The 104,016-nt window shown below is 36.6% G+C and overlaps 2 protein-coding genes across 2 annotated transcripts in view; one reads left to right on the top strand and one right to left on the bottom strand.

Annotated features, from left to right (window-relative positions):
* The first annotated feature begins 19,357 nt into the window (after positions 1–19,357).
* LOC121371103 (polypeptide N-acetylgalactosaminyltransferase 2-like) lies at positions 19,358–88,364 on the top strand. Its single transcript, XM_041496755.1, has 15 exons — positions 19,358–19,477; positions 51,446–51,804; positions 54,184–54,282; positions 55,675–55,742; positions 57,014–57,079; positions 57,602–57,723; positions 58,893–58,980; positions 60,443–60,530; positions 63,329–63,432; positions 64,329–64,455; positions 64,782–64,874; positions 72,455–72,538; positions 73,055–73,181; positions 79,633–79,752; positions 82,375–88,364. The coding sequence occupies exons 1-15, from the start codon at positions 19,385–19,387 to the stop codon at positions 82,528–82,530; spliced, it is 1,794 nt and encodes a 597-aa protein (XP_041352689.1). The 5' UTR covers positions 19,358–19,384; the 3' UTR covers positions 82,531–88,364.
* Positions 88,365–99,784: 11,420 nt separating this feature from the next.
* LOC121371102 (pecanex-like protein 4) overlaps positions 99,785–104,016 on the bottom strand; it is a 16,231-nt gene continuing 11,999 nt past the window's right edge. Inside the window, exons 8-10 of the mRNA XM_041496754.1 lie at positions 103,523–103,643; positions 102,335–102,521; positions 99,785–101,789 (exon numbers count right to left, since the gene is read on the bottom strand). Coding sequence (XP_041352688.1) covers positions 101,538–101,789; positions 102,335–102,521; positions 103,523–103,643 — 560 coding nt within the window. The 3' untranslated portion in view covers positions 99,785–101,537. The remainder of the gene's footprint in view (positions 101,790–102,334; positions 102,522–103,522; positions 103,644–104,016) is intronic.

The raw sequence follows: 104,016 nt of genomic DNA, 5'->3' as shown, positions 1-104,016 counted from the left end.
CATCCCGCCCCAATCAAATAGCTCCCGAACGTTAGCTTGCTGAACTTGGGATAGTGTTTTGTGCCTAACGTTAAATTAATGTGATATGATAGAACACCATGGTACCAGTCAAATAGCTCCCGAACGTTAGCTTGCTGAATTTCGGATAGTGTTTTGTGTCTAACGTTAAATTAATGTGATATGACAGAACACCATGGTACCAGTCAAATTATTCACGAGTGCTCGGCCTCCAGAACACGGCACTGGCTCAGGGGGCATATGGCTCTGGGGTAGTGCTTTCCTCTGAAACGAACTGACTTGAAGGATCATATTTCATGGACTCGGGCATCTTTCCCATTCCAAACAGTGCTTTACGATTGGTATACCAAAGGCCGTGATATGTACAGGTCTGTCTATGGGAAAGTACATACAAAAATAGTAAACTTTGTGGAAGCGGGTTTTCCTCTCTTGATCAATTGTCAAAATAAGTATTTATTTGACACCAAATAGCCTATGCATTCTTTGGGTTGGGGTGTCGTTATATATCCATTCATTCATTCATTCATGTGTTCATGTTGATGTGAGTTTTTTCTTTTATTTGAACTTGATGGTTTAACGTACACACGCCAACGGTTAATTCAACGCATAGTTGTCCGTTTCTGTTGTGTCGTAGCAGAAATAAGGGTGGGGTTTCTGTTCTCTCCTAAATATCCATAACAGCATTACATTTCAGTTACGGATGGTATGAGCATTGCCTCTCCGCCAAACCCCACCCCAAAAGGGAATACCGAAGTTATGTTTAGTTACTTACGGGAGGCCATGTCCAGGTGGTCTTTTGTCAGTGAATAGTAGTAATGGTTTTAAACTACAAGACATTTTAAGATGACCACGTGGTCAAAACAATTCGACTATGCATTTCAAAAGAATTAAGTTTAGTCCAGTTCTTGTTGGGTAAAACAACGGTTAGCAGACAACTCGAAAACCGTTGATCTTTCAAATGACCATTAGAGTGTTTCTAAACATAGACCCACGTAGTCCAGTGTATGGAATACTGTGATAGGCACACTCCTGTCTGTGGGAAAGCCATATGAAAAAGCTCTTACTGATAATTAAAAACAAAATCTATATGGTAATATCTGGTTTCTTCTCACACTTTGGTTTCACCTAAAAGACGCCTATTGCTAACCACGACAGTAGTAAAGTTTGTTTTATTTAACGACGCCACTAGAGCACATTGATTTTTTATCTTATCATCGGCTATTGGACGTCAAACATATGGTCATTCTGACACTGTTTTTAGAGGAAACCCGCTGTCACCACATAGGCTACTCTTTTTACGACAGGCAGCAAGGGATCTTTTATTTGCGCTTCCCACAGGCAGGATAGCACAAACAATGGCCTTTGTTGAACCAGTTATGAATCACTGGTCGGTGTAAGCGGTTTACACCTACCCATTGAGCCTTGCGGAGCACTCACTCAGGTTTTGGAGTCGGTATCTCGATTAAAAATCCCATGCCTCGACTGGGATCCGAACCCAGTACCTACCAGCCTGTAGACCAATGGCCTGCCGCGACGCCACCGAGGCCGGTCCACGAAAGTAATAACGGTAGTTACATGGTGGAATCGAGTATCTTTTCCTATATACCCAGCCGAAAGACTTACTGCCAATCAACGAGAGCAATTCTTTTCTTATACATAAAGTTTGTTTTGTTTAACGACACCACTAGAACTCATTGATTTATTAATCATCGGCTATTGGATGTCAAACATTTGATAATATTGACATATAGTCTTAGAGAGGAAACCCGCTACATGTTTCTATTAGTAGCAAGGGATCTTTTATATGCACCACACCACATACATGATAGAACATGCCACGGACTTTGATATACCAGTCGTGGTGCACTGGCTGGAACAAGAAATAGTTCAATGGGCCCACCGACGGGGATACCAAACAGGACCACACTGTACAGTTATCAAATGTCACGGTGCGTGATGTAGCCCAGTGGTAAAGCACTCGCTTGATGCGCGATCGGTCTGGAATAGATCCCCGTCGGTGGGCCCATTGGGCTATTTCTCGTTCCAGCCATTGCACCACGACTGGTATATCAAAGGCCGTGGTATGTGCTAATACTAGAAATAGCCGATGATTAATAAATCAATGTGCTATTGTTCTCGTTTTTAATTTACCAACATCTAGTTCAGTATTTGTGTTTCTTTTAGAACTTTTTTTTAACGGCTTGGAATTCAGGGCCGTGCTTAACCTAAAATAAATAGTGGCAGTTAAAAATAATAACAATAATAAAAATAAAAATAAAAGAGCATGGCAAAGTAATACAGAATTGTTTTGTCATCTAGATACGGTTCTCGAACTTAGCGCGATCTTCGTCTAAGAAATACATTGTGGTCTGCGGCGTCTTCCATTATTTATTGTTACGGTCAACAAGTCATTACTGTGCTTGTCACAAAAGACGAAAGTGACAAAATAGCGAAATCTTGCCACGGTTCACAAAAGAATCTATATTCATATTTAATGTCCACGCATCTGTAGGAATGAAACCTGACGACGAACATATTGAAAAGCTAAGACTTATTGTTCTCTGGTTTTTGGCTGGACAATGCTGTAGCATTGAGTGAAAAGAAAACTGTCGCATTTTGGTCTTTGAAAACAGATCCTTGACAGGTGAAAAGGGAAATTAGCTCCCGGACGCCCGTTATTAACAGACGACAAAATCTTGTGTTCGTTGTGTTACGGTCATTGTGCCGGACTTGCCCATAAGGGTTGTTTAGCAGACCGCCAATTGATTTTTCATGCAAGAAGTATCTACAAATTTGTAAGTGTTACATGGCCGCATTTATATCTTTGTTGTATTTCGCGTGTTGGCCATTGTTGTCGGTTTTAAAAGGAAGTTGCTCTTTCGCCCGTGTTCCGTTTGGGTCTGTTATCGATTACGCTTGAAGTAACTAGCAACTCGGGTACATACTCGCTGGGGGTTTCCGCTAATACTCGCTTTTTCTTTGTGTCCGTGGCTTGCACGCACGAGTCCCTAATTGGTTCTTAATGCCAGAAGACTCGACGTGCAGACTGGAAAGAGATTTCATTTACCTGGATGGAATCAGAAGGCCGATAATTTTCTTTTCTTACGTAACAGCAAGATGTCGACCGGTGTTTATTACAGAACGCAGATTGAGAATGATTCCGTAACGAATTACCAAGTGAATGGTGTTTCGTAAGAGTTTCTCCAGGCGAATCTGTTCATTTAGCTGGTTGTGTTGTTTTTCTTCTCACACTTACCAGCGGATTTTAGCGCTGGTCATATCTTCTGCCACACGCCGATAACCTGTTTAATAAAGAGAAATTATATCAGTTTGGTTTTCTGGTTTAGGCACTTTTCCCCATGGCCCCTTACACTTGTTTTATATAATTATATATAAATGATATTTTCATATACATGTACCTACCACTTGTGACACCCTTATAGCAGATGTGTATTTCTGTGCCGGGGCGTCGCTAAACAGTCATTCATTCATTCATTCGTTTCATTCACCCATTGGCGTAGCCATGATTTTATACGGGGTGAGGGACCAACCGTCGGACTGGGTGGCAACCATACTGTCTATAAGTCGAGTTAAGGGGCAACAAAAAATTATAAAAGATGGTGGGGAAAACATTGATGTGATTGGCTAAGCCAGTTCATCCAGCTGGGTTGCCTGTTCAGAATAAAGGCTGATGGATCATCGTGAGAGATGAAACCCGCTATTGCCACACAGGATGTTATTTTTTAATAACCACAAATGGAAATTTAGCATGTGGTTTCCCATATCAAGGATCTGTTTTCAAAGACTAAAATATGACAGTTTTCATTTACCTCATACCATGAGTCCTGGTGTATTAGTTGTAGAATATTAGAATGGGGATTAAAACAATGGATTTACATAATTGGGTAGAAAAACCAAATGTTTGTTTTAAGGCACCTCTGGGGCTACTGGGTTCACCAAGGGTGATCTACACCTACAGGTTACGTTTCATTAAAAGTTGTCGGAAGGATAGTTACGGCTATAGGGTTCACCGATGTTTACAGAGGGAGATGTACGTCTACTTTCTGGGTTCACCAAGAGAGATCTACATCTACTTTCTGGGTTCAGTTAGGGAGATCTACGTCTACTCTTCGGGGTTAACTGAGAGAGATCTACATCTACTTCCTGGGTTCAGTTAGGAAGATCTACGTCTACTGGATTCACTCTGAGGGAGATTTGTGTCTTTTGGGTTCAATGAGGTTCAAACAGGGAGATCTACATTCACCGACTTCACTGAGGACGATCTACTACGTCTATTGGGTTCACTGAAAAAGATCTACTTCACAGAAAGATCTGCGTCTACTGATTCACTGAGGGAGATCTACGTCTACTGGGTTTACTGAGAGAGATCTACGTCTACTGGGTTCACTGAGGGAGGTCTACGTCTACTGGGTTTACTGAGGGAGATCTACGTCTTCTGGGTTTACCGAGGGAGATGTACGTCTTCAGGGTTTACTGAGGGAGATCTACGTCTACTGGGTTTATCGAGGGAGATCTACGTCTACTGGGTTTACTGAGGGAGATCTATGTCTTCTGGTTTTACCGAGGGAGATCTACGTCTACTGGGTTTACCGAGGGAGATCTATGTCGACTGGGTTTACCGAGGGAGATCTATGTCGACTGGGTTTACCGAGGGAGATCTACGTCTACTGGGTTTACTGAGGGAGATCTACGTCTTCTGGGTTTACCGAGGGAGATCTATGTCTTCTGGGTTTACCGAGGGAGATCTACGTCTACTGGGTTTATCGAGGGAGATCTACGTCTACTGGGTTTACTGAGGGAGATCTATGTATTCTGGGTTTACCGAGGGAGATCTACGTCTACTGGGTTTACCGAGGGAGATCTATGTCGACTGGGTTTACTGAGGGAGATCTACGTCTACTGGGTTTACCGAGGGAGATCTACGTCTTCTGGGTTTACCGAGGGAGATCTATGTCGACTGGGTTTACTGAGGGAGATCTACGTCTACTGGGTTTACTGAGGGAGATCTATGTCGACTGGGTTCACTGAGGAAGATCTACGTCTACTGGGTTTACTGAGGGAGATCTACATCTACTGGGTTTACTGAGAGCGTCTACATCTACTGGGTTTACTGAGGGAGATCTACATCTACTGGGTTTACTGAGGAAGATCTACGTCTACTGGGTTCACTGAGGAAGATCTACATCTACTGATTTCGCGGCATATACGGTTCATTGCTAGTCCGTAGAACCATGGGCTGCTGGCAGTCGAGTTGTAGGATTGGGCTCCTTCTGAACCGTCTCTGTTAACCGTGGTGTCCCTCGCCATTTCCTTTCCGTGTTCCTGCTACCGTAGATGAGGGTAACAGTAGCGGTGTAATCCGTATGGATTATAGAGAACTTTACCATGCTACGTCTAAATCTGCTCATCATTCCTCCTGAGCGTGTTCTGTGTGGGGAATCAACAATCATGAACGTACGCAGCTCCACTGTTATCTTGGAGCGCTGAGTAGGAATTGTTATTTAAATTTTTTTTTTTTTAAATGCCAGTCTTCAGTTAATTAGAAAAGAAGGGTTTGTATGCATCTCTGAATGGCAACACGTGTTTTCTATTTTTAAAAATACAAATCCTGTCAACAGTATCATATATCCCGCCTAAGGAGATCAAACAAGAAACTTTTGTTTTCGTATGATTAATGTTTCTCATTATAACATAAGATATCATAATCTTCCAATTAGTTTAGCTTTTAGCTCGTTATTCTTACATTTAGAAGATACCAATAGCAGACCTTCAGTAACACGAACAACAAATACGTCTTCCATCTTATTCATACGAGTAGTCTTATAACATCTTACTCATATGATTAGTTTTGCAGCTGAGGGTTTTTTTCTGTATTTTTTTACTCATAATCTTACGAGTATTTTACTTTCGCTTATTTATGCACTAATTACTCTTCGTTTTAAATTATAAATTATAATGTTTCACATCATTAAAGCCACTCTTGGTCCCAGGAAGTGTAACTATTCTTTTTCGCATAAATATATCCGGTGCTAGGTACTACCACAAAAAAGAAAGTTTGTTTTGTTTTACGACTCTACTAGAGCACATTAACATATTAATCGTTGGCTATTGGATGTCAAATATTTGGTAATACTGACATATAATTTTAGAGAGGAAACCCGCTAAAAACATCTTTTATATGCATCATCCCACAGACAGGATAGCATATATCATGGCCTTTGATATACCAGTCGTGGTATACTGGTTGGAACGATAAATATGCCAATGGGCCTACTGACGGGAATCGATCCCAAACCGACTGCGCATCAAGTGAGCGCTTTACCACTGGGCTACGTCCCGCCTCCCACCCTACCCCTACCACAAACACGAAGACGATCAGAAACACATTGTGCTTGCCAAAATTAATCATTAGTCTCTTTAGACTGTCGCGAGTTTGCTGTCATTGTAAGATGTTTTTTACCAATAAAAACGTTTATCATCCATTAAAGATTTTTGCACTTGATAAAAGTATAAAAATCCTCGGTAAGCCTCGGATTTCATACTTTTATCAACTTGTGCTGATAAATAGAGGAGATTTCATGTTTTTTGTCAAATATGATTTATATCTCATCGAGTGAAGTTTGCAATCATATCTCACGAGTCGCGCTTGCGCGACGAGTGTGATATGACTGCAAACTTCACGTCTGTTAGTCAGCAACATCTTAACAATGACAACAAACTCAGCAACTTCACAGTAACTGTGGACATTACTTTGAAAGCATCATCGTTATTTCTTTGAGTGTCAATTTTATAACGAGTAAAGACAAAACAAATTTACATCTCTAAACAGAACATCTCAAAACAGTTTTGAACCTGTTAATCTTCAATTGATTAAACGGTCGAGATACAGACAGACAGATAGTTTATTCAAGTATCACCTCATTACAACGGAATAAAATTTAGCATATAAATACAAGCAATATAAATTATAAAATTGTAATGAGCCACTCTAAACTGAGGATCTAAAATTATTTAAAAGACGAATAAAGTAAAGACTCAAAATACTACTGGTACAGTTAAAACAATGGCAGCACAAATAAAGCAATAAGATATATAGGCTAGTTAAAATATTATATATAAATCATCTCATAGTATATAAAAGGGATTTTCAGTATTTGAAAATGCTATTGCAGGTTTTGGCAGCTAAGATACATATATCGGAACAGGACAAGATAAACACAACTTCTGCGTTTACAGGGACAGACCCTAGTTTCAGCCCACGAAAATGCATATTACGTGTAGTTAATCTACAAACCTGTAAACACATTTGGGTAAAGTTACAACTGAGTGAAACATGAATCTGTGACTTTGAAATTGTGAAACACCTTCTAAAAATAGACTAAAACTCGACTGTTGCCTCTCAGACGCACGTGCGTTTTTAAAACTTCGTGAAAATCATTTATGTGATATTAAAAACACCAGGATGACCAAAAACACTTCAAATGTACGGAAATGGAAAATCTAAACAATAAAATCTAAGCAAAGTATGATTTCAGTTATCAAAAACGACTCTAATAGTAGAAAATATGCCTTAGTATTTAAAAACTAGGATATGTCCCTTTAATGTTGATACCAATAAAGTAAAATTTGGGCATGTGCACACATTTTTATACATTTAAACAGACACAACGATCTGACTAAGAAAACTGTATCTCGTGGTGCGGAATCGTTTCTTTGTTGTTAATTTTACTATTGTTATTACTTACCATTTGGGCTGTGCGAGAAGATAAAATGTTAATAATAAAATAATGTTAAACCATCGATTACTTCTATTTCTTTTCTTTTTCTGTCCTTCACAAACATTTTCACAAACGTTTACTTTTATTTATTTATTTTATTTTATTTATTTTATTTATTTATTTATTGAAAGTTGCAGTCGCCATTGTTGTACAATTTAATGTTTGTAATGAGGAGAGGGCCTCGTAAGTTGATATAACTTGAGCCCAGTCATTTTGTATATATATCAATAAAAAGAAAGAAATGTTTTATTTAACGACGCACTCAACACATTTTATTTACGGTTATATGGCGTCAGACATATGGTTAAGGACCACACAGATTTTGAGAGAAAACCCGCTGTCGCCACTACATGGGCTACTCTTTCCGATTAGCAGCAAGGGATCTTTTATTTGCGCTTCCCACAGGCAGGATAGCACAAACCATGGCCTTTGTTGAACCAGTTATGGATCACTGGTCGGTGCAAGTGGTTTACAACTACCCATTGAGCCTTGCGGAGCACTCACTCAGGGTTTGAAGTCGGTATCTGGATTAAAAATCCCATGCCTCGACTGGGATCCGAACCCAGTACCTACCAGCCTGTAGACCGATGACCTAACCACTACGCCACCGAGGTCGGTATATATATGCAATAAAATATGTTTTCAATCAAATCAATCAAACAAACATAGGACAGTCTCACTTTAAGGATTCTCGTTCCAGCCAGTGCACCACGACTGGTATATCAAAGGCCGTGGTATGTACTACCCTGTCTGTGGGATGTTGCATATAAAGATCCCTTGCTGCTAATCGAAAAAAGTAGCCCATGAATCGGCGACAGCGGGTTTCCTCCCTCAATATCTTTGTGGTCCTTAACCATATGTCTGACGCCATATAACCGTAAATAAAATGTGTTGAGTGCGTCGTTAAATAAAACATTTCCTTCCCCTTTAAGGAAAACAGTTTACACTGCTTAACAACAAGGGTGATTTCCTTTTTACCTGATATAATACAGTATACATATTAATTATGTAGCTATTATAGTTAGCTTATAATTACTTCCGTATTCATCGTGTGTAAGGGAGAGGCTCTGTTACAGGCTGTTGCTTGTTGGCCAATCCTGATAAGTATTACTAGTATAGTGATAGTAAAATAGGGTTTAAACTAATAGTTTTCCAGTTACACATGTATAACTATTACTATGTCTTAAGTTAATTTGGAATAATTATTTTAAAGGCTGTTTCCCCTTCTTCTCTCAACTCGGCTACCGGCAAAGTCGGAGATTGCGACCAGGGTGCACGTTAATACTATAGTGTGTTTCGCAATAATCGTAATTCAAGGCTAATACGGAATAAAATTTACCAAAAATTAAATTTTATTTAAAAATCACCATAAACTTGTTGTGGTACCATTTTGTTGTTGTAGACAAAATATCAGATAAGCGCTATTTGGAGGGCACAATATTTCACGCGAACCGTTGTTCCGTTCGCATAACGTGAATCATTATTTCACCAAGAATCAAACAAATAGTTCATATCTATGTATGTGTGTGTGTGTGTATATGTGTATATGTGTTTGTGTGTGTGTGTGTGTGCGTGCGCGTGTGTGCATGTGCGTGTGTGTGTGTGTGTGTGTGTGTGTTTCTTAAACTTAAATTGTCAGCTGCTAATACTGTCATCAGAATGTAAATGATTACTACAATTGATATGATTGAACTTGGCCCAGTGGGGGCCGGGACGTAGCCCAGTAGTAAAGCGCTCGATTGATGCGCGGTCGGTTTATCAAAGGCCGTGGTATGTGCTATCCTGTCTGTGAGATGGTGCATATAAAAGATCCCTTGCTACTAATGGAAAAAATGTAGCGGGTTTCTTCTCTATGACTGTCAAAATGACCATATGTTTAACATCCAATAGCCGATGATTAATAAATCAATGTGCTATAGTGGTGTCGTTAAACACAAAACAAACTTTTTAACTTGGCCCAGTGGTAAAATCACGTAAACTGACTACCGGTTACCTGAGAATTTGAAATATTGTCCCCTGCAAATTATTTGCATGTTTTAAATATTTAGTTAAAACTATATTTATGTCTTGAATATGTGCATAGTCCGATTTCTTAACACATGTGTGTGGGGTGTGCTTGCGTACGTGAAGCGATGAATTAGATTACTTGTGCCTAATTATTTTATGCAACAAAATGTATTTTAATCAGTTTTAATTTAGTCGATAGAGGTGATTTGGTCGAAGGATCGAACCTCCTAGGGGGATTCATTCTCTGAATTGATTTTTGCCAAAAGTTGTGGTATGTGTTGTCCTGTCTATTGGAAATTGCATATAAAAGATTCCTTGCTGCTAATGGAAATATGTAGCGAGTTTCCTCTGAAGGCTACGAGTCAAAATCCAACGATTGAATCTTAATAGTCGGTGATTAATTAATCAATGTGCTTTAGTGGTGCTGTTAAGCAAAATAAACTTTAAACGTTCACAGTGAGATAGTTATATGACACAATGTTTTAGACAATAGTGTAGACTGATCACAACAGCGATAACAACAACAACAACAACAACAACAACAATAATAATAATAATAAATTAATCAAATAAACAAAACAACAACAACGGTGCTGTCATCTAGGTTGGTCCTTTCAGTTAACATATTTTATATGCGTTTTAACAAGATGGAACATTCTGTATTATTTTTACGTTGAGTACATTTTGGAACTGGGACGGGAGGGAACTCACTAAAAGGCACTATCCAGAGTTTGAAGCCACTGTGACATATATGTATTCGGCTAATTATAGCTTAGTTACAGATACAATATTTTCTTTCTTAGAATGAATATATGTATAATATTCAATACATTTCAATTGAGCTTACTGTTTGTGGAAGTCAAGGTGAATTTTTGCCTAAATTATCTTCGTATGTTTTCATTAAACCACCAAACAAAATGCAGGGAATCCCGATTTACTGATAAAACGCCTGCTTTATATTTTACTTTTTTGTTAGAGTTTTATTACGCAGATATATTACATTGTGAATAAAACAATCTTTACCAAAGGCTACAAATTCAGTATAGACTAGTTAAAACTGTTGGAAAGAAAGAAAGAAATGTTTTATTTAACGACGCACATTTTATTTACGATTATATGGCGTCAGACATATGGTTATGGACCACACATATATTGAGAAAGGAAACCCGCTGTCGCCAATTCATGGGCTACTCTTTTCGATTAGCAGCAAGGGATCTTTTATATGCACCATCCCACAGACAGGGTAGTACATACCACGGCCTTTGATATACCAGTTGTGGTGCACTAACTGGAACGAGAAATAGCCCAATGGACCCACCGACGGGGATCGATCCCAGACCGACCGCGCATCGAGCGAGCGCTTTACCACTGGGCTACGTCCTGCCTTTAGTTAAAACCTTTGGATGCGCATTTGAAACTTTGTTTGTGGATATAGCTGTTTTAAATCATGCTACAATAAGAATAACGAGAGTACTACTAAAGCAATACATATTCCCTATTGGGTCTAACACATTTTGTTTGTTTTGTTTAACGATACCACTACAGCACATTGATTTTTAAATATCGGCTATTGGATGTCAAACATTTGGTAATTCTGACATACAGTTTTAGAGAGGAATCCCGCTACGTTTTCCATCCCACAGACAGGATATCACATACCACGGCCTTTGATATACCAGTCGTGGTGCAATGGCTACGACGTCGCATCTCCTAAATTCAAGGGCCGTACATCTCACAAAAATGGAACAATTCCCATGATAAAACTATGCACAAAATTTCAACTCAATATCCGAAAAACTATATATGTTGGATATTTATTGGATAGACGGACAGACGAACTGACAGACAAACGGATGAAGACAAATCCTTTAGTCCCTTCCAGTTGAATCGGAAGTGGACTCTAACAATACTTGTAGCTGTATTGTAGCTAAAGACAAACGACTGCGAGTCTATTAATATCGCACAAAGCACACATGCGGTCAAGCTTCGACACGTGTTTCAACGATTATAGTTTTTTATGGTTCATCGTTAATTTATGAAGATTCCATACTTCGCGATTTGATGCTTCTTGTTCACTCTTATTTCATATGTTTGCAAATCTTGGGGGAGTTCGAGTAACACTATTTTTTACCACACTCGCCCGGGGAATACTGTAACATTTGTTATGCAGTAGTGTAATATATTGTGTATTGTGTACCGCGCAATATGGCGAAGACTCGCGCAACGTGTCATCGACCAAACAAATATGAATCGAACGATTACGTGGTGACAGTTAAAACAGAAAGAAAGAAAGAAATGTTTTATTTAACGACGCACTCAACACATTTTATTTACGATTATATGGCGTCAGACATATGGTTAAGGACCACACAGATAATGAGAGAGGAAACTCGCTGTCGCCACTTCATGGGCTACTCTTTTCATTTAGCAGCAAGGGATCTTTTATATGCACCATCCCACAGACAGGGTAGTACATACCACGGTCTTTGATATACCAGTCGTGGTGCACTGGCTGGAACGAGAAATAGCGCAATGGGGCCACCGACGGGGATTGATCTCACACCGATCGCGCATCAAGTGAGCGCTGTACCACTGGGCTACGTTCTGCCCCCAGTGACTGGAACAAGACATATCTTATCGAGTCTACCGAAGTGGGGGTGGGGGTGGGGGTGGAGGTCCTATAAACATTTGCATACGGTCTCTGCGGCACAATGTTTCAACCCTCTCTTCACCAAGTAACATCATATGTTTAATTAATTAATTTGTGATAAAAACAATAATTAATTTGCATATAAATAGGAAATTATTACATATTCAAAAGTTATTCAACAGAATGAACGAGTGTGATAATAGAAAACAAATAGGCAGACAGATAACAGAGATAGAAAGAAAAACAGGAATTCGTTTAATGAGACACCTCAGCTCATATTAAACTATGAATATTTGGCGTCTAACGTATGGCTATTTAAACATATCATTTCAAGGGCAACATATCACTGAAAGAAGAAACCTGCTCGTCATACAGACTACCTCTACTTCATAGCAGGCCACCTCAAGCGAGCTCTTTTACCACTCACGTGCCTCGTTACACGCACTTATGTGAACTCAATTTGTGGTGGTTTTGTGCGAACGCAGTGGACCAAGTTGATTTTCGTAGCTATTGCGTGAACTCAGTCTGTAGCGAATGTTGTAACAGATCTCTCTCTCTCTCTCTCTCTCTCTCTCTCTCTCTCTCTCTCTCTCTCTAAATTCGTATTTACAAGGTATAGTTGTGGTTGTAAAATTTATCGGATGATTGTTCACCCCTGTGGAGACTACAGGTGGAGTAATAAGTTGCTAATATAACTACATGTAATTCATTTGCTTTTGATTGAAACCATAATTTATTGCATAAACAACAAACGGATTGGGCAGATTTGCTAACGTAGTAGACCCTCTACTATATATATTAATAATGGCGACAATTACATAAATGTAATAGTAATGTATACAAATATGTATATATAAAATTTATATACAAATTTATTTTGATAACAATAAAATTGGGGAAAAGAAGATAATAATAATATTATTATATAAAACAGGATAATAATATTATATAAACTAGAGATAAATGAAAACAAGCTAAGATAGTACATGTGCTGTCAAACCATTACTCTTTTGTATCAAAACGACGTGTTTGTTTAATATATTTTTGGACACAAATAGTTTTAATTTTATTATTGAGATCACTAAAGATATTTCGTCTATATGAAAGACAAAACCGTATTCCGATATCAAAATCGTATCTGCATAAGACAGAGTCGAAAGGACGTTATGTAAAGTCGTGATTGCGTCCATGCAATGATCCACTATCAGTAGCTGGAGTGCCCTCTAGCGTTATTCTATTATATGTGAGAAATATACTAAACTAACGCTAGAGGACACTCGAGCTACCTATCGGGTGCTCGTCCTTAGGAGGACCGCCACTTCCCAGGCGATGTGTAACAGGATGTTTCATCCCTCCTGCAATACCCGTAGGAGGTCTGCCACTCACAAGTCTGCCTTAGAAAACACAAACTTGCACAGGATAGAGTACGATGGAATATATACTGCTGTGATGACATGCACTCATGGATCACTGTAGCAGTAGTAAATTTACAGGTTGTACATGTAACAGAACATAACTTTATTTCTCTCAGATCACCAAACGGTGATACACTGAGGTGGTTTACAGACATATATATTGACAGCTGCTGTGTACTATTAACAATTTATGTTATATAATAATTAATTATGGTATATAACAATAGCAATAATACATAAATGGGTATAATTATTATATAAGAATAATTTTAAAGACAGCAGTGTACTATAGACGTGATACATATAATATAATATAATAATACACTGGATATAATTATATAATATACATGTTTTTAAAAACGGTGTAATTACACCGAAGAACGCACATAATTTATTTGTAGTTGATAACTTCGTAGAATTAAATAGCTAATAAAATTTGAAGGTGTTGCGTCTGTTGTAGTATTATCTGTTTAGATATGTTGATCTTTCATTTGTAAAATAAGGACACTGGAATAAATAATGATATTCGTTACTTAAAGCAGTATTACAAAGAGGACATATTCTGTCTTGTCTTTCAATGTGTTGCCATCGGCTAGTTTCAACTGGTAAATAATGATTACTAGTCCGGAATCGAATGTAGACTGTCCATAGTTTCTCCGGTAAATGAAAAAGATATTTTTGGCATGAATGTGTTGATTTGAATATTCTATAGGAAATACATTTTGGATAGCTATTTAAATTATCGTTCCATGCTTGTCTGTATTGATATTTTAACCTTTGAGATACAATATGAATGAACGAATGAATGAATGAATGAATATTTAACGACACCCCAGCACGAAAAATACATCGGCTATTGGTTGTCAAATTATGCAATATGAACGAATGCATTCTTGTTTATATTTTTTATTCAACCAATAATTGCCAATATCTAATTTGTTTAAAGTATCTACTATATCAGTTAACCACATATTTATATCCATGCTTGGCAGTTTTGCATAGCATAATTTTATATAATGTTGCGGATATTTTAGAAGCTTTCCCAAAGAGGCCCAAAAACTGAGCTTCAAAGAACCTGCTTTAGTTGCTCATATTTTTTACATTGAAAGAAATAGTGAATATTGTATTTGAGTTTAGTGCGGTACATGTAATATCTTGATCGGCTTGATGTTTCGGAGGGGGGGGGGGGCAGGGGAGGTATTGAAATATAAAATGAACGTCAGTGTACTTTTGAATACCGTAGGTACCCTTTTTTTTTAAAGTAGCACGCTATCGTTGAATACTGTAGATGTCATATTTTAATATTACACCCTTTCCCTAAAAACAAAAAAGTAAAGTTTGTTTTATTTAACGACGCCACTAGAGCACATTGATTTTTAATCTTATCATCGGCTATTGGACGTCAAACATATGGTCATTCTGACATTGTTTTTAGAGGAAACATAGGCTACTCTTTTTTTACGACAGGCAGCAAGGGATCTTTTATTTGCGCTTCCCACAGGCAGGATAGCACAAACCATGGCCTTTGTTGAACCAGTTATGGATCACTGGTCGGTGTAAGTGGTTTACACCTACCCATTGAGCCTTGCGGAGCACTCACTCAGGGTTTGGAGTCGGTATCTGGATTAAAAATCCCATGCCTCGACTGGGATCCAAACCCAGTACCTACCAGCCTGAAGACCGATGGCCTGCCACGACGCCACCGAGGCCGGTCTCCCTAGAAACAATTTTGTATCAGTCCCTGTATTGTATAAGGTGTAAGTTCCATTTGTTCATAATCCATATGCTCCCAAAACATGCATTTAACGTCAATACATAACTTACCCAAAGCATTTAACAACAATAAAGTGCGTTGACACAAATATTCAATAACCATAATCAAAGAATGATGCGGACCCAAAAATATGCAATATCAATAATAAAAGGATGTTGCGCCCCCCCAAAAAAAAAATTAAAAAAAAAAATAATAAAAAAATAAAAAATAAAATAATAATAATAAAAGTAAAAAGTAAATAAACATAAAAGATCTACAGATGAATCACTTGTTCCAACATTTTATCATTATAGTAATCAGAATCGTAATAATAACGGCTTTACCCGTGTCGGATTCATTAATAATTGTTTCTCTACCTTATAACTTGAGAATAGATAATAGAATATCTTATATTCATGTAATGATATCCAGGACATTCAGTATATTTTTGGACATATTCTATCGCGCATCTGTTTGTTTCTTCTTCTTTTTTCTTCTTTTTTAAAATTATTTATTTCATGAATTGCCACATTTACAGATCACATTATACATTCATGTGGCTTGGTTATACAGCGGATTAATACTTACATGGATATATTACAATAATAATAATAATAACAATAATAATAATAATAATAATATATGAAAACAAAGACATATTCCGGCGTTTCTTGAATTTTTATAAAATACACTAGCCATGGTCATAGCTAAAGTTTGTTTTGTTTAAAGACACCACTAGAGAACATTGATTTATCGGTTATTGAATGTCAAACATTTGGTAATTTTGACATATAGTCTTAAAGAGAAAACCCTCTACATTTTTCTATTACCAGCAAGGGATCTTTTATATGCACCATCTCACAGACAGGATAGCACATACCACGGCATTTTATATACCAGTCGTGGTGCACTGGCTGGAACGTGAAATAGCCCAATGGGCCCACCGACGGGACTAGCCATGGGATCAGTGATTTTAAAACTTGACTAGCCACGACTGGTCCAACCGGAGGAGACTATATGTTTCATTTTCGTTCTTCCGTCCGTCCGTCCATCCGTCCGGCTGTCTGACTATCCGCCCGTCCGTCTGTCCCACATTATGTTTTCCGGATGGTTTGTTTTAAGAATGCCTTGAGATATTGAGCTGAAATTGTGTGTATAGCGTTATCATATACTGTTACAGATCATGGCGATTTATCCATTTTTGACGGAATTTTGAACTTAGGAGATGTGAAAAATTTGTTTGCCGGACTTTTTTTCAGAAGGCCTTGAGATATTGACCCGAAATTTTCTGTATAGCTTTGTCGTGTATTGTTACAGATCACAATTGACTTTCATGGCGATTTTTGACATCTAATGGCCGGTGATTAATAAATCAATGTGCTCTAGTGGTGTCGTTAAACAAAACAAACTTTTTCATGACGATTTACCCATTTTTAAAGGGGTTATGGGCTTTGAACTTGGAGGTGAGATATTGAGCTGAAATTTTGTGTATAGCTTTAACATGTACTGTTATAGATCAAGTTTGACTTTTATGGCAATTACCCTATTTTCGATGGAGTTGTGGCCCTTGAACTTAAGAGATATGAACATTTGTTTTCCTGACTTTTCTTTTGCAATGACTGAAGATAGTGAGATGAACTTTTGTATATAGCTTTATCATGTACTGTTACTGGCCAACTTTAACTTTCATAGCAGTACTCTCAGAATGTTTGTTTTCACTAGCCATCGGGCATGGCAATAGTAGTTATTTACTAACCCTACATTGAATATCAATAGCCATGGGAGTGGGGCTACCATAATCGAAAATCCCTGCATATTCATATATATACAAACAATTATATGACATATATTTATAAATTTACATAATATGTACACACCAACAAGTCATAGTCATATAGTGATGATTTGCATTTGGACAATTCATAAAAAAGGGGGACAGAAAAAGGTTAGAACTGTCAACTTGCTTGATGACAGATTTATTATCTTTGCGTCAGTTGTCTGGTGATATGTTTGTTTTGAATTATTTTATGTTGTATGTAACGACCTGACTACTGGTCTTCATCTGGAAAAACACCCAGACGTTTGTCCCACTGAAAACGCCTTTTTCATACTATGAAATGTACTACAAGTTATTTATTTCTGAGCTGATTGTTTTCTAAATTGCACACAAAAATAATATTTTTTTTATTATTATCATTTCTTCTTATTTCAAATCAAACTGAAATTATTTACAAAACACCCCCCCCCCAAAAAAAACCCAATCCCCCCCCCCCCAAAAAAAAAAATAATTGTATTGGGATGGAACGGATTATAGGTTCATATGTTGAATGTAATGGTGTTTCTCTTTTACTAACTCTCTGTCACAATCCATGTAATTCATGTAAGTATGTTGTGCCCTAGTGGTATGTACTTGTTGGGTAGATCTGTTAGTAACTGCTGCATATTTGGAGATTTTAAACATATATATTGTTACCGTTCTTGGTGTGAGGTAGCGTTTGGTCTTTGTTTTAATCTTCTGTTGCAGGTATTTATATTGTATCTATTGTAGTATGACGGTTTTAGTTGGTTTCGTCTGTTACAAAACTCCTGACTCTCCAAACCTTGTGCTTCTCTCAGACTTCAAAAACAAAAAACGTTCATAAGTGCGTGAATCGGGAATATGTTGAATTTCCGTCTGCTACAGGTGACTGACTCTAAGATGTCTAGACATTCGGCATGCCGTATTTGTATTGGTTCTTTATGTAAAGTCCTATTTCTGAGGTTTGATGTCTGGTCCACGTATAAAGTTCAGAACATTTTGTATAGATCACAATATGCATGTATAAATAGCATAATTCACCTTGCGGTTCATATTCGATTTAGCAGTCCAAGGTTTTCATTTTTTTAACTGAAATAGGCGAGAAGATTCCTGTTTTGTAAAAACAACATTATACAATGTATACATTATAGGCTGCAAAAACTGTGTACCACCTGGGTCTTTAACATACAAATGCATGCAAATAATTGGAATAATAATCTGTGTGGCTACAAAAGATTTAAATTTGCTAATAATAGGTGTGAGAAAGATTGTTTAAATTTACAAAATTCCTTGTTGTGCAGCACATACTACAGTTTTAAAAAACCGTGCGTCATCTATAGTCCGTCCCATCATTCTAGGCCTATATATATATATTTTTTTTTTTTAAGATATAATTTCACTAAAATTAAAAGTGTTTTGGAAATATCAAAAAAAAAAAAAAAAATAATAATAATAATAATAAATATAATAATGTGTGCAGTTTACAAATCAGTCAGATCAGAAATAAATAATTTGTAGTAAATCCCATTGTATGAAAAAATGGCATTCCCTGTGGGACGGACTATAGATCCTTATGTTTGCAACAACAACAAAAAACTACACAATGTTTTAAACAGTATAGTATTTGGATTCTCTGCTTGCAAACACATTACTGGATTCAGGAAAGTTTATAAATCGGTAGCATAAATTACTGTGTTACCTAATCTATTACTACACATAGTTTATTACTTCAGGTGTACCACTGTTATAGGTTACATAAATACAAAACTGTATTCAACCCACAAGTTATAACTTATAGCCATATTCGTATGTGCCGTTTGTCGTGTCGTGGAGTATAGCGCTTATTTGTCTCGTTCCCATTAAATCACTGATTCGCCAAATTCACAATAACTGCTCCCGGATCCGTGGGATGTCGGTTTTAGGCCACACACTTCAAGTCTGCCGATGGTTCGGCGAAAGTTTCGGTTGCTACTGCTAATTGCAGGGGTCTGGCTTGTAGGAATTGTCTACTATGTGTACAAAGTTACGGAAGATCAGGTAAGCTCAATATACTTAACACGTAATAATGCTATTGTGCTATCCAAACCGAATACGAGTAAACTAGCGTTAAGAAAATTGACAGTGCAAAGGAAGGTAACCTAATATGGTTTGATTGGCACCAATGTTATTCCAAAGTTTCCCCCAAATTTTCTTCATCACTTTTTTTTCTTCGGTTTTTTCGTCTTTCTCATTTTTTTTCTTTATGTTTCTTTAGTTTTTATTTATTTAGTTATTATTTATTTATTATTTTTGTAATGATTCCAGTTTGGTTTGGCATGTTAAAAAGAAAAAGTGCTTTGGAAACAATAATGTTTTATTTTTATAGCAGCGTGTTAAATTTTGGCATTGGCGGATCCAGATCGGGGACCCATGACCCCCACCCATCCGTTTGAAGTGCTTTTTTTAACTGCACAAATGTATCACACACAATGTTCCAAACAGAACAGTAGCCAAACAACACTAAATTGTCATGAAAACATGTTTGTGAGCATTTTTATATATCGGAGATTTCCAGGGCAACATGCACCTGCCCCCCCCCCCCCCCCCCTCCTGCCCAATATGGAGATCATTTGTGTATGGTAAACTCAGTTATGCCCTTTTTAGAATTTTGGGACCCCCCCCCCCCCTACAAAATTTAGGGGCTTAATATGGGTGTTAAAATATTGTTTTAAAATAACAGTACTTGCTTGTTCTTTTGTTAATCTGTCTAGAACTACTAGTTGGAGATCTGTTTTGTATGTACGTATGATTAAAAAAGTAACCTTGAGAAAGTATCATTTTTAACCCTGTGAGCAGATGACATTCTGCAATATGGATGAGTATTGCTGTTTTATTTATATCTTAATCAATGTTTGAACAAATTATACACAAAAATAGAATAATTTTTTGCCAGAACACTTTTCCTTTTCTTTTCATATCAAGCCAAACTGGAAATGTGAATTATTAAAAAAAAATAAAAAATAAAATGGAGGCTAGTACAGGGTATAGAATGATCTAATGTGTCAGGGTTTATAATTATCATCGATCATCGATTTTAGAGTCTGGCAAGTATGGTACTACCAGTTAGATAAGAAACATACTGGAACTGAATGATCAATGTGACAAACACACTGCATCTTTGCTAGCGCGAACAACAAATCTGACAGTAAACGATATTATAGAACATGTTCTATATTTTGACAGCACCAGACTGACCAGACTCTGTCTCAGCTTCTACGATTTTGGTCTGAGGCTGTAAACAAATGTAGCTCAAAACGTATTGCAGACACTTGAATTGTGTTTTTTTAAAGTCATCGGCTTATTGTAATGGACTGGATACGCCATAATTATCTAGTAGACCTACTTTTTGACATTATTAAATGTTACGGTACAAATTAATCCTATTTAATTAGCTTACTAGTATTTTATTTTGGGACAAAATCAAAATTTATCTTGTAGTTTTAACTCACAATAACAATGAAATTGTCCATTACTACAGGGATTAATTCCAAAAGTCCTATTAATTGGCATGTAAATATAAAATTCATATAAAAAACATATTAATTTATTAAATTGTAAACCCATATCATCTGAAAGAACCTTTTTTTCTGGTGTAAATTATAATTTTTTTTTATATAAAACTGCATAGATTAAATATTTTCTGATACAAGGAAATTGATGGAACATCCAAGGTAATCTAAACGACAAAACCATAATATGAGATCAGGGCCGGATCTCTGCACAGTGCAGTCGAATGGGTATTTGGCGAAATAGTGGATGATTCCATAAATATTTATCTAGTGCCTTGTCTATAGGACAGCCACTCCTAAAGAAATCCTTTACTGGAGAGTTCTTCCCTCTTGCATCACCATAAAGAGGACTGCCACTCCCAGATTAAATTACTAAAACACGCACAGTTCAAACTTTTAAGGCTTTAGTCTCTTTGTACTGCATTATCGATTACTTCAGGGACAATGCAAGTGAAGCTGCACAAATTGGCTGTTCCAGCACTTTTCTATACACCTGTATTAAAAATTATATTTAATCTGTATCATTAAATGGTAATTTGCAAAGACATATTTTTTTAATAATGGATTTCTTTTTTTTTCAAAAATGTTATTTGGGTTGGTATGGGTTTAAAATTTTTAATATGAATTTTAACTTTATTCATTATGAGGTTACATGCCAATTCATAGTTTTCCTTTTGACACAAACAAACTATATACATGTACATGGTTATTATTATATATGTTTGTTATTCAACAAAGAAAATTCTAGTTTTTATTTTCGCTGTGCAGTTAAATTGGAGGGCTAGTTGAATTTGAGAAGGGCCACTAACATCCTGCTGACCATGGTTTTTATGTTTCATATACTTACCATTTGTGACACCCAATAGCCGATTTTTGTGCTGGGGTGTCATTAAATATTCATTCATGTTAATTTTCAACCCTGATGTGTTTTATTAATTGTACATTGGAAAAAGAAAGAAAGAAATGCTTTATTTAACGACACACTCAACACATTTTATTTACGGTTATATGGCGTCAGACATATGGTTAAGGACCACACAGATATTGAGAGAGGAAACCCGCTGTCGCCACTTCATGGGCTACTCTCTTTGATTAGCAGCAAGGGATCTTTTATATGCACTATCCCATAGACATGGTAGTACATTGCACTGGCTGGAACGAGAAATAGCCCAATGGGCCCACCGACGGGGATAGATCCCAGACCAACCATGCATCGTGCGAGCGCTTTACCACTGGGCTACATCCCGCCCCCTTGTACATTGGTGGTCTGCCATTTAAAGGGACATTCCTGAGTTTGCTATATTGTAAGATATTTCCGACTAATAAAATATTTCTACGATTAACTTACATATTAAATATATTTTCTTATTTAGAATATCAGTGTCTGTATATTTGTGACGGAACATGCTCTTATCTTTTCGCCTGTGGTGATGTTAATTGTTTTAGAGGGCCGTGTGCAGCTTGGTTACGTAATACCCCCACGCGACGGTGGTAGTCCTGTGTCCCATTACACACCCAGACCAGGTGTGGAGGCCATGTGGAGAGTGGTTACGTAATACCTCCGGTCGACCATGGTATCTCTAGCGAACTAGGCATCGATCAGTCCAGGCTTGTAAGAAAATATACCGTCTCTGGGAGTTGTGGAAATATCACATGATAGGTGAGGTACCGCGTTGTGCCCCCAGGCGATATTCGCTGTCTTTGGACTAGTCTGGGATTTTATAATAAATAGCTAGGATTTTAGATATATCGGGGAGAAACATTGGAAGTATCCAGGGGAATGGACGTGGTCCAACTGAACGAAATATATTAGTTCAGACCGGACTTGGTAAATATATTTATTTCTTCTCTGTTGTATAACCTTGATGTGATTGATTTGACTTTAAATATTTTAATACTGTATTATACCAATATTCTTTAGACAGTGTCTCCGGTAATCTGACGAAGTAAATTGTAGGCTTCACTGTTCTAATATATTTATACGAGTATTTGGTAAGATAAAGCTTAGCCGGTCATCCTAGAGGACCTAGGTAAACTGTAGGTTATTGTCTTTATTGTGATATGTACCAGTATTAATTCTGTATTACAAGGTTACTGAATGAGTATTTAAGGGTTAATTAAAAATTAACCAGTTAGGAATAGAGTTGTAATTCCTTTATTAATTAAGTTCCCCTGGCAGCGTTTCTCAATTATCACACATGTGTGTGTGTTGTATCACGGTGAAGTGATTAGGATATTGTATAAACTAGACACCTAGTGATTAACTAATTAAGTGATTAGCTCAGGGTTGTTATTATTTTGTTGTTGTTAATTAACTATTGCGGCAAGTACATTTGTCAGCATTAGAGTTAATATAGATTCCAAAGTGTATTGTGTTTTGTTGTGTTTTCTAGTGAACTAAACGTGCTACATATATATATTTATATCAGATCTTATCTCTGATAACTCCTAGAGCCTGGCCACTCGGGTAGTAGCCTGCCCGATACAGAGAGATCTACTAGATATACAGTTAGGAAAGAGATTTGGATAATCGTGTTTTATTCAGTTACGGGTATTATAGGATCCCCGTGACAATATTTAATGTTTTTCTGGTCGTCTTAATATTTGTAAGAAGCCCAAACTGGATTTTTTCTGCAAATAATTTCATACGTATGAAAAAAATTGTTTTAGGAAATAAAATTAAATTTAACCTAGTACAGATATTAGAACGATCAGAAACATGTTTAATATACAGCCTCGAATATATTGTGCAGAAAAATATATTTGATATGTAAGTACAATTGTTAAAAAGTCTGTTAGACGATAATATCTTAAAAATTGCAGCAAACTCAGGAATGTCTCTTTAACATAGATTTTAACTAAGATTAAGACTGATTACCATAATTATAATTTTAAAGATTTGAGTTTCCCATTAATAGCATTATTAACTGTTCCCATTATGATAATGGTGAAAAGTGAAGACTGGTATGTAAATTTCTATTAAAATGTTTTAATATTTGGATGTTATTAATTTATGGCAGTCTATAGCCCAGAGCAAAATTCATAATGGTGAAACAGAGGTCTGCATGTACTTGGAGCACAAAGTTAATAGGTTCAGTGTGTAATGAATTGCTCCCCTAGAACCAATTCAGGTGAGCGATCATAGCGTAATAGTATTTTGCTCATGGCAAATACTGTGTTAGTAGTTGTTGGTTAAGGATGCATACCACTAAATAAAATCCCATAGACAACAAAGTACATGTAATGTACATGTGCCCCCCCCCCCCCCCCCACTTTTCAGATATTTTGCTTTATAATAGTGTAAAAGTGTGCCCCCACCCCACCCCCACCCCACCCCCCTGTTTGACACCTTTCTACACCACTGATGTGTTGTGGTTAAAGCTGGTACATGCAACCTTTCAGTCAACTATTCATTTTAGATATAGATGAGTACAGGACTTTAGATTTCACTTAGTTTGGCACAATGGGTTTTTTGTCTGTTCTGAGCACAGTAAGGTGTTTTAGTGGAGTAATGTTAATAAAATTAACAGCTGCTGAAGAGTTGTAATTGTCCAGAAATGCATTTCAGGTTATTTTAATCAAATTAAAGCTTAACATTTCAGTGATTGTGAGGTGCAGTGTTTTGAGCTCAGCATGTTTTTACTTAAAGGTAGGGTCAACTCAAACAAGAGCCTTATGTGTTGGAAAGATGCATACCCGGACCACCAACACATACTGACACTTTAACAAATGAAAAACACGTAATTTTAGAGTTAATAAAAAACCATGATTATTCCTGCTAACTGGGGGCAGCCATTTTGTTTCGTTTTTGTGACGTCCGGTGGGATAGCTTGGGGTGAAGTGACGTCAGCTCCTGACCATCTCCTGTATGTACAGTGTAAACAAAAGCAGTAATTTTCGACAAGGCGCTTCTCTTTGATCAACCTGACTTGTAAAACAGCATAAATGATGTAATAATATAATAAACTATTTAACTAAATATATTTCAAGTTGCATTAACGGAACAAAATGGGGTTATAGTATTTTTCTCTGTTTAATAATCCAAAGGAAAAATGTACACTATTACGCCTATTGATATGCTACATTGGAGCAAAAACAACAACCCACGATACCCAAGTGATAATTTTCTTTTTTTTGGGTCTACATAATTGGTCAGTTCTGTGGTTTTAGATGGAAAAGTCTACTTAATCAATAGTTTCACAGAACTATTTACAGTAATAAACCATGTCCATTACAATTTTAGGGGCGACAGGTAATATTCCACAATACCGGTATGTATTTTTATGTCTAGACAGCATCAATTAATTGGCTCATCTGGTTACCAATCAAATACACACCTGCCAATCAGGAATCACAGGTAGAAGCAACTAACAGTATAGACCAATTAACTAAGAAAACACTCCGTGTATCATTTCAGTACATAGGTTAATGCATGGGCAAAACATTGTTAATTATTTCGACTTGTTGTGTAGCCACTTTGACAATGGTATTTTATTTTGTATTGAAAAATAATATATATATAGTGCTGGATATACTTATTGCTGGCTTACTGGGATGTGTATTATTACAGAACATTGCAATGTATGACTATTTATCATGCCACAAAAACCAGGTAGATTGTGTTTCTCTAGTTCTAAGGCTCATTCCTGACATGACGCGTTGCGTTAAGTATTACATAACCACCAGCTCGCCAGAAGGCGTACTCACTGAGATGGTACAAAATGGCTGTGCCCGTTAAATATAATAGTCGTCACATTTAACCATTTTATTAATTAACTATACGATTATACGTGTTGATATTAAGCAATAATATGCATTATATATCGTTGAATATGCATACCAGGCCAAATGCCTTAATTGTCCTCCTTTAATTTGGGCCTGATTATTTTGTGCATACAAATTTTGGACATGTTTATCACCTAACTTTTAAAGCCAGTAGCCTATTTCACTAAACATCATAAATTTACGTTTACGTGTAAAACTTACACCTGTCGTATGTCTACGTCTACGTGTGCATTTACTCCATTTCACGAAGTCGGTCGTAGAAATACTACTAACTTACTTAGCATTAAGATCACCTTAAATGCATGAGTTAGTTATGGATTTAAGGGGATCTTAGCGCTAAGATCACTTTATGGAACAAAGCCCTGGACTACATCTTGCCCTTAGAATTAGAATGCATCGAAGGAAATAAACTAATTTGTTTATATATATTGAATGTACATGCCATAGTAATTGACCTTGACTACTGTGGTTCCACATTAAAAAGATCTGTTGATTTGAGTAGATCTAGCTCTGTCCATAGAGCACTCACCTGAAGTGCTTGGATCAAAGGATCAAATCCCCTCAGTGGACGCATTATTTGATAAAAAAAAATATCCAACGAGTGCCCCACGACACATGTATCAAAGGCCATGGTATGTGCTGTCTGGTATGTGGGAAAGTGCATATAAAAGATTTCTTGATGCTAATGGAAAAAAATGTAGTGAGATTTCAGTGTTAGAATTACCAAATATTTGATATTCAGTGGCCGATGATTAATATATTAATGTGTTCTAGTGGTGAATAAAATAAAAATGTAACTTTTTTTTTTATCCTGCACCTGATACACTGATACTAGTACTAGACTACACCGAATACAGACATTAAAAGGACCCCAGGTCATGTTATGTATTTCATATTTCACCAATGGCAGTATGTAATGCTTTATTTGGGCCTGAGGTGTGATGGGTCATATGATCGATTGGTGGATTTCGTTTTTAAATAACATACATCAAAAGCCATGGCATATTCTCACTGCTCCATTTTAGGGGGGCACTGTGTCTCTCCCCCTCACTTTTTTCACACACTGAAAAAAAGAATCGATCAGTCTACATGCTGGACATCAAATGAAAAAAGCCACAGTACACGTGTGTACGGAAATGCAACAGATAAAAACTTCAGTAGCTTACTTTGTTACTATTATGTAATTTAACAGTATTTTTAACAGCCTCTATTGTATTCCACACCAGTATTCATTTGTCTGTTTAATACACACAATAAAAGTTATATTTTATTTGAGCAATGAAAACATTTTATTTTTAATGTTTCGGGGATCTCCGGTTGATAAAACACTTATTTGGCACCAAATTTGGCAGGTGATCAGAATGGTCATTCTGTCTTGTATGTTCACTGACTCTTGTCTAATATTTTGTTTGTCGATATTTAGTTGATGATTTTTACTTACTGTCATTTGTTTATTCAGCAGTTTCTGGTAAAATATTAGAAACTTTTTATTTTGAAAGGGATATTATCCCTTATAAAAACAACGCAAGTGGTAGTGTTGTTCATCACTAAAATTATTTATCTTGGGTGCCAAATATATACTCTACTTTAACAAAAACAAAACTACTTTATCAGCTAGCAATACCAGTGTGATGGATTCATTAGAAGAAGATAAAAATAAAAAGAACAGAAAATGTTATCCCACATTAGAGGATCACTTTAAAAAATCTTTAAAGATATATTAGACAGACAATATTTCTGGTTCAGCTACATAAAAGATGAGTCAGCTTGTACATGGTACCAACTTTTTGTACCAGATACTAAGGGGCAAGTTTTCTATAAAAAATTTTTTTATATTTTTCTATACCACAATCATTCTCTTAATAACAGTCTTAATAAAGTTATATTGGACACCAAACAGCCATAGTTAAAAATGGGCTGAGGTATTGTCAAGCAAATGTTCCTTTCCTTAAAGCTGGATGTCACTTCAAACTTTGACCTGGTGAGATGCTATTTATTATAGCACTTGCTACCTGTATTCTGTTTGTTAGATGTGTTCAGATAACACAGGAATTGGGGCATTGCTGGCCACTGATAAGAGGCAATACCAGTTTTACCTGGAGGCAGTGTCTTTTCTTTTGTATCGAGTCAAATGAAGATTTGTCAATAAACACCACATCAAACAGGTAACATGTATATCTAGCCTGTGGCCATTTACATTTGGTTGCTGTTGACATCATTGAAATTATTGTAATGGCCTTATGTTCATCACATTGTCAATTATGTTTGAGTGTCATATCGGTGTTTTGACAATTTTGCTTTTTCCATTTCGAACCATGCTTACCAAATTAGGTTTAGGCCTCGTACAAATAGGGTAGTTGGTCACTGATAGAACTGAACAAACAGTTCTTGTGATAGGTTCTGTCTTCCATGTCCTGTGAAGTACTATCATAATAGAAATGTAGAAACTGTTTCATTTTAGTAAAACGATATGATAAACCCTGAAATGGAATATGTTGACATAATAATATAATGAGGGTTTTTAAAGTGTGTTTACAGTAACGAGTGTTTCTTCTGGATGGGTAATTCATTCAACTTTGAGGGCAGCTAGGGTATAGTGGTTTGGTTGGCAAGGTATATGAATTTAAAATATAATGGTAGATTTTTTGACGATTCCATAATTTTTTTAGATTTATGATATAAAAAGTACTGAAATAAATATTACAATATTTTAGGTATATATATAGCATATAACCAGAGTACATGGGTGTTTTAAGAAAAGAGTACCATCGTACATTAAAAGGAAATTCCATGTATGCATATTCTAAATATAATCAGTCATTAAACACCTATCATAGTATGTAACAAAATGTTTTTTTAAATGCTTATCTGTTTAAATGCTTATCTTGTTGTGCTAGTATCCATGTCGTACATGTAGGTTATATAGAGAGGTTTGGTTTCTTATCACAACCCCATGTGTTACAATGTGTAAGCCAAGAATCTTCAGTTATTCAATGTGCTGTGTTTAGCTCAGTGGGTAGAGTTCTTACTTCAGGTACTTGGGTTGTGGGATTGAATGACCCTTATATTTTTTTTGTCTCATGCCACCTGAACACAAAGGCATGCATGGATCCAGAGGAGGGTATCAATGGATACACATTTTTTCTTTCTTTTTGCTGACGTCAAAAATAAATGACATAAAAGTCAGTTTTTTCAAACACCTCTAATTACCATGTTCAGCACCCCAGATTCAGCATCTGCAAACAGTGCAAAGGTGTAGTTTCAGGTACAAATGGGTTTCTTCTCTAGACTGAGTGATAGAATAACCCCCAAAAAAATTGTTTTGTTTAACGACACCACTAGAGCACATTGATTAATTAATCATCAGCTATTGGATGTCAAACATTTGGTAATGCTGACTCGTAGTCAACAGAGGAAACCCACTATATTTTTCTTAATGCAGAAAGGGATCTTTTATATGCACTTTCCCACAGACAGGAAAAGACATACCACAGCCTTTGACCAGGTGGTTGGAATGAGAAAAAACCCAATCAGTTGAACGGATCCACTGAGGTGGTTCGATCCTGTGACAAGGGTTATGGCCCGGGAAGTAGATAAACTTGTATAAATGGTCCTAAAATGAATTCTACGTCGCGGGACTTGTTGATGTGTACTAATTAGGATTTGTCTTAATCCCGGTACTCATTAATTGCCCTTTTACCTGGTTGACGGTGTGTGCAGTCAAAAGGTAACAACAAACTAATTTTGTACCACAGTGCAGTTATTAGCACTAAGAATTCGTGTCACTGGTTATGTTGTAGGTATTACAAATAAATAAAATAAAATAAATTTTAAAATGATACACAATAATATAGGCTCCAACCTAAGTTTTAACGGCTCTGGTGTAAATATGTCTGTCTGTCCGTCTGTCATCTGTGTGTCTGTCTCTGTATCTATGTCTGTCTCAGACAGTGTCTGTTTGTTAATTTTTAATTGTTAATACAACAAACTATCCAATTCAAAAGTAGCATAACATTTTTATTTAAACTTCAGTAACACATTAATTGTTTCCATAATTCAGTTCTACGATTCATTTTAGATAGTGCAGTATTTTCGTTTTCGTGCCGGAGCTCGCCAGTGACTATCTAACTGCTGTAGGTTAACTTCCACTGTAGACTGCTCACGTTTCAAAAGACCTACCACCTCAAATATGTTCGGATGACTCTTCTGGACAATTTGATTTATTTTATAGTGCCATCCTTTCAAATGGTTATTTGTCCGGTGGCTGTCATTGCCAAAGTGGTTCCACATTTCTGGAGTCCATGGCCCTTCTATCCAGGTGTTAGTGACATAGTCCATCAGTAATGTTACCTGTTCATTCTGGGAACTGTCAGCAATTGTGTCAGCCCAAATGTCCTCAACTTTGTCCAACGGAACCATCGGAAGGGCTGAAGCACGCCTTACCACCTTTTGTACATCATCGTGTTCAATATATTCTGATGCTAGTCCTACTTTTTGCGTGTATAACGCCAAATACACTGAGTTTAATGGAAAAAAACAACAACAAAAAACAGTCTCTCAATCGTGTGGTGGGGAATACAGTGCGTACAGAGTTGTGAGTAGATATAAAATACTACCCAGGACAGTAATCCTTTAAAACAGTAGAGACCAATACGAGCAAAATAAAACAAAACAAAAAGAAGAAATAACAATAAAAGAATAGAAAACACACACAATTAAGTGCCTGCTCAATTGCTACCCCGAACAGTAATGCTAGACTATAAACGCTTCTCGTTTCGTTGGTAAAGAAAACACGGCTCACACTGCAATTCAGAACATGTAAACCAATTAGTTCCTTCTACTTCCCGGGACATTCATAATTCGGCAAACCGGTACTACACAAAATAGGATTTTCTACATCCCGGGCCGACACCGACACAAGCACCTTAAGCGAGCACTCAACTGACTGAGCTAAATCCCGCCCCTAGAATAACCATTGTTTAACATGTTTTTAATATTTTTTTCCTTTTACCAGTGATAAAGTGCTCATGTAATGTGTGATCATTTTAAGATAGATCTTCACCAGTGGGCTCATTGGGCTATTTCTCGTTCCAATCAGTGCTCCAAAACTGGTGTAACAAAAGCTATGGTTAGTATTATCCTGGAATGGTGCATATAAAAGATCGCTTGCTGCTAATTGAAAAGTATAGTCAAAGGAGTGGTGGCAGCAGGTTTCCTCTCTCATTATCTGTGTGGTTCTTAACCATATGTTCTGAACATAAATAATATTTTGATAATTCATTATTGTGACACTTGGTATAGAGAAAGGGTAAATCTGTTGTAACACTTACGGCATCAGTTGCAGGTTCTGGTTACAGCTGGGAAAAACTTAACGTGTTCACTGGTGAATTCTGTGATCGATCGTACTTCATTGATTTCATTTATTCATTCATTCCAGGGCTCATGCTGGAAAGAATTTTATTTTTGCCCATTTTCACTTACGTACAGCATTTCTTTGAAAATTATTAAAAAGTAGCAAATTTAAAGAGCTTTTTATTAGCCAAACACTAAATGTTGTAGCCACTTTGTATAAAACTTAGCAAATGGGTGAGCACTGTATGCATTCGTGCATTTATTCATTCATTCATTCATTCATTCATTCGATGCAGGGCACAATATTTTACACGAACCGCCATTCTGTTATGAGTGTCGGTTACGCAAAATTAAATTTACACGAACCGCAAATTGGTTACGTCGTGACCTGTAGACGTTCAGAAATTAAAACTTGCAGCCTTCACGGTTGCAGAAAGTTTATTCATGCAGACATACTACTAAGCTTAGTATTCCGACAAATGTTTTAGACTGATTTTTAGATACTTGATGTGTAGCAAATCAGTAGACAATGGTATATTGCAACGATTGTAACTTGCGACCAGTCTAAACTAAATGCTCAGTATAGAGACGAACAAAAAGTTTTAAAGAAATGTGCATGGACCGCTAGGGACAGCTAAATTATCTGCTGATATTTTATCTCTGAAGGATATATATAGACATAATATTGGATTGCCTATAATTTTACAAACATTGAAAACAGTTTTAACATAAACAAGAATCCAAAAGTGTCACAAAAGTTGAAAAATACTAATATTGCATAATGAGCTTTAAATAACAAACATTTGGAACGTCACTATAGTATAGATGTACCATCGATAAAGTGAAAGTAACTGCTAACATCGCCACTGTAAAATATCAATGTAAAATTGTGGTCTTTCTTTTTATGGGCATTTTCCCTCCAAATGTATCGATTTGTTTCAGTACTGGGACTGATATTTAGTCCTTTTACAATAGACCGGCCTCGGTGGCGTAGTGGTTAGGCCATCGGTCTATAGGTTGGTAGGTACTGGGTTCGGATCCCAGTCGAGGCATGGGATTTTTAATTCAGATATCAACTCCAAACTTTGAGTGAGTGTTCCGCAAGGCACAATGGGTAGGTGTAAACCACTTGCACCGACCAGTGATTCATAACTGGTTCAACAAAGGCCATGGTTTGTGCTATCCTGCCTGTGGGAAGCACAAATAAAAGATCCCTTGCTGCTAATCGGAAAGGGTAGTCCATGTAGTGGCGACAGTGGGTTTCAGCTCAAAATCTGTGTGGTCCTTAACCATATGTCTGATGCCATATAACCGTAAATAAAATGTTAAGTGCGACATTAAATAAAACTTTCTTCTTTTAGATTCGGGCAACTAAAAATTACTTTACGATCCCGATGACAAGTGGTGATCGAATAATAATAATAATAATAATAAATCTACAATGCTACGATGTACGAAAAACATCTACAAGTCACTTCTTTCGATTTGCAAGCATTAAAGAAACTGTTTTATAAAACATTTAATTTTGTAATTTATTTTAACTTTATGTTTGCGCTAAAAATTATGTATTTTTAATATAATTTTAACGTAACTTTCAGGTAACCCACAGGTTACGCAAATATAATTCAAGTAACTGAACAATTTGTTACCTAGGTAAAAACCATGTGAACCAACTTCCAGTTACGGTACCTCAGATTTCGAAATATTGTCCCCAGTGATGGCATCAACTTGGCATCGTTTAGTGCCAACATTAATTTTTTTCATATACTAAAACGCAAAAGAAACGCAGGTCCTGAAAATGCGAAAGAATTGCACTTTGTAAAGCAGTATCTTTGGTGGAATTGAACCTCAACTGTGTTAAAGGACATGGCACACACCCACACCGCAGTCCCACCTGCGTGTCAATTTCATTACCTGTGTGACGTCACGAATTCTCAAAACACGTTGTTTGCACGTGCTGGATCATCCGTATCATGAATCCAGTGCAAACACACTCATTGAAATGCTTATAAAGCCTACACACCTGGATTTAATCGCATAAATTCAATTTGAGTAGTGACAGACAACAGAATCACATTTTAAAAATGCCGCGACTGACGCAACTCCAGCGAGGGATGGCCATCGGGATGTTGCAAGCCGGACAGACCCGTACTGCTGTAGCCAGACAATTGGGATGTCATGTTTCGACAATCGCACGCCTTTCTCAACGTCACCAAATCACTGGATCTGTGAACGATCGACCACGCACCGGCCGCCCGAGGGTGACAACCGCAGCCCTAGACCGGTACATCCGGGTGACCCACCTTAGGAATCGGATGCTGCCAGCAGGTGCTCACCAGGTGCGTGGTCCAGTGTCCGCCGATACCGTCCGACGCCGTCTGAGGGCAGCAGGACTCCGTAACCGCCGTCCTTATGTGGGACCAATATTGACCCCTCGGCACCGCCAACAACGTCAACAGTGGGTGCAACAACATCAAAGATGGCGACGTGGCCAGTGGCAACAAGTTCTGTTTACTGATGAGAGCCGTTACAATGTTTCCAACGCTGATGGCCGAATCCGAGTATGGCGACGTCGACATGAACGTTACTCCGACTGCTGCGTTCTGCAGGCCGACCGATGGGGCGGGGGTAGTGTGATGGTGTGGGGTGGGTTCTCATTCAACCACAGAACACAACTTCATGTGTTCAGACAACGCGTTAATGCCACGGGGTACCAAAATGACGTCATCAACAATCACGTCGTTCCCTTCTTTGCCGCTCACCCACGTGTGCGCTTGCTGCAGCAAGACAATGCCAGGCCGCACACTGCCAGGGCAACACAGGCGTTGCTGGCTCAGCACAACATCCCAACGTTGCCGTGGCCAGCCTTATCACCGGACATGGCGCCTATCGAACACGTCTGGGATGAAATCGGACGTCGCCTTCAGGCTCGCGGACAACCTCAGAATATGCAGGCGCTGGAGGCAGCATTGGTCCATGAATGGAACTCACTCCCTCAGGCATTCTTTCAACGGCTTGTCAACTCAATGAGGAGACGTTGCACTGCCTGTTTGAATGCCCAGGGTGGTCACACGCGATACTGACTTTGACAATGCTACAGGTCGTCTCTTTCACATTTTTAACATGGACCCCCACCCTACTTTATGACATGAAACAATAGCCAAAAAGGAATTCAATCAAAAATGTCCAACACCAATGTGTGCCGAATTGGTGTAGCTCCAAAATAAATGTTGAAATCTTCATTTCGTTTTGTTTTTTTAATATTTTATATCCAATTTAATGAGAACCTGCGTTTCTTTTGTGTTTTAGTATATTTTATGTTTAATTTCTGGTGTGTGGTGCTTTATGTTTTTTTCTTTCCCCAGCATGTAATGAGATAAACACTTATAGATTAACTACATGTATAAACAATATTTTATTATTTTCAGTATATTTTGCCTCATCAAATGTACAGTGCTGTTATAAGTAAAATCTGTATAAAAACCTGACAATACAGGCTACTTGTGTTTGTATACAATTTGAGTGATCCGTATCTCTTATCCTTATATACTGACTATGTGTTTTTGATGCCGCGTTTCCCAAACATCTGGCCTACATGTCGGCTGGTTGACTGTAGTGTAAATATGAATAACAAAAGCGGCAAGCTAATTACAGCACAAACGTTGGTGATTTACCTTGGAATGCTAAGGTTAAGTCTTGTGTAAATGTTGTCCTCGGTGCTGTTTGCTTGTCAAATCTGCCTCCAACAACACCGGTCATTACACAAACTGGATATTTCTCTTCACATATAACTGGCAAATTCTTTTTTTAATATGCACTGTTTTCCTTAGAAGGAACATAAAGTTGGTACGGAAGTGACACTGCTAATTTTTAGCCTCAAGAAAGGTTGTTTAAGGATTTTGTTACTTTTTTTTTTTTAAATGAGAAGAGTTCTAATATTCATAAACATTTATTTTGATTGTTCTTGTGTATGTCCAATTAAAACAACCACTAGCTAGGAAGTGAAATGTACTTCTAGGGAACAATATTTTAAAATCTGAGGTAACCAAAACAGTTAGTTTTTTTTATTTAATGCCACATTGATTTATTAATTATCAGCTATTGGATGTCAAACATTTGGTAATTCTGACATATAGTCTTCAGAGGAAACCCACTACTTTTTTCCATTAGTAGCAAAGGATGTTTTATATGCACTTTCCCACAGACAGGACAGCATGGAACAGCACATACCACAGCCTTTGTCTGGTTAGAACTATAAAAACCTAATCAAAGAATGGATCCACTGAGGAGGTTCGATCCTTTGACCAAAGCACCTCAGGCGAGTGCTCTACCGATTAAGCTATATGTAGATCCCACCCTGGGTAACCAGGACTTGGTTGATGTGATTTTCACCCAGGTAAATGATTGTTTGGCTACACACAATTTATATTTGCAAAGCGAATAAAGTTCTCATGACCCTGAAGTTTGTAAGCTTTATTTTTAGAATGTACTGGATCACCACATAACCAATTGGCGGCTCACCTGAATTTAAAGTTACGTAACTGACACACACAAAAAGCCCAACAGTTCATGAATATGACATAGAACCCCAGCTTGAGTAGTTGATTTGTACATTTAGAAGACATGGGTTGGACGTAGTTCAGTGACGGAGCATTCACTTGAGGTGTGATGAGTCATGGGATCAGGATCAGTCGCCCTCAGTGCATGGACTCAACAGGGTTTCTGCCAGTGTATGGAGCAGAGAACATTGTATGCAGTATCGCGTCACAATTCACTACACTTGTTTCAGAGATCACTATACAATTTTTAAATATTAAACAGTAATTGCTACTGAATTTTCAATTGACTAGAAATATTGCATATGAATATTTTGAAAACAAAATGTTCCCTGCAGAGGGTATAACAGGGCTAACTCTGGATGAACAGAAAAGTTCGCCAAATTGTCTGTTTTGCCAAATGAAAATAAAATTTGTCAGTTGTTTTCATAATTGTTTGTATAATTACATACCTTAAAATCTTGGAAATTTATATATATATTTCAACATAATTTTAGCTAGATGGTGGTAAGAGAACTTATGTTTAAAATTTGTAAAAGCACATGAAAAAAAGTTTGTTTTGTTTAGCCACACCACTAGAGAACATTGATTTATTAATCACCAGCTGTTGGATGTCAAACATTTGGTAATTTTGACATATGATCTTAGGGAGGAAACCCACTACTTTTTTCCATTTTTTTTTTATTCAACTTATTTTCATCCTTATATCCAATTAAGGTTCAAGCACGCTGTCCTGGGCACACACCTCAGCTATCTAGGCTGTTTGTCCAGTACATTGGGTTAGTTGTTAATTGTTAGTGATGATTGAGTCATTAAAACCCGCTCTGGGTGGGAGCCGGTACCAGGCTGCGAACCCTGTATCTTCCAGTATTGTGTCTGATGCCTTAACCACAACACCACCGAGGCCAGTTTTTCCATTAGTAGCAAGGGATCTTTTATATGCACCATCACATAGACAGGATAGCACATACCATGGCCTTTGGTGTACCCGTTGTCGTGCACTGGCTGGAACGAGAAATAGCCCAATGGGCCCACCGATGGGGCTCAATCCCAGACCGACCGATCAAGCAAGCACTTTATCACTGGGCCCCATAAAAGCACAAGTCCAATTTGAAAACATTAAAACCCATAATAACTTAGTAGGGACAATTACGGTCTTTTTGTTTTTACATTGTATTAAGTCTGCTCAACCAGTGTTGCATGACTGATACATCAAATACTGTGGTATGTGTTGTCCTGTCTATAAGAAAGTGTTTATGAAAAGACCCACTGATCTTTGGCTGCTTGTTAATATATTATAATCTGTATAAAGATGCACTTTAAACATTTAAGTATAGTTTATTTACATTTGCCTTGATGTTGGCAGCTTGCTTGTAAACGGGTGTCAGCCTACATGTACACAGTGCACCTGACGAGTTTTCCATCTGTTGGTTACTCGTGTTAATTATGAAAGCCATGTACACAGCTGCCTGGCCAATCAGTCATCTCACAGTTAACGCATGAGCAGGGTTCTTTCCTATCTCCTACTCCTAGGTATCATTTCATCTTAATATGTGTACAGCACCAGTCCAGCACTTAGTTGACATGAGCATTCTCAAACACTGACCAGTTTCATTTTGGTGTGTGGTATTAATAAGTTAGTCATTTTACTTAAATGAATGTGACAAGGTGGAAACTAGTCAGATTGTTAGTGAGATCTCACGTCAAGACATATGTTCTGAACACAGCTCTGCTGCTTGAAATTACTGGGAAATCCTATTAGTCACTCACTCACTCACTCACTCACTCATCCACAATCACACACACACACACACACACACACACACACACACACACACACACACACACACAGAGAGAGAGAAAGAGAGACTGACCCATCCACTTACTTTTTAAAAGATTTTGGTAAAATAAAATTCTGATTTGCTTTTTTGTTCACATATTTCTAAATCAGTTTGAACATTTGTGAATAATTTGACAATCCTGATGACATTTTTCAAATTTATCCAACCAATGCACCACAATTGGTCAAAGGCCGTGGTATGTGCTTTCCTGTCTGTGGGAAAGTGCATATAAAAGATCCCTTTCTGCATTAGGACAAATATAACAGGTTTTCTCTGACGACTACGAGTCAAAATTACCAAACGTTTGACATCCAATAGCCAATGATTATTTAATCAAATATATTTCTTCAAGTTTACTTCAATGTTTATTGAACCAGTTTGGTCAAAGTAATGCAAAGAAGGGAAACATAATCTTTCTTATCATATAACTGATGAAATATTATTTCCTTTCATTTTCTAACTTAGTGCTCATGTACAATGTATTGTGATAATACATATACGGAAAAACAAAACACACACACACAAAAAACCAGGTGGCCAGTGGGACTACTACACTTTCTTAGTAGTATCATCTTTATCGGAAGATCTGTGATATTTGCCCATGGGCAGCAATCTTCTTTACATATTCTGAACAAGTAGAACTTGTTGGTTAGCTTGTAGTGATAACTGAAAAATAAAACCTATTGTTATTAATGTCACGTATTCTGGTTTTTATTGCTATTCCGAATTTCCATCTAACAGGTTTAATCCCATTTATGACTCTCTGTATATCATGTTGCAATATTAATTTCTACATGGCCCATCTGTTTCTGGTCTCTGTGTGTATCAGCTCCAACCTTTATTTATACGAGATAGAAGATGTATGCAGTTTTGTAACCAATTCCAACTGATCACATAGGAGTTTAATTAGCTACGTCAACACAATCCTGGATGCATTTATTAATACAATAAATAAAACAATTAAGAGTATATTTTTCGGTTGATGGTATAGTGGCTGTTTTGGGCCAGGAAAGTTTTTTCTCTACCTATGGTGCTCGCATAGTATAGATATCATCAATATATATTCAGCGCATAAAATTTAGCACGAACGTGCAAAGCTGTATTGTTTAAGCCTAAATTGAAACAGGTCAAAAAGATTTTGACATGGGTGATTTTTGTGGGTCAGTCGGATTAGGATAAACAAACCTAATTTTTATTCACCTGGTAGCTTTTAAGTTAGTCCTAGCACACAGAAATAGTATTTTTGTATTTATGATAGGAGAAAATTTACGAAAATCGCTCCTCTTAGATTATCGTTTGAATATCGTTGCTTATTAAGTTCATTAACCTTTTCTTTTGTATTCTGAACTACTGAAGAAGAAAAATTGTTCGTGTTAACACTAAAACCACACGAACGACATCGGTTGTCTGAAAAATTCAAATTTTATGTCCTGTACATTGCTTTGATGACCGTACTAACTTTTAATTGCTTCTGACACTCCTGATATAGATCTGTATTCAGTTTATAGAGAAGTGATAAATGTCACACAATGAAACTGTTCTCTTGTAGATCCTTTTTTTCTAGAACAAAATATTAACATCCTTTACAGTTGATTTCTAACCATCTTATTTTTATATGTGTCGACCCCACTTCGGTTTGTAGAAAAAGATATTAAAATGTAGATATATATATTTGTTAAATACTTGTATTATTACTACCAGCCAATTACATTGAGAATATTCTGTAATAATATGGCTCCATATCCAGCAAGCTCAGTAAATATAAGAGAATAGTTTCATTGTGACCAGGGATGTGGTTTTTCTCCGATTTCTGCCCGTTTTTGTTGTCCATTTTTGTTTCTTGTTTTTTTTTTTATTATAAAGTCATTTTCATAGTGTAGACTGGATTTAATTTAAACTGCTGAAATATTGCCTTTATAGTTTTTAGCTTTTGTCAGAGATCAGTTCTGCTTTTATTTCCCTGTCACACCTTGTTTTACTGCTTTTGATTAAATATTCAGCAATGGGAACCTGCATGTAGCTAGTCTACAGAAATAAAATTAATTCCAGGGTTACAGATTTGCAATACATCAGTGAAAGAGAATCATGAACTTTTCTGTTTAATATTAATATTTATCTTTTTTAATAATACTGGTACACTAACATCACTTCAGACTATTGTTTTGAGGAAGAGTTCTAAATAATGTTTCTTATCAGTAAAACTCTGTGTTATTGTTTCTGTAGTACGTGGCACTGTGTGAACAGATAATGTGTTGAGGAGACTTCTCATACCTGGTAATCTGATAGCAGGCACATGTTACAGTTTATAGGAACAGCATGTTCCATGATTATTTTTTTTCTTCTAGATTTTCTTTTGAGGGATGGGGAGAAAGAACTTTTATCTTTGAATAGCCTCAAACAAGGTTTACTAGCATCTTGGAATTTTTTTTTACATTGTGTTAGCAGGGGTGCAGAAATGGAAAATATTTCACTAGCTCGCTAGACCAGAACCAACTAAACTTTATTAGTCCGCCAGACGTTTTACTAGTCCGTCAGCCTATAGAATATATTATTGTTTAACAATGTTATAATATACTATGTCTTCACTTCAAATGATATATATATATATATATATATATTTTTTTTTAATGACAAAACAAAATTAAGGACACTTGGCAAGTGATCTCTATTATATAGCAAACGAAATCAGGACTCAAACCTTGACTGACAAATCAATAAAAAAATTAATATTCTGGTAAATAATAAGCTTTTCACATTTCTTTTATATAGATTTACAAAACTCAAGTGACATCCCGAAAGTTTTTTAACAGAACACACCGTGGATTCTATGAAAAAACTAAAAATATATATTAAAAATAAAATTACAGTCAGCCAGAAAAAGATAGATCGCCCATCGGACTGGTGGTTGTATTTAACTTGTCTGTCAGAATTTTTACTCACATTTGGCAAACGGATGAGTACTTCTGCAGCCCTGGTTAGATTACAAATCTCTTCTCTTAAAGGTTATTTTTCTATAGACAAGGACATTTTTGTTATTATGTGGTCCTCAAGTATGGAGTTTATGCCATTTCCTATGTACAGGTCTGAAAATGTTGCATTCATCCAGATATATTTCGATGTAAAAGATATGTTTAACATAAGCCTATAGGAATGATATCTGAAGTGGTTGGGCACAATCACATGTGGTAGGGGTGGGGCACAAACCAGATCTTTATCTTTATGTTAAGACACTAAATAGTCGGTCAAAGTGTGTTGAAGTGTTGTTGAACAAATATTCCTTGACAAATCCCTCCCCGACATATTTTCATCCCCCATGTTCCTACAGCCTTAAAATATTTTACTACTTTACTGATAAGTTTACATTAAAGAGCCTGTCCTGAGTATGCTACCATTGTAACACATTTCCGACAAACATCGCCGTTTCACAACTAAAAATTATCTTTTTTAGAGTATAATTCAAAATGTGTTTGGTCATCCTAATACAGTAAAACCCCTCAAAACTGGACTCTCTCTAACCCAGACATTTTCCATGGTCCTGTGATTTTCACATCTTTTAACAATAAAGTTTATCTCTTTAAACCAGAAGCCTCTATAAACTGAACACCGGACAAATAATTAAGTCCCAAAGTGTTTATTTATTGTAAATTATACTTCTGAAAAACAGATGATTAGACCGTCATTAATCAGTAGTATGGCACCACTAATTGCTCTGAATATCACTTCAGCCAGATTAACTGACTGCGAACTCGGGTAGTGTAATATGCGCATGCTTGGGTTAGCCGACAAGGTTATCACCTTTACAGTTGGCAAATAACAATTAGGCAATTACAGATCAGTTGACAGCTTTGATATTTGTAGTCCTTTACATCATTCTATAAAAAAATAAATAATAAATAACTTCAGTTTGGTTTGACATAAGAACAAAATTAACAGTGTTTTGGAAATAAAAAAGAAATATATACTATTTTTGTGTGCAGTTTACAAATTGATTGGCTCAGAAATAAATAACTTGTAGTAAATTCCATAGTATGAAAAAAGTTGTTTGCATATGTACACATATGCTTTGTGTTTATTAGCAGCTTTGTCATAAATGTTGTTGAGATAAGCTCGGTCAGGCTTTGGGTTAGGTGTTTTTAAATAATAAATGTGATTAAACGTCCTTCACTAATATGTTACTTGACAAACATATCTCATGATTTATTTCAAAGATCGACACTGTCTTCCTGTTTTGTTGAATTTGTTTTCCTTTTAAACACTTTTCCTATTTTAAATAACAAGTAAAATACAACAAATACAGCGAACCCCCACAAACCAGACACCTCTGAATACCAGACATTTTATTTGGTACCATGGGTGTCTGGTTTAGAGGGGTTTCACTGTAGTAGCCCAGACTGGATTTTACCTGCCAATAATTAAGTACTGTACATAAAATTATATATCGACAAAAAAAATAGGTTTAAGCAACTATAAATGGTGGAATGATCCTGGAATATATACAGACAAATTTATTCTAAACATGAGGATGTATTTAATATGTAAATTTAGTCATTTTATAGTCTCTGTTAGTCAGAACATTTAAATAGCAGTACACTCAGGAAAGTCTTTTTGTTAAGCAAAGGGTTTTGGTGGGTGGGTGGTTTGTATGCATCTTGTTAGCCCAGCATTACCAAACAATTAATATATCGGTAATTTTTGCTGTTTGTAACTGATGTTTAACAGATATTTATTGTAAATAACTTTTTTTTTAACTCTAATATAGACTGGTATTTCTTGCCCACTGTACAGGATTATCCGGCTTTTGCACCATGCTAGAAAAATATGTCTGACCCTAGGGCTAGATAAATCTGTCTGACCCGAGGGCTAGCCGATTTCTACATAAGCATGACGTCATAACTCATGTTTTATGACGATTGACGTCATAACTTATGTTTTTCACAATTCTGTTTGCCATTTAACATTGTATCATTGTTTAAAAAAATTTTAAACAAATTATTATTTTCAACTTTATATTTATTGCAAGTTGTTACATTTTTATGTCGTTGCATAATATGCACTATATTTTTCTGCGTATGATTAAAAGAGTTTGTAGGTGAAATGTTTATGAATCATTCTACAATAAACAGACCGTAGCTTACAAAATTAATGTTTTGTTACTGTAATTAAATGGGCAAGGAAAAGAATCAATCAGCGTTGTGAGGTATAGATACGGCAATTCCAACCCTCAGGACAAAATGTTTTTGTAAGGGCCTCGGTAAACATTTTGTCCCTCGGGTTGGAATTGCCGTATCTCTACCTCACAGCAGTGATAGATTCGATTATTTTTTTACAAATTGTTGGTAGTATATCATTTTCTAGATTTTGTTTTTATTTGTTGCACTGCATCTGTGGTTGAATATTCTGGAGTGGGTTTTATCTTCAAAAAAACAAAACGTGTCACTGATGTTGACTTCACTGAAAATATTTTTTTTACTTGGATCAGAAGTGTCAGTTTTTGAGATTTTCTCTTATTTACATGACAATATTTAAAGACTAAAAATAAACTTTGTTGTTTATTCTTGTGTCACACTCCTTGACACGTTTCAGAGTGTCTTAGAGACTTGGTCAGCTCTGAAGACACATCGGCACATTGTGTTCTAAGGGCTGTCCATTTACAAGCCTGGCCGTTAACAAAATGGCCACAACAGAAAATACGCTAGAATAGTAGTTTTGTTGTTAATGTGTAATAAAGTTTAATTTGAAATTTTTTCAAAAAATAAATAATTAATTTAAAAAAGTGAAATAGAAAACTGAAAGTTCCATGGCAAAATAAATGTTGCAGAAATCTCCATGACATTGCCAATTGTCGTTGTTAATCGCCGGTTGATTTAGTTTATAATGTTACAGGAAATATGTATTATCAGGAAATATTTATAGTTCCTAAAAATTTCAGCAAATATATGTAATGTCTGATTCACTCAAGAAATATGTGTAATTCCTGAAAATTCCAGGAATTATAGATTTTTCCTGAAATCATTCTGATGAGTAAACCAATAGTACTTAAAGAGCAGTTTGATTCATGTTTGGCATGAAAGGACAACATTAATATGTTTCTAAAGTCATCTGCAGAATACGACTTGGTAACGTGAATATTTGCCACTGAGAATGGCACCTTTCCAAAACACGAGTTTGACTGGTATAAATGTTCCTCTGTTGTTTAATTTCTTTATGAACGTCTTTGATGTAAAGTAGTAATTTGTTATAAAAACAAGAGAATACTTCTTCATCTTGTAGGAGAAGGTTTGTTAATTACTTCAAACATACCTAAACATTTGCTGTGACAAATCCTGATTGTATACATGTATATGTAGGTATGTAATAAAAGAAAATAATAATTTTAGACAGCCCTTTCTCATGTATGTACATGTGCATTCACAGCACATATTTCTGTACGTGTATGAGTTTTTTCAGCACAAAATGTTTGTTTTGTTCAATGACACCACTAGAGCAATATAATTTATTAATCCTTGGCTACAGGATGTCAAACATTTGATCATTCTGACATACATGTAGTCTTCAGACGAAACCTGCTACATTTTTCTATTTGTAGCAAAGGATCTTTTATATGCACTTTCCCACAGACAGGACAATACATACCTTTTCAGTACAAACGCAACATATAACACTATAGGCTCATATAGCTTTGGGATAACTGGCACGTTGTTAATCATTAAAGGCTGGATTTATGAAAGGTATTTGTCCCCTAGTCACATGTGACTTTCCTGAACAGCTGTGCATGTTTATTAATATATACTAAATACAGGTCATAGCCACATGTACATGTTATATTTTGTCTAAGACACAAGTTTAATTAAACACATCTTAAATAAACATCTATGGTATGAGAGGAGAAATCTATGTAGCCACAGTTGGTAGTCTTTCATTTCCAGGGTGGGAGGTGGTGTAGGGGATGTAGGTCAGTGGTAGAGCAATCATTTGTTGTGTGATGGGTCATAGGGTCGATTACTGACAATGGACTTTTTAAAAATATATATTTTAAAAAAAAGAAAATATTTTTTGGATCTTTTCCCAACCTGCATGTGCCTCGTGACTGGTAGGTCAAATATGATGATATGTACTGGTCTTTTTTGAATGCTCAGACCATATGAAAGGAAGTTTGTGTGTACAGCTTTTTCATGACTGTTACAGATCAAGTGTGACTTTTATGATGATTTACCCATTTTTGACAGAGTTATAGCCCTTGAACTTTGGAGATATGAAAATTAGTTTTCCTGTCCCTTTTTATTTGGCAATGCCTTATGATATGGAGCTGAACTTTTGTATATAATTTTATTATGTTCTGCTACAGATCAAGTTTGACTTTCATAGCAAATTGTAAATTTTTCACAGAGTTATGGCCCTTGAACTTAGGAGATACATATATAAACATTTGTTTTCCTGACTTTTGTTTGGTATGTGGTGTAATTTTATCTTTCACCCAAATTAAATATAAAAACAATTTGTTAAACTTCATTCTAGCTGAATCACTAATTATATTAAGCACAATAATGTTGATTTAGAGAATACTTTAGAAGGACAACATCAATTTATGTGTGTGAGATAAACGGTATTGCCGAGTAACAAGTTGGATATGCTTTTTATTATCCATTATCAATCTTTATCATTTTATGGAAGATTTTAAAACGATAATATTATTGAAAACAAGTTTGCAAGTAGAGAACAAGAGACAGTGTTGCATCATAGCTGTGATGTACATATCACTGATGATGTAAGTTAGTTGTTGACATAGCTAATAAATAGTTACAGTTGTTTGTTATTGCATAACAGCTGTGACGTGAAAGCCTGTAGTTATGTAGATTATGACGTCAAAATGTATTTAGGGGAAGAAATGTTGTTGTTTTTCTTTTCCTAGGGAAATTTAATTTTTCTTTCCCCATTTCTCTCTGCCCATATGCCCAGTAATAAACCACTCTTCCAACCAACCCCATGATTATTTCTGGAAGAACCCGTATCCAAATGATTTTATAAATGCAACATATTTCAATCATGTCTGCATCCAGTCAGATCTATTAATGCAGCTTATTGCAATTTAAGTGGATTCTGTCAGACATAAATAAAACAACAAATGTCATTCCTAACCAGATGGGCGGTAAATGTCATATATGATATGCATGTGTCAATAAGGTTGTGTAAATTGTTGCATTATTTGAAGTGTTGAATAGATGTTTACCTCAAACCAATAGGATAATTTTAGTTTCAATATTTCACAATGTGTAATCAAACAAATCCTTCTCGGCTTTCAGTGTGCTATTAGGTCGTGCCCAGATTAATACTTGACACTCTGAATCTACGTATATATGTATATAATCTTGCACATGGAATCTTATGACTCTCACAAGTGCTGCAAAATACAAACACAACTACAGTTCTAATATAGCTAACAATGGTTATTGTCAAGTTATTGTCAAGTATTAGAGGAAACCCACTACATTTTTCCATTAGCAGCAAGAACAGAACAGCACATAGAATGGCCTGTTGTGGGTATCCGACTGGATGGGTGGTCTTTGATGTTGACGCACACGTCTCCCTATCATGTCCCAGAAGTGTTCAATGGGGGAAAGGTCTGGGCTTATTGCTGGCCATGGCATTCGATAGCTGAGACAGGGGAAAAAACGAAACGATGAATAGGTCTTCTGAGATGGTTCGATCCTGTGATGCAAGCGCCTCAGGCGAGCACTCTACCAAATGAGCTACATTTGTAGATCCCAGAGTAATAATATCGATCAGCCCTATATGTTAATTTTCGAAGCAATCTTATCCTACAAAATTGTAAAACCATCAAAAGCTATGACATCACTATGGCGTGTACTGTAGTGCATCACGACCTACGATGATTTTGTAGCGCTAAGATGGCTTCAAAAATATGGGATCAGATGGTGCCTACTTGTATTTTATATAGATAGTATGAAATGTTTTAGTCACCAAATGAAAAAAATGGTCTCATATGTGACCAAACCAGTCGCAATGTAGAGGGCTGTCAATTATAGCCAAAGAATATTGAACAATGATGTGTGATGGTAAAAAAACAACAACAATAATATGGATGTCTGTTTTAAATGGTTAGATTATAAAATATATATACTAGAGTCTGGAGGTTTAATTATTAAATACAGTCAGACTTGTGTTCAGGGAGGTTTACCTAGTGTTGCAAGGATGGAATAATGAGATATTTTATGTTTCTCTTCTCTTTTTATACCAGATAGTACATTGAAATATATCTTCACACAAAATGGCATATAGTCAACTTCGATCACTCCACCTTCTATCTTTCGATCTAAATTGACGGTCCCGGCCGAGTTCCTATACAAACTACATGTAGTAATAACGACCTTTGAAAACTCAAACTTCGAAAACTTGATAACCTCGATCTCTCGACCTCATTCTTTGGTCCCGCCATAAAGATTTAATAGAGTATGCACCTCTAAAACTCGACACGTGTGGTTTGATCAAACTGGTTGCTGATAGTATTTTAAAGACAAATATATTGTCAATAATGTCAAACAAGTGAAGTGCGCCTGTCTCAGGTGGTGTTAGCTGTCGAGGATTAGGGTGATAATTACAGAATAATAGATCGCCGACTAAGCAGAACGAAATGATCCTATGTTTGGTAGTCGGTGTTCGTCGCTACATAATACTTAATTACAGACACAGTCTGGTTAACTTCAAAGAGCATATGTAATAATTGTTAGCAGTGTTTGTTTTTGCTCTCAAAGGCGTGAATCGTGATGTTTATCAATTGCCAGTCATTTAGTTATGATCGAGCAATCTGGGGAAGGACCCGGTAATGTGGGGTTTGCCAGATCTGTTTTAAAAAGTTCTGGTTTCATGTCATCCAAGCAATCTTATGTAGGGCCCAGACATGGAGGGTGGGTGGCCAGATTGGAGAAAGAAAGTAGAGGTGCGAAGCATAAACAATTTTGTGTAAAACAAATGTACTTATAGTGTTATTTGGCATTCAGTGTTTTATTTGTTAGTTATGTTCCGCCATGTTATGACATCTGTAAATTTTGTTATTTATATATATATGTAAATGCCTTTTTTTTTCGTTTTTTTTTTTCTGTCAATGAATACATGAAGCCTATATACCCAAGCATATATTTCAAATTCATCTGGGTGATCCTTTTGTACGCTTCTTAGAATATTAAGGGAAATAAACCAGATGCAATGCTGCAACCAGCTGCAATGCAGTTTCAAATTTGAACTCTTATATATTAATTTCGAAAATACGAACTCCCTGAAACTCGAACTATTTCTTCGTCCCTTTCAAGATCGAGTTATTGAAGTTTGACTGTAGTATAATTACAAAAAGTAGAAATATTTCTGGATGAATAATGTTGATGTACCCCTTAGAAATATTGGAACTTTTTCATTGTGTGAGTGAGTGAGTGGGTGGGTGAGTAGTGTGTGTGTGTGTTTGTGTTCAATTAACACAAGCATCCCATTGCATTATAAAATATTAATTTTATTATGTATGGTACTTAATGTTAAGTGAATATTTTCCAGTTGTGTGTGTTTTGATGCAGCATGGTACTGACAGTACAGGGTATGGAATGTGAATTTTTTTATTAATAAGCAAAAGTTGATTCAGTACTGTAGAAATGTTTCCATATGAGTGGTGTGGTATTTGTCCAGTTTTCACATTCCACACCCAACACCACACCCATTCTGTGGAAAACAGTCTTTTTTTTATGCATATGGTGGAAAATATTAGTAAATTATTATTATTTCTGAATTTGATCAGGTACGTTCATTAAATTGATTTCATTGAGCTGTATTTTAAAAAAAATAATGAGATATTAAATTCACTATCATTTCACATCAAAATCAAGCTCATGACAAATGAAAATTATTTCATTCATTATATAAATATCAGATTTATACAGGCTTTCATAGAACTTAAAACACATCTATTAGGAGTTGTCATCTAGTATATTACCCTAACACCTATCGGAGTACTACTGTCTTTAATAGAACTTAAAACACATCTATTAGGAGTTGCCATCAATTATATTACTCCAACACGTATCAGAGTACTACAGGCTTTAATAGAACTTAAAACACGTCTATTAGGAGTTGTCATCAAGTATATTACCCCCAACACCTATCATATTAATACAGACTTTAATAGAACTTAAAATACATCTATTAGGAGTTGCCATCAAGTATATTACCCCAACACCTATCAGATTAATACAGGCAAAAAAAAAAAAAAAAGAAAAAAAATTTTGCTGTGAAACAAACAATTGTTTAATAAAAACGTATCAACTTTGCTTGTTAGTCCACTACTGTTCCATCCAAAGTGGACTATAGGTTTCATCTCCATCCTGTTCATTTGTCCGTCTTTCTGTCTGTCTGTTCCACATATATAGTTTGCTGAAAACAATTTTCACAATGCTTCAAGATATTGAGCTGAAATTTTGTGTATAGCTTTATCGTGTCCTTTTATATATCATGTTTTGACTTTAAACGGAGGATCAACTCAAATATGAGCCTGATGTGTTGGAAAGATGCATACCCGGATGACCAACTCATACTGACACTTTAAGAAATGGAAAACGCATAATTTTAGAGTTAATAAAAAAATGTGATTATTCCTGCTAACTGGGGACAGCGATTTTGTTTAGTTTTTGTGACATCCAGTGTATAGCTTGGGGCGAAGTGACGTCAGCTCCGTCCAACGCCTCCATGCACAGTGTAAACAAACGCTCTAATTTACGCTTCGCTTTCATTAACCTGACTTGTAAAACAACATAAATGACTTGATAGTAGGCCTATAATAAACTATTTAACTAAATATATTTCAATTTGCATCAATAGAACGAAATGGAGTTATACTATTTTACTCTTTTAAAAAATCCAAAGAAAAAAACAACATATTATTAGGCCTACTGGTAGAGTACGTTCAAGCAAAAACGACCGCTCACGATACCCAAATAATAATTTTCTTTTCTTTGGGACTACGTAATTGGTAAGTTTTGTGATTTTAGATAGGGAGGTCTACTTAATCAAGGCTTTTACAGAATTACTTACAGTAATAAAACAGGACGGCAGATAATGTCCATTACAATTTGAGGGGTGTCTATGCGGTTATCACACAATACCCTGTGATCTCAATAACAGAGTCACGTCTTTTTAGTGTGTCTAGACACAGTGTCTGGGGACCGTCTAAATCAGGAACCACAGGTACAGGCCATGGAAAGAAAAGACCAATTAACCAAGAAAACACTCCGATTATTATTTCAGTACGTGGGTTAATTTATGTACAAAACATAAGACAGTTATTTCAACACTTTGACAATGGTGGTTTATTTTGTATTGAAAAATAATATATACTTGGTTCTGGCTCACTGGGATGGATATTATTACAGAACATTGTGATGCATCTGCAAAAATCAGGTATGTTTTGTTTCTTCAGTTCGAAGACTAATTCCTGACATGACACGTTAGGTATTACATAACCACCAGCTCGCCAGAGGGCGTATTCACTGGGATGGTACAAAATGGCTGTGCCCGTTATATATAATAGCCGTCACATTTAAGCGTTTTATTAATTAACTATACGATTATGCTTGTTGATATTAAGCAATAATGTGCATTATATATAGTTGACTATGCATACCAGGACAAATGCCTTAATTGTCCCCTCTTTTAATGTTGATTTACCCGTTGTTTTACAGAGTTATGGCCCTTGAACTTAGGAAAAATAGAAAAGAAAACTAAATAGGGCCTCATAAAGGACATGACATGCTTCAGCAATACTCTCAGAATGCTTCTTTATACTGTTTTTGCTTAAAGAAATCCAAAGAGTTTCAGAGACACAGTGAACCCAAAATATGTCTCAAACTCTTATACTGCAGACCGATTATGAAGACAACATTATCTATTTTTGTATCAGCAAGTTCCTATACATTGGTGAAAAATGTGTCATATACATCCTGTCTTAACAGCTGGCGATTTAAACAACTCGCTGGTGAGTATTTAAATACAGTTTTTGTTTTCCTGTCCATAGAAAAATAAAGATCAATAATACTGAATGATAAAACTGTCCGAGATTTTCCAGAAAGAGTCACATGGGAGGGGGGGGGGGGTCAATTTAGGGAGGAGGGACCTTTTTTTAATTCCTAACCTGACACCACCTGAATTAGTAATTAAAAATTAATAATTTGAAACCGTCTGTATTTCAATGTTAATTTTAGTGCTATTCCCAGTATCCTGTTTAAAATATTCAAAATACAAGCTTGTTCCCACCACCAACAGGCACACACAGTCACCTCTCTTACAACCAGTGTTCAATGAATGAGAAAAATCAATCATCCAATCATCATGCAACATTGCTTTAAATCAGTATCAAGTTGATGATTTTCTTTTCTGCCATTGATTTTGGTTTGGTTGATTATGGATCTCTCTTTACATATATGTTTGTTTGTTTGTTTATACTTATTTTCTTTCTTATATCCAATTAAGGTTCAAGCACACTGTCCTGGGCACACACCTCAGCTATCTAGGCTGTCTGCCCAGGACAGGTGGTTAGTGAGAGAGAAGTCTGTGTAGTGGTTTTACACCTACTTGTTGAGTTATTAAATTCACTCTGGGTGGAAGCCGGTACCTGGATGTAAAACAAGAACCTACCAGTCTTATTTTTACATACGATATTTGGTTTGAATGGATCTAAAATATCTGAGCAAGTTTACAGATGACGAATTAATAATTAAAATAAAATTAAAATTACTCACTACCATAATTTTTGTTTTATCTTTTTTCAGAGAAATGAAGAAGTACAGATAGTCTTTCCCCATGAAGTTAAAATTAAAATTACTCCCACTATCATAATTGTTGACACACTTTTATCTTCTTCTTTTTTTTCAGAGAAATGAAGAAGTACAGATAGTACAGAAGAATGTCTTCCCCAATGAAGTTGGACACCCAGGCCATACCAACAGAGCAGTGGTGCCGAAACTACTCTTTCATGATAGCCACAAAATAATAGAGCCAACGCTTCCATCGAAAAACAAACCATTTGTCATCACACCTGTACCACCAGAAGTGATTAGTTTTGTCGGGAATCCTGGCGAGACCGTCCCATGGCAGGAGTTTGACGAGAAGACATACGTCGACAAGAAGCGAGTGCAGCCCGGAGAAGACAGCTATGCGCGGAACAAGTTCAACCAACTGGCCAGCGACAACATCAAGTCTAACAGAGGAGTCCCCGACACTCGGCATCAGCTGTAAGTCAGATGTACCTCTATCATAATGTTTGTGCATATTCAGGATTTTGAGAAGGGGAAGGGCTTTGTATCTATCAGTGCTTGCAGATCCATATTTCTCACTAAGTGGTGTTGTATGTGTTTTTGTGTGTTACAAGTGTGGGTGTTTTCAGAGCGGGAAAAAGGTAATTTAAAGGTAAATTTTTTTACTTGGCAGCTAAAGGGGTGTTAAACCCCCCTGCACCCCTAGATCTGCCACTGATATTATTAGTCCTGTGCCACTGGATATATAGATTTTGTCTTCGTCTGTCCATCCATTCATCTGACTGTCTGTCCCACATTGTTTTCTGGACTTTTTTTCACAATGCCTCAAGATATGGAGATGACATTTTGTGTATAGTTTTATCATGTAGAGTTGCATATCAAGTTTGCCTTTTATGGGGATTTAACCATTTTTGACAGAGTTATGGCCCTTGAACATAGAAGAGGTTAAAAAAAATTGTAACTGGTAGGGAACATGTATTGCTGTAGCGGCACTTTCAGAATGCTTGTTCATACACATTGTAAAGGCAGACTGATACAACAGCTGACATATTAAAGGCCTATCAAAATCAATAAAATTAAGCTTACATGTGTCAGTGTTCTCGCTGGGTGAAAATTAAAGGAGGGCGGCCGCGCAGCACCACACCCTTCAAAAAAAAAAAATGGGGTGGGGGAGAAAGCTTGGTGGTTACCATGTTGTTGTGTGTTGATAGAGTTTGTGGAAAGACATACTCCTTATTTTGCCTACAAAAAGGTTTATACGAAATACAAGCAGACTCGTCTTTTAATTGAACCGAAGATGTTATCAGTCTGATATTCACAGGCAGTTCCGGTTTTGCTGAACCGATCAAAGTTTTAATATTATTTTAATAAAAATTTCAAGATATACGAAAAACAAAAAAGACGTTTGTGTGATCCCTAATGTCAAATTAAAAAAAAAAAAAAATCCATCTTTATCGAATGAATCAATCGCTGTGATAAAATAATATAGTTTCATTTTTGTAATAGCGGTGTATATATTATTTGCCTCCCAAGATGAATGATTTTAATGCTAAATACTACCACTTCCGTTGATTTTATAAGCGGTGATATCCCCCGAAAATGAAAAGTTTACAATATAAATGAATAAACAGAATGACAGAAATGACAGAAAGTAAAAATCATCAGTTACAATTAATTATATCTGCAACTGAGGACAAAATATCAAGACGACAGTTAGTGGAAACAAAAGATAAAGTGACCGTTCTGATCACGTGACAAATTTGGCGCCAAATAAGTGGGGGTTTTTCAATCGGAGACTGCCGAATCCATAAAAAATAAAAATGTTTTCATTGCTTAAATAAAATATAACTTTTATTGTGTGTATTAAACATACAAATGGATACAGGTATGGGACAAAATAGAGGCTGTTAAAAATACTATTAAAATACGTTACAGTAACTGTCATAAATGTTTCATCAATTGCTTTTTCGTACACAACGCGGCTTGTTTCCTTTGATGTCCAGTGTGCAGACTGATTGTTGTGAGTTTTTTTATGTGTGAAAAAAGTGTGCATTTGGAAATAGCGGAGATAGGTGCTGGAAAATAAAGAGGGGCACAGAAAAATAAAGGATGGTGGAGAATGTGAACTTGTGGCCTGATGTCCAGTATTTTCAGTCATTATTCCCAATTAATGTGGTGGTTTGGGAAATGAAATGCTTCATATCCCAGTTTTGTTTGTTTTGAGGGGTGGTTCTTCGTAGTTGGCAAAACTGTCAACTTTATTTGGGAAATACAATTTTTACAATTCATATATATATAAAATGGTCAAATTTATTATCAAATTAGCTGTCACAATCAGCTATCAATTCCCACTTAACAAAGTATGAGTGTGTTGCCTGTTCACTCCAATTCTTTATATGCATATTAAAAATAGTTCCAATTTGAACACATTTTGGTCATGGTAGAGGTAGGTTATCATGGATTTAACACCACTAAATCATACATTTAATACCTAACTCATTCAGTTTTAATTGTTATGTAACTGTTAAATCCATGATACCTAGTTCAAAAATTAAATCAGAGTATGTTCATCTGTTTTAGTCTATCCCATGGGGAACACCTTTTTTTTTCATGCTATGGAATTTACTATAAGTTGAAGTTATTTATTTCTCAGCCAATTGTTTTCTAAATTGGACACACAAATAGTTTTGTTTTTTTGTTATTTGCAAAACACTTTTACTTTTCTTCTTACGTCAAACAAAACTGAAATTATTTACAAAAAAAAAAAAAAAAAAAATTGTTGGAGGATGGGACAGACAATAAATAGTTTGTTTGCTATATTATCAGTATGACTTTTTTTTTTCTTCTTTTTAAAAGATGTCGACAGAAAGACTGGAAGGCAGATTACTCCCCGACGTCTGTGATCATCACGTTTCATAATGAGGCCAGGTCGGCTCTGTTGAGAACCATAGTCAGGTCAGTTGTGTTATGTGCTACAGCAGGACTTTCTGAAACAGACTTTTTAATAACAACTACATTTGTACCTGTTTATTAAGAGCACACAGCAGTCGTAGAGCTACAAAGAATACTTCAGACGTATGTTCAACATACAGATAACGTGTGTTACATAGCCACCAAAGGAAGGAAGGAAGAAAATGGTTTATTTAACACACTCAACACATTTTATTTATGATTATATGGCATTGGATATATGGTTAATGACCACACAGATAATGAGGGAGGAAATCCGCTGTCGCCACTTCATGAGCTACTCTTTTTGATTATCAGCAAGTGATTTTTTATATCCACCATCCCATAGACAGGATAGCACATACCACGGCCTTTGATGTATAAGTCATGGTGCACTGGCTGGAGTGAGAAATAGCCCCACCAAAGGGTGTATAGTATCAAAAAGTGACCTTTTAAGAAATGTGGCTTATCAGTTATACAGGTCATTTTATACTATTAGAATATTAGATGATTTGAGAGAATAAAATTGTGGCCTCTTAACACAGGTGACTGTTTAATACAGGTGGTTGCTAGAGCAGGTTTAACTGTATAGTGATAATATATTCTGCTGTTGTTATGCAAAAACAACCCTTTCAGTTAAGAAAATGTCTATGACCAAAAAAAAAGCTGTGGAAAAACAATTTGAATATAGTCCACAGCAAAACAATACTGTGGAGTATTAAAATCTCCACAGCTATCTCCATGGCATTACCGATTGCCTTGAGTAATTGAAAGGGTTGAAGAACAGGGACAAAATAAATGGGAGAAATAAACTGCTAATTATAATTATGTCTTTATTATCAACTTAGCAGACTATAGCAATAATATTCCTTTAAATATACATGTATGAAATATACATGTAAGTTTTTCTTTCAATCATTAATACTATGCAATTTTTTTATATTGAGCTTTGATTTGTATGAAACCATAAATGTCAGTTCAACCATAATTCAACAGTAACAGTGATTTAAAAAAACAAACATTCACTTATGCACACACATGTACTGGTAAATTTGTATAGGTCAGCTTATAGTGATGTTTTGCTTATTGCAGGGTTCGAACTTAACGGTCGCCCGATCGCCCCTGGCGACTGAAAACGACGACGGGCAACTGAAAACCCACAGTAAGGTTGCCCACCTAGCGACCGATTTGTTTTTTTCGTGTTTTCTCTTGTAATCTGTTCCAATATTGTTGGTTTTTTACAAAATATTATTCGGGCAAGTGAAAATAGATCTGGGCAAGTGAAAGTGCTGTCACCACTTGCCCGGATGGCAACTCAAAAAAAAGTTAAGTGCAGACACTGTTATTGTGTTGATTCTGATATGCAATTCATGTAATTTATTAACCATTACTTTTCAGTGTCTTCCAAAGAAGTCCAGATCATTTGATTGAAGAAATCATTCTTGTTGATGACTACAGTGATGATCGTAAGTGTAGCAGAATACATAGGAAAAGAAATCATTCTTGTTGATGACAACATTGATGATTATAAGTATAGCAGAATAGATAGGAATAAAAATGATTATTGTTGATGACAACATTGATGATTATAAGTATAGCAGAATAGATAGGAATAAAAATGATTATTGTTGATGACAACAGTGATGACTGTAAGTGTAGCAGAATAGATAGAAATGTTTGTTGAACACTTCAGCACATTGTTTAACCAGCAGCTATTACTTGTCAAACATAATTGAGACACATAGTCTAAATGTTTAAACAACCTCTTATTGACACATGAGATTTCCCTTCCATTTAGCAATAAGTGTCTTCCATATGTGTCTTCCCACAGACAGGATAAATACACAGTATTGCTTTTGATATAAATTCTAGTCATTGACTGAAATATAACCCAGTAGGTCTTCCGAGGGGATTAATCATGCAATCCATCACATTGTGTTTCCTTCTTTCTCTCTCTCTCTCTCTCTCTCTCTCTCTCTCTCTCTCTCTCTCTCTCTCTCTCTCTCTCTCTCAATTATATATTTATTTTTCTGTAAATTGCTACATTTATAACAATGTTATTTAACCATGTGGCTTGGGTACATTATTTAATGTTTAAAAAAATACATCATGTAAAATCACATAAACCAGGACCTTGTCTAAAAAAAAAAAAAAAAACAGTCATCACATTTCTGACAGAAGCTCTGCCATGGAAATGACATTGAGCTATGTATTACATATGTTACTATGTTAGGGACAGGTAGGTTCAGTGCACTAACAAAAATACATTATTCATTAGAATTGTTAGTTCTGGGATTGTATATACTCACTTGGATCCCAAATGTCAGTGCAATTGGATAGTTTTAAAAGGTGGAGTTTATCTTTACATGGGTCATTTCTGTCTATGTTTTGATAGAATTAAAATCTGAATCTACAATACATGCAGATATAAACTTTTAGATTTAAAAACCCCCATTACTATAGCAGGCCCGTAGGAACGACTTTGGGAGTGGAGGGGCACTGATGGATCGGGTACAAACTCTATATCAGATTTTGGTTACAATGGCAAACATTAATGTGGTAAAAAAATATTTTTAAAAGGCTCACAATGGGGGGGACTGAATATTGGTCATTTTTTTAAATTACTGTTGGCAGATTTAAGTGTTTTGCCACTAACTAAAGTAATTTTGTTAAACAAGTATCTATGCAGAATTTTAAAAACCTTCTATTATTTCTGCCTCATATTTTTACCTTTCAGCTTCTGATGGTGAAGAACTTACAAAGATAGAGAGGGTCAAATTAATACGCAATGAAAAAAGAGAAGGTAAAAGCCATAATATGTCTGGAACATAGACAGTAAAATTCTAAAGTAATTTATTTCATATTGGCCCATCATGTCATATGTCCTGATAAATATGTTTTCGTAAAATGTTTCATATTATGTGTACAGTTCAGTTTACAGATTAAAAATATCTAATACTATATTATACACACAAAATAATTTTAAGTGGCCTCAGAGAGTATTTAATGAGGGAAGATGGAAATTATTGAAGATATACTATATCTATTGCATATTTATATTAAAATTAGACTCTCTTCACAAAAAACAAATAACATATTAAATAACAATTATTTCCTTTAAGGTATAATACAAGATTGATGAAAATACATTACAAATATTTTAGTTATATTCACTTCAAACCCATGGCATTTTTATTTGTCATTACTGGCGTTATATTTACCATAAGAGTGCACGTCATTTCTAATACCTGTTAGTAGTACTTAGCTACATGTAGTTTGTTATCACATACATGGATTACATGACGTGGAAATATTTTTGTTTCAGGATTAATACGATCTCGTGTAAAAGGTGCCGATGCCGCAAAGGCCAAGATTTTGACATTTCTCGATAGCCATTGTGAGTGCAATGTCAACTGGCTGGAACCGTTATTGGAGCGGGTTGTTGAGGTAAACAATATATTGTGTAATTGCACTGAACAATTTATGCTAGATCTCCTAATTAACATGTTGATGTACTAGTATGCAATTGGTGCACTAGTTGTGTAAAGATGATTTTTCTTTTTTAAGATGTGCATACTTATAACAGACTTTTGCAAACACTCATAAACTGTTCTGGTGACAAGACAGTTTAAAAATTTGTTTTGTTTAACGGCACCACTAGAGCACATTGATTTATTAATCATCGGCTATTGGATGTCAAACATATGGTCATTTTGACACAGTCATAGAGATGAAATCTGCTACATTTTTCCATTAGTAGCAAGGGATCTTTTATATGCACCATCCCACAGACAGGAGGTGACAATACAGATAAACACATGAGTAGTTAAAGTTTGGTTTGTTTAACAACACCACTAGAGTAAATTGATTTATTAATCATCAGCTATTGAACGTCAAATATCTGGTAATTCTAACATAGAGTCTTAGAGAGGACACCTGCTACTTTTTTCCAATAGTAGCATGGGATCTTTTATATGCACCATCCCACAGACAGAATAGCACATACCACGGCCGTTGATACACCAGTCGTGGTGCACTGGCTGGAATGAGAAATAGCCCAATGGGCCCACCGACGGGGATCAGTCACAGATCAAACACGCATCAGGCGAGTGCTTTACCACTGGGCTATGTCCCGCCTCTCCTATGAGTAATGAATTTGAGTAATCATAAACTCCAGCATTTACTCAGAGTGAAAAATTGAGGTTTACAAATACAGAGACAAGGACATCATTCACTGATTGGCAGGATCTACCTCAGTCAGTAGAGCAGTCACCTGATTTGTTTGGGTCAAAATATCGAATCCCCTCTGGTTTTGTCCAGTGCACGACGCTAGCCCCACAACTGGTATGCATTGTCCTGTCTGTGGGGAAGTGCATATAAAAGATTCTTTGCTACTCATGGAAAAATGTAGTAGGTTTCATCTGAACACATGTCAAAATTACCAAACGTTTTGACATCCATTAATTAGCTAATGATTAATTAATTCTCTAGTTATGTTGTTAAATCAAAAATTGAGGTTATTAATTTATTTATTTTATGTTTTGGGAAAAGTTTTTGATCTGATCATTCATGATATACATATTTAAATAACTTGTCTTTATTGACTGGTATTGTAGGACCGAAGGAGAGTTGTTAGCCCTATTATTGATGTCATAAGCATGGACAACTTTGACTACATTGGTGCTTCTGCTGATTTGAAGGGAGGTAATCTTCGTTGCTTTTTTTTCTAGGTATCTTCAAATTCCATCAGGATCTATAGCATTTTAAAACAAATTTCATATGTTGTATTTTATTTGTATTTCGGATTTAATGTGGAAGGAAAACACAGATTAAAGTTTATAATATAAAAATACATTCTGATGGTTTAAAGATTTGTTTGATGGTTTGAAGACTGGTATAGAAAACGTTCAATATAGCAGGGGTGGGGAAAAACCCTTTTCTCCCGGTCTGAGACCGATTATCGATCTCTGAGACCAAAAATATTTTTTAAAAACGTGTGTTTACCGGTCCCCCTTTTGTCATTCTTGTCGGTCCGAAGTACCTGTCCATTTCTATTATTGGAACAAATTCCTATTGTCAAGTGGACTGGCCTGCCCAGACATCGGTATCTTGTGCATGATTTAAAATAATAAATAAATACTGGTCAATATGGCTGGTGTTTCAGACGTTTGTGATTTTAAAAATCTGCCTAAGTATATCGCCAGTCACTGAAGTCTGACCAACAGTAGTGTCAATCCATTGCCACTAGGCTACACATTTGTCAAAGTCGCTGAGCCAGTCAAGAGATTAAACAGACGTTTACGATAGCACCATTCTTGGTTTAGAGAGCCATCAAGGTATTACACTCCAATTAAAACAAAGGACCCAGAGTTTGCAACTGGTTACAATCAACACCTGTCAACACCTATGTACGGGGCTCTGTCGAGTCGAGTGTCCTAGTCCGAAGCAAGAGGCTTTTGTGCAATACAAACTGCTTGAAACAGCATAAAATATACTGAAATAATCGCTAAATGTATTTATTGTTGACTGTTCGATGTAGTGTATCCAATAATTATAAAGGATTTTAAAATGAACAAAAGGTTTCCACCTTTTTTGTTAACAAGTGGGAGTAAGCAGAACAGCTACATGTACTGTTATTTCTAGAGCCAGTAGAGGTCAAATTTCATCCAATCAGTGATGACGTTATTAATCTCTTTGTCTAAACATGTGCTAGCTCAGGCTGTTAAACGCTTCAACAGTGCCATCTTTTATTAATTTTCAGGACACAGTATTGAATACTCGTACTTTTTATACATATATGGGAATTAAAATTCATAACTTTTATTCCTTTTTTATATTATTTATTCCATTATGTAAAATATAATATACAATTTGTGGGGGGTTTTCACTGATGTGATAAAAAAAAAGTTTCATGTTTATCGTTTCGCGTTCATGATTCAAGATAAAACTATACAAATGTGACTAATTTTTTTCCCAACTATTTGGCAAATATCGTGTTTTAAATGTTCTTTTTTTTATTATTCCTTTCTTTTCTGCACCCGCCCCCACCCCCCCCCCCCCACCCCCCTGGTAGTGATGACATCAAGTGGAACCGATTGACAATTTTATTTTCCCCAACCCCTGCAATATAGTCATGTGACTTTAACATAAACATAACGTCTTGCAGGATTTGACTGGAACCTGGTCTTCAAATGGGACTACATGACAGCTGAAGAACGTAACCACAGAGCAAGTGCACCAATATCAGAAATAAGGTACATAGCTGTCTTGAGGAAATTGGGACTTCATTTCCAGATTAGTTCACATTCTTCCTGGAAATTTGTAGAGTCTAAACTTGAGCTCAGTTTTAGATTTTGACTCTTAGCATCATATGTATGTTAGACTCCTAATTTGAGCATTGAGTTAGACTTAAAATAAGGACAATTTGATAATAATTATTATGTAAGGAAAGAGGTATGTGTTTAATGACATGTTTTCATATTTAACCTATAGCTGTTTTGATATGTAAAACATAATTATTATTTTTTAAATTATTGATTGTAACAGCAGTGTTCTCATTGGGTGAAAATTAAAAAAAAAGGAAGGGGGAGCTTGGTTACCATATTCTTGTGTGTTGGTCAACTGTGGAAAGACATACTCCTTATTTTACCTACAAAAAAAGTACAAAAACGTTTATACGAAATACAAGCCAACTCATCTTTTAATTGAACCAAAGACGCCGGTCCGACATTTACGGGCAGTTCCGGTTTTGCTGAACCAATCAAAGTTTTAATATTATTATTTTAATAAAGATTTCAAGATATACGAAAAACAATAAAGATGTTTGTAAAGTGATACCCTGATGTCAGATACATTTTTTGTTATTTCCATTATCATCGAATGAATCGATCGCTGTGATAAAATATAGTTTTGTTTTTGTAAAGGCGGTGTATATATTATTTGGCACCCAAGATAAATGATTTTAATGATAAACACTATCACTTCTGTTGTTTTTATAAGCGGTGATAACCCCCCAAAATGAAAAGTTTATAATATTTTTTAAAGAATTGCTGAATAAACAGAATGACAGAAATGTCAGAAAGTAAAAATCATCAGTTGCAACCAATTATATCTGCAATTGAGGACAAAATTCAGATGATAGTTAGTGGAAACAAAAGACTGAATAACCGTTCTGATCATGTGATAAATTTGGCGCCAAATAAGTGGGGGGGTTTTAATTGGAGATTGCCGAATCCATAAAAAATCAAATGTTTTCATTGCTCAAATAAAATATAACTTTTATCATGTGTATTAAACATACAAATGGATACAGGTATGGGACAAAATAGAGGCTGTTAAAAATACTGTTAAATTATGTTACGGTAATTGTTGTAAATGTTTCGTCAGTTGCTTTTTTATACACACAATGCGGCTTGTTTCCTTTGATGTCCAGTGTGCAGACTGATCATTGTTTTTTTTATGTGTGGAAAAAAGTGTGCATTTGGAAATAGCAGAGATAGGTGCTGTAAAATATAGTATGGTGCAGGAAAATAAACAGAGTTCGACAAATCCGCTAGCCCGACGCCCGTGGCTAGTGGTTTTTAAGTTTGGGCTAGTGAGAAACGCAAAACCACTAGCCCACAGGGCTAGTGGTTTCCACCCCCCTCCTTATCGCTCGATCGTGGGTGTTTTTTAGTGTTTTTTCTTTTTCTCGTGGTTGAAATTTTGTTTAATAAATTTGATTGTGACGTTTGTCATCAAATAATATCAACAATGCAATCAGTATATAATAATAATCCACTTGAACTAGGTCTGCAAACTGCAGTAACATGCTACCTCTATATCACCAGTTACAGCATGCATTGTTTACTTTTCCCTTTCAAGTTTCTGGCACAGGAAATAAGTCTAATGACATGCGTGTTTTGATTGGTTGGACACGTCATGTGGTAGTTAATCTCGCACATATGTTTTAGGCTAAGAACTTGGAAATCACCAGTCGCGACGACAGGTTAATCTCAATCAAGTAAACCCCAGTCATGCTTTGAATTTCAGTGTTTGTTTTATTTACCTGTTGTTTTCTAATTTAACACTTCGCTGACTTTAATGGTAACCGCACATGCAATGACTCTGCTTGGCCTATTAACGTGTAGCGGTCTGGATAATGCGTCACAGTTGCCGATACAAGATGATACCTTTTTGGTTCATCAATTAACAACGGATTAGATGTCGCCGTTATATTCTTTTGATATCGGTCTGACACGGGATGATGCCCTGTATTTGAGCAATTGACATCACCGTTCCTGGCGACATAAATAGTAGGGCTCTACCGAATACACTGAAACATCTATTACCGTGTGTCACACTGTCGTACCCTCATTTAAATTTAATTATTTTGATAGTGGTTTTAGATAGCAACCATGAGTTTGCTCAATTATTTTGTCCCCGGGGGGAGAGCAAAAGCGAAAACGGAACAATGACGATGGATCACACTTGACAAAAAACCAAACGTACAACACGGCAAAAAACTGAAAGTTACAACATGATTTAAGTGTTTGTTTTACTGTTATACTCGTAAATGTGTAATGTTACAAAAATTATATAAAAGTCATAATTATATAATTGATCAGGAATTTGGGCTAGTGCTTTATCTTGGTGGGCTAGTGGTTTTCACAAACCCACTAGCCCTGTGGCTAGTGACTTTTCAAAATATTTGTCATACTCTGAAATAAAGAGGGGTGCTGAAAAATAAAGGAGGGCTGCAGAACATGAAAGGAGGGCGGAAAAATGCAATAGCAGGGCAGGCCGCCCTGCTTAAATGGAGCAGCGAGAACACTGAACAATCTAGGTTATATTATAGACAAACCTAAGTGGCACATCTATAACAAAAGACTTTGTCATTTGTTTTAAAGGTTGCATTAAGTGCTGTGTTGTCTAAGGAAAAGATCATTGCTACAGATTTAAAAGAGTAGCATGATATGTAATATCACTGGGGGTTTAGATATTTACTAGTATACAATATGTTTTAACTGTTTATAATAAACATTACATGTTAATAAAATATTCTGTATTTCAGAACTCCGTTGATAGCTGGTGGTCTGTTCACTATTGATAAGTCGTGGTTCGATGAGCTGGGAAAATATGATCCTGACATGGATGTTTGGGGAGGGGAAAATTTAGGTAAGACTTTTAATATTGCTTAGGTTTTGAGTCTTAAACATTGTAGTTTATTCTAGAAAAGACAAAATGTTCTAACACATCTGTTTTAAAGACTACGAGTCAAAACATACCAAATGTTTGACATCCAATAACTGATGAATAATAAATCAATGTGATCCAGTGGTGTCGTTAAAATAAACTATAAACTAACTGTTCTACACTTGTTATATTTATTCATCTAGGTTGTTTGCTACTCTTGGAGTGTTGCAGGGATCATCAATAAAACTGCTACATTTAATATAGTTGTTGAAAATATTATGACATGTATGTCTGTTATGGGTTTCATTCCAAATGTTCAGTACCGTTCTTAAAGGTTAATTGTCTTGAATTCCAGGATTGATGATGTCAAGTCTATGAACTGTTAATATTTTGTAAATTAATACTGCATGTTCAAATATCCCCATTATACACTTTATATTTTTATTAGTCCCCTATCATTCCAACTGGAGGGGACTATAGGTTTTATCTCCATCCTTTTGTCTGTCTGTCTGCCTCACATATAGTTTTCCTGACTTATTTTCTGCAATGCCTTTAGATATTGATCTGAAATTATGTGTATAGCTTTATCATGTACTGTTTCAGATCAAGTTTGACTTTTATGGCAATTTACCCATTTTTCACAGAGTTATGGCCCTTGAATTTAAGAGATAGGAATATTTTTGGGCCTGGTAGGCCAGGACTCTAATAATGCTTGTTTTTTTATAGTGATGATCAAAAATATTTAGAATTTATGACGTCCTAATTTCTTCATTTTATATGCAAATAGTTGGAACCAAAATGATAGTATTGTTGTTGTTTTCTAAATATTTAGAATAATGTTGCTCACTTTGAATATTGGATTTTTTATTTTATTTCAGAAATATCATTTAGGGTCTGGCAGTGTCATGGTGCTTTGGAAATAATTCCATGTAGTCGAGTTGGTCATGTCTTCCGCAAACAACATCCATATACATTTCCTGGTGGCAGTGGAAATGTGTTTGCAAGGTATTATCAACATGTTTGTTTTTAAACATAATTATGTAACATGTAAGTAAACAATATTATCATAATTTTTGTAACATGTAATATAAAGGGTATTATCAAATTTTTTGTTTTTAACAAGATTTAACATGTAATATAAACCGTAATTGATTAGTCATTTGTTGAAGTAAAATTTTGTGAATAAGTAAAAGTAAATAATTCAGTAAATCAGGATTATGTTTGTGAAATCATTTCAGAGCAGGCAGTGGGCAGAGATAGGGATGGGAACTGTTTATTGAAGGATTTTGTCACATTTACATGTTAATATTTGTTTTGTTTTCTTCTCACAGAAACACCCGACGAGCTGCCGAAGTGTGGATGGAAGATTACAAGCAGTTTTACTACGCTGCGGTTCCTAGTGCCAAAAACATCGCATTTGGAGAGTAAGCTCATTTGGAATGATGTTTGCAATCAGTTTTAAATCTTTTCTGACTAACTAGAGAGGGGTTTTCTATAGACATTACCTGTCCTCAAACAAGTGCACCTCCCCCCCACGCAAGTGGTCTGGTCCGAACATCCCAACAGCCAATGGGATGGCCTAAATTCTTCTACTGTATACTGCTCTCTAGTTCCGGTCACATGACTGTAACTTCCTTCTTTTTCTCTTCGCGAAAGGGTCTGGACGTCTTTTGTTTGGCTCTGTTTTGGAGTCAACTTTTTTTATAAGACCTTTGGTTTTGTATTCGTGTTGGGTGAAATGTTTTTCACCTTATATTTCGTTAGCTTCGTATAGCTTCGTATGTTCTTCGCGTATTCGCTTGACTTTCAAGCGTTATTACATGAAATGTTGTTATATTGCCGGTTGTCGTGTCGGACGCCATTTGCAAAATGGCGTCTGTTTTGACTGGCTTGGTGTTAGGTGGAATGTTTTTTTTTTCCACCTTATTCGTTACCTTTCGTATGTTTCGCGTATTTCGCTTGACTTGCCAAGTGTTAATTACATGAAATGTTATTATATTGCCGGTTGTCGTGTCGGACGCCATTTGCAAAATGGCGTCTTTGTTGACCGACTTTGTGTTTGTGTCATGGTTTCTTTTCTTTCTCTTTCACAGATTGAAAACTTATTATCATGTCAGATGTTAATGTTCAGCGTCAGGTACGAGCGTGCCTACGCTGTAAGAAGTTCACTGCAGGCGGCGACCCTCATGAATTATGTCCGGGTTGCCGTGTTCCTTGTAGCCTCTCTTCGAGATGCGACCTGTGTTCGGGCCTGTCTACTGTCGAGTTCGCGGCTTACTTGAAGGTGCTGTCGGCGAGAGCCAAGAAAGTGGAATCTTCGCCGTCAATTGCGGACTCCATAGCAGATGTATTACGTTCGATGCTACCTACTATGCTGAAAGAGACTATGGCGTCAATGGCGGCCTTACCACAACCGGCGGGTTTGGGACCAGGTCCGGTTCAAGTCCCCTCTTCGGGGGGTGCGGCTCCAGGATGCAAGACTTCAGATGACAGGCCTGCAGTTACTACGCACTGCTCCGTCTGCTTCCAATCCGCATGAACTTCGTGCCTTGGCTGCCACGATGTCCCTGCATTGCAACACATCCATTCAGCACATCATCACTGGCTGTTTCTGGGCGACGGACTCCATCTTTGCCAACTATTATCTGAGGGATATCTCCACAGAAGACGTTGAGGGGTTCCATCATCTGGGTCCGGTTGTTGCTGCACAGACTCTGTTGAATACAAGCCATCCTCGTCGCCGTTGATGTCTGTCTGATTCTGGGCTGCATACCGAGATGTCCACCGAATCGACAGGTGAGGATTGCTTAGACTTTTGTTCTTTTGCACAGTTCACGCACTGGTGCCGGAACTTTTGTCTCGATAACCTTAACCCTTCACTGCATGTGGTTATTGGCTGTCGTTATTGAACTAACAGATCTTTGGTGTACTAGACAGAAAACATTCGGGGGTCTTGTTTTGTTCAATGTTCTGACGGATGCACCTCATTAGGTTGTCGCTTGTTATTGAAAAACTATAACACTTCAATACGTGAGGGTTACCTAACACCTGCATCCCTGGTGGCTACGTCTTCCCACCCTGTCAGAACCAGCATAAGATGTGGCTTCCGCCTCCTGGTTCATGTGTTCTAGGAGCCGTACCGCCACTGCTGACGGATGCCACCATTCTGGTTGTTGTTACTAACATCACCTGCATTGGTCTGTGACGGGCATCCCTAGGAGGAGGGTTTACCAAGGTTGGCCTTTTTCTTCCACTAGTCAGCCTCTTTCCGGTTGGGGAGTTATCACAAGCATCTACGGATCTCGGCACCCACCACCATCTGTTGAATGCTGCACTTGTTTGAGGACAGGTAATGTCTATAGAAATGGAGAAAACTTGAGTGTTTTTCTCTTTTATAGATACATTACCTGTCCTCAAGATTCATCCCGCCCGGGCCTCCCCGCTTCCTGTTCTCCGTGCGATGCGCTCATGGAAAAAGAAGGAAGTTACAGTCATGTGACCGGAACTAGAGAGCAGTATACAGTAGAAGAATTTAGGCCATCCCATTGGCTGTTGGGATGTTCGGACCAGACCACTTGCGTGGGGGGGAGGTGCACTTGTTTGAGGACAGGTAATGTATCTATAAAAGAGAAAACACTCAAGTTTTCTCCATTTTTTGTTGTTGGTTTGGTGTTGTTTTTGGGGGTTTTTTTTTTTTTGGGGGGGGGGGGGTTACATAGAGTGGATACTTGCTTTTGCTTGTTGGCAACCACTTGTAAGATAAATTGTCTTCAGTGGGTACTCATGTATTATTATCTATATATATTCTTTGGGAATAGTAAGAAGGTCTGTTAAGACAGTTGGCTGTTTATGATGGTGGCCACTTGAGCGGATTTGACTGTCTATGTACCATATTTTACTGGAAATTAGCTCATGTCTTTGAATAAGCCCCCCTCCTTTTTGACAACATTTAAAAAATTAGGCTCCCCTCTCCTCCCCCCCCCCCCCCAATCCCCATATCAGAGTAAATAAAACAAAAATGCAAGTTTGCTTTAAAGTGCTGTGCCAGATGTATGATGTATTGAGCTATATCAATCAAGATATTGTTTAATATGATTAGAAAATTATGAAAAAAAAAGTAAAAAAAATATATACCAGTATATTTTCCATTTAAAAATATTCCCCTGAAAAACAGAACCAGCTGAATTCGTTTCGGGAAGTTCCGTAAGATTTGATCCGTGACGTCACGAAGGGAACTCCTTTCGATAGTCAGCGTCATTGTACATTGCCTCTTTTGTGTTTATTATGGTTAAACGGCGTGTTGTTGGCGGCTGTAGCAATACAAAAGCCGAAAAATTTAGTCTTCACGCATTTCCTAGTAGTGTTGCTGTGAGAAAGCTGTGTGTGAATTTGATTAAAACAACGTGGAAATACTGGACAGGAAGAAAATGCCGGAGACCGTTACGACAACAGACACTTTAGTTTCGATTCGTCCGAACTGGCTTGTTGGCTTTAGCGAGCTATGGGAATACCATATGTTATGGCTTTTAAAAAAGATGCTGTACCAACAATTTTTCTGCGACACAAATCAAATGACAACAAGCCGACGCCATCCACACCGAAACGACCTTGGGGTGCATATCGTCAATGTCCCAAATTGCGTTATACTTTCAACTCCGGTCAGTTTGTTTTCTCATGCACAGTTCGTGCAATCATCGAGATCCGATTTGTTGTCGTTTGCATCTCGTTCATTTGTCAGATTTTTCTTTACAGTTCGAGAACATTAAAACAATAAAGTACAGACAAGTAAGTATCTATAGCCTAGTCCGTCCCATCCTACAAAAATATAGGGTTTTTTTGTAAAAAGAAAAAGAAAGAAAAAAGAAGCTAATTTTGTATGCATCTTAGAAAACAATCGACTCCAAATTCCATAGTATGAAAAAAGGCGTTCCCTGTAAAACATACTCTTCAAAAAAAGAAACGCAAAAGGGTACAAATGGGTTATAACTCCGATTTTATGTTTCCTACCGGTTCATGCTTTGTGAATATAAGGTCATTGCATGTCCCAAACACATTCCCACGGTTACATTCGATAAAACGCAGCTACTGTAAAATAAAGTTTCAAAATGTGAATATTCGCAAAAACGCAGCCACGTGCAAACCATGTCACCACTGCCGTGCGTTGTCTGCACGTGCAACATGAACACCGACAGTATAAAAGTGCAGGGTGTTCGCTTGCCTGGCCTCTGTATCTGGCCGACAGTTGACAATCCAGGACATGCCACGTCTCAGTGAACCGCAGAGAAACAATGCCATCGGCCGACTAGACACAGGCGAATCCAGAACGGCCGTTGCCAGGGCATTCCATGTGTCCCCAAGCACCATCTCCAGACTGTGGGACCGTTACCAGCAACATGGATCAACACGTGACCTCCCTAGATCCGGTCGACCACGGGTCACTACCCCCGGGCAGGACCGCTACATCCGGGTACGCCACCTTCGGGAACGATTGACTACTGCCACCTCCACAGCCGCAGCAATACCAGGTTTGCGCAGGATATCCGACCAGACCGTACGGAACCGCCTACGTGAGGTAGGAATTCGTGCCAGACGTCCAGTTCGAGGTGTCATCTTAACACCACAACACCGTCGACTCCGACTGCAGTGGTGCCAGATTCATCGACAATGGCCTCAACTGCGATGGAGACAGTTGGGGTTCAGTGACGAGTCCCGATTTCTGCTCTGACGTCATGATGGAAGATGTCGCGTGTATAGGCGTCGTGGTGAACGTTATGCGGCAAACTGCGTGCAGGAAGTGGACAGATTCGGTGGGGGTAGTGGCAAGGTGTGGGCAGCCATCTCACACACTGGCAGAACTGACCTGGTCCACGTGCAGGGCAACCTGAATGCACAGGGTTACATTGACCAGATCCTCCGGCCACACATCGTTCCAGTTATGGCCAACGCCAACGCAGTGTTCCAACATGACAACGCCAGGCCTCACACAGCACGTCTCACAACGGCTTTCCTACAGAACAACAACATTAATGTCCTTCCTTGGCCATCAATATCTCCGGATTTGAACCCAATTGAGCATCTATGGGACGAGTTGGACCGACGCCTCCGACAGCGACAACCACAGCCCCAGACCCTGCCCGAGCTGGCAGCAGCCTTGCAGGCCGAGTGGGCCACCATCCCCCGGGACCTCATCCGTACTCTGGTTGCTTCAATGGGCAGGCGGTGCCAGGCAGTTGTCAACACACGCGGAGGCCACACCCGGTATTGACTCCAGATGACCTTGACCTTGGTGGTGTGTCCTATCACTTACTCACAATGGACTAGAGTGAATTGTGAACAATCCTGCAACATTTGGTAATTATCGGACTCACCATTCAATAATTAAATCAATTCTCCAAATGTTACGACAATGTGGTTTTGCGTTTCTTCTTTTGAAGAGTATACATTAAATTAATTTTACTATACCTCCCACAGAGAAAACCTGTTTTCATACTATGGAATGTGTTATAAGTTATTTATTTCTGAGCAGACTGTTTTCACAACTGCAAACACAAAAAATAGTATTGTTTTGTTATTTCCAAAACGCTTTTACTCTTTTTTTTACGTCAAACTAAACTGAAATTATTCACACAAAAATCATCATCATAGATGGATGGGATGGACTAAAAGTCGTTTTTGTTTATTTTTTAAAATTAAAATAAGTTATTTATTTCTGAGCAGACTGTTTTCACAACTGCACACAAAAAATAGTATTGTTTTGTTATTTCCAAAACACTTTTACTCTTTCTTTTTTTATGTCAAACTAAACTGAAATTATTCACACAAAAAACAACATCTTCATAGAGGGATGGGGCGGACTAAAAGTCGTTTTTGTTTATTTCTTAAAATTACCGATATTGGGTCCACTTGACTCGTAGAATTCAAGAGTTATTTATCGTCTTTTCTACTACATCACAAGTATTAGAACATACAGTGTAGCAAAATAATTCGCACACAAAACAAGAATAAAAGTTGTAAATTAGTGGTAAGCTGTCTCCACGATCATTTTCATCGTCATCTGTCAGGCCGGTGGTTCGTCGGAAGATGTTCCAGGTTCAAACTGATACGGTATTATTTGTTGTGTTGCACAAATATTAGTCCAGTCGTCATTACTACACTATTCATCATCAAAAGAAGAATCGCATGATCAAGCTTGGCAGTCGCTGTTGGTCCAACTTTCGCTTGCGCTGGAAGTCATCTCTTGGTAGGTTTCTGTAAAGCGCGTACCCTTCGTGACGTCACGGCTATTTACAGGCAAATATTTTTACCGAGAATTTTACTCGGTCGTTTCCGGCAGTGTTCTACGGGAGTGATGTTTTATGGGGCATTTTCGTAATTATTGACTTACATATCGGTGTAAAATATTATTGCAATGAATTAAGAAAGCATTTAATTGTGGAATTTTATGTTCATTTAAAAGGTCATACTGTAACAAATAATTAACACAAATGTAACACTATTTTATTATGACCAGTGAGATTTAGCAGTCTAACAATGTGTAACATTGTTTTCAATTCATGTCTGCAGTCTTCCTTCCATCTACCGAAGTCCAGGTCTGAACTAAAACCCATGTCTATTTAGGACAATACCTTATTCTCGTTGGCTATAAACAGTTGCAATAACCTAGATTGACAACAGTACTATAGCTTAAAAGTATGTAAGCTGTTAGAATTTGCATGCACGCACATCTCTGTTTGCCAGTGTTTGGTGTCTGAAACAAACGTGTATACACAAATGCCAGTACCGGTATGTTGTTAATTGCTGTTGTTGCAAGTCTTCTCAGCATTAAATTTTGGATGTAAATAAACGGCATTGATAAGTAATTGTAACATACTACATAGGAAGTAAAACGGTTAATTTTATGTAGGTTTCTGATAATTAGATACTAGATGCATTTTTATTATTAGAGTCAAACCTTGTTATACCGCCCACTGATTTTGGCTTATAATGAATATGGCGTTATTGCGAGTTTTATTATTTCCACTTGTAAGTGCACCAAAGCTTAGTACTGGCCCCAAAGTAGGCTACCCTAGTTGTGTTACAGAATAACAACAATATTTAATATGCTATATTACAGCCCTCTTTATTCTGATTGATATGCTTGCAAGTACTGATGAACTAATGCCTAAAGAGAGGCTCAAATAGGGTACATTATAAAACTAGAGGGAGGGGTATTTGTTCAGAATTATGTAACATGTTAAAAACAATTTCCTATTTTTATTTGTAAGAGCTAATGAAGTAATTTTGGAGGGTGGGATGGGGGCTTAACGTTACATACTATTTTAAAGGATTAAATAAATAAATAAAAAGGTAGTAATCTTGATTTTCCATTATGGAATTGTGGAACGACCATCACCTGAGACAATGCTGGCATGTACCTTATGATGTCACACATTCAGCGAATGAGTGATTGGCAGACTACACCCAAGTTCAGTCAGCTGATATTTGCAAATTGACTGGTTCCCACAGTGGTAATTTGTTTTACTGTGTAGTGTAAAAAAACCCAGCTACTTGTCACAAATTAGTAGATGGTAGACGAGATCGTCCGATTGCGATATATCGGGTTATTTTACTATGCTTTCATATAGGAATGTGTCACCCAATGCGTTGATGGATAGGGGGGGGGGGGGTAAAAAAATTATAAATTTAAATACAAACGATCTGTTCTCAAACATGTTTTAGGTGATAAGCAGGGATGGTGGTATACCAGAGGGCCATATGAAAAGGTTTGAATGTATTACTATTTATTAATAATAAATGGAACACTATTATTTAATAGACATGGTAATGAACAGTTTTTTTTTCTTTCCCAGGTTCATTTAATTATTATTATTTTGAATTTTGATTTTTTTTTTTTTTTTTTTTTTAAACAAAAGTGGCCACTTGTCTGGGAATAAGCCCTCTGGGCATTGTTCCGGTCAAATACGGTAATATATGTTTATGTTTAACAGTGTACTTCTCTTTTCAGTGTGTCCAAAAGATTACAGCTTAAAAAAGACCTGAAATGCAAACCATTTAAGTGGTTTTTGGAAAATGTTTACCCAGAGTTAAAGTAGGTGTAGACAGTACATTATGATTAACTTCGTATAACTGTGGTTGAATGTTATGAATTTGAGTATTGTAAACTTGAGATACAGCGACTGATATTTGTGAATGTTTGCTATAAAAACATCAAACAACACTTGTGGAATCTTTGTAGACTTTATATGGATTAAATGTTGATAGACGAGTCTGTGGGGTCATTCAGATATTTCATAACAGTATTTTTGTCTATATCCTCTCCCTGTAACATTGCATAATGCTAGATCATCCAACTCCAAAATGTACATAATGCTTGGAGACGCATTATGGTTTCTCCCTCTTCACAAACAACTATAATGACTATAATGATACACTAATTAAAAAAGGAATAAAAACCAATGGGTCTGTTGTGGGGGATTGAATTTGTTGCCTCTTGTTATTGAGGCAGATAGTTGGAAAGTGATATAAAATTGCCTCTCTTACAACTGTTATATAAAAACACTAGCATACCAACTAATGTGAATTTGTGTTAATTATTTTCTCACAGAGTCCCAGATACTCAAGACGTAGCGTTTGGCAGCATACAGCAGGAAGAAGGGTGTATTGACACACTGGGACACTTTCAGGACGGGACGCTGGGAATATACCCATGTCATAATGCTGGTGGAAACCAGGTAACATGTCGTGTGTGTGTGTGTGTGTGTGGATGTGGATGTGTGTGGGTGTGTGGGTGTGTGTGTGTGTGTGCAGGTGTAAGAGAATAAAGTTGTGTAGAATTCAAGGAAATATTTTATATATACACATATACAGATCTTTTGTTTATCTATTTGGTTGTTTTGAACATTAGTAGGTTTGACTTATTTCTTCATAGCTATGGTCCATATTGTTTGTTTGCAGATTGCAGATAGTCTTATTCAACTTACCGTACTAGCACAACAACAATGCTATACAACCCTGAGTTATAACCTCCACTGCAGAATTATCTCCCCTTGCCGGATGTATAACCTACACCCGCGCATGGGTAGACTGTATATCTTCGTTTTTGATTCTGCAGTCTTCCATTGCAGTCGTGTTCGAGTTCTGTAGTAAAAAATTTGTCAAATTGTTAAATTGTTTATTAATTTGTAATTTTGTTTTACTCTGTCATACAAGGTCTTTTGGGTGATTTACACAGGGGGTTAATGTCTGACACTGCTTCCTCGGGCTCCAACCGGTTGGTTGTGTGTGTGTCGAGGGGGGTTGTCTTAAATGACTGCCCCAGTTTGATCAGCATTTGTTATGTCATTCTTGTTGTTTTGAACGCCAGTGTCATATCTGCATAAATTGGTCCACCTCCACGTGGGGGAAGGCTAAGAAGCTGTCAAAAGATGCCGAGCGTAAGAGGATGATTAGACGTGAACGGGACGGGCGGAGCACAGTGGCAACCTCCGGGGTCGTGCTCCATACCGATTTGCCGTCGGTCGGCAAGTCGGTGTCCAGTTCAAAGAGCTCGCGGACAAGTGGTAGGCGCAAGGGCGCCTCCTCGTCTGTTCGCCATCTTCATGGTGATACCAGTAAACCCGAAGCGCCGCTTGGCGCGGAGGGGGCGCTGTTGCTCCCTGCTTCAGCCTGGTTTCTTCCAGGTCGGGCTCCGTTCCACCTGGGGATTTGCTTTTGCCTCCGTCGGTTCAGAATTCGACGCAGGATTCGTACTTGTATGAATTTCCTGACAGTCCGGTTCAACCGATACCACCAGTCCCATTGTCTGCTTCGGCAGGGATCAGGGAAACTGCAGCTTTCTTGGGTGCGCCTGTGTCTACACCGATGGTCAATCCGGACCTGTCAGATCGGGGTAGAGGTTCCAGGCGTTATCCCTCGACTGCGTGGGCGGAACCTTTCGTTCAGGGTCTGATAGTTTCGGGTCGCCCTCAGGGGCGGACTCGAGGGGGACTATGTTTCTCTTTGTGAGAATTTCATGGCCTGGCTAGGGGTATCGCCTCCACCAGTCCCTCCACCGCCGGAGTTTCCAGCGAGACCGGGGTTGGACCAGTTTGCAGATTCGGCCGGTCCGCATCGTCTTGCCCATGCAGTTTCGTTTCCGTTACGGTCAGCGCATGGCGCGTCGTTTGAGAAAATTTCTTCTTCGGAAGAGGATTTTCCCTCCGAATCAGTGTGTGGTTCAGGGGAAGGGTCGGCACCAGTTCAGTGCTTGATGAGATTCCCAATTTGGCCGATGGTACGCCAGATAGCGATTATGATTACCAGGCGGTTCTTGGTTGTACAGGAACAGGTCCGACTGGTGTGCGCGGATGCAATTCCGTCAGAGGAGACTGTTCAGTCTTACAAGGGTGTTTTGTTTGGAAACCGGCCTTTAGCGACGGACGCTCCGCAGCAGGATTTCGGCTTGCCGTTAGCGCACGAGGCGGTTGAATCTCATGCGGAGATTGATGCTTTGATTGCGGGTAGCGATCGTATTTTGGGGGGCGGTGGTGGAAGAGTTTCCGGCAGCGTTAGCTACCGGGAAACTGTTGTCTGCGGCGAAGGTTTTGTCCACGTCTTCGTATAAGACATTGGGAGCTTCTTTCCTTTTACATCCAGCGGTCGTTTCCGCTAGGGTGAAGGCAGACTGCCACCCATCTCCTAATGTCAGCGTGCCACTCACGGATTTAGAGACTTTGGAGAGGTTATCTAAACTTCTTTTTCAAGTCAATAACCATTTAGGTACGTTCCTATTTGGGTTAGATAAAGCAGTCACGGGTCTTTCGCCAATGGCTAAGGGTTGTTTGTTGGTGGCTTCTAAAGCCTCTCATCACGTCGCTCAGCTTGCTGGGTGTGTTTTTGCCAACAGTCTACTTCTGCATCGGGATCATTACCTGGCGGGACTGAGAGTGACAGGTGTGGTTAAAACCTACTTTCGTAGTCGCTCAGTAAGGGAAACCTTACTTTTTGGGACCAATTTTAACTTGGTCATGGACCAAGAAGCGGCGAAATTCGTCCCTGCTGCTCAGTTCCGAACTCCTTGTAAGCGCCAGGCGGCGTCTACTTTTAAGCCTCCACCTGTTAAGAAATCGACTTTTCTTGACAGTTATCAGATTCCTGTGGTGTCTGATTCGGGCGTGCAATCGGGTAATGCCCGTGGTTCATCAAAACAGGGACGTTTTCGAGGGAAGCCAGCACATTTTCATGGTTCCGCTTGGGGCAAGGCGCCCAGGGGTGGGAAGCAGCCGGGATGAGGGTGCTTGGACAATCGACATCTGCTTACGGAGGTTCCGTTAGCAGATCTTCCTGTGGGGGGCAGATCGCGCCATTTTGTTCAAAGTTGGTGCGAACTGCCAGATCTGGACCCATGGGTTTTGTCGGTTGTCCACAACGGATACAGAATTCTGTTTTCATCACCCCCTCCACTGACGTCCTCCCCCCGGTTACCTGCAGTACCGGCTGTCGACAAACGAGTACTGGTGGAGAAGATGGTTGTCGAGTTTTTCGACAAGAAAGCCATTCAGGAGGTAGATTTGGGCACTCCGGGATTTTATTCCCATCTGTTCTTCGCCCAGAAGAAGAATGGCAAGTGGCGACCAATTCTAAACCTGAAGCCGCTGTATTCGTACGTCGTTATTCCATCTATGAAGATGGAGACAGTTCAGTCTGTTTGCACTTTGCTTCAGGTGGGGGAATGGGCTGTGTCCATCGATTTGAAGGACGCTTACCTGCATGTTCCAATCCATCAGGATTTTTGGAAGTACTTGCGTTTCCTCTACGACGGCAGAGCTTACGAGTTTCAAGTTCTTTCATTCGGATTGGCCACAAGCCCTCACGTCTTTACTCAGGTAGTAAAGGCAGTGGTGGGGCGTGTACATCTGTTGGGTATACGGATGCACAATTACCTGGACGATTGGTTAATTCCGGCGGCGTCACAGACGGCATGTCTCGTGGGTGTGGAGTTCGTGATCGACATGATTCTCCGATTGGGGTTAATTCCCAATTGGGTCAAGTTGGAATTAGTGCCAACACAGGTTTTCACTTATCTCGGGGTGGTTTTCAACCTTGTGGAGGAGTCCGTTCTTCCGACGGATTCGCGACTTCACAATTTCACGACGTTGGCGCAACGTCTGCTGGTGGAGCAAAGTGCGTTGGTGCGCACGCTCCATGTGTTGATAGGCCATCTCGAATCGCTTGTGGCGCTGAATGTGCGGTTCAGACAGTTCAAGAGACCGCTTCAATGGCATTTGTGCCGAGTGTGGGATGGTCTCAGCTGGGATTTGGTGATACCATTGGGGCCTTGGTTCATTCTTCCGATCCAAGAGTGTCTAGTGGACAAGTGTATGTCCCAGGCCGTTCCTTTACACCCACTTTCTCCAGAGTTGGTCCTGTTTACCGATGCTTCCCTCGAGGGGTTCGGTGCACACCTTTTGGATCAACATCTGTCAGGGGTGTGGACTCCTTCAGAGAGGAGTCATCACGTCAACCTGTTGGAGATGGAAGCGGTGCGTCGCGCTTCTCTCCATTTCAGGACTGTTATTCGACATCATCAAAATTTTGTTGAGGTCGGACAACATGTCGGTTGTTGCGTACCTCAATCAGTGGGGAGGCACCAAATCCCTGTCATTGAGTCTTGCGGCTTTGGAGATTCTGGAATGGTGCGACGATTGGGGAGTGGTGTTATTGGCCAAACACATTCCTTCGTCCGTGAACGTCTTGGCGGACTCTTTGAGTCCTCGTTTCCAGGTTCAGACAGAGTGGATGTTGCACCGGACGGTGGCTTATCGAGTTCTTCAGTTGTGGGGGAGTCCTCAACTCGATATGTTTGCCACTCACCTGAACAGTCAGTATCCAGTGTTTGTATCGCCGGTACCAGACCCACTGGCACTGGAGTACGATGTGTTGAGCATGGACTGGACGGGACTGGATTTTTACGCCTTTCCCCCTCCGGTTCTGCTTGGCGTGTCACGCTCGTAGCCCCGAGTTGGGCAGCTCAAGCCTGGTTTCCTTCGCTCCTGTCACTTTTAGTGCAGGAGCCAGTGCGGTTGCCGTTGATACCCAATCTGCTCAGTCAGAGACTGTGTCAGACAGAGTGGCATCCGAAGTATGGCGGTTGTTGTGGTTTCCCTCCGAAACCGAGGCTTTTCTAAACGGGTTGCTGAGTTCGTCTCGTAGACTGGCGCTTCGAAGAGGGTCTACCAGTGTCACTGGCGCGCTTGGGTTCGTTGGGCGACTGAGAGGGACGTGGATCCCTTGTCGTCTACTGTTAATGATTTAGCTGAGTACTTTCTGGCTCTTGTCCAAGAAAGACAGCTGAAGGTACAAACAGTGAGAAGTCACCGGTCGTCCATTTTCACTCTTCTGAGGCAGTGTGGACGTCAAGATTTCTCAACGAATCTGGTGTTGCATGACTGGCTTAAGTCATTGCCAAACACGGTTGAGAAGCCTTCCATTTTGCCTAAATGGAATGTTTTTCTGGTTCTGCATGCACTCAAAAGGCAAGCCCTACGAGCCTTTGAAATTCGCCAGTCTTCGTCATTTGACATGAAAAACTTTGTTTCTGGTCTCACTAGCAACTTGCCGTCATATTAGTGAGATTCATGCTTTTTTGCATGATTTGGTGGATTACAATACGGACGGGTCAGTTACGTTACGTACTGATCCTGTTTTCGTGGCTAAGAACCAGGTGCCAGGGGAAGAGTTTCCTCGGGCCATCATTCAGTGTTTATCTCGTATGCTTTCTGCGGATAATTCTGATAGACTTCTTTGTCCGGTGCGGGCTTTGAAATTCTATTTGGAGCGTACTAGAAGTCTCCGGCAAAACACTAAGAGACTGTTTATCTCTTTCACAAGCCAACCAGGAGACATTATGAAGAATGCTTTGTCGAGATGGATTGATGCAACCATCAAACTGGTATATGAGAAGGCGGATGATCATGTTCTGCGGAATGTCTCCGTTCGACCTCATGAGATTCGGGCGATTTCTGCTTCCCTTAATTTCCATGATTCTTTGGACATTTTCAAGGTCATGAGTGCGGGGTTTTGGAAAGGTCGACACACGTTTTACCAGTTTTATTTCTGTAATATGGCTGTTGGTCCGGACAGAACTCGGCGGATTCAATCAGTCATTGCACGAGTAGGGGGCGACCCTTATTTCGTCTGGTCGCTAGCGGCAGTCTTTCTGGGAGATAGTTCTCCACCTCCTGTTAGGAGAGTGGGGGGTGGATGGTTGACTATCTGGGGCAGTCGAGTGTCTTTTATCATTACTTGGTGTGCGGGTTTCCTCACCTTGTTAACTTGGTTTACTTTTAATTGGGGTTGTAGTTCTTCAATTTAAGTCACTTTGACATTTTATACCTCGTATGATGTGGGTTGCTTTTTCACTGTATCATTACTTGAGACGAACACTACTGGTTGAATGGGTAAGTCCTCCTTGTTTTCTTACCTCCTCCCTTTAATGTTAAATTCTCGTGCTTTAACGGTGTTATATCACATCTGTTATAGCATTGTTGTTGTGCTAGTACGGTAAGTTGAATAAGACTATTAGAATCTTTTTTTCTAATTTTCATTATTATTCATACTTACCTAGTACTAGCACAACAACAATGCTATATGATCCTGAGTTATAACCTCCACTGCAGAATTATCTCACCTTGCCGGATGTATAACCTACACCTGCGCATGGGTAGACCGTATATCCTCGGTATCGATTCAAAGTCCGGAATGACTGAATAAAAAAAGACCTCCCTCGGGGCGGGTGGGAATTAACAGTTGTTGTGCTAGTACTAGGTAAGTATGAATAATAATGAAAATTAGAAACAAATTTTCTAATTTTATATAGAAATATCACCATGTGAAATAATAATATTTTTCAAAGGTTGTTGGAAACTGGGGAATTATTTGCACTACAATCATTTGTTAGTGGATTGGAGTGTATCATTGTCTGTCATTAAACTATTTTCTAAATGAATTCCATTTTCAGTTGTTCCTACAAGAACTTAACAATTTGTGTCTTTCACGTGTCTTTTAATGAGAATTTAGAACGTAACAAATTGTGTGTTTCAAGTGTCTTTTAACAGGAATTTAGAACGTAACAATTTGTTTGTTTCAAATGTCTTAACAGGAATTTAGAACGTAACAATTTGTGTGTTTCACGTCTTTTAACAGGAATTTTCTCTCACAAAAACTGGTGCTATCAAACACATTGACCTTTGTGTTACCTTGACTGGCACAACTCCAGGAGTGGTTGTTAAGCTGTTCCAGTGCCAGCCTGACAACAACCTTCAGGTTAGATCAGTGTATTCTTCAGATGCATGTTTTTATAGTCACTTACTTTAAAATGGGGTGGAATTTAGCCCAGTGGAAAAGCGCTTGCTTGATGTGCGGTAGGTCTAGGATCGAGTCCCGTCGCTTGGTCCATTGGGCCATTTCTTTTTGAAGCCAGTCCTCCAAAACTGGTGTAACAAAGGTCATGGTATGTACTATCCTGTCTTATGAGATGCTGCATATAAAAGATTGACAAGAGTAGCAAATGGTGTGATGGCAGCAGGATTCCTCTCTCGTTATCTGTGTGGTCCTTAACCCTGTCTGACACCATATAACTAATTAAAATGAGTTGAGTACGTCGTTAAATAAAAATGCCTTCCTTGTGTTAAAGTACATTTGAATCCTGTTGGCTTGAACTCCATCACTGCTCAAGAAAGTGTTCGACCCATGAGGTAGTTCAACCCAACCATTTGGTCAACATCGTGTAAGTGTAACTTGGGACTTCGTTTTCGATTCGAGTATTGCGGTGTATTCGACCCTTCCAAGTTCGACCCAACGAGTGGGTGGGGAGGGCAGAATCTAAACTGAAATAATATTTTAACCTGCTGTAATATTGTTCTAAATTTGTTTATTAACATTGCATTGAATACGTTTATATTTATAAATCATTTTTTATGATCAAACAAGACTATCAAAATATACTCTTCAAAAGAAGAAACGCAAAACCACATTGTCGTAACATTTGGAGAATTGATTTAATTATTGAATGGTGAGTCCGATAATTACCAAATGTTGCAGGATTGTTCACAATTCACTCTAGTCCATTGTGAGTAAGTGATAGGACACACCACCAAGGTCAAGGTCATCTGGAGTCAATACCGGGTGTGGCCTCCGCGTGTGTTGACAACTGCCTGGCACCGCCTGCCCATTGAAGCAACCAGAGTATGGATGACGGCCCACTCGGCCTGCAAGGCTGCTGCCAGCTCGGGCAGGGTCTGGGGCTGTGGTTGTCGCTGTCGGAGGCGTCGGTCCAACTCGTCCCATAGATGCTCAATTGGGTTCAAATCCGGTGATATCGATAGCCAAGGAAGGACATTAATGTTGTTGTTCTGTAGGAAAGCCGTTGTGAGACGTGCTGTGTGAGGCCTGGCGTTGTCATGTTGGAACACTGCGTTGGCGTTGGCCATAACTGGAACGATGTGTGGCTGGAGGATCTGGTCAATGTAGCCCTGTGCATTCAGGTTGCCCTGCACGTGGACCAGGTCAGTTCTGCCAGTGTGTGAGATGGCTGCCCACACCATGACACTACCCCCGCCGAATCTGTCCACTTCCTGCACGCAGTTTGCCGCATAACGTTCACCACGATGCCTATACACGCGACATCTTCCATCATGACGTCGGAGCAGAAATCGGGACTCGTCACTGAACCACACCTGTCTCCATCGCAGTTGAGGCCATTGTCGATGAATCTGGCACCACTGCAGTCGGAGTCGACAGTGTTGTGGTGTTAAGATGACACCTCGAACTGGACGTCTGGCACGAATTCCTACCTCACGTAGGCGGTTCCGTACGGTCTGGTCGGATATCCTGCGCAAACCTGGTATTGCTGCGGCTGTGGAGGTGGCAGTAGTCAATCGTTCCCGAAGGTGGCGTACCCGGATGTAGCGGTCCTGCCCGGGGGTAGTGACCCGTGGTCGACCGGATCTAGGGAGGTCACGTGTTGATCCATGTTGCTGGTAACGGTCCCACAGTCTGGAGATGGTGCTTGGGGACACATGGAATGCCCTGGCAACGGCCGTTCTGGATTCGCCTGCGTCTAGTCGGCCGATGGCATTGTTTCTCTGCGGTTCACTGAGACGTGGCATGTCCTGGATTGTCAACTGTCGGCCAGATACAGAGGCCAGGCAAGCGAACACCCTGCACTTTTATACTGTCGGTGTTCATGTTGCACGTGCAGACAACGCACGTGCAGTGGTGACATGGTTTGCACGTGGCTGCGTTTTTGCGAATATTCACATTTTGAAACTTTATTGTACAGTAGCTGCGTTTTATCGAATGTAACCGTGGGAATGTGTTTGGGACATGCAATGACCTTATATTCACAAAGCATGAACCGGTAGGAAACATAAAATCGGAGTTATAACCCATTTGTACCCTTTTGCGTTTCTTTTTTTGAAGAGTATATTATGTAAACAGTTATATTTGTTTGCAGTTTCATTTTATAGTCTGTTCCACGGGGAACACATTTGTTTATACTATGGAATTTACTACAAGTTACTTATTTCTGAGTCGATTGTTTTCTAAATTGCACACAAAAATAGGGTGGATTTTTTGTTATTTCCAACACACTTTTACTTTTACTTTTCTTTTTTATGTCAAACCAAACTAAAATTATTTACAAAAAACATTTGTGTAGGATGGGACAAGTGAACAATTAAAATATTTTTAAATATTTTTTTTAAAGTTTGCTTTGATGTAAGTCACAGTTTTATTAGTGGGTCAGTCAGTCTGGTTGTGTTTATTTTAACGGACTAAAATTAAAGCATAGAAGCAATATGAGTGATTTTTTAAAACTGAAAATATTGTTTTTGATATATCTAGTTTTAATTCTCATTTATGTTGAAATTTGTTGTTATGTTTCAGCAATGGGATCGTGTTGATGGAGACACCATGTTAAAAAGTCGCACGTTTGATCTCTGCATAGACAGCGTGGAGGTGCAGGAACGAGGTTTGATTGCAAACCCTTGCAACACAGAAACCCCGTCACAAAGATGGGCATTTTCCCTCAATAAGATGTAATTTCAGTTTCATGTAGTCAACATTTTAGTAATCAAAACAAAAAATGTAAATGTATTATTTAATTTAGAAGTTTATTTTAAAATTTCTGTAGATACTATATTGCTCAAATTATATGTAGATGATAAGAAATTTCTGTGATGAATATTCCATTTTATTTATGACATACAGAGAATATGTGTCTTCCTATATACATTAATTGTATTAACAGATCTAACTAAAAAAAATTACCAACCATTTGTGCAGATTTGTATGTAGCTTTTAGAACCACAGTTTTTATATTATTTTATTAATTAACTTGGGTAATGTTATATGGTTATTTTTTCTGTCACTCTTAGACATTATGTATTGTATATTGATGTTTAAATCCATTGAGAATATAAATAGCATAAAAAATACATTTTTAGTATCTCATATATCTGATAATATAAAAACCATAACTATAAGGTCATACAGCTGCTTTTGTATCTATTCTATTTTTCCTTTACTAGAGATAGATCAACGATTTTCACCCACCACCTAGCTTAAAATATTGTGCCTTCATTTTTCTTTTTAACAAACATTTTGAAATAGTTTATCAAAATGTCCTTTAACACCACTATATAGAGTGTAGTATACCAGCTGTGATAGTAATTTTCCTGGAATGGTCTTTTTAAAAATGGATGCATTTCCCCTTTGTATTAAACTTACTTTCCTCCCCACCTTACAGTTTGTGGCTGAACCCCAGTTTACATATAGTTGTATATGTATAAGTAGAGAATATGAATAGAATCATACACTTTATCTGATAATAACAAAACCTGTAATTGTACATGTATAACAGAGAATAGAATCATACACTTTATCTGCTCATAACAAAACCTGTAATTGTACATGTATAACAGAATAGAATCATACACTTTATCTGCTCATAACAAATCCAGTAATGATAGACAAAACCAAGCTATTTGATTTATCTTACTTTGTGGACATGTATGTGGAAATAATAGTTTATCTTTACAAGGCTGGGAAACTGGAAGAATGTACATAGTCACAGTCCAGATGGATGATTACCTAGTCTTATCGAGATACTTTGTGTCTTGGTTTTAATGGCTTAAAATAATAACTTAGTCATGTTTGTCTTTTATGATTTTTCATCAACATAAAGTAACTGTCTTTTCATATCCTGGATTTTTTATTTTAAATTAAATTTAACTTTGTATAGAGGAACGATTCACTGGGGTCTTTCAATACTAACACCATGTTACTGGAAAGTTGATTTTATTTAACATGAACTACATGTTTCAAACTCCACATATATATATAAATATATGTTTACCTCTGTCAAATAATCACCGAAGGAAGAAACCAACGAAAATGCAATTTAAGAACAGGTGACTTTTATAGCCTTGTTCATGCATAAAGGATATGTGCCCTTTATACATTATAATAGATTTTACTATGTATTTGTATAAATTCCAGGATGGAAACATGTTTGCCTATGATAGAAAAACAAATATATGTATTTGTATCCTCTATAGGAACATAAATGTAAAGATTTACATGCATGTGCATTGTAAGCTGTGATTCGAATGTAACATTTTACTTAATGACAATCAGAATAGAAAATACCACAGACTTAGTGTTTATTAATATAATGTGTTGATCTCTGACTTGCAAGTAGTAACATAGATGTATCAAAAATGGCAAGTCATGGGTTATTTTGAACGTAGATTAGAAATGTTAGAAGCTGGTAATTAGGATGATGCCTTAATTATGTGGAAGCAAAAATTAGAATAATACTATTTATTATTTATCATATTAAATTTAGTTATATACTAGGAAAATTGCTTTGTACTTCTAGTGTAACATAACCGCATTTGCATTTTAGAGCACATTATGTTTATCTTAACGGTAAATGATAACCCAAGATATGATCTGTTTTTAACATTCTTTTCATGCTCAGATCATTCTTCATTTGTACAAGTTTAGAAAGGGCACATAATGGTATATATGTATCTAGATCAATTTATATTTAAAATATTTCTAACATTAAATATAAAGATAGGTGATTAGAAGATATTTAAAAAAAAATTAATGTTAAATATATAGGTATTTACTTAGCAGATGTTTAACATAAAAACAAACAGAACCACAAGAGCCAAATTTATAAAGCATGTTACATGCATTTATAATGCCTAAATAACCACATTTCACATATTTAAGTCACATGCTTTTAAATGTGTCACATGTTAAACATGTAAATAGATTAGCAGATATTGACTTACTTTCAAAGTGATGGAACATGTTTATATATGCTTAACATGTTAAAGATACAAGTAGTCAGTATATTATGTTTAACATATAGGATATTGAACAAATGTTTTAACATATTTCTAAGGTGTTGAACAGATGTTGAATATGTTTTTAAAGTGATGAACAGACATTTAACATATCCCTGAGGTGTTGAATGGTGTAAGTGTTGTTGTTTTAACACATTTCTAAACTTGAACAGATAAATAACAGGGTTCTGTTCCACAAAGCGATCTTAGCACTACTATCGCCATAAATACCTACCATCGCAACCTTACTTTTTTTCTGCGATTGCCAGCCCATTCCACGACGCGGCATAGCTTACTATCGTCATAAATTACGTTGAAAATTTACAATTGGTACGAGGTAAGCCACCAACGTAGATGATGATTTGATCATTTTCTAAGAAAAAAACTAACTTTTTGTGTAAAAATGGATCTAATATATACCAAATACCTTCATAACTCGGCATTTGGTGAAAAACATTCTAGGTTATACGACCATAACATAAAAATACGGGAGATAACTCTTCATGGATGTCCGATCTCAATGAATACATCCAAGATGTTCCAAAAAGTCAGTAACCAATTTATTATTTAAGTAATTCGCACTTGTTCGCAAAGAAAATTTTAATAATTAAAGGGGCACTCCCATAAGGTTGCTTTGTGGAACGGCTGTAAAGTTTACGGTGCCATTTAAAAAAACTCACCTTAAGTCACAACAATTAACTGTAGCTACAATTCTTTTGTGGAACAGCCCTGGTAACATATTTCTAAGTTGTTGAACAGAAGTTAACATGACTAAAATGTTAAACATGCTAATGTTTAAACATACAATCATGTACTAACTAACTTTATTCTTACCTTATCATGTGTGGCTTGGCTGCGTTTTCATCATCATTTATTAGGATTAGTTTTTTGGCAAACTTATAATGTATTGACAGTGAGTGGCACTGTTGGATCTCAGTATTTTACATTGGCTCCTGTGTGGCTGTATTGATAACTACCCGTTGTGGTGGTAGGTACAGATGGTGTATTAGAGTACCGGTATATGTACTGTATTAACAAGGTGTTTACACATGCTGCAGTAGGCTGAGTATAGGTTTATTATTACTAATAAATACCAGGGTCCATGCTTATAAAACGTTTTAGAGTCCAGACTTAATCTCTAATGACGTCACATGCATACAATTTGTATGGCGTTGCCATGACATTAGAGTCTCGAGTCTAGACTTTAAAAGTTTTATAAGCACTAGGCCAGGCCTTATTTAGTGTTATCATGTAAACATTATTTAAACAGACTTTTATGTTTTACACCTGCTGCAGATTAGCTATGCTATTTCTAATAATACCTTGTTAGTGTTTATATCAAATAACACAATATAAAGAAAGTAGTTATCACACCTGCTGCTGTATAGCTATACTACAATGTTATAAATAACAGATTTAGTGTACCTGTTATAATCTTATAATAAAGAGGAAACCAGCTATATAGTTTCTTTTCAGCACATACTTTGTATCAGAAGTAATTGCCTGTTTTTGTATTCTATTATTTGGAGTGCAAACATGACCTAAAAACTGTTTCTTTTTAACACCTGTGTCAGTGTGGATGTATCATTTGTTATACCTAGATTAGGGGTAATAGAGTTGGTTATAACTTACGGTCAACCTAATCCATAAACAGTGTGCTATTTGTCATGTTTCCTATAGCACATGCATTAACGTCTAGTAGATTTTATTACAGATAGAATCCAGTGCTTCTTTTGTTGACAAGGAGCCCCGTTCCAGGAAGCGATCTTAGCACTAAGATCATCTTAAGCACATACAGTAGTTATGCACTTAAGGTGATCTTAGCACTAAGATTGCTTTGTGGAACAGACCCCAGTACCTGCACAAAATACACACCATTTTCGGAGGTTTATCGAAAGATAGCATTATGTTTTTTATCGATGTTGTCCAAACAGAATAGAGTAAATCATTAAATTGAGGAAAGTTTGTAATTTATGAACTTTACACCACTAGCAGTACAAAGCAAAGTTTTGAATTTACCAGTCATAACATACTAGTCAGGTAGTCATAACATACTAGTCAGGTGTAAACAGTTTGCTGGGCACTCACACTGTAAGACTACTAGGATTTGAACACAGTACCTACCAGTCATAACTCCAGTCAAATAACCACAGCATTTGGCCTTTTATTTTTATAGGTGTGTGTGTGCAGAGGGAAGGTCAAATTCCCCCTGCTTCAAGCAAATTTTTGTTTTGTTTTTATGTGTTTTCTTTGAGAGTATGACTGGACCCTCGACCTCCCCACACACACTCCCCCACCTCCCCAAAAAACATTGGCTCACCACAATCTAGACCTCTACTGCATACTTTTTAGCACACAGGCCTGAGATGACTATTACCATCAATGTTGTTGTTTTTCTAGAATTGTTTCATGTATTACAGAATGAAATTTGTATAAATTTGTATAAAGTAAATATATTATTTTGCTGCTCTAGTAGTAATACATATACTGTACTACATAGAAGTACTATTTCCACTTGTTATGCAACTGAAATGGCATAAATGTGAAAAGAAATGTTTAAAAATTTATTTCATTAATTAATAATACGCAAGAAGTGTTCCTTTTTTATTATTTTATGATACAGAAATGTTTTAAATACAGCATTATTTTTGTTAGCTTACTTCTATGGCTGTCTCAGAATTGATCAAATCAGTGGTTGGGGTTGATGGACATTTTACTTAATAGCCACAATAATAAATTTGGCTTTGTTTTTCATTCATTGTATTTTTACTTGATTTCTATTTTCATATCCAATTAAGGATTGTCTGTTATTTCTTTTACATTCATTGGGGTATGAACTAAACAAAATCATCCACAAACTGAATCGGTGAAGCCATTGACACATAAGTTTGCGGAAATAATTTGTTTTGTTCATACCCAGATGAACGTAAACGAAATAACGGACAATCCTTATAATTAAATATGAAACATACTTATTAATAATGACACTAAAATTTCATATCAGCTATATGTCCCAGACATTGGGCTAATGAGTGTTCTTACATGGTCTTCCCATTAAACCATCATAACTTATTCAGGGTGGGAGTCAGTTCTCAGGTTCGTACCCAGTACGTATCAGCTCTGTCTGATGGCTGGTTTGTTGTGGGGTTTGTGGTTAACACCAGAGTAAGTTCTGTTGGTCTCTTCCAAATAGTCTACCTTCCTATGATGTTTTCTGAAACAGCCCTTGGTAGTATAAAATATATCTTTGCAGCTAATTTTTCACTAACGTGCCTTGCTTTCTCTGTTGTACCACTTAAAGAGAAACAATTTATTGGATTTTCATATCCTGTAAGGTCTTTCAATTCTTGTATAATCGGACTTACTTCATGGCAACATACTTGAACTAGTTCTGCAAACAGAAGTATTTAAAGGTTTAGAAATACTAGTTTTAAACTGCTATTTGTACAAAGTATACTATTTGTTAGTGGATTTAATGGAAAAAAAATTGTATTGTTTTGTTGTTTTTGTTTTAGTTTTTTTCTGGGGGTTTTAATATGTATTTATTAAAGTATTTTTGAAGAGAAAAAAAAAGAAGATAACAAAATAAAATACATTTGTTGGTGTATTATTACATGTATTATTATTGTGAGAAGTTGTAATATTTTAAACCTATGTTCTGTTATTATTATGTTGCTATTTTATTACTTAACTTCTATCTAGTCATTTTCACTTTGATTTTCATTTGTTTTAATTAATTTTATTTGGATTTTAGTACATATGTTTATGTATCATGCAAACTTTAATTGTAATTATGTTTTAGAAATTAACAATTTTTTAATGATAAATCTGTTTTAGAGAATTGGTAGATTCTTTTAATATTTTCTTTTTGGTGTATTTTAATGTAATTAATTTATATACCTATTGTGTGTAGGTTTTTTGGACACAAAAAAAGAGTGATTTATCTATATTATTTAATTGTTGTATAGTGTTCAGTAGAATGGGAGTACACATTATGTAGACAATTCTTTTAGTCTATCATCTAAGGCACTTATCAAAGGTATAGTAGATGACTGGTTGCTACATGTTGGTGCTTATGTAGCTTTTCATTAACTGAATATATATTAAAGACTAATGAAATTAATGCCAGTTTTGCAGGATTAAAAAGATCTATTTAAGTCTGGTTCTGTGCTTGTGAATATTTGAAATAGTCAGAACTGCAATTTTATTTTCTGAGTGTCATGTCTATTAGCATTACACAAATTTCATTTAATTTTTGAGTCAAGACTATTAACACTTTTATAATCATAAGGACAAGAAGTTTTGAAAGCCAAAGGGGTCAAAATAAACTTGAAAATGTTTTGGTTGGTTTAATTATTTTCAAAGCAAAGAACTGCAGTAAAGAAAACTAATGCCAAAATGGGGATGGGTTCGCATCCTCAGTTGCCCCCACCCTAGTGGTGCATCTGGGATCCGGTGTACGTTTGTAACAGTTTACAAGTCAAAATGATTTTGTTCCATTATTTTGTGTACCGGTATATATAATTACAAACAACAAACCTGATTCTAATATCAGTTATTGAAATTCAACAAAGTTACATGAACATACACAATCAAACCTATACTGATAAAACGAAGTGAATGTCAGAATGAGATCTTTAAGACAGGTGACACGGGAGTTTGTTCTATGTTGATTTGAAAGAATTGTAAGGTAACTATAGTTACCAGGTTTGATTGTTTAATATAAGGTATCATGTAGGAGTTTATTACCGTAACACGTGGATACATAATATATTTGACATTTTCAGCTCAGTATATCCATTTTAATCAATTTTATTTGATTTGTACACTGTTAAAATAAATCGTGAGTATTGTCTGGCATTGTATTGGTAAAAGATAACATATATTTCATCTTTGTTAATGTAGGGACAGTATTCTCAAATTTATTTTAAAATTTGCTCATTTTAAAGTAACAGGGTGACATGCTCATGTTTTGTAATAAAATGATAATTTTTAAAAGTAATACACACACTCGGAGGTGATTAACAGTTTTGTTAAATGTGCATGTTAGAGTGACAGACCATTATTTTTCATTTAGACCAGTGTTTTAAAAATATATATATGGAGATATGCTTTTTTTTGGAGATGTGCATGGACATTTAATCTTGTTAGAAATACATGTACAGGTAGTTATACATTGTATATCGATGAACATCGTATGATGACTATTCTCAATAATATATGGGGTTTAAATTTCTCACAAATTATATTTTTTATATTATAGCAGTAGATAAAAGCAGTGCCTCATCATTTCAAGCTTATTTTTCTGTCAGGATTAATCTTTGTAAATGTTTGTTACATTATTATTTCATGTGGAATACAAACAATCTAGGAAATTTTTTATAAAGTTTATTTTGGTTGAGCTTGTATATATCATGATTAAGACGAGACAGCTGTCAGAGGTTCACAGGGTACAGAATCAAAATGTATCATAATTATGATAATATAGTTTTCACCTGTATAGATTTGTTGTATTTGTAACATTTTTTATAAAATGTGACTGTTCTTCCAAATTTTTACTTTTCATGTGTGTCAAAGATAAACTATGTATATTACTAGTCATGTTACCCAGTAGGCACAATTTCAAGGTCATAGTATTTTATCAGCATGTTTATTCTTTGTGTGTCACATTAGTAGTAGTTCTCGTATAGTGTTGATTCTAGTGATAGAGTACTCTCCTGTCCATATCAGGGACAAAACATAAACATGAGAGGACATGTTGGAGACAATGGGATAGTAGGTTAACATAGACATGTACAATGTACATGTATTTACATAAATTTACAAAACAGCCTGGGGAATCTTGGAGAATGTGCCCAAGACAGTCGTGCTTGAACCTTCAGTGGATGGAAGCACGAGTCAAATGGTTGATTGATTGATTACAAAACAGTCTTTTTTTTCTTTTCTTTTTTAAATGACAAAGGTTGATTCAAACTGGCTAAAAAATAATAATTCCAAACCAACAATAAAAGGTTATTTCTATAATATTTGTCTATCGGGTAATTACCGGTATGTATCAAAGTCCTGTTTATACAAGAATGTAAATTAGTTTTTTTAAAGTTATGATTTTATGTTAAAATATGTAACTAGTCAGTAATAGAACTCTTGATATGCAATACAGTTCCAAGGAATTAAATAATGACCATTGAAAGTTTCATTAAAATAATTAACAATGAAAGTGCATGAACATGAATGTTGTTTGTTCTTGTTTTAACTGGTTAATAACTCAAAGACTGAATCTGATTAGGATACATTCTTAGATAATAGAGGTTGTATAACAAAATTAAAAAACAGTTTGCCAAAATATAAGTTGGGAAACCTTGACAAATCTTGCATATTTTTGTCATTAATTGATTAATTTCCGATTTAAAATATAATCTCACATTGTCGTGTTAAACTCGTTAATCTCCATGTCTAAAATCATAACTATTTAGCTTGTGTGAAATCATTTACCGTAAATGTGATATTGAATTATAACATTTATGATGATCTGTCTCAACCTTTGGTATTTTGAACTTGTAAGGGTCTAAACACATCAGACATCAGTGATCTAAGTATTGTAAGTATCAAAATATTTGTCACAAAATACTTGTGTCCACACCAATCACAGAATCAAATTACTTCATACGTTCTCCAGGGGATGAAACTTCTACATTTCGTGTGACTGGAGGGATTAAGTTACCCGGTACATTGATTTTTGTTATTCAGATCGCCCTGTCTTTTGGTTACATAAGATATTGTCAAAATTATCTTTTGTTGGTGCAGCTACCCAGTGAATGGTTATGCTAAAACAGTTGATGTGTTTCATAAACAGTCACTGTGGTGTTTGTAAATAACATCCAATCTACAATTTGTAAAATGTTGACTGTTGGGGAGTACCGGGGTACTTTTACTTTTAGTCTGAAAATCTAACTGCACTTCAGTTGGATCTTGTCTAACTGGAATGTTAACTGAACTATTGGTCACAAGAAATTTCATGTCTTGCTTTTGATAAGCAAATAACCAGGATCAGTAAAGAAAAAAGAAAATAATTTCAGTTTTTCTGAATACAGATGGTATGCAACCATATATTATACCTCAAAGTATTGGTCTGTGTGATATTAGGAAAATCAATTGATCGCTTATGTCTAATCCTAAACAGAGTAATTTGTTAGCATTTATAGTACATTATTTCTCTACATAGTATATTATGTTCATTGTATATCTTAAAATTATATCAAATAATGTTTAGCTCATCTGAACTTTTTAGGCTGAAAGTAGCTTTGCCATAGTTTGGACTTTTATTACAAAAGGCATCGGATTAAAGGGGACCAAGTTTTAATTTTGCTTCAGGCACCACAAATCTGTTTGGACCTCAAGAAAACATTTAATTACAAAACCATGAGTCATACAGAATTTTGGAGTTGTTTTTAAAAAAGACACTGGAATAAAGGGGCCTTTGTTTTAATTTTATTTAAGAATTTTGGATTTGTATTAAAAAAGGAACTGGAATAAAAGGGCCCTTGTTTTAATTTTGTGCCCCGAATCGCAAGGAAAAATTTAAATACAAAACCTTTATCAGCCCAGAGTCCTATAGAAAACCCCCCATTTGCTACATTCAATGGGTACAATAATGCATTCATTGGCGCACCTATACGGACTGACATGAATCTGTTTTACAAAATGTGTCTAGCAACAGAATATTATAATGTAGTATCTAGGTTTGTCACTGACCCATGTCTTCATTAATTTATAACATTTACCTCATATTAAACCAATTCACTTGTAACATTCGTTAAATTCCGATAGATCATCTACAGTAGCTCGACTACATCTGATTATGTGAGAGTACTTAATATGTACATATCACCTGCTTAATAAGAATTGTATAACTGCTGTGTGCTGTTTTCGAAGCTTTTTTTTTTCTTGTAAATTAAACTCGGTAATTTGCAATATTTTCTGATTGTGCAATGGGCTGTGATTGCCATTGATTTTGTTCAAAGAAGAAATAAAATGTTTTAAAAAGTTTTTTGTGTTGACTTTATAAATATTCCCAAGGCAATCAGAATGTGATGCCCTGGTTCTCTCCATCAAGGTTACCAATAGTAGGTTTTTCTTTGTAGCATTGTAGATAGGAAGGAATATGAGAAATATTGGTTTGAAGATACCTCAGCACATTAATGAGTATTGTCGTGGGGTCTTAACAAATGGGGGGCAGGATGTAGACCAGTGGTAAAGTGTTTGCCTGATGCATGGTCGGTCTAGGATTGATCCCCATGGGTGGACGGGCTGTTTTTCGTTTCAGCCAGTGCACAACTGGTATATCAAAAGCCATGATATGTGCTATCCTGCATATAAAAGATCCCTTGCTACTAATGAAAAAATGTAGCGTGATTTGCTCTCTAAGACTGTATGTCAAAATTACCAAATGTTTGACATCCAATAGCCGATGATTAATAAATCAATATGCTTTAGTGATGTCATTAAATCAAAACAAACTATTTGTCAATTCAACACTTGAGAGAAATTATGTTTGGGACATGCTTTTGTGGATGTCTGCTATAGAGGTGTGATCTTAGAAGAATCCGAGACCTGCTACAGGCTAACCATACTGAAAAAGCAGTAAGAGATCTTTTTATAAGCATTTTCCCGTTGACAGAATAATACATATCAACTTTTATATATGTCATGATGCACTGGTTGGAGCAGAAAAACCAGAATTCATCAATATTGATCAACCCTCCACCCCATCACAGCAGAGGCTAGCTGGGTGCAAATCCAAGTGGAGGAGGCTGGGAGTGTGCACCCCTCCACTAGATATTGAGAATGGCTTGGAAAATGCAGTTTCTGGCATACCGATATACAATTTATACAATTCATTTCTTGGTGTCCATGAGGAGCTCAATATTTCTGAGGAAATATATTACTGTACTTACAATATTGTAGATGCCTTTTGAAACATTGCATCCACTTTCTGAATAATGTTGATCCGCTTTTTAAATGAGCACGACCCCACCATGAATACTTTTAAATGTTGCATCCCCTCCCTGAATTATGAGTTATCTTTTTTAATTTTGCACCCTCCCTTCCTAGAAAAATAATTTTAACACTAACTGAGCTACATCTTATTTCATCCCTTTATAGAGAGTGTTTTGTTCTGGTGGATTGATAACCGGTGATAGTGTTGATTAAAACATATTTTGAGATATGGTGTAAGATGGGGAGCCTGTAGACATTTTAAATTAATTTTAATTTGTTTCAGGTGTGTGAGAGCATGTGCACACACACACATCTAATGATCATTTGGTTTTGTGTCATTAAAGAACTGCATGTTAAGAACTGAAAGTGGCCTGGGCTATTCTAACTACCTGATCATGACGATTAATTTCAGCAGTCACATGAAATATGAAAGATGTGAAAATGTTTGAAAGTTGCAATCCACCATTCATTTTTGCATATATTTCAATACAATTTTTATGTCAGAAGATTAATAACAACAATAAATTAAAAAAAGACAAAAAAGTAGTTTATTGCATTAATAATTTGGAAATGGTAAATGGCATGTTTTCTCTTTTTTTCTCTTTTTTTCTTTAAATATTCTTAAAATCTTTTTACATATTTTTTCACTATTTAAATTAAAGATAATTCTTGAAAGTCAAAATATACATCCAACCTTTTTAATAAAAATTTGTTGTCTTTTTTTTTCTTTACAATAACAATAATCGCTGACTTTCAGCAAAATGGCTGTAACATTGTAATTATTCAGCTACATGAAGCAAAATACACCAAACTGCACCATTCAACTGATTTCTTACAGTCTTAATAAATATATACTAGATACAATTACATATGTGTAATACATGTTTACCTGCAGCAAAAGCCTGCATGTCCTATGAATATTTGTATTTACATTGGGTGTATGCGTACACTTGTCACACTCGAATAACTCGTGGGAACACAATCAAATGCAAAACCATTTGACAATAGAACTGAACTACAAATGATACTACATGTATATGTATTAAAAACAAACTTTTGATCAAAATCAATTAACATCCACTATAAATCAAATCATTATATATGAAGCACACAAATACTACTAAAATAAAAGTTTTTTTAAAAAGCAGGTTATAAGCTGCTAAAAAAAGGTTAAGATTATTAATACACATAAATATAAACTGCCATATATACATTTCAGAAATTGTTATAAAATTTATTTTTGGACCCTTTTGTTTGCTTTACCTGCAATCCAGGTAACCATTTTTATTTTCAAACAACAACAGTTGCTGTAGTAAATGACATCAAACACTTTATCATGACATATTTTCCAATTCACCAACAGATAATTTCAATATTTTTCTTAACATCTTAAAGCTGCAACCAGACCTATAACTTCGTTTACCAATGCAAAATACAATCACAAAAACAGTTTTCATAAATCAGTGTCCTTAGTGGATATGATAAACTGCCTTGATACAGCATGATACAAGTCGTCGTTTCCCAGTAAATTGTAGCATTAAAAGTGGAGTACTGGCAACTCCATTTTATGTGACCAAGGTTAATGTGTAACAGACATAAAATTAATCTACATGATCTATTTTAATGGTTAAATAACAAAAACAAACCAGCGATTGCAGCTTTAAGTTAATTATGACCAAATGGAACTTATTCATATAAAACATTTATTTATCCAACTTCACTTTGATTCATTCTTGTACAACATTGGGGGTGGGGAATGGATCCTCTTTCCAATCATAACCTTTCATCTTAAAAATGCTAATGTAGCATTTTTGTGATATTAGAGTAAATCTGTTTTAGTTTGAGTATTTTCACCCTTTGACATTTTCTTGATGTGTCATCTGCTACCAACTGCCGCCTTCACATACCTGAAGGAGAAAATGAAAGCCTATGACCATGTTGTAATTGAGAGCTGTACAGTTTCACATTTACTACAGCACTGGCCAGTTGATGTACTCACTGGCCAGTTGATGTACTCACTGGCCAGTTGATGAACTGAAAAAAGTCAACATGATTACAACAGTAAAGTTTCTCAAGCATATATACATAAAATGACCCTGTCAGACAAATTAATCCAGCAGATACGTAAATCCCAACAGCAAAGGCATACCCCCCAAAACCTACAAAGTCAAAAGAATAATACACATAATTTTATCTGTGTTTGGTTGGAATATAAATATTTTCAAAATATTTAAAATTATAGATTTATACGGTTTTATTTTTAAAAAATTAAATTGTATTGTTTTCTATCTTAATGATCATGTCTAAACATGTTATGCAGTAGGTTTGATGGCAGAATTAAGTGTTCTGTCTAAACATGTTATGCAGTAGGTTTGATGGCAGAATTAAGTGTTCTGTCTAAACATGTTATGCAGTAGGTTGGATGGCAGAATTAAGTGTTCTGTCTAAACATGTTATGCAGTAGGTTGGATGGCTGAATTAAGTGTTCTGTCTAAACATGTTATGCAGTAGGTTGGATGGCAGAATTAAGTGTTCTGTCTAAACATGTTATGCAGTAGGTTGGATGGCAGAATTAAGTGTTCTGTCTAAACATGTTATGCAGTAGGTTTGATGGCAGAATTATGTGTTCTGTCTAAACATGTTATGCAGTAGGTTGGATGGCAGAATTAAGTGTTCTGGTGCTCATGAATATCGTGAATTCACAATTTCCAAATTGTGTTTGTTCCACCATTTTTTCACAAGTTGTGAAGATTGAGACATAAAATCTTATCCCAGTTCACAAGTTGTGTTCACGGATTATTTTGCCAAATAAATGTTCTTCACAACTTATGAATTGGGAAATACAAGATTCACAACTTCTAATGAATGCAGAATAAAACTAAGTAATGTATTGTAACACATGATACCTTTGCAGTATGTGTGTCATTTTGGTCCTGTGTTTGACACCGTTTTAACTCTAGGAGGTTTTACTGTTGATAAAAATTTCTCATAACAAAATAATGTAACTAAAATGTTAAAGGATGTCATTTTAATTGCTTATGTAACTGAAGAAAAAACTAATGTCAAAATGTACAAAAGAATTTGACTGTTTTTGACATTTTGCAAATTTAGTTTTTCAGCATTTCAGATTAAATCCAATGTACTTTGAATTCAAATATGTTATGCAAAAAGTTGAAGTCTGATAAAAAGATGAAAATCCACATGCTTAAAGGAATGCTTAAGCAAGGCTTTTGGACTGGCATGCATATTCAATGATATATAATGCACATTATTGCTTAATATCAACAAGTATATTATTATATTTAATTAATAAAAAGGTTAAATGTGATGGCTATTATATTTAAAGGGCGCAGCCATTTTGTTCCATTCCAGTAAATAAGCCCTCTGGCGAGCTGGAGGTTATGTAATACTTAACAATTAACGTCAGGAATGAGTCTTAGAACTAGAGAAACAAATCTACCTGTTTTTGTGGGATGATAAAATAGGTATGCGTTGCAATGTTCTGTAATAATATACATTTACATCCCAGTAAGCCAGCAATAGGTATATATTATTTTCAATACAAAATAAACCACCATTGTCAAAGTGGCTACAGAACAAGTCAAAATAATTATAACATGTTTTGTCCATGCATTAACCTATGCACAGAAATGATGCACAGAGTGTTTTCTTAGTTAATTGGTCTATTCCATTAGTTGTGATTTCTGACTGGCAGGTGTGTATTTGATAGGTAACCAGACGAGCCAATTACTTACTGCTGTCTAGACACAAAAATACATACCGGTATTGTGTAATATTACCTGTTGCCCCTAAAATGGTAATGGACATGGTTTATTACTGTAAATAGTTCTGTAAAACTATTGATTACATAGACTTTCCAATCTAAAAATCACAGAACTGACCAATTACGTAGTCCCAAATAAAAGAAAATTATCAATTGGGTATTGTGGGTTGTCATTTTTGCTCCAACGTAGCATACCAATAGGCCTAATAGTGTACATTTTTCCATGGGATTATTTAACAGAAAAATATACTATAACCCCATTTCGTTCTGTTAATGCAACTTGAAATATATTTAGTTAAATAGTTTATTATATTATCACGTCATTTATGTTGTTTTACATATTAGGTTAATCAAAGCAAAGCGCCTTGTCATAAATTACTGCTTTTGTTTACACAGTGCATACAGGAGATGGTCGGAGCTTACGTCACTTCGCCCCAAGCTAGAGTACCAGACGCCTTGAAAAGAAAAGAAAATGGCTGCCCCCAGTTAGCAGGAATAATCACGTTTTTTTTTATTAACTCTAAAATTACGCATTTTTCATTTGTTAAAGTGTCAGTATGTGTTGGTTGGTCCAGGTATGCCTCTTTCCAACACATAAGGCTCATGTTTGAGTTTACTCTCCCTTTAATAACATATATAAATCTTTCTGCCAGTTATTTTGTTCTGAAGGATATATACATTCTACAATAATTGTACACGAACAACAAAATATCACAGTAAGAAGGGCACAACAGTACCAAATACTTTCACAGAGGTAAAATAATAAATAAACAAAAAACATCAGGGCTGGGAACCTGTACACACAAATAGAAATTCACAAAGTTTTGTTTCTGAATGTTTTTCTTGACTTCCTATCAGCAGTAAAATATGGACGGCTAACAAATATAATATCTGAGCTCAAAAAATGCACAAACAAATATTAATATACGAGTATCGTAGAGCTGAAGTTTTCATTTTAAAACAAGGCATAGAAAAGTATAGTTAGTATTCTAAAAATCCCAATTATATTATACAAGCTGATGTACATGTAAGTTTAAAATGAACCTTTATTAAATTTAAATCTACATAATGCCTTTGATCTTCTTGAAACATGTATTATAGATTTTACAATATTAGGTTTATTTACAGAATTCCAGATGAACAAGGGGGCAAACAATTTTTTTCTAAACTATTGTAAGTACTACACTTAAAATAAAATTTGAGAATATGGTTAAACACAATTACTTTTTACTTCACTAGGTTTCCACAATATTCTTAAGCCCACTATTTTCTGATACTTCAAAGATTTGTTTTTCTCTTCTAAATATATGTACCTGTATTAATTTACTAATATCTGAATGTTTCACAACAATATTCACTCTAGTTAAAATATGGCAGATTTCAGCACAAAGTTGAGAATAGGGTTAGCAAAATATGCAAAGTCCCAGCTGTAATTTCCCCCCTTTTTTGTTAATCAACAACATGTTAACTTTTTGTCAATGAAATATTAATTCAAAATCAAATATGGTTCAGTAGTATACTAATAAAGCTAAAAATATTAATACTACTGTAACTGATAATTATAACAATAATAGGTAAAGGTTTTTAAAACAACATAGTGTATCATTCCATTGTTGGGTTTTTTGCAAAGTAATAATTTGATTTAACAAATAGTTGACTTTGTCAAAAAAATATTAACGTTTGATGTAGGTCTTCATTGAGTATATTGTCTTATTGGCACAATACAGTACAAGTGTACTAAAAATAGTAAAAAATAATAAATCTCTAGTAGGAGAAGAAAACATCCTAATCATATTCTTCAACAAAAAGAAAAGAAAGAAAGAAATGTTTTATTTAACGACGCACTCAACACATTTTATTTATGGTTATATGGCGTCAGACATATGGTTATGGACCACACAGATTTTGAGAGGAAACCCGCTGTCGCCATTACATGGGCTACTCTTCCGATTGGCAGCAAGGGATCTTTTATTTGCGCTTCCCACAGGCAGGATAGCACAAACCATGGCCTCTGTTGAACCAGTTATGGATCACTGGTCGGTGCAAGTGGTTTACACCTACCCATTGTGCCTTGCGGAGCACTCACTCAGGGTTTGGAGTCGGTATCTGGATTAAAAATCCCATGCCTCGACTGGGATCCGAACCCAGTACCTACCAGTCTGTAGACCGACGGCCTGCCACGACGCCACCGAGGCCGGTTTCAACAAAAAGCAACTAGAACTTAAAACATATTAATATGCAATGCACACTTTAAAAAAGAAATATAAATAGTGCTCCAAAAACATTGATAATGCCTTTTTGATTTCTTGTTTTCCATTACTTTTTGATAAACAATAGTTCAGCTACTTAGTAACTTAACTATCGGAGAAAAAATACAAATTTAGGAATGCAAATAAAACTTACAAGATAGCAGTTACTGGTGAGTCATACTGTATTTGTTAATACAAGAAATCGAAGAGGCTAACATAAACATGATTACATGTAGCTGCTGATGAAATGATCAATGAACATGTACATGTACATGTATATACAAATGAGCTAAAAGATGTGTTAAGAAAGATAAAACTTTCCATTTCAGTTTTATTAAATACTGAATGCATCCAACAACTGGGACAATCCTAAACTGACAGCACATGAGGTGAGTCCTTCACCATTGGCCTATGTCCCGCCCCATGACCTGGGACTGATGTTAAATGGTTAGTAATGAGTGTTAAACCACTTCAAATTATTAGGTAAGTGTTATCGGATTTTTTTAAGTATAGTTGCATGACAAATATATTTATATACACAAAAATATACACAAAAATATAGACTTTAACAAACAGAATAGTAAGCACTGGTTTTTTTAAAGGCACTATATCATAGTTACATCTGCCATATTTCACAATTTTTACATTTATTTGTAATAATAAACAACTACAAGTTAATTGATCTCATTCATAATCTTTGCATAAATGACTGTAATGTGCTTATACGTTGTGTAATCATGTACAATATGATTAGAAGTAGAATCCTGTCTTATCACATCATAACAACTCTCATTACATTGGCAAATTCATAAAATTTGGAAAGTTCACTGTATAGGGATATTAGAGACAGATAAGATGCATGAAGAGAGAAAATTTGTCAGCAACATCTGCCTAGCACAACCTTACAACTAAAAAAATCAAATTTTGTCACTAAATTTGCCAATTAAGAAAACAAATTCTACTAGTAAATTAAATTAGTTGTAATTTTGTTTATGAGTTTATAGTTGAAGATACACTAGTAATACTTATATTTCAAAGCAAAAGTTAATAATTTTGGCAGGAAGATGCCATTATGTAACTTTAAGACAGCACCTTTAGATCAGTAGCAATATATCCTGCTGCTAAAAGAAGCTTAAATTTGAACCACAATTTGACAATGAACGAACTAGCACAGGTTTATATTACACAAGAAACATCACAACCCTTGCACTACCTGTGTAGTTCAATCATATATACATGTACTTTAATTTTACAAAAATCTGCAGTGGTTTTATTTAAGTGAGTGCAATATATTAACAATCATTATTCATAGAGACAGCAAACAAACAAAAATCAATATAACATATGCACATATGCAGCGCAATGTTGACAATAGCTAAATTATACAGCTTCTCATTTTTTAATGGAAACCAATACAAAACAATTAACCATATGGTACAGATCTGGATGATTTCTTATGAGTATTTATAACGTCTTATATATTTTCTTCATGGAAACCAGCAACAACTTAAACATCTTTCAGTGGAATAGCTCAATCATACATCACTGCATTGTCAAAATATCCTTTTGACTCTGCATTGTGCAGAAATACGTTTTTGAAAATATTAATAGTTTTGATGTTCAGGCTTGGTATACTATATACAATACTGTTCCCATCCATCATAGTGTTGGCACAGTGATGGGCTCTGATGAGAAGATTGGGTATCCTAGCGGTGGGTCGGCTGCCTGCACCGTCAGATTGCGCAGAATGGCTGGGTGAGCTTGGATGCTGTAGCGTTCCTCATCATCATTGGTTAAGTACAGCAGCTCCACACTCAGGTTAGCCCACTGTCCTCGTACGACCTCCGCATTCAGACGACCGATGTGAACCATCACTTCCTGCAGAGACAGCGTTCGGCTGATGTACGTTCCCTGGAAAGAGAATCAGTGTTCGAACCTGATTACTTACAACAAAGGAAAGGAAAATTTGTTTGATGACACCTCGGCATATTTTTAACTACAGCTATCCTAGAACATATGGACATCTCATTTAACTCAGAAGAAAAAGCCCTAGAATCATTTATAGATAGTTGCTGGGTCATTAGTGTAACTTGAGAGGTCTTCAAGTGGCAGTCAGTGAAAAATAATGCATATTAATTTTCTATTTTGTATTTAATAACAATTGTAAGAGGCAATTTAAAATCATCAACATTTTGATGTGCAAAAGAAAGAAAAAACCATTTGTGTGACCCCTCCCCCATCAAAAAAGTTTAATATTAAATACTGATTTTATAATTGCTTTTGTTTCCATTTTGAAAACCTATGTTGGCACTAACCTCACTCATACAATCACTAACCCAGCATATGATTTGTACGCTCATGAAACTATAGTTAACTGTGAATGGACCCTAAACAAACAACAATAACAAAACAATGTATGCCTGTATACACACGACCAGAAGAATCTGTGTTTTTACCTGTTGTGTATTGTGTCCCAGAGAGAAGAGTCTAGGTGTGTTGTCCAACACCGCCTTGCTCCATTCTGGATCAGACTCCTGCCCTATGTACCAGTCCCGGTCATACTCCTCCAGATACTCCATCAGTTCGTCATTGCTAGAGATGTCGCCAAACAACAAGTGGTCTATCATCAGCTTGAAACCGTACCTACCACACAACAACAGTACAGAACCAGTTACTACCAATAATGTAAAATGCAATTCATCATCTGGCACAATTTTATCATCTCACATTATAATAAGGAACATACTGGATTAAGGGGAGAATAAAGTAAGTCGTTAGGACCATTACAACCTTTCTACAACAAATAGCCAACATGTCTTACAAATAATATTTAGCTCTGTTTAATGAAATCATATTCAAAATAATAACAGTATACTATATATGCAAGTTACGGGTGTAGCCATTTTCTATACCAATAAACAGGTTGAACAGTTCTTATGTTATTTTTGTGACATTAGTCTGTAATTAATAGTCTTTCATTATTGTGACTTGATATATATATATATGCTAAAAGTAACTGACTTTGTAGGCAGTGAATCATGAAATATTTGGAAGAATTGCAGTGTTGGCTGTCATTTCATTTTATTTCACAAAGTAATAAAATTAATGACCTGATCATAAAAACGAGGGTGGAATATGCTCATTTGATGACACTACTCTTTCAAGACGGAATACATGCAAGAGGAGATTACTTTTGTATCAAAACCTGAAAGGGTAGATTACTCTCATATTCTGACACCACCTGTATATGGTTAGATACTCTATCAAGACATTATACACATAAGGGAAGCTTCCTCTCATATCAAAACCTGTAAGACTCAATTACTGTCATATCCAGACACAACACCTGTAAGGGTAGATTACTCTTAAATGAAGACACTACTAAAAAAAAAGTACTAAAATTTTGTGAGGAACTAGGGTAGTCATAGACACTACCCATTATCTCTGAAATGAGCAGCTTGATCCCCAATTATTTTTTTCACTTTAAGGGTGAGGGGTGGTAGTATTTATATCTGTGGTGTATATATCAACTGATATGCTGCATGTAGGAGTTTTAGCCACATGTTACTATTGTTGCCTATGGGATTTGATTTGGTAGTATACACCCTGTAATGGTAGATTACTCTTAAATGAAAATACTATACCTGTAAGCTTTCATAACAAGCGTGTACAACTCTTTATCCTCAGCCAACCAGTCCATCATGGCATTCCATGGAACATCTCCAACATAACATTTGTACAGGTAATTAGCATTGGCTGGTTTACCTACAACATTAGAAAGAGGTATACAGTTAGCGCCCTTACCTTTGTATGGCTTCAAAAACATGCATTTCCAAAATATTGTACAAATTTACACAAATAAGTCAATGCTTTGATTTTTACACATACTCCTGGTTGAGCAGATAGTCTGCAGTTTTGTATATGATTACAGTCAGATGAAAAAACAAAGTTTGTTTTGTTTAACGACACAACTAGAGCACACTGATTTATTAATAATCAACTACTGGATGTCAAACATATGGTTATTTTGACACAGTCATAGAGAGGAAACCCGCTACATTTTTCCCACAGACAGGATAGCACATACCACGGCCTTGAGTATACTAGTCGTGATGCACTGGCTGGAACGAGAAATAGC

Source organism: Gigantopelta aegis, chromosome 4 (genome assembly GCF_016097555.1).
Source record: "Gigantopelta aegis isolate Gae_Host chromosome 4, Gae_host_genome, whole genome shotgun sequence".
Taxonomy (NCBI): domain Eukaryota; kingdom Metazoa; phylum Mollusca; class Gastropoda; order Neomphalida; family Peltospiridae; genus Gigantopelta; species Gigantopelta aegis.
This window is presented reverse-complemented; position numbering and strand designations above follow the sequence as displayed.

Excerpts from the sequence above, each read along its gene's own strand:
- LOC121371103 (XM_041496755.1), top strand. The coding sequence starts at position 19,385 with ATGGTTCGGCGAAAGTTTCGGTTGCTACTGCTAATTGCAGGGGTCTGG. Across the intron at positions 55,743-57,013 it reads TGATGACTACAGTGATGATC|CTTCTGATGGTGAAGAACTT; the intron begins GTAAGTGTAGCA and ends TTTACCTTTCAG. Across the intron at positions 64,875-72,454 it reads AAAAACATCGCATTTGGAGA|TGTGTCCAAAAGATTACAGC; the intron begins GTAAGCTCATTT and ends TTCTCTTTTCAG.